The sequence below is a fragment of the Barbus barbus genome, assembly GCF_936440315.1.
Source record: "Barbus barbus genome assembly, chromosome: 32".
Taxonomy (NCBI): Eukaryota; Metazoa; Chordata; class Actinopteri; order Cypriniformes; family Cyprinidae; genus Barbus; species Barbus barbus.
The window spans coordinates 22,222,731-22,356,324 of NC_136760.1; the positions used below are offsets into that span (position 1 = coordinate 22,222,731).

The following is a 133,594-nucleotide window of genomic DNA, read 5'->3' on the forward strand; positions in this document are numbered from 1 at the left end:
TTGAGGAGATGAGATCATTTGAGGAGTTTATATTAGGAAGGTCATGCTGAAATAGATGACAAAAGACGCATGTAAACTCAAATAAGACAATAAGCTCAGAGATGGTTTCATTCCTGCCCAATGCACCAGTTGAAATCAGTCACGTTTAACATTTGTGACCCTGGACCACAAAAGCAGTCTTAAGTCACTGGGGTATATTTGTAGCAATAGCCAAAAATACATTGTATGGGTCAAAATTATCAATTTTTCTTTATGCCAAAAATCATTAGGATATTAAGTAAAGATCATGTTCCATGAAGATATTTAGTAAATGTTTAACCGTAAATATATAAAAACTTCATTTTTGATTAGTAATATGCATCGCTAAGAACTTCATTTGGCGATTTTATCAATATTTTGATTTTATTGCACCCTCAGATTCCAGATTTTCAAATAGTTGTATCTCGGCCAAATTTTGTCTGATCATGATAAACTATACATCAATGGAAAGCTTATTATAAATCTCAAATTAAGACTGGTTTTGTGGTCCAGGGTCACATTTGTTAATTGATTCATTATTTAATCAGCATGCTAGAAGTTAATGTAGATTAAAAATGTTAATTAACCATATTTATTTCAGTCATCATTACTGGATACCATATACTGAAATGCAATGCAGTGCAAAGTGTAACATGTTAGAAATGTTAATTGTTGCATAATGAGTTTCACATACATACTAATTTTAAGAATTTGTATGCATGTACTTTAGTGCACAGTATTCAGTAATCTTGTATTCCAGCTTTTGACAGTGAAAGTGATATGGCTCAGTGGTTTCTGAGAGACGCCATGTCAAGCTGTTGGCTGTTTTTATAATTGCTTCATAAGACTCACTTCCAGTGCTCTTTGAAGGAATGGTTTGCCCATTTTGTCATCATTTACTCACACTCATGTCATTCCAATTTCATATTATTTTCTTTCTTCCATGAAGCAGAAAAAAAAAGAAGACTTCTGTTTTCCATAAAGAAAGTGGATGTTTTTTTAATAGCTCCAAAATGGACAAAAGCAACAGAAGCACCATATGACACTTGTGCTTCAAGTCTTTTGACACCATATGATAAATTAATGTGACGATTATTTAAAATTCACAAGAAAACTCCTCATTAAATAATAAAAAAAAAAATCATTCTGTATTGTTCCGTGTGTCATGTGGCCAATCGCAATGCGTCAATTAATTGCTTTAGTTTTTTTAGCGTTTTGAAAACTAAGTGGAAGATTATCAGTTAACAATGCCTTCAGTTTCAGTCAGTTTAAGGGACAATTAACCCAAAAATTAAAATTGTCATAATTTACTCTCCCTCAAACCTGTATGAATTTTCTTCAAGAATGTTGGTAACCAGTTATAGACTGATGTCTATAATATGGGAAATACTATGGAAGTCAATGGGTGCCATTAAATGTTTGGCTACAAACTTTCTTCAAAATAACTTTTTTTTTTTTTTTTTTCCCAAAAGAATAAAGGAACTCATAGAGGTTTGGAATAACTGGAGAATTGTAGTTTTTGGGTGAACTATCAATTTAATGATGAATATTAAATAATAATGTAAGGGGTCATAATGACATGATGGCAAGTAAAAGTTTTTCATGTCTGGCTGAACTCTTACAGTACTTTTATGGAATAATCAGAGTGTGTTTTTTATGAGTCTATCTGATGCTCTAGTCTGGCCTGATAACTAGGGATGCTTTGAATAAGGATAGATGGCAGAGACGGAGGTAAGAAAAGTTTAGAGGATGTAGCCCAGTCTGGTTTTACTGCATGTTACGGCTCATTCAGGCTGACAAGCCAGTACATGTTATTTCTATCTAATCTATCTAATCTTTTCCTTTCACTGTGTCTGTTGTGTATGTGTGCGTGCGCAAACACACACACACACACAGAACATACAAACCGCCTGTGATTGGTTTTGTTTGCTTTTGCTTTATATCAGAGGTCTAATGTGTAATTATGTTTGTGTCTGTAAAATGAGAGGATGAGAAAACCAGACAGAAACAGAGAAACACATATGGAAAGTGAAATAGAATATACATTTTTCCACTGGGCAGCTTTTTGTACTGCTATAACTGGTTTATGCTCTGACCTATAGTAATGCGTCCCTCTGCAGCTACACTATGCTGTTATGGACTTCATAATCAGATCCAGCTAGAACATTTCCCAGATTTTGTTATTGTGAGTCTATAGCTGAGGTCATGCAGTGAGGGATTATGGGTAAAGAAATAATGGCCAATTGGATTCCATACATTTTTCAGCATTTCTCAGCACTGGATGTCCCTCAGGTTGCGTGCTTCAACACTATATAGGCTGGACTGGAGTTGAAACGGCCACCTGGGAAGCTTCTAGAAGGACTGTCGCATCTGTCAGTCTTCAGCTCTGACAGTATTTCCTGTGGCAGGACGGGGAAACTGTAATCTATTCCTCTTGGAGCGCTGGTGGTGATTTGTAATGTTTCTATAATTCATTCTTTTCCCTAAAATGCAGAGAATGTGATTTTTATTCAGGATGAATTATACATGCTTGGTGTTCTCCTGCTGCGTCTCAGGCTTAAAGCTGGATAAGACGAAATGATGGCTTTCTCTTTCTTTCAGCGGAACTCTGTACAATAGCTCTTTAGTCAAAAATAGAAACATGCACTCTGCATTTAAAAGACAAGCTGGGAGTGAATATCGGGTTTTGCATTACTTCTTGGCAGTTTTACATCAGTTGTCACTGTTTATTTCTGTCTTATTTATAAGATGTGCTATTGGTGCAAATGAAGGGCCTGTCAAGATTGAGCTTCTTCTTCCTCTGAGGCCTCTGGAAAGACATATGTTCTCCTTCAGTTGACACAGACAACCCAACACTTTGCGGGCCTCCCCTCTGTCCTGATAATTAAAGAGACAGTTCACCCAAAAATGTAAATGCTGTCATCAATTACTACTTTCTTCTTTGAAACATAAAAGAAGATATTTTGAAAAGTGTTGTTTTGTCCAAACTATATAAGTCAATGGGATCAAATGTTGTTTTAATCCCAGCTGTGCAGCTTTTTTTGAAAGAAGTTTAATATGCTCACCAAAGCTGCATTTATTGGATCAAAAATACAGTAAAAAAGTGATATTGTGAAATATTGTTGCAATCTAAAACGTTTTCTATTTTTTTCCCTCACTTTATTTAGATTTTCTCCAACTCAGCAGGTTACACCATACAATTAAAGATATAGAATGATTGAAGAGTGATAGAATGATTGATGTTTATGTACTTATTTCTACATAAACAGCAACTCTGAAACAGAAAAAAAACAACCATCAAAAAAGGGTATTGAAGAAGAATAATATCTGTTTTCTATTTTAATATATTTTAAAAATGTAGTTTATTCCTTTGATGGCAAAGCTGAATGTTCAGCATCATTACTTCAGTCTTCAGTGTCACATGATCCTTCAGAAATCATTCTAATATGCTAATTTGCTGCTTAAATTTTTTTTGAAAACAGTTGTGATGCTTAATACTGTGTATAATACTGTGACACATTTTACAGATTACACATTTACGGATAAAAAAAAACAGCATTTATTTCCTTTGAACATTATAAACACTTTTACTGTCACTTTAGATTAATTTAATTAATTATTGCTGAATAAAAATATTAATTTAAATAGAATTTAAATGAATACATTTTAAAATAAATTAATAAATATTAATACATTTAAAAAAATGTACTGACCACAAATATTTGGTGTGTCTTAACTTTTAAACTCAAATTGTTAAATAGTTTTAACGCAAATACAGTACATATTTGTCTGTTTGTCAGAGCTGTTGCTTAGCGGTTTCTATATGTGGTGCTCTTGTGAGAAGCAGGTTTGAATCTAGGTATTGCGTTGTCCTGCTCCAGTTCCTTCTCTGTCCGATAAAATTCTGTCTCTTCTCTACTGCCTTTGTCTATACAAATAGCTAAAAATATCAAACAGAATTCTCTGTAGTCTGTTTTTATCACTTAAGCTGACTTTTTTTTTTTTTTTTAAGTAATTATTTTTTAAACTCATTTTTATCACTTAATCTGGGACTTTTTTTTAAGTCTCTCTCACAACAACACCATTTTGAAATATTACAAGTTTTAGTCCTCCTCTCTGGCCTTTTTCACACATTCTCATGAATATAAGGCTCTTGTGCCAGTTTGTTTTTTGTTCCATGTTTACAGATTTCTGAGGGCTATTAGATGTTTAGAGCTGTTAGTCTAACATAAAACCATTACTTCAACTAACATCTCCGCCCTGCTTCCATACAGCCTGAGGTTAACCTATGGCTAAAATCCAGCTACTGTTTACAACTCTGTGGTCTATAAGCTAAATTTAGTCTCCGCAATCCATTGATTTCACCCCTAAAAGCATTCCAAATATTTGTAGAACTATCACAGCCGTTTTGCAGTTGCTAAGTAGAGTGAAAGCAGAGCGAGAGGTGCATATAGCTATGTATAAAACATCTCTGACTGACTTTTTTTTCAGTATCTCTTGATGGCAAAGGTTTGGTCACTTTGGGAACCTTGATCTGTTTCATGTTTCCCTCTGGTGAGGTTTATTAGCCACATGTATGTTCCTTTGGTGTTACCGATGTGTTTTGTGTAAGTTGGTTGATTCACACATCATACAAACAGGTCTGTACTAAACGTCTGTGAGTTATAATTACTAAGATATCCAAATTTTAAGGACTTGAGGGACATAAAAGGTCATTTGTTGCTTAGTGTATTTCTTCTTGAAGTAAGCGCTTTGATCTTTAAAAGACCACACATATAGCAACCATCTCTACTTGGTTCACTTGCTGAACAGAATCAGACTTCAAATCCAAATGGGTCAAACATCATTTAATGTATCTGAACATATTTTATTTTATATATTTATATAAATTTTATATCAATTTATTTTACGTAACTTAAATATAGAATGTAAATTTATAACAAATACAGAAAATGAGTGGAATATTTATTTAATTTATTTTAAAAGTTTATACAGTATATTCTGTATTTGTTATATTTATATTTTATATAATTTCTTTTTATTTTCATATATTTTTAATATAATTTTAGTATTCTATAATGTATAAAACATACATATAAATAAATGTTTATATTAATATATATTATATAATTCATTATATTATATAGTATTATTTTACTGAACTTTTGTCACACACAAAATAGAAATGACGTTTGACTTGCAGAGGTAGATGACCTCTGGGTTACTGGTACTAAGGATTATCAGGTTTCCTGGGCTGAGTGAAGTAGAGCAGAGTGAGAGTGTATTATGGGAAGAGCCCAACCGGTGAGCTAGATTTTCAAAAGCCTCAGATGAAGTGGATCTGTCTCGAGAGGATCCACTTCAAAGAACACCAGCAGACTTTATTAAAGACTAATGTGCATGCATTGGCTCCAAGACGTCAACAGACAGGAAGTGATTTTGCGGTTTACCTTCAAGCTGGATTCCCCAGTAGACTTGATCATTTTCAGTTTGTTCTGGATTCGCTGAAATGCTTAAAGCAGTAGTTCAGTCAGAAATGAAAATTCTGTCTTTGTTTACTCATCTTAATATTGCTTAAAACCCTAGTGAATTTTTCTCTGCTAACACGGAATGAAGAATATCTAAACTGCTGGTTTTCCATGCAATGAAAGCATATAGTGGTGATTCCAAGCTCTAAAAAGCACTGTAAAAGTAGGGGTGGGCGATATAGCAAAGCGTATCGTATCACAATTTTTTCAGGAATCAATTTTCATTTTTGAATATTAAGAATATTTTACAAGTTACTGAGCAGTAAAAACTAGTAAGCCCAACAACTAATATAAATAAAGTTCTCTGGCTTATTAAAGACAAGTGAACAGTCAGAATAAAAATAACACATGACAAGCAATAGAACAGGTAAATACGATATAGGGCTTTACATTTGTCTAACTGTATTTTGGTAAGAACTGTAGAAATTGAATAAAGTAATCTAATGTGAAATACACCACTGTATGAATGAAATATAAATCGATTTTAATAAAGCTACAACAGTTATTCATGCAATATATGCAACAGACAGCTGCAGGTTTATTAGGAAGCTGTCACTTTAAGAATTTAATGCGTGCATCTAATGTACTGACAAACATCCTATTTTTTTCCCAACTGTTTACATTCACTTAAGACAATACAGAATGTGTTTACATGCCAGAGAGGGCATTCTGACATATTTTTGCGTGTACAGTATATAATTATTTACTGTAGGCATGCACCTGAAACCAAAAACATACTTTGCGTGTTGCCAGATTTGGCTCTGTTTCACAGCTTATTACACTTTTTATAGCTCCTTTTATTATCAACATCATCACGTTCTTTTCTTTCTCATTCATCCATGGTTCTTTATCATTCCAATGTGTTAATAACGTCAAGAAGTCATGCCAACTGAAAGATGCATATATATATATATATATATATATATATATATATACATATATACACTATATTGCCAAAAGTATTGGGTCACCCCCTTCTAATGAACATGTTTGACTACTTTAGTAATTTCTATGAGTACATGGTGTTTGGTGATGCGTTTTTGGCTCAAGGTCTGCATTTAAAGTCACACCAGAGGTGTTCAGCTGGGATTAGGACTTGGCTTTCTGCAGACCAGTCAAGTTCTTCCACACTGACTGAATCAATCATGTCTTTTTGAACCGTGCCTTATACACAGAAGCACTGTCATGTTAGAATAGAAAAGGGATCTGTCCAAACTGTTGCTATAAAATTAGAAGCACACAATTCCCTAGAATATCATTATATGCTTAAACATTAAGATTTGGACTATAGTCAAACATGTTCATTATAAGGGGGTGACCCAATACTTTTGTCTATATATACATATTTACATACACATATAAAAAAAAACACATTTGGTCACAATCTCTACGATTAGTTTGAAAAGCAGATTGTGGACTTTAAGATCGATGACAATATAAAGTCTTCAGATCTACATAAAAGTAATCCATGATGATTTGTGTGCTGTATTCCAAGTCTTCTGAAGATGTACGCCAAGGAAAGATTAAATATGTGCATACACATATAAGAATTGAGAAGCTGTGGCAGAGGGCAACACTTACATTTCAGTATATTCAGAAACTTTGATTACAGTCCAGAAGTCATTAGTAGCTGCTTTTATGGTAGTTTTTGTCCTTAAATGGCCCTCAACACAATATGACTTGAATGTGTGGAAGGAAGCAAAAAGATTTTACCTTTTGTGTTCCATGAAAGAAAGTAAGTCACACAGCAGTAATTAAGTCAAACTGGCAGAATTTTCTTTAAGCTATTTCTTTAAAAATGTACAATTAGTTGGTATTAATGCATTTGTAAAAGAAACTGCATTTTAGTATGTAAAGCAACAGCACTCAAACATGACGGATTATGCTATAGGTGTCATAACAGATGGTTGCAGCCTTCTTGCATGTTCTGTACAGAAGGAAGCTCGCACCTCAGACCAAAGGATAATGCTATGCCAGCTGCACCAGCTCGCTGTAGGTTCTCCTGCAGTGAATATGGAGATGGCAGGCAGCCTTGGGCACCCCTCATTTACACACACATCCCGTTAGATAATCTCATGGGAGAGCCGGGGCCTGTTTGATCCCATCCAACAAGGCACAGCAGGCAGGGGGTATAATCAGCCAGCTCGGCTATCCCTCCATTTCCCACCTCTCCCTCTCATCCTCCTTTCATCCCTCTTCTTTTGTCACTGCATAGTGATGGATAGGGAGCTTGTGGCAGACTTCTAGCGATTTCTGTTTTTTTGATCAAGACTTGGCGCTGGAGATGCATCACAAACCACAGAGTGATGTTACGTGGAATGATGCCTTGATAGTCATGTTATTTCAGGAAGCTAAAAACGTCTGCAGTATGTAAGTTAAATGTTGTGTTTGTTGGATGAGGATTTCTTTGATCCAGGTTTTCAGACGTGGAAGAAATTGTTCAGATATTATAACCGCATGTAAAACAGTGTTTACAGCTTATTTAATGTTTGCATTAAATGCAACTCTCTCTATACTCTAATCTTTTAACAGCCATTTAGAAGTGTGTTGCATTTTAAGCCTAACAATAGGCATAGCCCAAAATAAAATAAAAAAGATGATAAAAATAAAAATGTTTGCAACCATTTAGGTGTGTTGCAGCCTTTTTATAATAATAATAATAATTATTATTATTATCATTATTAATATTATTATTATTTACTACTACTACACTAATAATAATAATGTATTATGTTAGAAAAGTGTTAATTAATAAATATTATTAATAATATAATATAATAATAATTATTATTATTAATGGCAATTTAGTTTTGTTTAGAAAATGAATTGTTTAATTTTTATTATAAATATTGTGATTATTAACTGTTGTTATAATAATGAGTCATAAAAATGAAGATAATAAAATAAAAATGTTTGCAACTGTAGATGTTTGCTACCATTTTTATTATCATTACTACCACTACTATTAATATTTGTTTTTAATAATATTTTAAAATTTAAGAGCATTGTTACTGTTGTTATTTTTGTTATTAAAATTAAACTAAAATATAAATTAATGCATATTTTATTTATATTGTATTGTTAAAAATATTATTTGGAAGTTATAGTGTCAAAAAGCAGAAATAATATTATTAAATAATATACTGGTCACTCTCTACCTCTTTTTCAGTCTCTTGGTCACAGAGACTTTCATATGGCTATTCTCTGAAACATGTGAAATTTACAGCATCCTTTTAAATATTTACTGATGCCTCTTAAACCAGAAACTGGTCATTTTCAAGTCCATTTCCTCTCTCCATAACAGCCACTAATGTTCTGTCAGTGGGAGAAAGCCAGCTGAACTACAGAATGCTTTGAGTCTATCAGCCTGTCATGAATATTTCAGCGTTTCATCCAATTCTAGAATGGCCTGATAGCCTTCAGGGGAGCAGTTGTTTGCTGCTCATCATCAGAATTATGAAGTCAATGAATATCGAAAGCGATGGCTACGGAAGATGTTTTTCAGTTGAAAGAGAGGTGTAAAAGTCAAAGTCGTTAGGTGAGTTTTTCAAGGAATGGAAACCATTTTGGAGTGAGCTATTCCTGGAGCAAAGCTTCAAAACAGACGTTCACACTTTGGCATATGTTCATTGACGATTTCTGTGAAAATTCTCAGTTAAAATGTCTCTCAAAAAGTGTTATTGTGAGTGTCCTTGGTTTCAGTCTGTTCTATACAGTTCATTCATGTCACTTGTCTTTTGTAATCTCTGAAAAATTATTTTGAATATTTGTCCCAGGATAGCAGACCATTTGTTTTATCAGGTCTGATCTTGCAAACATGGTATGCCTTTATCTCACAGATTACTGAACCCTAATGAAGAGAACGATAAATTCTGAATAATTTGAGTAATTAAGGAGTGCATTCCAGATGGGTCAAGCTGATACAGTATCACTTTCCATGAAGAAAATTGTCAGATTTTGCCTTAAAGACACTGAATTCATTCAGCTGTGATGCAGAAGTGCTATTCTGGGTTGTCATGGCGACAGACTTAACACTTGTTCCCATGACTCCAGTAATGTGTTTGTAACCTAGCGCCCATCCCCCAATCACAGAAAAATATAGACTGAGTCCAATTGGTTAGAATTTAGGAAATCAATAATTTCTATATTATATATATTTATATATATATATATATATATATATATATACACTCATACTCACTGGCCACTTTATTAGGTACACCTTGCTATTACCGGGTTGGACCCCCTTTTGCCTTCAGAACTGCCTTAATTCTTCGTGGCATAGATTCAACAAGGTGATGGAAACATTCCTCAGAGATTTTGGTCCATATTGACATGATAGGATCACGCAGTTGCTGCAGATTTGTCGGCTGCACATCCATGATGCGAATCTCCCGTTCCACCACATCCCAAAGGTGCTCTACTGGATTGAGATCTGGTGACTGTGGAGGCCATTTGAGTAAAGTGAACTCATTGTCATGTTCAAGAAACCAGTCTGAGATGATTTGAGCTTTGTGACATGGTGCATTATCCTGCTGGAAGTAGCCATCAGAAGATGGCTACACTGTAGTCATAAAGGGATGGACATGGTCAGCAACAATACTCAGATAGGCTGTGGCGTTTAAACGATGCTCAATTGGTACGAAGGGGCCCAAAGTGTGCCAAGAAAATATCCCCACACTATTACACCAGCAGCAGCCTGAACCGTTGAGACAAGGCAGGATGGATCCATGCTTTCATGTTCTTTACGTCAAATTCTGACCCTACCATCTGAATGTTGGAGCAGAAATCGAGACTCATCAAATCAAGCAATGTTTTTCCAATCTTCTATTGTCCAATTTTGGTGAGCCTGTGCGAATTGTAGCCTCCGTTTCCTGTTCTTAGCGGACAGGAGCGGCACCCGGTGTGGTCTTCTGCTGCTGTAGCCCATCTGGTTCAGGGTTTGATGTGTTGTGCGTTCAGAGATGGTATTCTGCATACCTTGGTTGCAACGAGTGGTTATTTGAGTTACTGTTGCCCTTATCATCTCTAACCAGTCTGCCCATTCTCCTCTGACCTCTGACATCAACAAGGCATTTTTGTCCACACAACTGCCGCTTTTTCGGACCATTCTCTGTAAATCCTAGAGATGGTTGTGCGTGAAAATCCCAGTAGATCAGCAGTTTTTTAAATACTCAGACCAGCCCGTTTGGCACCAACAACCATTCCACGATCAAAGTCACTTAAATCCCCTTTCTTCCCCATTCTGATGCTCGGTTTGAACTTCAGCAAGTCGTCTTCACCACATCTAGATGCCTAAATGCATTGAGTTGCTGCCATGTAATTGGCTGATTAGCAATTTGTGTTACCAAGCAATTGAACAGGTCTACCTAATAAAGTGGCCGGTGTGTGTCTGTGTATATATGCGTGTATATGTATATATGTGTGTTTGTATATGTGTATATGTATGTATATATGTATGTGTGTGTGTGTGTGTGTGTGTGTATATATGTATGTGATGTGTGTGTGTATATATATATATTTATATTATGCTGTTGCCCACAAGGTGTTCTGGGTCATTGCTAGGGTGTTGCTACTGTAGGTAGTTGCTTACTGGGCTTAAAGAGCCCATTCTCAGTTCTTGGTAATGCTTTGGTCCCAATGATTGTGTAAAAAAAAATAATTGCACAAATCGCTGAGCTGAAGTATGAGTAATAATACTTTAAGAGTCTTTTATGCCAAAAATATCACATTATGATATTATCCATAATAGTGAAACATCCTCTCTTGGAAAGCCCCTCCTGTAGAAATGGGCCAAAGGCAGAGCGAGAGATCCACCGTACATTCATGCCGTGTTTGGACAGGAACTGGACAGGAGTGGGAGGACAGATTTATGTGGCCTTTTACACAGTGCTCTATGTGCTTGTGTTAATAAACACCCTCGGAACACTAGTGATTGTCAGAAAGGAGGTCGGAGGTGGGGAGTATTTTGTTTTTTGTTCCAGGGGGGAAGATGCAGTTTGTCAACAGACTTCACAAGTATGTTCATTTAGAATGGAAGGGTATTACTAATACATTCATTTTGTGGGTGGATAGTACAGGCAAATTTTAGTTACAAAACAAGGCCAGCAACATTAATTACCGCTGTAGCCGAGAAACGGAAAAACAGACTGGCTATTCCTGGACTGACATGGGTTTGTTTGACTCATTGGATCAAGGTTGGTTTGTTAGCATGGTCCCATTAGCCCCTGCTGGTAAATACGGTAACTACACCTATTTATTTATATATATATATATATATGTATATGTATATGTATATGTTATATATTTATTTATTTATACATTATATATATATTATATATAATGTTGCATTTTATATTATACATATTTAAGCATTATACTTATAAATGTATATAAATATATTTATACTCGTAATATTATTACACTTTAAAATAACAATTTAAAATAAGTGTTTTCTGTTTTAATATATTTAAAATATAATTATATTCTTCAGTGTCATATGATCTGCTCAATATTTTAGTTGAATATAATTGTAGTTGAAAGTTCAAAAGAACAGTAACATTGAATTTTGATTAATGTAATGCATCCTTGCTAAAAAAAAAAAAAAAGGGTTAATCTCTTAAAAAAAAAAACCTGTACATAAATATGCATTTACATTGTGTTCCTATTTCAACAATAATATTCTTTTTTTTTGGCACACTCTTAGAGGAGTGAGCATTGTTTTCTTTATTACAGATAAAAAACGACCCTTGTCCACCTTCTTTACAAGAAGACGTTGAGATTGTCCTAACCTCTGTGCGGTCTGCTCGCTGATTCAAGATGACAGCAGTGGGAAGAGTCTGCTCTTTGTTCTGTCATCTCTCATGTTTGCTTCAGGAAGTTGCCTGTGTCTTTTTGTCATCTGGCGCTCTGATGTGGGTATACAGAGGTGTTGAGGATGACATTTGTCAGAGAATTTATGTGAAAATGAAAGTGGTCACACAAGGTCTCTGAGGGAGTGAATGTGTCAGTGCAATCAGGTCTGGCATCAGATTGTTACAGTGCTTGCAAGCAACACTGTGGAAATTCCTTAAATATTTGTATCCTCTGCAGTTTCATTTTTTGTCCTATGTAGATTTATTAGGGCCCAAGCCAGTAAGGCGCAGGGCCCTATTGTTCTTCTAAGGATTATTATTTTTTTTTTTTTTATTATTTTTTATTTCGACTATCCGTGTACTTTTGGGGGCCTTAACGTGCCCGAAAACTCTTGAAAATTGGCACGCACATTGGAACCTGCGGCCATTAGGACGCCACAGAGGCTGGGACCCGGGCGTGGCACAGGGGCTCTACGGCGCCCCCTGGAAAATTGTCAGAAAGCTTGATGTATAGCTCACACATACTTGCACGTATTCATATGAAACTCGGTACACATATAGAACTCATTGAGCCGAACAACTTCCGCGCAGCATGTCATAGGCTCCGCCCAACAGGAAGTCGGCTATTCAGGGCTGTTTAAAAAGCGCATGCTCTGGAATTTGATATACTCCTCTGAGGATTTCCATACGATTGCCACCAAACTAGGTGAACATGATCTCAAGACATTGGGGACGCTAAATTGCGAAGATATTTTTGATATGTCGAACGGTTTGCCCGTGGCGAGGCGATGAAGTTATGGCGAAAAATGAGACCCAGGAAATGCCTAATAACGTCCACATACATTGTATGATGTAGATCAAACTTCAGTGACTTGTTCGTTGTATGATGCCGATCGGATAGATGTGACTATTATGACTGAAAGTTATAGCGCCACCAACTGGCTGCAGGAAGTGTGTCGTTTTCAAAATGCTTTGAATTCAGCATCTTATTTTTACTCGATTTGCTTCAAACTTCACCAGAATAATGTCAAAACACGGCCGATGTAAAACTGTGAAGGGAATATTGATATCTAAAATGATGTTGCCATGGCAACGTGTCAAAGTTGAAAATTCGTTTCTGGTGATTTTGAGGCAGATAACATGTTTAGAATGTCATGAAACTCAACACACATATGAGTATTAATGATAGTTAGACACTGGAAAAAGCTCATAAACGGGCGTGGAAGAGGCACTCTATAGCGCCACCTTTTGTCAAAAATGAGGGGGTTAGTTTTAGCTACAGACCCCAAACTCGGTACATAAATTGTTCTAATTAATCCGGACAACTTTCTAATTTACAGTCATTAGCTACGACCAACAGGAAGTCGGCTATATTTATTTTAATGTGGGTTTTTTTTTAAAACGGGCTGTAAACAAATTAATACTCCTCCAAGCAGAAACACGGAAATCACACCAAACATTTTTTATCATGATGCCAAAATACTGAAGATGCTAAATTGCGGACGGATTTAGGATATCTTGAACGATGATTTAATGGCAATTTATTAAAGTTACAGTAAAAAAGATCCATTTTATTTTTTTTTATCTTTTAAGAGCAGCTTCCAAACACTTCATAAAAAATTACATACACAGAACAATACAGTCTGAGGATATGTGATTAATTTCATGAATTTACAATACACTATGCAGAGGAGAAAATTAAAAAACTATCAGAGCTGCCTCTGAGTGAGAGGTCCTGTCAGCCTGCAGCTGAGTGAGGGGTGGGGTGGGGTGGGCTGTGAGTGACTGTGTGAGTGACTGTGTGGATTGAGGCAGTGGGTGAGAGAGAGAAAGAGAGAGAGGGTCTGTTTTTTAAAATCTTTAAAAAATGCTTATAAATCATTAAAGATTTTGATAACACTTTATAATAAGGTCTCAATTCTTAACATTAGGAAATGCATTAATTAACGTGAACTAACAATGAAAAATATATTTTTACAGCATGTTAATTCTTCCATGATAGTATGAACTAACAAAGAACAATTTTTTTAAAGCATTTATTAATCTTTTTAATGTTAGAAAAATAGTCATGTTCAAAAGATAAACTTTAAAATTTAATAATATATAAACACATTTTGGATTAATATTGATCAACATTAAATGGTATATAATTATAAATGATTATATATATATAATGATAGCTACAGACACCAAACTCGGTACATAAATTGTTCTTATTAATCCGGACAACTTTCTAATGTACAGTCATTAGCTACGACCAACAGGAAATCGGCTATTTTTTTTTTAATGTGTTTTTTTTTTTAAAAACGGGCTGTAAACAAATTCATACTCCTTCAAGCAGAAACCAAAAATTCACACCAAACATTTTTTCACATGCTTCCAAGATACTGAAGATGCTTCATTGCGGACCGATTTAGGATATCTTGAACGGTGATTTAATGGCAATTTATTAAAGTTACAGTAAAAAATAACACTTTTTTTTTTTTTATCTTTAAAGAGCAGCTTCCAAACACTTCATAAAAAATTACATACACAGAACAAGACCGTCTGAGGATATGTGATTAATTTCATGAATTTACAATACACTATGGAGAGCAGAAAATTAAAACTATCAGAGATCTCCTGTCACTGCTTCTAATGTGTGCGGTGGGTGACTGACTGTGTGAGTTCAGTGAGTGTGGAGGGGGAGAGAGAGAGAGAGAGAGAGAGGGTCTGTTTAAACTTCTCAATAAAATCCTTAAAAAATGCTTATAAAGCATTAAAGGTTTTGATAACACTTTATAATTAAGTCTCATTTGTTAACAGTAGGGAATGCATTAATTAACATGAACTAACAATGAAAAATATATTTTTACAGCATGTTAATTCTTCATTGATAGTATGAACTTACAATGAACTAACAATGAACAAAATATTTTTAATATTAGAAAAATAGTCATGCTCAAAAGATAAAACTTTCAAATTTAATAATATATTAACACATTTTGGAATTAATATTGATCAACATTAAATGGTATATAATTATTGTTGATGTTAACTAACAACAGTTAAATAATGTTGTTTTTTAACATTGGTTAATTCACAAATAATATTAAATATTAACAATATATTTTTTACTTTATTCATTTTTGTTAGTAAATTATTCATGTTAGTTAATGGAAAAATAAATAATTAAAAAATGCTTATAAATCATTAAAAGCTTTGGTAACTATAATAATTTCTCATTTGTTAGCATTAGTAAATGCATTGACTAACATCAACTACCAATGAAAAATATATTTTCACAGAATTTAAAGTTTTATATGTTGTTCTGTGTGTGTGTGTTTCACAGAGTTGATGGTTTGGATTAACCCTTTAATTGCTGTATCCCTTAAAACCAAACTGCCAGAGGGTTACTGTGATGCTTGTGCTCGCTGGGCACCGTTTTATCGATGCCACCGGGGTGGCGTATGCTGACGGCTTGGGCCCGTCATCGCTGCTTGCAGCTATATTTTATTTATTTATCTCTTTAACTTACATTTAATAGAATGCATTCAAAAGTAACTGGCAGCAATGATGCCATTGTAATATTTGCATACCGTTTTGAGATCATAAAAGCACAGTTGTCAGAAAACAACATTGCAATATTCAAAGCAGCATTTTCATTTGATGTTTTAAAACATAAGCTTACCTAAAACTTTAATTATATTTTTTCTGCCTTGCAAGCACTACTATTTGCTTGAGTAAATGCAAATCTAGTGACTTCTATTCATGTGGCACTGTCCATGAGCGGTAAAACAATTTGTTCCCATAGCATGCATGAATGCATACAAACATGTATATATTTCAGCAGTAAGCCACTCGAGGCATTTATTAGTGACTTTACCAAGGTAAAGGAATATTGCTTATGAGGTAAACTCATCTAGTTGCTTTTACTTTCATAAAATGACTGAAAAAGCAATGCGACGCTAATAGGATATGTACTGTAGACTGCAGAATGCATTAATATAAATTCAGTTGAAGTGCAGTCAGTATGAACTGAACTCACCCAATGAGAATTTCGAGCCAGAGCAGTTTATAATGTGCATGATTTATACACAAATATGAACATAGCATTATTTGCTCTTTGATTCCATTAATCACAGTTATTGCTGCCCTGTACCCTGTGGTCAGAGATTTTTCCGCTGTATCTGAAGAAATGGAATAAAAGGTTGGGTTTGACAGCGTCTGGCTGTAGTCCTGTTCCACCTCTGTATGAGTCTTCCGCCTAGCCTCACGCTGCCACATTGCATCACAGGGATGTAATTAAAACTTCTCCTTTGCACTGGCAGCAAAGAACTTATAATTCATCTCATCTGTCTCTTATACCACAAAGAGAGTTTTTAAAATGCTAGAAATTCCGGCAAATTCCAGTAAACATCAAGGCAAGATGCCATAAATGTGTTCAGAATGGCTGGACTCTTCAGGCAGATGATATTTGTGCAGATCTCCCTGCAGGGTTGGGTGTTTAAAAATACCCATAATTCTAATGTTCTTTGAGTTTGCCAATTGTTTATATACTAGCCTGTCAAATTACAGATGAGTTTCACCGTTGGGTAAACAACACTGTTTAATGGAGCTGCTTATTTCAGTGGCAATGCTTATATTTTGTATGCAAACACATTTCCTTGGAATATTGATGCAGTTTATCATGAAGGTATGGATTTTGAGGCTTTTCGTGAATTTAACCCTGGGATACCATCTTCTAATTGTGGCACCAAATGCTGTAACTGCAATTTGTTTTTGTACATTTTCAAGTGACTTAAAAACAGCCACAAGCGGTTATTAAAAGGACATGTGTACTCTTCTGTATTCCTCCAATCAGTGTTATTGACCTCATAAATATGCAAATAAGAATATTAAACTGGGGTTTACAAATGCACAGTGTGAAATCTTGAAACCTGAATATCTAGGATTAATTACTAACCCAAGGGAAAATGTGAACAGTGTGAAACAAGATAACTCGGGATTATGTTTATGCATTACATTTTTAGCATTTATTTACTGGCAGACAGGAAAGTGGGATAGAGAGAGGGAATGCGATCAGGACGTGACGTGACCCAGACTGAGTTTGAACATAAGATTTTATGTTTTAGGGGAAAAATGACTCATTACAACCTCATGATCTTTCAGAAATCATTATAATATGCTGATTTGGAGCTCAATAAACATTTCTTATCAATGTTGAAAACAGTTGTGCTGCTTAATATTTTTGTGAAAACAGTTACATATTTCACAGAATTCTTTGATAAATAGAGAGTTTTAAAGAACAGTATTTATTTGAAATTGAAATATTTTCTAAAATTATAAATGTCTATACTGTCACTTTTGCATCCTTGCTAAATCAAAATATTCAGTTTCTTAAAAAAAAAAAAAAAATCTTATTGACCCAAAACTTTGAAACGGTAGCTTAGTGGGCATCCTGAGTAAGTGCACTACTTCCAAACCACAGCTATAATAAGTGTGAAAAGCCCATTTTAGTCAATTGCTGTCCTGAATGATCTGCATTTCCCAGCTGTGTGACCCATGATAGACTGGCTGACCCTTAGATAAGCTCCAGTACCTGTCTGGCCTACCATATTCACTCGTAGCATGCAAGAAAAGGCGCTCTGGCCTTTCCTCTGTCGCTTTGTCTTTAAAGGAAATCCTAATTTCCCTTAACAGAGGCCTTGATTTCTAGAGCTGCAGAGAAAACCACCCCATGGCTGCATGATCTTCCAATATAATCCAGGCTTTTTTGCGAAGAAAGTGAACTTTGTGAAACTCCAGAGTCAGTTTGTTTTCATGTGCCCATGGCGGTTGATTAAAATTCTCAGGATGAGGTTTAAAATGGATGCCATTTAAAAGCCTTTGTAGGAGATTGATGTCTTGCTGTTGTTGTTCTGTGTGTGTGTGTGTGTGTGTGTTTTGCAGTCTTTTGCACTTTTATTTTAAGTGCATTCAAAGGGACGAGGAGATAGCGCTTACCACCCCTAAAGGTTTAATCACAGATAACATTTGAATTTGAATGGCTGGTGAGAGGATATCATTTCCCCTTCTCAGAGGTTCAGCTCTTAGCTTTGGGCTCTTAGAGGTGGTTCAGGGATTTTGTCGAAAGAGAGTCTCTGAACAATTGCACTTTGAGTGCATTTTATGCCTTTGTGCTCAAGGCTGCTCACATCGCCACTAACACTTGACATTTTGAATGTTAACCAGTTCCTGTGAAAACATTTCAGATCCGACAAAAAAAAAAAAAAAAATTATCAGCTTATCCAAGAGTGTGTGCGGAGATTTACGCAATGTCACGTGTACATTTTTGGCATAGACTGTCATGTTAGTGTTGATGTATTTGTTATTTGTGGCAGAAAATTATTTTTAAACTTGTTGAGCAGTTGTCTCCAAAAGATGTTTCCATTGTTGTGATGATTACAGCTGAAGTAGTGTGTGAATTAAACCGACTTTTAGGGATGTTGACTCTTTTTAGAGCCCACCCAAGTGGCCTTTTAGCAGCTCTAGTACAAAAAATACAAAAAAAGTCTGTGTATCAAAAAAGAGCCGTTCCATTTTGGTGACTACAATAAATTAAATTGCCAAAAGTGATTTTATATACACAGATGGGATGGCATATTAAATGCAAAAGAAGTGTCTACTTTAATACTTCAAATAACCTTTGTGAAAAAAGTCTAAATTTAGGTGAAATAATGTACCATTGTCATTCAGTGTAGCATGAAACTTGTACCTGTAAAATATATAACAAGAAAAAGTGATTATGCTAAATTATTGTATTTTAAGTCATTTTAAAAACTTGGGGTTTGAAGGATAGTTGCAAAGATTTAAAATCACGTTTCGTATTTTGGGGCTGAAATGTGATCCTTAAATAGTCTTTTAATCTCATATATTAATTCTTGTTCTCTTTTTTTATTTTTATATTTTTGGGGATAAAAACTTTTATGCTGAATTACATTTTTCCTCTATCGTGGTAAAAATGCATGTTAGTCATTTGTTTAGGAATAATACAATTAAACAGGACTAATTCTCATGTACGAAAAAAAAATAAAGCTGGATTGCATGACAAACCCCTTTTTCGTCTTTGAACTCTGGAGTGTCTCATTTAAGAGAGTAACTGATTGGACGAAAAAATGAGTAGTGCAGGATGAGTCATCAACATTTTTGGTCCATTGTCTCGAAAGAGAGACTATAAATTTAAAATGCATAGCTTTTTGAGAACTCTTTCTGTTTCCATGATTACCACCTCAGGCCAACGCCACCTCTACCTCTGCCCACCAATGTCTGTCTGACTAATCTTAACTTGACTAACTTGTGGCTACTGAAACTTTTGAAAACCATGTTGACACAAACGATATACCCATTTTTTAAAATAATATTTATGTTTAAGATTCCTTCCAACCTTCTGTTTTGACTCCCTTTTTGGGGGATGGTGTTAAAGCCTTAATTAAGGGGATCAAACATTAATCCCCCTCATAATTCGTACCCTTCTCTGAAGAGATTTACAAGTAGCTGTAAATCTTTGATTTACAATGCAAATTTACTAGCGGCCCATCTGTGCTTTATCTTTTTTAATATGTCTGTTGCCATAGAGGATTTATGAACTGTGTACTTTAATTTCCTTTTTGTTTTCTTTCAGCAAGTTTGGCCAGCTTCTTTTGTCCTTCAGCATAGTGTTCATGGCATTTGACCACAGAAAATTACTTTTCCATTAGCATTTTTTCTCTTGTTATGTGACATTCATAAACTTTTCATTCAAAAACTCATCAAAAATACTTGGCCTCACATCATTCAAGACAAAAAAACAATTATGTCGCTCTGTTGAGAATCCTTTTTTTTCCCCATTTTTTTTTTTTTATGAATTCACTTTCTTCCTTTAAATGTAAAACCTTCATTTAGGTTGTTATTTATGACAAATGTCATGCATTGCAAGTTTAATATTTCATATTTGATGATCATCACACTGGTAATCAGCATGGGACTTTTTCACGCAGTTAGAGATGTTATCTAATCTTAGACATACAGTACATGCACATACAGAGCTGCTAATCTTGTTCTACTGCAGAATCATGTTAAACTTGATTTATTTTCCCCTTGTTATCTGTCTTCTCTCTAGTTCTGTTCCAGAACCTTGAGCTGTCTCCATACCTAGTGCCTGCTGTACATAGGCAGCATCATGGAACCTGATATAATTGGCTGATTTAAAACACCCTGCATAGGCAGCGACTCTCTTAAGTCACTCATAGCTCAAATAACACCGATAGTGAAGAGCATGCAAGATTCATCCAACCCTTAAAGTCCCAGAGTTTGACGTTAGCAGTCACAATCAGGCAATATTTTTCAATGTAGCAAGCATATTCTGCTTATGCTGTCTCTAGTGATTCTGTAAGCACAAAATACATATAAGTAGACATTTTGGGTGAAATAGTGCATTTTAATAATATTAAACTACTGTTAGTGATGCTGAATAACATATTTCACAATTGTAATGCATTTTGGATTGGCTTTTTTTGTGAAGGATTCATGCAATACTGTATTTTTGCCGAAGAAATTATCTTAGAAAATATAATTAAGCTGCCTACCAGTGCTGTTAACTAACAAATAAATAAACATTTTTGTTAATTGAAATAAGACATAAATATTAGATGGAATATTTTTTTTATATATTTTAATTTGTAATTAAATAAACCAAAAAATTTTAACTTAATAATTAAAACTATTTAGAAATATTATAAACCAATAGTAACAATAAAAATATATATTTTGTACAATAATAAAAAAAAACAAATTCAGAATAATTAATAAAAACTATTTAAAAAAATACTAAAATGATGTGGTTGCCTAATGTAAAATGTCTACTTTGGTATCTCACTAAGTTTTGGATCATTTTTTCACTTTTTCACATTCTTTTTCCCTCTTCTCTTTCTTTTTTCCTTCTTGCTTTCTCTAAATCATTAAACCTGATTATACAGGGTCAATGGCTTGAATTGATTGACTGCTGATTTCTATCAACTCCCCCTGGCTGTGAGCTGGACACGTTGCGCTATAAATCAGAAAAGTCAAGCCATTCTAGCTAATAGAATATCCTAACTCGGACTCAGCTATAAAAGGATTACAGTTCTTCATCTGTCCCCTCCTAAGCCCGATCTGAACCGCCGAGAGGCCGTTAGCATTCAACCTCAGAGAAATCCAACTCTTAATACAATATCCCAGAGATGGAGGGCGCAGAGGAGGGGCGGAGTGATTGATCCATCACCATGGAGATTTTGTAAAGGAGGAAGGGAAGCTAAAAGCAAGAAGATTGAAATTGATTTTAGTTCTTAATGCTGCGCTGAGCTTGATTTATATTCCTCTGATGGAATGATTACCTGCTACGCTTGTCTTTTGTTTGTCTGCATTAATGTGTTTATGAGGGACTATTGAGAAGTGGGGAGAGATACTGTCAGTTGCTCCGTCTGTGAATGGGGGCTGACAGCTCTAATAGCGGTTTGTTTGTTTTTTGTCTGTCTGAGGGAGTGTTCTCCAAAATGGATTTGACAGCCGTTAAGGGTGTGTACGCTACTCTGGTCATCTTTCATTTGACTGACAGCTGTATCGGGACGGGGAGGTAGACATGGGTGGGGTGAATCGTTGCGGGCATTGACTCCTGTGTAGGTTCCACTGAAATATTCGTGACCTTGTGGCTACGTCTCCACCGCAGGCTTGTTCTGGCACAGGCAGCTACTGAAAGACCCCGGGGAAGATACCCTCCATCATGCCTGAGCTAGTATTGATTTGGATGCAATGTCTCGCATAAATATGAAATGGTGTTCTATTCCCTGCACAGTTAGACAGGATGAGTCGTATTCAGGAATCTGCCCATGTGGAAACTGAAGTCTTCCTGAGCATGATGTGCCGTGTGATTGCGTCCATTAAGGATGTCGGAATACACAAATTTTGGTTTAAATTAAATAAGAATTTCTATGGTGTTGATAAAAGAGGTGCATTCACCACTCAAGTACAGCAGTCAAGTCGGTCCGGTTTTGAATATGCAGTCAAACCAGCTGTGACAAAACTATTGCTGTGTTTGTTAATTTCCAGGAAGAAAGATAGGAAGATGATTTATTAGAAAGCTAGTCTTAAGGAACAATTCTTATTATTATTGAAAAAATGTTGTGGTTCTTAGTATTTTTTTCTGGAAACAGTGCTACATTATATTATTTCATGATGCTTTGATTAAATAGAACAGTATGTGAATTAAAAAAAAAAAATGGCTGGCCTTTGTTTCCCTCTCATGGTTCGCACCAATGAAGTGCCTAAAATGTAATAGAGAAATATGGGATGTTAGGCGTGGCAAGTAAATATTAATTGGGGTCTTACTGTGTTTCAGAGAAATTAAGCAAAAGAGTAGTGGGGTGGAAGGTAAAAAGAAAGAACAACAATTTCTGAACAAAGTTGGGAAGAGGGGCAAAAAAAATCGAACAATATTTACCTTTGAACAAACTCCAGTGTCTTTGTAGCTTTCTCTTGGTTTTGTAAGTTGAAGACTTCAATACTGATCATCCAACCTCCAATTGTGACTTTGTTACCAGCAACTGATGCAGACAACAACAATAGTTAATATTCAGAAACATTACAAAATATTTGTATCAGCCTACACACGGTAACTACAAAATACAGACAATCTTTAAGGTTCTCTCTGACAGAATAATAAAATGATTATGGTATAACTGTTTGCATAACTTTAGTGCACATTTCAATAAACCGCACAACAAATGGTAAAATAAAGCCCAATCTATCACATAGCGTTTACAAAAAAAATTCAATGGATGATCGCATATACCATGGACATTTGATTAGCTTGCAAAATAGCAAAAGTTAAACTCAAATGAACGAGCTTGCTTAGCTGATTTGTTTACCGGATATGAAAAAATTAATAAATAATTAACTGTTATTGGTAACTTCATTCAATAAAAAGAAATAACAGTGTGTAAATAATTTCACAGGCTAAAACTGACTTTGAAAAAAATTGCAATTACCTTAGTTGGCGAATAGAAAAGCAGCCGGTACGCCGTCCATTTCGATGCTGGCAGCTCACAAAAATCATCTTTAGTTCTGCTTCTTATTCTTCTTTCTCTCGTTAATAAAATATTTTAGATCAGTAATTTAAAACCTGCGCGAGTGCACACCTCTTGACTGTTGATGGGAGCTGATGCGTCGTGGGTTTGCTCAGATGAGTTATGAGCGGGCTCAACGACGTCACACATCTGACTAGACTAAAAAATACTGTATTATACCGTTAAGATTGAACAGTAGCTTGCTGTTAATATTTTTATCATCATTTACAGTATTTAACTGTATTTACATAGAACGGTACATTGCTGTAGAAAATGCCCTGTATTTTTTCAGCTATTTTTTACAGTGTAGAGTTCAGCATGTTTCATAAAATATATATTTTATATAAATCATTTTCATAAACCTGTATAACTTTTTTTTTTGGTTTCACTTTTTAAACTTTTTTTTACTTCAACAATAATCTGCCATGGGTCTTTAAAATGAGACCAAACGTAAGTGTGTGCTCCCAAGCTTCACATTTTTATGACCATTTTTTGACATTTTTGTCCACTATGGACCTATGTGTAACTTTTATTTTTTTAATTGATGCACAAGGGTTAAGAGTCTGATAAATGACCTCAGGGTAAGCAGAGCACCATTCCAGTGTTATGGTAAAAGTGGTACAACTACAAATACAGTATGTACATACCAGCTTTGATATTCCCTCTATGGACATGCTGACCCATGTCCTTTCCTGAAAAACCCAAACATGCACACCATCCCTCTTACTTCCACTCTTTCACCATCAATTATTTTCACCTTCTCTCAGCTCTCTGCAGCTCATCATTTCAAAAAGAAGCCCTTCATCATGTTGAGAGTGTGTATGTGAATTGCCGGTATAAGACAGCATTAGCTTGGGCCCAGATGAAAACACACTCTTGGCAGGGGATTGGTGAATATCGGCTCTTGAGGTGCTGAAGATGTTTTTTATGTGGTGGTCAGATTACTGTGTGTGTGGAAAAAAATCTGACTGAGCCTGCAAAAGCCAAGTTAAAGTCAACATCAAACGGCATTCGCAACCCATATTTCTGGGTGAAACCGGATATTCGAAAATAAAAAAAATGTACTTCAAATATGTTTTACTCTTTATTTACCCTCGTCTTTCTCTTTCATGCACTGTTACACTCTCATTCCGTCTGGTGGGCACATTTATCTTTTATGTGACCTTATCTACATACTGCTGTTTCTCATAAACACCTCACAACAGTTATCTTACTGTAGATTACCTAATTCTACTTCCTCACTTTCACAGTAACACATTATCTCTTACTAAATCTTTTCCTTTCTCACACTTTTGGAAGTCTTGTGATGAATAACCTAACTAATGGAGACCTATTTAACTGTAATATTCCACTGTTAAATATTTATCAGTAGTTAATGAGAGCAGTTATCTCTACTTTTTAGAAGATAGAGAGATGGAAGATTAAACTTAATCATTGTTCTGTAACATTTGCCATCTGCTATTTTTTTTCCTGCTCTTGTCCGTCATGCCTGCAACAATAACAGTGTTTTTTTTGTTTTTTTTCAAATGAAATGTGCTGCCATGCATCCTTCTGATTCTCCAGACCCATTTTTCTAAATGGCTGTTTGTGTTTTTATTTAGGGTCTGGGAAGTCTGGAGCCTGCAGAATCTCTTTAAAATGGCTTTTTATCTCTTTTAGTGATTGTGTAGGCTATTGTGTGCCTCCAGTTAATGCATGTAGTTGGACTTGGCGATTATTGGTTAGCACATAAAATAATACATTTAGCTATGGAACTCACATGTTTTACCCATCTTTCTTCTTATTTTTTGTCCTCTCGCTATGTTATGAATAAAAATGTAAAAAACAGATAAAAAAAAAATCCTGCATGTAGTTGTAAAATATACTGTCCAATACAATAAAAACAATTAATATAAAACTATAGATATTTTGTTTTATTTTAAAAGATAATGCATAATATATTTACAATGGTTTTAGTGGAGGCATAGCACTAGTTAGTTGAATATGAATAGATATATTATGAATAGATAAGATGAAAAATGAAAATGAACAAAAATAAACATTGTAAATTAAAAGTAATGTATTTTAATTATTTTTTTAACTGTGTAATGTATGTAATTTTATTAAAGCAAAATGCCTTCTAGCCTTTCCTTAGCTCAAACAGTGGAGGGATGGTATTAGCAATGCCAAGGTAATCATTTCAATTCCCTGAGAAAGCACAAACTGCTAAAATATGTTCCTTGAATGCAATGTAAATCACTTTCTGCCAAATGTATAAATGTAAATGCAAAAAAATATCCACAGTATAGTGTAGTCTCTCTTTTTTCTAGCAGTGTAGCCTGTAACCTTATTTCTAATATGCCTCAAGCTTTTATGAATGGCTTTTCTTCATCTGTTAAGTGACTCGTCTTATTAATACTGAGACGCAATTGTATGAATCACAGCTCTAGCAGCTCCTGCTGAATTCATTGTCCTTATGTTACCTTGGGATCAAGTATCAGCCAGAGGGCATGTGACACTTTGTCTTTATATAAAGCCAGTAAGACATTCCACAGAGCCATTGGTTTCCAGCAGTCATAAAGAACAGTGTCCCATAGAGCTGTTCTCCTGTTGGCCAGACACACTGACAGAGCAGAAACCCTATTGGCCAGGGTAGTGATTTCATAGAGGAAAGAAAGAAACCGTAAGTCAACACTTAAGTCAAACGGAATATGTGTGCCGAATCATTCAAAGTGTTTCCGAGTGCTGTGGGAAGAGAGTGCGCTAAGGACTCTTGGAGAATGTCATCTGCTTATGCATGTCGTGACGCTGGCGGCCCTCAGGCACCCCTCAGGCTGAACTGATCCTGCCCTTCTGTGTTAGACTCTGTAGAGCTGCACTACAAAGCTCTCGCTCCACGCTGTGGTCACAGGCTGCACTGCTTCTGTTCAAATCATCTCCAAAAGCCTCTTTGACTAGAGTCCATGCAACAAAAGCTTACATATGAAGTAAAGAAACATTCTCAGATAAGGCATCAGCATTGTGGTGCATTTTATTGCTATCATGTTCAGCTAAATTCTGTATCAAAGTTATTCTTGGCAACTGGAAAGATTCATTTACATGCTATAATGTAATATAAAACTGCTAAGTCAGCTTATGTTTTATCTCTGAAATTCTTCATGCTCAGCCGTTCTGAGATGAATCATTGAAACTGGTGCAGAAACGGCTTGACATCCAAAGCTTGTTCTGCACTTTTTAACTAATAAAGGCATTGAGAAAATTTTAAGCCATTACTTAATGGAAGCTTAATGCAGTGTGTCAAACTTAATGATTTTTCACTGTGCCTCTTGAATACAGGCGCCCTAAAATTACATTTCATTTTTTTTTAGCTCATTCGAATGAAGGTAATGCTAGCAAGGGTTAATATTGCAGCATTAAAGCTGATAATGCCAGTGGCAGTGACTTGTTTGGGTTGTCGCTTGGCCTACTTAGCTAGAACTCCCATTTCTCATGGCATCAGGTTTCTCTACAGGTGCAATTTGGATTGACCAAATGTAATCGCATGATATTGAGGTCACCACTTAGCTTATGGTAAACAGACCATGTCCCATACTAACATTTCACACTTGATGCCCTCTTCATTTGTATACATATACACTAGCACTCTCGCACATTTCCAGTTACACCTGAAAGCCTATATCGAGGGAGCATGACTAAGGAGGTGGAGTTATTTTGGGATCCCTGGGAAAAGGTCTCATGTAGACGGTAAGGGAGATTTGATGATGGGTACATTGAGTGTTAATGGGGCAGGGGTGTGTTTTTGTGAGTATGTGTATGAGTACTTGTGTGTCATCTAATGGAAAAATCAGAAGATGGCTTGTCTACATTACTCTCTCTGTGGAGATACTGTGTGGTCCCTTCTTTTCTTTGTTGACCCCTGGGATGGGGAGAGGCTGGAATTTCGACCTGGGGTTTCAGAGGTTAGGAGAATGCATGGTACAGTTCAGATAGCAACACGACTCCATTCTGTAATTCCCACGTTTATTTTGTGACTCTTTATGTGAGTGTTTATGTACTGGGTGGATTACCTTTTTATGCTATCCTCATGAGTATGTATCTAGAGCTTATCCAGAGTCTAGACGTTGTAAAAATGTCTCGTCTTAATATCATTTAAAGGATTAGCTTACCCAAAAAATAATTTTGTCATCAATGAGTGTTTACGTACATATCTTAACCTTATGCCTAAAAATCTGACAGTTTGTAAGGTCATACATTAATTAAATGCATTAAACAGTGCTGTTACTCATCATATGCTACATGATTTTTTGTGAAATCTGTCTCTGATAGCCCAAAATCTGGCTCTGACTTTTGACGACAAGTGTTAAAAGTTGTGCAGTGTATTCCAGTCTTATGGTATACAAGCTTAGTTATGATCCCTCTAACCTTGTAATTTTTGTTTTTCCCCCATCCTCATTTCTCTTTCAGGATGGACAGGAGGTTCTGCTAGAAAACAATTCTCTCATGCCTTGTGTGTTCAAGCAGATATATGAAGTCACAGAAGGTTTTAAGCCAAAGCAACGACACCCTAAAGAACAAACAAATGAGCTGTCTTTTCACATGGATGCCTCCAGCTACTAACGCATAGGGTTGATATATGGACGAGAGGAGTACTATACAAAAAGAGAGACACCGGAGCGGCGATTCCGTCGCAGGCTATGGGGGCCATGGTGACCTAGAGTCAATAGTCGTTTCCTGGCAGGACAACTTGATTCCTGTTTAATCCCTGCTTGCTCTTGTCTTCTACCTCCCTACCAGAGTGAGGCGCCACCCTCTCTCTGTTCCTACCACCCTCTTGGCCAAAACAGCTATGGCTGGGGTGAGGATGTTGGCACGAGTAATCAGGCACCAGGGTCTCCACCGCCTGATCTTTGCACTCATCCTCTTCTGTCTACTCTCCATGGCTTACTTGGCTTATCACGTCAGTGCTGGACCCAAGATCAAGGAGGCCACTGTGCCGTTACCACTGGGGGACTGTGTAGCTACATCAGTAGTTGGTGGCGGACAAAGGACTCCACTGTTCCTGCCATCACAGGTCAGCCAACGGCGACACTCGGCGAGGACAGCAGACACCTCTCGGACGGAGCCTGTGGTGTTACTCTTTGTAGAAAGCATCTACTCCCAACTTGGACAAGAGATCGTAGCCATTTTAGAGTCAAGCCGCTTTCATTACCACACTGAAATTGCACCGGGGAAGGGGGACATGCCTCCTTTGGCTTGGCGAAGTCGTGGCCGATACACCCTCATCGTCTATGAGAATCTGCTCAAATACGTCAACTTGGACTCATGGAACCGCCAGTTACTGGATAAATACTGCCAAGACTATGGAGTGGGAATCATTGGCTTCTATCGGGCAAATGAAAACTCCCCATCCAGTGCTCAGCTTAGAGGCTTCCCTCTCTTCTTGCGTTCAAACCTGCCACTTTGGGATTACAAAGTCAACCCTGCTGCACCCCTGCTCTACATCACCAAACCTAATGAGCTGGAACCTGGCCCTTTACCGGCAGACAACTGGACCACCTTCCTGTCCAACCACAGCACTTATGAACCTGTGCTGTTAGCTAGCCCCAGACCAGCAGAACCCAATCAGCTCCCAACACACTCACACCAACAGAGAGCTCTGCTGGCTACAGTTATGCAGGACCTAGGTCTTCACGATGGGATCCAGCGGGTGTTCTTTGGAGGTAGCTTGTCTTTTTGGCTGCACAAGCTGCTGTTCGTGGATGCTGTGGGTTATTTAACAGGCAGAAGGCTCAGCCTCTCGTTGGACAGATTTTTGCTTGTGGATGTGGATGACATCTTTGTTGGGAAGGAGGGGACACGCATGAAAGTGGCAGATGTTGAGGTACGAGCCTTAAAGTTATTGGATATACTCACCAAGTGTGATTCAATTTATTCTTTCTTTTCCAGGTTTAAGACATGGAGTGCTTGCCAAAACTACCAGCACTGATACTGTTAGTCATATTAAGTGACAGGACTATATGATTTGGGGAAAAAAAATTGGATCACAATTTTTGATTGAAAAAAAAAAAAAAAAGTATTTGCTTTGTGAAATGTGATTTTTTTAAAAAAAGTTTCAGGTTTGCTGTACTGCACAATTTGACCCAAATGTTTCTGATTATGTATGAACATGACTATAAAAAAAATATGATATGAAAATGTATTATTGTAATATTTCACTGTAAAATAATGAAAATCATGTAATCATTTACTCACCCTCGAATTGTTTAAACACAAGTTTGTTTCTTCTGTTAAACACAAAAGATTTTTTTCTTAAGTTGACCGTCCCCATTGACTTTCATAGTATTTTCTTCCATATATGCAAGTCAATGGGGACCATCAACTGTTTGGTTACCCATGTTCTTCAAAATATCTTCTTTGTGTTCATCAAAAAAAGAAACTCATACAGGTTTGGAATAACTTGAGGGTGAGTAAATGATGACAGAATTTTCATTTTTGGCTGAACTATCCCTTTAAGATTTTGATTTGTTTCCCCCATAGTAGCCGATGAAAAACCTATCCTCATAGACTTGCATTGAACCAAAGAGTTCAGACTTGTGGGTGGCTGTTATGACTTGTCAATCTGCAACCACCTAGCAACTGCCCAGATCACCCTAGCAACAGGCAAAACCACATGTCTCGGCAACCACCATTTACATTTTTATAAGAAAATGTAAAAATAAAATCTTGTTTGTTGATATGAAACCGTCAGTTTGTGGGGTTGATAGGGAATCAGACATCAGTCAGACCTGACCCAGTTTGTCTTCCATCAAAGGTATCTTTTGTTTGAATAATCCGAACTCTTTATTCTCAGAGCTTCTCTCTGACGGCCGTCACACTCCCAGAGCTCCTCCATGACTGAATTGAAGCTAATAAATTAGCACACTTAATATGGATCAGGGAGATGTATTCTCTCTCTGACGTTGTTTGTAGAGAGCCGTGATTATTGTGCGAGAGGGCGAGCTTGTTTGTAATGCAGTCTAGCATGGTGTTCTTCTTTCACCATCTCTCTCTCTCCCCCTCTCCCCCATCTCCTGAGAGTGAAAAAGGCTCTCGCTGAAGGCTAGCATGGGGCTAATTAGACTGGCTCACTTTTTAATTTGAGTAGATAAGTTCTCATAGGGGGTTCTTTGTGGCCCACCCCACCAAAAGCAATGTCATGCCTGAGGTTCTCTCTCTTTCCCTTGCTTTTTCCCCCCTGGTAAGAGCTATGATTTTTCATTTTGTTGAGGGAAGTTGTGGCCTAATGGTTAGAGAGTCGGACTAGTAATCGAAAGGTTGCGAGTTCGAGCCCCCGGCCGGCAGGAATTGTAGGTGGGGGGAGTGAGTGTCCAGCGCTCTCTCCACCCTCAATACCACGACTGAGGTGCCCTTGAGCAAGGCACCGAACCCCCAATTGCTCCCCGGGCGCTGCAGCATGGCTGCCCACTGCTCCGGGTGTGTGTTCACGGTGTGTGTGTGTGTGTGGATTTGTTCACTACTCACTGCTGTGTGTGTGCACTTGGATGGGTTAAACGCAGAGCACCAATTTCGAGTATGGGTCACCATACTTGACAATACGTCACGACTTTAGACTTATCTTTTGTTCTATCCTTATTACTTCTTTTCACCCTTTATCTTCCTTGCCTTTCTTGTCTCTGCAAAATCTGCCCTCTTTTGTCTACCTCTTCTCCTACCTGCATCTGTATAATATCAAAATAATATACTTGATATAACTACGACTGCCGGTATTGCTGGTAGACAATGTGATGGAAGAAATGTCAACCTGAAACTTTTATACAATGCAAGATATATTTGTGTGGCTATCAGAACCACTTTATTTTTTACACCTGGGGAAATGTACACTGAATAATGCAAAAATAGAGGGCAAAATGTGTCCAACTCCAGATGAGGAAGAACCTGAAATAGCTGTTTACTGTTGTTTATCTTGCATCTGCCATATTAAGACAGAAATGAAGTGATGTAAAGTCACAGCTTTGAATGTGACTTGTCCAATCAAGAGTTTAATGCTTATCCAAAATAGGTTTTAACACATGGTTATTCACTAGATCTACACTTTTCTTTAACTTACAGCAAAAAGGCTAACTGTTCTGCAAGATATCATCACTGTGACTCATATTGTGATATAACATTAATTCCACCCACCCTTAGTTGTACCCAACAGTGGATTCATATACCCTAAAATAATGATGCTCATCAGTCATCATCCTTGTTATTTAGATTATGTATGTTTGCACCAGCTGAGATGTTTTATCTCCCTCCTCACTAGGCGCTGCTTCACACACAAAATAAACTCCGTTCTCTGGTACCTAATTTCACCTTCAACCTGGGATTCTCTGGCAAGTTTTTTCACACAGGTATGATAAGATTGATGGTTGTGTGAATTATACAGATAAAACCTCCACACGCTCATTTATCGTCTCTTTCTGGTCTTGTTCTTCAGGCACAGATGAGGAAGATGAGGGTGATGACACACTGCTTCGACACCGGCAGGAATTCTGGTGGTTCCCACATATGTGGAGTCACATGCAGCCTCATCTCTTCCACAACGTCAGCGTACTCGCAGAACAGATGAGACTTAATAGACAGTTTGCACAGGTCAGAATCTGCCAAATAATATGCTGTTCAATTCTCGATTCTGATATATGATATTGAATTGGTGTTCCATGGCTGTAAAGTAATGTCTCTTTCAGGAGCATGGGATCCCCATAGACATGGGTTACGCTGTAGCCCCCCATCACTCAGGTGTGTACCCTGTGCACAGTCAGCTTTATGAGGCCTGGAAGAGCGTATGGGGCATCAAGGTGACCAGCACAGAAGAGTATCCTCATCTCAGGCCTGCCCGCTACCGCAGAGGCTTCATACACAACGGCATTCAGGTGCGAGCTCAAGTGCACCTACAGTACCTCCAATCAACCATGTGCCTCATGGGGCATTTACATAAGATGTTTGGGTGCGTTCTAGTGTCTAGCAGAACAGCTAGACTAATTGCAACAAAATGTAGCACAGGATGCATGCTGTTTTTAACTTGATGCAATGCTTATGGTGCAAAATGATCAAAAACTGTGCAACGCAGTGGATAAAGGCATCCCGTGTGAATGCATGTGACTCAGCTGAGGTGCTTTTAAAGGAAATTAATTTAAAGACGTGTGTAATGATTGCTGTCTAACAGCTAATGCATGCAGCATGCTGTCAACAATGGCAGGTATTAATGTGTCAGTTATAAACTGTAACAGTTCTGCCTTTTGGCTATGCTGACACACCTTAATTCAGAACAAATATGTTTGGTATCTTTTCCTGCATGGAATATCTTTTTAAAAATAATGGTATCACTTTACATTAAGGTTTTATTTAATCAAAATTAGTTCATTCATTAAGTATCATACAGCATTTCTTAAAAAAGGTTAATGGTCAACATTTTGGAAACATTAAGATTTTCTTAATTTTTTTAAAGACATCTAATGTTCACTAAGACTGAATTTATTTGTTTAAATTACAATAATTCAAAATATTACTGTATTTTTTTTTTAAAACATATCTATTTTAATATATTTTAAAATGTGCTTAAATATATTCATATAAGGGCAAAACTGAATTTTTAGCAGCTGTTACTTCTGCTGTGTCACATGATCCTTCAGAAATCATTCTAATATGATAATTTGCTTCTTAATTATTATTGGTGCTCAGTTATTAATAATGGTTTTTATTTTCCTCATTGAACAGTTGGATAATATTTTTGTGGAAAACAAGAAAAAACAAAAATTCAGGATTCTTTGATGTACAGAAAGCTCAACAATTTATCCTTGCTGAAAAAAAGCATTAATCTTTAAAAATATTAAAAATTCATTAATTAAGAAATCTTAATTTGTCTTTTGGCCAGTAGTGTATATACTGATGCATTTTAAGTTAAGTTAACATTTAATGTATTATGAATGAACATGAAGTAGCAATGAGTAATATTTAGAAATTAACATCAACCTAGATTAATAGTTTTGTAAAAAATGGTTCATTTTTAGTGCACAATACCAATGCATTAACTAATTTTAACAAATCAAGCCTTATTGTAAAGTTACTAAAATAGCTTTAAAATTTTCCGTCAAATAATCTGACAAATCGATTTGTCTAGTAAGTTGTGTTTGGCTTTGTGTATCAGGTTCTCCCCCGGCAGACCTGTGGGCTTTTCACACATACCATCTTCTACAAAGATTATCCAGGAGGCCCTCAGGAGCTGGACAAGAGCATTCGTGGAGGAGAGCTGTTTCTTACAGTGCTGCTCAATCCGGTTAGTGTCACACCCGCAACAACACATTAGCCCAGATACAGCCAACACCTAAAATAATGGAGTAATATGTTGTCTTTTTTGACCTACTTGTCCCTGTCCCCTCCCATGCGTAGGTTAGTATATTCATGACTCACTTGTCAAACTATGGCAACGACCGGCTGGGCCTGTACACCTTCGAGTCACTGGTGAGGTTTGTGCAATGCTGGACTCACCTGCGCCTGCAGACTCTGCCTCCTGTCCGCCTCGCTCAGAAATACTTCCAGATTTTCCCTGATGAGAGAGACCCCTTGTGGCAGGTTTGTGTAGGTTTACATTTTAATGCTTATAACTGGGTGAATCTCACAGAGGCTGCCAAAGACATCATATTTTACCCCAAAATCAATCAATAATAATAAAGCATTAAATATTATAATACAATGCAATTCTAAAAGATTTTGCATGTCATTACAACCAACATGGTTCTAAAAAATAGGCTTTTTTTATTAAAAAAAATATATTATTCAATATTTTTTAATTTTTTTTTCCTCATCCATTGGTTATCAAAGAATAATCAACAGGCTCTTTGCAGTACCTGTGGATCCTCTGTTACAATTAAAATGCATGTTTTCATGTTTAGGTGATGAACAGGAAAACTTGTTGCAAGTGATTTATATTAGTCTCATATTAATTTATGCTCACATTATGCTTACAAATACTCTCCCTGATAAACAGAACCCGTGTCATGACAAGAGACACAAAGACATCTGGTCCAAAGAGAAGACCTGTGACAGACTGCCCAAGTTTCTAGTGATTGGCCCTCAGAAGACCGGTAACGAAACCTCTGAATATGATTATTTTAGATATGCATTCTGTTTTGATCATACTGTATACTCAGGGACGCTGCTATGTGTTCTGGGCCCCCTGAACAGCATATTGACTCGGGACCCCCGCAATTGCGTTCCAGGGTGGGTGGCTTGGGGCAGGGTAACAGAAGTGTGTACCCTTGTTGTTTATCAGTCATTAAAACCATTAGAAACTAATAGAAAATGTAATAATAAGCCAGGATTTATGATGTAGAACACTTCATTCCACATAAAAGTCACAGAACACAGAATATTTCCTAGAAATGTGATTAATATTTGATCAAAACAGCTTGATGCAGCGGTGTCATGCTCTTTTTTGCAGGAACCACCGCGCTTCACTCGTTTCTTGCCCTTCATCCTGCCATTACCAGCAGCTTCCCCAGCCCAGTCACCTTTGAGGAGGTGCAGTTCTTCATCGGACCAAACTACCAGCGTGGCATTGACTGGTAACCATGGAAACCCCATCCATATCTCATTTTCTTTGTTTTCAAATCAAATACAAATTTTTGTAAAGCCTTACTAATGACAAAAAGAAGTATTCAGAATTTATCTATTAACTTGCAATCTTTAAAGGAGTGGAAAAATGTTCAAATACTCAACATTACATAAACATTACATAAACACAAGTTTATAAATAAATGGGGTTTCTTTCTTTTTTTGTGAAATTGTAATTTTATGTTGCTATTTGGAGATAGAAAAACACCCACAGATTTAGCAGAAAACATCTGGGTCATATTTGCATGTTCGTCTGTCAGTGGTTTAATTCTAACCTTGAAATCAATATTAGGCATAAGATAATGTCTTTAGAATGATTCATAGTGTCCATGTGAAAATATCACCTTACAATCGTTATTGAAAGCAAAAATGCTACAAAATGCACCTCGTATTTTATGAGTGAGTGACTTGCTAGAGCAAAAAAAAGCACTCTTTTTGAAGTCAGCACTCCAAATTTAACAAGAAAAAAGTATTGGAATTATTATGCAAATATGATGCAGTGAATTAAAATAAACAAAATACTTCTTAGTGAATTCCTCTCTTAATCTTTTATTGATATTGGATTTGCCTTTTATGTTAATTCTGTCTGTCTTGTCTCAGGTACATGGATTTTTTCCCCGTACCCTCAAACGTAAGCACAGACTTCCTGTTTGAGAAGAGCGCAAACTACTTTGACACTGAAGTTGCCCCGAAGAGAGCAGCCGCCCTGTTACCAAGAGCCAAAATCATCTCTATACTCATCAACCCTGTTGACCGCGCGTATTCCTGGTACCAGGTGCGTTTGTATAGCTTAGCTGGTTAGTTCACATGAATCAGTTAACCCCTGCTGTTAGATGTCGTAACTACACCGTCTGATGTAAAATTGACTTTTAGCTCTATTGGAAATTAAAAAAAAGAACTTCGAAAACACAGTAGATTTCAAATCAACATGGAACCTGCACCAGCCAATCAACTGCCATTGAGATGAAGAGAAATGCTAATGGATGGCATTTTCCAGATATTATTGACTTCTATAGCAACACATCCAATGAAAACTACAACTGTTTAATTTCACTTCTGTCACTCTCTGTAGCATCAGAGGGCTCATCAGGACACTGTGGCGCTAAACTACACGTTTCATGAAGTGATCTCTGCAGGGCCGTTGTCCCCCGCAGCTCTGCTGTCTCTGCACCGCCGCTGCCTGCAGCCTGGAGCCTACAGCAGCCATCTGGAGCACTGGTTACACCACTACCAGCCCAGCCAGGTGTGTACACACACACCTACAGCTGACTTCTGGAACTTGTTACACTATTAACCTAGCCAGGTGTGCACACAAAAGATCTGTCTCTTAAAAGAACTCTTTTCATCTTAGTCAGCAGCTTTGACATGCTATAATGTAACTAACATTAATTTCAGTCTTGGTTGATGATTGGTTGACAAAGTTCAAAACATGCCTAAATAATAGCAACCTTATTTAGACACACAACATAGCTGGATACTGTCTTTATCACTGCATGGCTCTCATAAAGCTGTTAATGTTTAATGGCAAATAGTACAAAACAAAAATATTTTTACACCGTTTTACCGATAAAATATTTTAGAGCTTGGCATAACTAGAACACTACATTCAAAAGCAGTGTTGGTAAGATTTTTATTGTTTTTGAAAGAAGTCTTTTATGCTCACCAAAGCTGCATTTATTTGATCAAAACTACAGGAATATTGTGCAATGTTATTGCAATTTAAAATAACTATTTCAATATATATAATTATTCCTGTTTTTGCAAAGCTGATTTTTTTAAAAGCAGCCATTATTACAGACATCAGTGTAATTTCAACCTTCGCTTTGAACACAGTTGTCCTGCATAATTTTTTTCTATAGGATTCTTTGAATGGAAAAACAAAAAAATCAAAAGAATCACATTTGTTTAAAATTGAAATATGCTGTAATATTATAAAGGTCTTTACTGTCACGTATTTAAAAAAAAAAAAAAAACAGTGACCCCAAACTTTTCAAAAGTAGTGTAAATTGTTATTCGTTTACAGGTCTTTTTCCATTTTTTTAAACTGTTTTAGCTTGTTTTGATACTTGTTTTGTCTTATTTCAAGTTACTGAAGTAATCTTGAAGCCCCCTTGTTAGTTTGCTCAGGCCCCCTAGTGGACTCCAGGGCCCTGTTCATAAAACTTTACAATATATTGAGAAATAACTTAGAATATTTAGACATAAATGTGCGCACACACATGCACAAGTTGTAGCTTCAGAGCGCTCTAAGTGAACCTGCACTCGTTCAAAATCACCCCATAACAGTGTTGAGCAAGTGTGTGGAGCTGCATCAGTGTGTGAGACGTGTTTTATCCTGTGAACAGCTGCTGATCGTGGATGGTGTGCAGCTGCGCTCCAGTCCTGCTCAGGTGATGGATGGGATTCAGAAGTTCCTCGGAGTCACACCGTACTACAACTACACACAGGCGCTGACGTATGAGCTCTCATTATTATTATTATTGCACACCCAGGTTCCAAGAGCACGTACTACAACTAGATTTGCTACACAACTGATAGTCTCAGTCCTTGACTCTATTTTATCACCTTTTAATTAAAATACATGTCCTTAAAATTTAATATCACTTTCTAAAAAATAAAAGCATTTAATTGGATTAGATATAAAATATTCCGATTTTTTTTTTTTTTTTTTTTTTTTTTTTTTTAAGTCTTATTATCGGAGATGTAACTAGTTCCTGCTCTCTATTTAAAGGTTTGACGAGAGTAAAGGTTTCTGGTGTCAGAAACTGGAGGCAGGACGTACTCGCTGTCTGGGAAAGAGCAAAGGAAGGAAGTATCCAGAAATGAGCCTGGAGGTACAATTCACTTCTCTACATCAGAGCTCCAGATATGAAGATAAGATGGATATACTGTAACTGAACAAAAATAGCCATTGCGTTTCAGTTATAGCCAGTGATGTTTATTTAGTTCTGTTTTCCTCTCTATAATTGGCTGCAAGAAAGCTGATGGAACGGAATGTATAAGATCTATTTTGAGAGAAATCATGTCATGTGACTTGTTGTTCTTTCTAAGGATCAAATATCAGGATTTGACATTATTCAATTATTAGTCAAAATTATGAGATAAAAAGTATAATTATGAAATAGTTTTTATGAAATTAACTTTGTCTTGATTTTTTTCTTATAAATTCAGTTTCTCTTATCTCATAATTTCAACTCTTTCTCATAATTTTTGCCATTTGTTCAAAGCATGATAAAAATTAAAACTTCTTAATTTTAATGTAATTTTTATCATGTTTTCAACAAAAGTTGATTGACAAAATTATAAAAACAAATAATGAAAGTTATAATTCTGATGTAAAAAGGCAAAATTATGATTTGTTTTTGACATCTCAGATTGACGGTCAAAAAATGACAAGCAAACATAAGATCATAATTTTGACATTTTATCTCATAATTATAACTTTTTGTCATTAATTGTATTTTTTAATTTTGACATGTCATCATTGACTTCTCATAATTTTGAATTTTATAATTGTGTTCCTCCATAAATGTATGTGTAAGTCACTTCATTTTTCCTCTCTCCAGTCGAGGGTGTTTCTGTCGGAGTATTACCGCGAGCAGAACGTGGAGTTACTCAGGATGTTGAAACGTCTGGGTCAGGCTCTGCCCATTTGGCTCAGAGATGAACTGCACAATGCCAGCTGGAGCTGATCAGAACCTGCATAGGGAGAACCACGGCAGAACCCTGCTCCACACAGGAGAACTCAGGGCCCGTGTGCGGCGGGAGCCAAAAGAGGACTGACCCCTCTCATCCTCCATACAGGCTCTGATGGAATAGACGGGCAGATCACGCTGTCAGTCTGAACGAAGCCCTCAGTCACAGGAGAAACCCTCAACCTGGTTATGGGAACTTGTAGTGGACGTTCACAGAGCCATGGATATGGGAGCGACCCGATTGGACAGCTTTAAAAAGACATCTAGAGTGAACTAGCTGTTTTGAAATGCAAATATAATCTTCTAGGAAGAGAGGGAATCGCACAGAACCTCCAGGAGCATTTTGTGGAATTACCCATGAAAAGGAAGGGACTATGAGAGGATTATTTAAATTTGAAAAGTCTTTAACTCTGCTAAGCAGAGAAGTATTTAAATATGTCTCATAAATGTATGCCATCTTGCTGCCTTTCTCAAAACAGTTGCTGTTGAGGTGATTTCTGTTTGACGTCAAAAAACATTGTGCAGCCCAAGAAGCTATAAATGAGATTTGAGGTTCATGTGGCTACTTTTTGTAGATTTTTTTTTTTTAATTTAATGAACTGGGAAAATGTTTCTTTATTAAAATGATAATTTGTGACATTATTGTTCAAAATGTGGGGGGTAGGTAAGAAGCCTCTTATGCTCACCAAGCCTATTTGAGCAAAAATAGTTTAAAAAAGTAATATTTCACAATATTAAACTTTTTTTTCTAGTTTAATGTTTTTTTTCTGTGAAAGCAAGCAGCCATTACTCCAGTCTTCAGCGTCACGATCAAAGATGCTGTTCTGTTAGTCAAGTAACATTTTTCAATGCATCCAATCCAATGTATTTTTTTTTAATAACTAGAAAGTCCAAAAAAAAAACAGCATTTATTTGAAATGGAAATCACTTGATTTATTTAATGCTTTCTTGCTAAATAAGTTATTTATTTATTATTTACAAATTTCCAAAAACTAAAAGCTTACTAACCCCAGACTTTTGAACACTAATGTATGCAATCTGCAGATAATAGCACTGTTCCAAAACCTAGCAAGCATTTCAAGGTATCATAGCTATTTAGGCAGGAAACATAATTATTCTGGTTTTTAATATAACTTTTCAAAACCAAATCATTTATGGAAAAGGCAACTTCAAAAAGCAGTATAGAGTGACCTCAGTGATGCTGATTTAGTATATTTTTCAACATTGTTTTTTTTTTTTAATTAAAACTATTTTGTCCATTATGTAATTCAAAATTGATTCCAATACCTTTGTAATCTTCAGTGTAGAATTGATATTTATGTTAACCAATTCAAATAACTTGCATCATCCACAGTGTTCCATGATAATAGTTTTGTAAGCAGTAGACCCGACGGAAACAAACTAGGTTTAGGAACAGTCCAATATCAGTGCAGAACCAAAGCAAAACGGTTTTTATACGTGCCAAATTAAATTGTACCTGGGAAACCGGTTTTTGTTTTATGGCCAAAATGACAACCATGTTATACTGTATTGAGTGAATGTGCATTGTGTACGTGTACAACAGTTGGATACATAATGAATCAACAGTGATGTGATCCCAAGTCATGTCTGGTGTTCAGTTTAAGTACACACATACTGGGAAATAAAGGCACAGAATGGAGACGGGCATCTCATTTTTCTCTTCAGAGTGTAAATTGAGGTGAACTAGAGGGGTGAGTATCTTATCTGAGCTCCTGCAGTCTGCTTTATCAGCTGAGAGGAAGAGTAGAGAGAGAGTTTGATTAATCACCGCACAGAAACGAGAGACTCGCCCTCCATTTGAGAGCTTTGGGGCCCAGCCGCTCGAATGCAGGAAACAAAGCCCTTAAATAAGACTTTCTCAGGTCCACTGGGAGCCACCACAGACAGTACACTGTGTGCTGGAGGGGAGAGAAGGAAAAATAAATGGTGTGCCCTTCTATAAAGTTCCTATGTATCTGAATGCAGATGCACTATTAATGCAGCAAATGCTGCTTGTATTAAACTATTACTTTGGGGCCGTTTCCTAGTACATCTTTACAGTTGGACACCCATCAAAGCTATAAGCTTCTACATTTCATTCCTTTTACCGTAACAGTGCATGTACAATAACAATGGGAAGGAATTTTTATGGCTGTTTCAAACGGATAGCCCAGTTCTAATTCACAGTACATTAAACATGGACATGTATAGTACATTTCATGGTTATTGGGTCATTAAGCGCAGGTTGAATGCACTGAAGGCTACAACCAGAACACTGAACAAGGAATGGTACAATTCAATTACCTGATGTCCAGATTATAAATAACATGACTCACAACAGTTTATCTAATAACGTGCTAAATGTTCAAATAAAGTTATAAAAAGTTTCATAACATGGTAAACATTTCAGCCTTTAAATAAAGAAAAGGGTTAAGTCAAAATAACTGATTAATAAGTGATTATATGTATTTTATGTGCTCCATAAATAATTCAAGATAGCCTACTAGATCTAAATAGTTTAAACGTCCAGATTAAGCTTGCTTTTCATCAACCGGTCAAAATTGCCAGAGAAAAACGGCACACAGTCCAAATGTAAATGTAACTGTGTAAATCCACTCTCTGACACTAGGTGGTGCTAAGGGAACAGCAGAATTACAGCTGTTTCCGTATCCTCCGTGGACAAAGCAGCATTGCGATTAAGAAAAGTAGGCTACATATTAAAAACATCTTCCCCTGGTTTCACAGACAACGCTTAAAACTAGTCCTAGATTAAAATCTAAATCTGAGCTGTTTCAACTGAAAGAAACTTGCTCTGACTGACCTTAAAATATAACCGTGCCTTAGTTTTGCCTCAAGATGCACACCATTTATAAAATGGATGATGCAAAAACATTTATAAAAATTTATTTAGTTTGGGCGCAGTACCATGTTTCTAGATGAAATTCATTCTCTATTTGTTTCCAATGCAGTCATTTTTGACCAGGAGGACTACAAACATGACTTTTTTTCAGGACCATTTAACCTTTTGAATCAGATCCGTGGATTTTTTCTGTTAACACAGCAAGTGCCAACGCCTTTACCAAATTTTGTACCATTCCACATGTAAAAAAAGTCTTTAAAATCTTTAAAAAAAGGTCAAAAGTGACTGAAAATCATGAGAATGTTAATGCATACAACATTTTAAATCAGCATCTCAATTTATAAGATATGAGATGTGAACGAAATTACAAAAGAGGTTGCATTTTCCATTGTAGTAATGTGTACAGATTAATCTTTCACAATACGATCAGTGACATGCATCATGCACTTACAGTAAATGCTGATTTCATGTTGACTTTCACATTTGCACAAAGAAAACCCAGAATCAGTTGCAGAAATGCTTTTTATTAAATACTTTCCAGATCAAGTTTCAATAATAACAAAGCTATGATGAAGACCTACTAACATTCAGACAAACACTTGATAGTTGTCATTTCATGGTTTTATTAAATGCATGATCATGCAAAAATCCAGCATCCATGTTTAAACTCCGAGTATATACGAAGCCCAATAGTATACCATTACAATGCAATAGATTTACTTAGAATGAGGGGAGCATACCAAGCAGAGGCTTTTGTTTTATATATTTTTTTTCACTATTTTCTACTTTTTTTCATTTTGTAATATGGTACATCACTTATAATTCCCAAATGGAGTGATTTTCATGTCGAGATGCAAATACTATGAGATTTTTTTCCCTTTTTTTATTAAGCAAACACATACAGTGGAAAAAAAATATTTACCAAGAAAAGTATACATGCATATTCGCCGGTTTATTTAGACTGCGTGTTTGATTTCTCCTGTCATTGGACGGGTGGGCCAGAAGACTCATACTCGCCGTCTGGCCCAGGATTCAGACCGAGCTTTCAGGGGTTGAATGGTTATTTCGCTAAATCTAAATCTACCAGCTAGTGACTCCTCGTAGCCATCTCAATCCTTTTCATTTTCATGGAGCTGAAGATGCCAATCATGTAAAAGGATGTATTTAAGTAAAAACAAAAATAATAAAAAGTGTAATCTAGTTTGGCCAGGCAAGGCAGCAGTTCCCCATAGCACAAACAAAGGAAAAAGAAAACAGCGATTAAAAAACCCCAGCAAGAAACAAGCACGAGACACAAAACGGACGTGAAAACAGCATCGTCACATAATCTGACAGCATCACTACCATTGTTGTAAAGGTGATAAACGCGCGCACACTTACACACGTGCGGAGGTATAGTCCTGATATGTCACGAAGCCCAGCACACGATGAGGGTGTGCCAACATTACATGTATTTACAGACCCATACAAAAGACTGATGTGTTCCAAGGAGACGGGGTGTTTTTTCCATACGCAATATATCGCCTCAAACCAAACTATACTAAAATCTAATCTAAAGACAAAACCATAGCAGTGATAAAAAGCATGCGGTGCAACTACAGATGAACTCGTGACAAATCAAACCCTCACTTCTAAGTAACATTAAAACTGAGTTTAAATAGTCAGTGCCATAAAACCTGCGTAATATAGTTGGTGGTGACTAACAAACCACTGTGACTTGCAATCGTACAAACATTAAAACTGTGATTTTAAACAACAGAACTATGGCAACTGGACGTGTTTGGATTTTCCCCACGCGCTCCTTGTGATCGGATGAACTAAACGACATGTATTTACAGAGCATGTTCACCGACATGAACCATGACTACAACAACACTGAGAACAGGGTGAGTTAGACACGTCCAACGTTACTAAAACAACGGAGTACTTTTACAATGCAGCTGTGTGGGTGTAAGAAAGGACGGCGAGTTTTAAAGGAGACTTAATCACAACACACCAGACTACTGAAGCTATTTTCACCATGATGTAGTTTGTAAAAATGACTAGTCCTCCTTTGAGCTCAGATTTAGTCACTGAGTTCAGAAACTGGAGAGAAGTTCATATCTGACTATCACAGTACGTCCTGCAGTGGTATGTCTACGTCGCTAACGTGTCCTAACAAAACGGTAAGAGCAAATCTACTGGTCAGTGTTCAGTTGCATGCTGTTCACTTGGGCTTTCCTTATATTAAATCTAAATGAGGGATACAATTTATACAAGTTCCGATCGCACACACACGCAAACAGATCGACCCTAAACCTGGATGGCGAGAGTTTATATCTCCTTTAAATATCTCTGCATATCTTTACATGTTTATTTAGATTAACTTAAAAATAAAATAGTCTTAAAAATTCAAACTGAACACAAAATACTTGTGTTATGTCAGTCCAAGAAAAAAAAAACTAAGGAAAATGAAGAGTTCCACATTAACACAAGGGATTACTAAAACCTGGACCGCACAAACCTCTTAGATCCAGGTTACATAAAAAGCCAACACCAAACAGAAACACTCCTTAAAAAGACTAAAAACTACACTTTGGTTCTTTTTTTGATATGAAGAACTTCTGGACATTTTCACTGCCTTGCTCTCGGATTAGTTGACCCCTTCCCATAATTGATTTTGTGTCCAAAAATTTGCGAAGTATACAAGAAGGACTGTGATGACAAACCTGTAAACTTTAGCATTCTTTGGGCGCAAGTCCATTTTGTGTTTTTTTTGTTTGTTGTTTTTTTAATTGAAGCACCCCCCCTCCCTCCCAACTTCCGCCTTGGTTTACCTACATAAATGCTTTTCAAACTTGATTGTAGCTTCTGGTTCAGCTAGTGATTTTTACAATATACAGTATATTTATGAATTCATAGATCAGTACTTACAACACCTTCTGAACATCTTTAACGGGCAAAAGAAGATGGTTCCGTGGGAAAAGGACAAAACAGCACCCCCATGTGGGCGTCAGATACATGCACCGTCCCTTGGGCGGGGCCACAGCCGCGGCCAGCTCCCGTTGGTCAAAGATTGGACAGGATAGGTGGTGTTGACAGTTGAACTGGATGTTGTCAGAGTTCCTCACTGGTGTGTCTTTAACTTTAAGAGCTGTCATCCAGCTGGCCTTCACGTGCCCGTCCAGCCACAAAGAAGAAACATTCCCATTCTCTTGAGAATCCAGGTAAGCTGGAAAAAATATCGGAATAACGGAAATGTGCAACATCAACAAAAACACAATTTTGCAACACAATTTTTACTCTCTTAACTAGGTGCATTTCTATGAAGTCTATTTGTGGTTTAAGGTTCGGTAACGTTACAGAAATTTCTGGACAATTTTGCAAAAAAGTGATGTATCTAAATAGTGTCGCGATGTATGAAGCCCAATTCACATAAAAGTCACTTTCAAACCAATCTGCTTTCTGTTTGTCAATGCAGCGAATGCACGTGATCAAATTGAATACATTACGAAATCTATAATGGGGAAATTGTAACGTAATTACGTCACGCAACCCATACGCGAAATTCTAATCATGTGGATTTCTTTTCAAATGACTGGATTTTGTCCACAAAAATTCACAGAACAATTATAAATTGTTCCTTTAGAGTAAAAAAAACTAAAATACACAACCAAAAAAAAAAAAAGTTTAAAAATAAAGTTGCAATTGATACAGTGGGGGGGGAAATTTTTTTGATCCCCTGCAGATTTTGTACGTTTGCTCACTGACAAATAAATGATCAGTCTATCATTTTTAAGGTAGGTTTATTTTAACAGTGAGAGACAGAATAACAAAATTTGATACCCTATCATTTAGCAAGATATCTGGCTCCCAGGTGTCTTTTATACAGGTAAGGAGCTGAGATTAGGATCACTCTCTTAAAGGGATTGCTTCTTATCTCAGCTTGTTATCTGTATAAAAGACACCTGTCCACAGAAGCAATCAATCAGATTCCAAACTCTCCACCATGGCCAAGACCAAAGAGCTGTCCAAGGATGTCAGGGACAAGATTGTAGACCTACACAAGGCTGGAATGGGCTACAAGACCATCGCCAAGCAGCTTGGTGAGAAGGTGACAACAGTTGGTGTGATTATTCGCAAATGGAAGAAACACAAAATAACTGTCAATCTCCCTCGGACTGGGGCTCCACGCAAGATCTCACCTCGTGGAGTTTCAATGATCATGAGAATGGGGAGGAATCAGCCCAGAACTACACGGGAGGATCTTGTCAATGATCTCAAGGCAGCTGGGACCATAGTCACCAAGAAAACAATTGGTAACACACTATGCCGTGAAAGACTGAAATCCTACAGCGCCCGAAAGGTCCCCCTGCTCAAGAAAGCACATGAACAGGCCCGTCTGTAGTTTGCCAATAATTCAGAGGAGAACTGGGTGAAAGTGTTGTGGTCAGATGAGAACAAAATCCAGCTCTGGCATCAACTCAACTCGCCGTGTTTGGAGGAGGAGGAATGCTGCCTATGACCCCAAGAACACCATCCCCACCATCAAACATGGAGGTGGAAACATTCTGCTTTGCGGGTGTTTTTCTGCTAAGGTGACAGGACAACTGCACCGCATCAAAGAGACGATGGATGTACCATCAGGAGAGGCGGTAATGACTTGGAAAGGATCTGCAAAGAGGAGTGGGACAAAATCCCTCCTGAGATGTGTGCAAACCTGATGGCCAACTACAAGAAACTTCTGACCTCTGTGATTGACAACAAGGGTTTTGCCACCAAGTACTAAGTCATGTTTTGCGAAGGGGTCAAATACTTATTGACTCATTAAAATGCAAATCAATTTATAACTTTTTTTGAAACGTGTTTTTCTGGATTTTGTCTCACTGTTCAAATAAACCTACCTTTAAAATTATAGACTGATCATTTCTTTGTCAGTGGGCAAACGTGCAAAATCAGCAGGGGATCAAATCATCCCCCCCCCCACTGTATAAAGTCACAAAATTAAGTTCAAAAAGTGTCAAAACCCAGTTTAGGATATAACACTTACAACAGAAGTCACTTTTAAGACAAAGCTGCAATCATGAAAAATAACATCACAATAGTGAGATTACCTCTACAGTTAGCTTTTCATTTTATTTTTTGAAACTGAGGTAGAAACAGGCATACACACATTTCTGAGTAAAGATATTAAATGACAGAAAAACGTAGGCGTACGAATGGAGTGTTTTTACCTGTCCTGTGCAGTTCACTGTAAGGGGGCGGCTGGAGCCCCTGAGCAGTGGAAGTGGACGTTAAGCCACTTGCTATCACGGCGGTGCCACACACGCGTCTCCTCCGATTGGCAGCTACGTGGGCGGCCCTGGCTGTCGATGTACTGCGTCAGCCGGATATACGCAATACAGGCAGCATCCTCCCCGATGAGATGAACATGAGGATTGAGGATAGTGGTGTGCACAGGCTTGTTGTTCTTACTCAACACTGAAAAAGTCAAACACATGGATTGCATCTGAACACAGATCTACATATGGTCAAAGTATGTAACTTATATGAATATTTATGTAAGGTAAAACAACTATACGCATAGTTAATCAAGACTCACAGTGCTCAAAGTAGAACTTGTGGAAGTCCATGCCCTCGACCAGGTTCCCCAGAGCTTCAGGCTCAAAAGAGGTCAGACCAGGGTCACAGATTCTTCTGTGGTAGACAAGAGTATGAAAACAGTGTTTATATAACAAAAGACAATCATATAGCATAAAAAATAAATAAAAGTGATGACAATTTAATTTCAGAATGAACATATGCTGTGGTCCAGATATGACTGGAGATATCAATCATTGCATGGCTATATACAATATTCTCTCTATCTGTTCACAGACTATGGGTCAAGTCTGGGACTTCAGTTTGTTCAGACCAACATTTTATAGAACTGTTAGATCATTTGAATAAAAAATCCACTTAAAGCCTTACATATTCAAACAATGACCTACAATTTTCTTAGTGTCTTTATTACAAACAAGCTGAAGCAAGTGCAGGTGGGCTGTACTCACGTGTATGCTTCAAAGTCTCCATTGTTGACAGCCTCGATCAACTGCTCCGTTATCTTTATAATCTCCTGTTTACGAGCTACTCAAACAGGATGTGTGAAAGATGAGGGATGATGGAGGGAGAGGAAATGAAATGATAAAAAGAAAAGCGAAGTTAATAAGCATAACATACATACCCGTGAGAATGTCCTATTAAAGCCTACTGACACCAGGAGTAAAAGTGGCAAAAAAATGACAAACAATTCATGATGCAAATTTGTCAAGTCAGTGAAAAAGAACATATACCTGAATAAAAATAAAAAGTGCTGATGATGCCAGTTCTGGTCACATCACCCAAAAGCTTATTAGTTGGTGAGTTTTGGTGCGTTCACACCATGCTGTATTTACCGCAATTACTAGCTTTCAAATAGGACTTTCTATTCGTTATGCATTTCTATGAAACTAATAATACCAAGAGGAATATGTATAATTATAGTAATCAAACAAAAAAAATCAAATTCATTATTAATAAACTTTAAAGTTATTTAGCAGGACATTAGTCATTATTATGCAACTCTCTGCTAGCTACAATAAATTGTATTGTATGCCTTTCCTTTATTAGTCTTGCATTATTAAGATATTAGTCAATGGCTACAATTATTGAACAGAAATTTTAAGGAAAGAACTACTTGACTATATTTTACTGCTAAATCTGCTGCCATTTTCTGTGTTTCTACATGACATTACAGTAGTGAGGTGCTAAAGTGTTTAAAAGAACTTCAATTTACAAGAACTTCATAATTACAGTAATTCTGACATGAGATGAACACACCTTTTTCCCCTCATAGAAAATTAAGAAAAGTGACTATAAATAGCATGAATTTTCTCACATTGCATGATGGGGTCAGTAGAAATGCATTCATTTCAGTTTGAATGTTTGTGGTGAAAGTTGAGCTTTATGTAAATGTGTGTGTAAATATGCATTTGGATTAACACGTTCTCCATTACAAAACAACTAAAATCAACCTGACAAGTCACAACCTTGACTAACACAATATCAACTGCCCACTGTGACGTTCTATTAGTATGAAGAATTTGATTTCCTGCTGACATCCTCTGTGTGTGTGTGTCCTGGTCTACCCCACACACTTACACTGAGCTGTGGACCCACTCGCCGTGATACCGCCGACCCCATGGGCTGAGGCACAGGGGCCAGAATGAGTGCGCTCTAACTCTGGACACGAGGCATGTTCTGAACTGTTCCATGCCAAGCGTTTAACGTCATGCACGGGGACTGCTGCAACACACAACCCAGCACATGCAACACAGGTGATGATGCATGCAGAATGACAGAGGAAGGCATGAACACACTGAGTATGAAGAACAACATCAGAGCCCAAAATGAAAGCTGTAATCATTTACTCAACCTCATGTTCCAAACTTTTTTCCTCCCACAAAAGACAAGGAGAACATTTATAGAGCTCTTTTTCATACTATGAAATAACATGATGAATGTTGAGCTCCAAAATGTATCATAGAAGTGGTTTATATGACTTATATAGTATATTCAACAGCTTTTTTTTTTATGAAAATGAGCAGCGTGAACATTCGGCTAAATTTCTCCTCAAGTATTCATATGGGTTTGGAACAACATGAGAATTAGATGACAGAATTTACATTTTTGGGTAAACGATTCAACAATATGGTCTTTTTGTTGTACTTCATAAACAGTGTTACCATGTACACGAAATTAAATAAAAAAGAATGGAAAAGACAAAGAAAATATTAAAAAGGAAATCTGATGTTCAAAACAAGTCAAAATGCTGAAAGACAATGAATTGATCAGATTGTATGAAGCAGGGAATAGGAGGAAGGTTGGAGGAAATTGTGAAAGACAAATGCTGACAGATGTTAAATGAAGAGAGCAGGTGTGGATGAGGTCCTAAATGAGGTGTTGCAGCTGCAGCGTTTCTGGCTTGGACACAGAATCAAGTCCATGTTATTTTATCCATTATTCATGACTACGTTCAGCCCATTAACAAAAGCCTAATTTGTGTCAGTTCCAACTGCAAGTTAAAAATAAGTCTCAAGTTAAAATAAGTGTGCTTTTCAGCTATTTTTATGAACATCTCATTTGGTGACATTAATTTGTATTATGCATATGCTGTATTTGTGTTATATTGTGTGTGTGTCTGTGTGTGTGTGTGGGGGGGGGTAATAAATCTCTATCAACAAAGATTTCTTCATGCTGACAATAGTTGTGCAACTTAATATTTTTGTGGTAATATTTTCTTAGGATTTATGGATGAATATAAAGTTCAAAAGAACAGCATTTGATTGAAATTGAAATCTTTAGTAACAATGTACAAGTCTTCACTGTCACATTTGATCAATTTAATGCTCCTTGCTGATTAAGTATTAATGTATTAATAAATTAATTTAAAAAAATTATATATATATATTATCTTGCTGACCCCAAACTTTTGAATGGTAGTGAATCTAAATGGTTTTGGTCATATTAAAAACCCAGTTAAAGAAATATAATACAATTAATTAAAATTAGAACAGGACAAATAAAAGAATAGATATATAGGATTTGGGCAAGCAAAACATCAGACTATATAGAGTATTGTTAACCAGCAAGAAATGAAATCACAAGTATGTAGCTTTGATGTGGGATATTAAAATGTGTGCATGTGCAAAAAAGCATATAAATTACGACTTCTGAAAGGGGAAGGTTCGAGACTTGGGAAGGAGAATGTAGGAAAAATCAGGAGCAGAATATAGTTTGATCTAGTTACTAAAGGGCCATTTTACAACAAAATAGACCTGGAAATAGGATAGTTGAGCAGCATGCATCAGGGGGTGAATAAGAAAGGGGCTCAACAACTGATATACAGTACTGTTCTACACGGAAAGTAGTACGCTAAAGGGCAGAAGGGCTGGAGTTGTGGGGGGACAAAAAGGTCTCGACTTGAAGGTTTGAGGAGGGATTGAAGGTGCCCAGGTGGTACGAGAGGATCTTGACTTACTGGCAGGAGAGCCCTGTGGTGAAGCCACCAGAGCGGGCAGCTCTTCCCCGGCACTGCACTGACTCATCACGGCACTGTCACTGCTCGCTCCCTGCGCACTCTCGGCTGGCACAGCCCCAAAACCACACGCCACCAGGAGAAAAACACACACATCTCTCATGTCCTTCACCAGCCCAAACACACTAACAAACACCACACCAATGCTGGCACTTCATCATGACTAAATAGCTTAACGGGCACGAAGACGCTGGATGGGATGCGTTTAGATGAGCCGTTCTCAATAAAAGAAGAACTGTGTTTATGGAAGCAGGACTAAAGGTGATGATCCTGGATTTCCCAGTGGAGTTATGAGAGATGGTGTGACGCAGGTCTGTATCTATGGGTGTGGTGAAGCCGAGTCGTGTTTGTTGTGCTTGGACAACAGCGCGCTCAGAGATTATTTCTCCAGGCTCCGTGCCAATTTCCTGTCCTCATCACCTAACCTCAGACGTGACGGAGCTAATGATAAGGCTCTTTAAGCAGCTATTGTCCGTCCAGGCCCGGAGTGAATAAGGAGAGGAAATGAATTCGAGTCTGGCCCTTTTCGTGACAGAAAACTGTATCGGCAAGAGTCCCTCGGGAAAAGCACGCCGGTTCACAACATGCTAATGAATTTACAAGACATGGCACATCAACAAACATCTAAATAAGTGGGGTGAAAAACACAGGACACACAAACACGCACAAAATCTACAAGAAAACCGACTGAGACACTGACGGCTTTAAGACAGATGTGTGCATATATATTTATGTACATAATTGATTTGAACTTGGCTCATTTGTGTGACAATGACGAACTGTTTGAGTGATCTGACAGAGACGCTATTCGGATGGGACTAGTTTTCCCTGAGGACATCGGGTAAGATCTTATACTGAATTTATTTCAGTTTGAATTGATCATGTCTATGTTAGTCTATCTTGAAATTCAAAGAAATCTAATCCCATCCAAAAAGGATTGTTTGTGAATACGCTCTTTTTTTGAGAGAGAGAGAGTTTGCCCTCATTTACTTTGTTGAACACTGTAAACTCTAAATCTCTCTGGTGCACCTTCACTATCTCTAAGCTAGCAATTTAGCTGAAAACACAAAGGGTTGTGCCATCATGCATGTTAAACGTATAAATCACAATCCATCTAACCCCGTCTCAATGCCCTCTACCGTAATTCCCCTCCTGTCCGTCTGGCAGCGTGCGTTCATGGCCCTGTTTTCAAATCACAAAGCCTCAGGTGTCACTGCAGCCTCGTGATTTTAAATTTCAAACAGATACTGACTGACGTGACATGTATTTTGTTTAATCAAAGGCTTTTTAGTGTGTTTTTGGTTCTGTGATCGGACAGGAGAGGGATTACTCTTCTGACACGAGCACTGGGAGCTGCAACGCCACAGTGCTGGAGGCATGCAGAGAAGAGGAGAGAAGATCTGTGTACCTTTCCTACCTTTCATATCCTCTTCCTCATTGGTGTTACAGCTCTCTGTGGAGCCCTGGGGAGAGAAATAGAGACAGACAAAGAACATACAAGACAAACGAAACACGAGACGTGAAAGAAAATTAATATTAGCAACATTAGGTTATGGTCTCTACAATACTTCCAGAATTAGGACCCACAAGATTCAACATGTGTTTGATTCCAAGCATGATTTTTGATAATCATAAGTTAAACATTAACTTACCATAATAATTTACATTAATATATTGAGTTAGAATAATAATACTAACAACAACCCCCACAGTTCAACTTGTTTTTCATTCCAAGAGAACAATTACAAAATAATTATTGATACATCTTAATTTTTAATATCTCGCAACAATGAAGGCGCACAAATCTTTGGCAAGTTTTATAATTATTATTATTAGCAGGATTATTATTATGAACTAAAACTAAAACCAAAACAGTAAAAACTCTGTTATTTGAAATAAGTGTACTGAAACTGAAATAAACGGAAAACTGAAATCAGATAAAATATTAAAAAACTAAAATTAAAAATGAATTCAAAATTATAAAAATAACAAAAACAACAATTACTCTAACAAAATTTAAAATTATCTATAAAACTTTTAACATTCAAAATATGATTTTAAAAAATTTAATAGCATGTTAATAATACTGATTATTAGGCCCAAAAATCTTTTGGCATTTAATAAAATAGAAAACTAAATTTTAAAACCCAATAAGGATCATTTCATTTGATCAGTCAAAATTCATTTATAAAACGGTGCAAAAGTGCAATTTGAGAAGCGATTCTCCATCCTTATTCCAAATGCTTTTGAAAAATGTACCTTGGGCCCATCGACAGGGTTGTGCACAACTGTAGTTTGTGGCTCCTGTAAAATTTAACAAGATTTCACATCATGAATAAAGTAGTAAGACTCATCCACAACAATCTGGTTAAACGCAGCATCCTCCAGGAATACACACACACTTTTAAAGCTGCTGTGACTGTCTTGGCTAAGACACAAATTGAGGATTCTGAGATCAAATAAATAAATAATGATCTAAATAGACAATTACTTTATGAGGAAATTAACACAAGGTTGGGGTCCACAATGGGCTTGAAGAACATTCACAGCTCACTACAGAAAACCGACCACGCGTGTACACTTATAATAAAATAATAAATGGCACGTGTCACGATGATTTAAAGATGCAGTTTCTCAAATTCAACTAATTCTGCTGAAACCCCAGGAATGGAGAATGAGAAAAGTAAAAGATCCACCTTGAAGTCAAGCAATTCCTGGATTATATGCACTATGTTTTCCCTCAGATTATCTTTCCAGTTATTCTCACAAATGTTGTGACCCAATTGAACCCTCAAAAAAGTGAACATTACAAATATTTTTCCAATTGCCAAGTGGTTGCTAGCTGTCCATCAGCACTGCTGAGGCATTTCGAGGCCTCAGGAGGGGTCGAGGGTTAACTTGTGCTCTTAATGGATTGTTTTGGAGGTCCCAGGATGCTCTTTGCTCAGCTATTTGGGCAGTCAAGCAAACTAGGCCCATGTTAAGTGTCAATCCACTTTCCTTTTTTTTTTTTTAACTCCAGGAGACACTGTTAGTTTCCAACACAGCCAAAAGGCTGACAGCTTACTGTGTGGGATACTGCATCTTTACTGTGACTGGTTTACGCACTCCGACACAAATTACCTTGTTATTTGCCGAAATCCATATATTTATTCTATTCTGTATGGTGACTTGGCTCAAATTCTTGTCTTATTTTTAAGCATGTTACAGTTACGTTCGATGACTTTATTTTGTTTGTACTTGTAATAGAGGTGTGAATACGCTTAAAAAGGCAAACTAAGGACAAGAAGAGTGAGGAAGGACATAAACCAGCAGCTTATGGGCAAGAACAAATCACTCCTAATGACACGTTTATAAAACACCACAATGTGTACCAGACGTGCTTCGAGAGGACACGAGCCCTCCAAAAAAACACATAAGGGAAAAACAAGTAGTGCACAGCAAACTACACGTCGGAGCTATTTTTAGTACATGCAAAATGGTTTCAAAAACATCTGACATGCGCCAAACACTATTGTAAACACTTGATCAGTAGATGGGTTAAAAAAATAAAAATTGAAAAAACAAAATAAGTTAAATGTAGATGAGGTACCATCGGTGTAGAAGAGGTCGTGTTGCTTTCTTTCATGGCGTTCATTACAGCGCTCACTACACTGTTTTTAGTGTTGTTTGTCTGGGGCTGAAATAGAGAGGACAGACACAACTTCCTTTTCAGAGAGATGACATGACTAGGGACATGATCGGAGCCGATCCTCCTATGTCAGTTATGGTAGTTAGAAATCACACAACAGATAAACAGCACACGCCAAAGTTATCCATCATTCAGAGAGAAAGATTACTAATGGGCATTTCATGGAATATTGTGTCAAAATTATAATACAGTCTGATAACTAGATCCACACAGGGAACACATGGGTTGTACTACTACTTATTTTTAAAATAACTTGAGAGCTCAAGACTTCTGCAGCAAAGCACAAAGTACTGCCTACATGTAGCAATATGCTTTTATTAAAAAGTGGCGTTTAGTTTAAAACCCATTAATGGAAAGCTCTGGTAGAGATGGGAACCTCAAAACGCTGCTGTAAAAATTAAAACATCTCAATTTCCAGGAGAAAGTAGGTATATAAGGAACATCTGTGGGCTTACCTTGACTCCATCTGCCTTTTTGTTGAGTAAACTTTTGCATGCTGTAGGGAACAGAGGAGGACTAAATTACTAAATATAGCGCGAGTGACAAAACTGACAGAATGCTCACATCGGCACATATTTCAAATAAATCCCCATATAAAACAATTAACAAACTGCTAGCTTGCATTCCGTCATTCATTAGCATACAGGGTTTGGGAGGTAATGCTGACTAGCATCATTTTTCACCACAGGAGACATTTCTCACAGATCTATACATTTCAGATTAATCCAAAGACATATAAAGCTTTGTGAGATGAAGGTAATAGTATCTTATAAATAAATAACTTACGGCAAATAAAAAAAAGGGAAATTTACTTTAAAGGGGTCATATCTTAAATAAAATGTGTCTTGCTCTTTAAGAGAGATCACTGAGATACTGTACTGTATAAAAACGTTTGGTAATTTCAAACTCAAGAAACAAACAAGTAGAAACAAGAAGCTGCAGATGTCAAAAGTGCTAAAAGTCACAAAAGCGACCAAAGGCAAAAGGAGAAAATGCTGTTCTTTTGAACTTTCTATTCAAAGAAAAAAATGGTTTCTACAAAAACATTAAGCAGCACAACTGTTTTCAACATTGATAATAATGAGAAATGTTTCTTCTTCTCACCATATCAGCTCATTAGGATGATTTCTGAAGGATCATGAAGACTCGAGTAATGGCTGCTTAAAGTTCAGCTTTATCATCACAGGAATAAATTGCATGTAAAATGTTTTAAAATATAAAAGTTATTTTAAATTGTAACAATATTTCACAATATTACTGTTTTTACTATCATTTTAATCAAATAAATACAGCCTTGGTGAGAGTAAGAGACTTTTCAAAATAAATTAAAAAATCCTTAAAGCGACAGCAGCACAAAAACAAAAAAACTAAACAACTGTAATGCTCAGAGCAAATGTAGAAAATTATGAAATTATAGATATGGCCTACATTATGACAGTTTTGGTGGCAAAAAAGAAATGGAAAAAACTTTACTAATATACGATAACCCCAGTACGGGAAAAGATAAAAATGCATGATATAACCCCTTTAAAATTAACCAATTGCACAAACTTGGAATAAATTGCCCATTTTATTCCATTTTTCACCAATCAGAGAGCAGATAAAGAGAATAAATTTATTCTCCATTTGCAGCTGCAGGCGTAATGAGGGAAAATCATGCCTAATGTATGCAATTGATTTTTCATTTAACTGCAACTGTTATTTCCCAGAGGGCATGTTGGAGAGGTCTTGAGTCAAGTGTAAGGGAAATGGCCCCCGATACACTTCAGAATCCCTCAGAGAACAATCAAATGACTTGTGTAAGGCCTGTAAAGTAAGGCCTCAATAACAGAAAAAACGAAAAACTGTTTCACATTCGATATTCCTGTTTAGCGCCTTACCTTCCATAAACAAATGGGAAGAAAAGAAGGCAAGGTAAAGAAGAAAACAAAATCCATTTAGTAGCAGAGAGGACAAGCTGGACGATAGCAGGCATTGTTTGCATTGCAGGCCTGCTTTCATGCTTCACTAATCATGAGGTGAGAAGTGCTGGTGGTGGATGCAATTCACCATACGATCAGCCATGCAGTGCCAACGGGATTAAAACACGAGTCCCATAATGCAATGCACTGATGAAGGAGTCATAAAGCTAGACCTCAACTCATTACCGTTCCACTGTCTCTCACATATCTAACTATGTCTCATAGGATTCACAGACTGTGACTGGGAAAGCTGAGCCAGCAGTCTTCCGTTATACAGCGCAATAATCAGATGGATTTGGGACCCCAGGACACTGCAGTCATACCGTTATTGATGCTGAGTGGAAATAAACTATAGAGGGAGGAAGAAATCATTTTCAAACAAAGTGCAAAACAGTGCAGTAGCCTTCATTGATTTAAAGATTAAACAATTATATTTTTGCAAAAATGTTCAAAAAGATCATGTGGCATCCTATTGCAGTTTAAATAACAGGGGTGAACAATTAAATCAAATTTCAATGCAATGTTTACAGAATTTAATAACTGCATAATGCGTTAAGTGCACAATTCTTGAGCTATTTTCCATTATAAATATCCACTAAATCCAAATCAGCAGTCTAAACAATTTAACGTTTTTATTTTCTTCAAATAATCATATCAAAATAATTTAATCTTGATTTTCAAATTTCAAATGTTATGATGTACTGAATGAATAAGTAAAGAATAATAACTGAATCAAAATCGGATCAAATATTCACACCCCTATTAAAATCGGCTTCAGGCTTCAGAAGGTGAAAAGGTCTTTGAGACCGCATATTAAACTAGTAAAATCCATTAAAAGATTCAATACACCTTTAAATCAGACGTGTGCAAGCAACGAATTATATATTAGAGATTTACAGGCAACACAGCCGACATCATAACATGCCTTATCTTCATAACCTATTGGACAGTAAATCTTATCTTGGTCATACAGTGAAAAGCTCTTAAAGAATAAAGAAACTGATGAAATGTCATTACTGGTTAACATCTTACATCAACTGGATGACTGGCTTAAACAATAGCAGAATATAAAGAGTTATAAACACTTACAGTACAAGTTGAAGCCAAGAACTGATGGAGAGCATTGATTGGATGACTCAAAAGAACATTAAAAGGAATATTCCAGGTTAAATACAACTTTAAACACTATGACTTGTCCTTCAGTTAGTAAAAAATAATAAAAATGTCTACAGTAATGCCCTTCCAATGGGATTTTCTGTGGTAATTGAGGCCACATATGCAGTCCATAGAACTAAAATAAAAAAAATATTTAAATTTTTAGTTCAATTTTGCGTAAGAACATCAAAACTTTCAGCAATTTTGTTTAAACAATGAGTCAAGAGTGCATTTTCTCAGCAGCATCTAGGTTGCATACTCCTTTAACAGGAATGCTAACGGGCAAGTACGTTAGTGCTCCTGTACCATGTATATTATAAATACTGCAGAAATAGTAAGAGAAGACCAACCTATATCTAACAACCACAACAACTGAAACAGTACATTTTTACAGGTTCAATAATACAGTGAAGAGCTCTTGTTTGGTTTCCATAATCCTGGAGGATCTGAACAGATGCTGCAATTTTTCTTAATTGTTCTCCTTTGACCATTACATACATATGAAGTATTCTCAAAATGCTGACAGCTGCTCAGACACAGCTTGTTGAAAATGGCAGCTGGCTGACATTTACTGAAACTGACAGACAGATGTCTCACACTTTGGTAAGAGTGAGACAATTCAATTTGATCAGACAACACAACTGGAACCAGAGATCTCCTCTCCGCTTTCTCCTGACTCAGAACACTGTCAACAGTGTTGTCCATCTGCCCTCAAGAGGGCCTCCTTCCCCGCAGACCACCTGGCACTCAGCGGACCCTTGCGCCGGCTACATGGGGTCTGACGACTGGCAGCAAGCCAACCCCGCTCCTGCCCGTCCGTGTGGTTAAGCCCCTGCGCTCTTGGCGAGGGGAGAAGGAAGAGTTGAAAGGAGAGTGGTAGGGCAATGGTGACTTGGCTAGGCTGCAAGGGTCTGCTTTAGTTGACGACACAGGACACCGATCTAAAAACCTCCATCCCCTCCAAACCTCTATATTCTGTCTGAGGTGGAGAGCACCGAGGTGGGCTGAGCACAGACACGTGACCGGGGTCCTATATCTGCAGCTAAAGCAGACTTCACTTAAATGCTATTTAACCCAATAGCACAAAACACCAGTAAGCCGATCAGCAGGGAAGGAGGGAGCCAAAAAGGGCTGAAGCAATTTAACCGAGAAGGACAGAGCGAGAGAGAGTGAGAGAGAGAAAAAAGAGAAGAGTCTAATCAAAGAAGGAGCAGCAGCATTTGCATTTTTTACTCCATGCAGACGATAATTCATGCCGGCCGATGGTGAGTCTCATGGTACTGATCGTTAACAAGAATGCAGTGCTGCGCTATCAATTGGATTGTTTTGCCTAGAGCTGCTGTGTGTAAATTGAACTGGGGACAGTTGCGAGATGAAACGAGACATTGTTTGTTCACGCATATAAAAAGAGCCGATCTATGCCGACAGATAAATGAATAGACCTTTTGAAAGCTAGACAAAAGCCATAATATTTCAAATGTCACTATAACTGCCATTCCCAAAACACGGTAACAAACACTGATCAGTCAAGAAAAATATTTCAACTAATTAAGAAATCCCACTCAAATAATTTAATAACTGAATACTTTATTAAATACTGGAAAATAGTTTCACTTTTGAGTATTTTTCTTAAAAAATCTGAATTTGCCAGATGCCTAGTACACCACTTCTATGACATTTACAGTTACAGCAAATGGTGATTTGGCCACCAAATTGAGCAGTTCATTTTAATTTTTAATTAAATGAAATATTTCACAATTATAATTTTAATTGGATTACATACATTATTTTAATAATATGCGAGTTGTGTGAGACTGTGAGTTGAGAGGCATTATTTAAAACGCGTAATATAATATTATATAATATGAAAATACAACATTTTTTGAGAATGACCCATAACTGTCCTGTAGCATTAACAATTCATTGATTCGACCCATATTAGAGGACTGAACCTGCTCTAATACTTCTTACAACTATAGCGTTAAAAGCTAGCTAGATGATTGTTAAAGTTACATGGTCATGTAAAAGCAAAGCAGTATAAAAACATGGCTGAAAAAAAAAAATGACATGCTATCCCATAGACTCTTACATATCGCTCAAATGCATGACGTGTATGTGAGATGGAAATTCAGCAGGCCACTATCCTTTTAAAAGTGAGAACTTCTCCAAGACTATATAGCAGACGTCATTCATGAGAGTGAAGACCAAATAATTTATGCAAGTGATGGCAAGAGAGGCAGGCTTCTCATTGGCTGCATGCTGATTGGGTAGAGCAGAGGGAGGGGGTTTAGAGGCATTGTGGAGGGGGCTCGCTGGTCCCCCTGGTGGCGAGGTGAGGAGATGTACTCTCACATACCTTCCTGTGCAAGCGCGGCAGTGCTTGTGGTGGGAGCAGCAGGGCTGGTATGCTGCCGGCCCACTATTGGACAGAGAGGCGTTGAGTTGGGAGAAGCTATGGAACTGTTTTCAAACCCTCTACTGAACAAATTACCTTTATTATAAGGAATCAAACTCTAGAATAAAAACGACAAGCTAAAGCTTTCAAACCTGTTGTATCACCTGCACAAACCGTAAACATCTTCCGTTCAGGAAGTAAAATATTAAACTGAAAAAAAGTTACTGATATTCCTTTAGAGTTTTGAGATTTGAAGCAGAAAAATCCAAAACTTTATACTCCTGTACTAGATCCCAAGTGAATTCTCCCTCCATTTAACTACTGAGCCAGCCGTTCGACATCTTTTTGTATAGTGAAAACTGGAGCAAGACTTCAAGAGGTGGGCAAAGTTCATCCATGACTTTGCACTTTCCTACCTGAACCCAGGAGAATGAGGGAACTCACCTGAGAAGTTTCTAGAAACCAGCATAGTAGTGAGAATGGCTCCCTGAACAAAGACAGAGAAAAATGGAGTGTTTAGTCCATGGCAACAGGACTTTCAGCACTAATTTCCCAAGGGAAGAAGATTGGAGTTAGTCTAAGGGCCTTCAAACCCATGCGGTACCTTGAGTTTTCTGCGAGCGTTGAACTTGCGCAAGCACTCCACGGTCTCTTGGCGATGCATCATGGATGCCACTGTGGATCGTTGCTGAAATGAGCAAATGCAAGACAGAGAAAAACATTGCACATCAGCATTATCAAAGTATTTGAACCAATTAAAGGGAGAGTTGATCCAAAATGAACATTCTTTCATTATTTATCCACCCTCAACTGGTCCCGTATGACTTTCATTCTTGTATGGAACACTAAATAAACTTAATAATATACTTGTCACCATTAAATTAATTTTGAGTTTGCCATTTTTAAGGAGGATGCAATAATACCATAAAAGTAGTCTATACAACTTAGTGCAAGTTTTCTGAAGTCATACAATAGTCTTATGTAAGCTGAAAGAGGTATTTGTTATTCATTCATAATCTATCCATCTAATTCTCAAGATAAAGTCAGATTCGTGAACAAATCCTTCAACCAGTGCATTCAAAAGATTTGATTCAAAAGTATGATTTATTCATAAATCAGACATTGCTATTTCTCTAACAGAACATAAGTTGTATGGACCGTATTTATGGTGTTTTTTATGGCTGCACGATAATATTTAAACTGATAATCATGATTACTTTGACCAGACATTATAATCGTGATAATTAATCACAATAGTTTTCATTTGAGAAATTTTGTTTTACATTTCACCCTGATTGGGGGATTTAAACTCTTGAAGTTAATAGAAATGTCAAATTAAAAGAAAAATGTTTTTAGGATAAATAACTATTGGGCAAATATCACAGATGATTATGCTTAATCAAGAAAAGCAGAAATGATCATGCATAAAATGATTAATCGTGCAGCCCTAGAGCTTCTGCACTATTTTTGAAGCTTGAAAGCTCCAGTCCTGATTCATTGCAGTTGTAAAGTAAGGAGCAACTTTACTCAAAAGTTTTCCAAAGTCATACAGGTTTGAAACCAGATGTGTAAGTAAATAACAACAATTTTCATACTGAATGCACTATTCCTTAGCTATTACCTATTCTGAGAGCACAAAATATGTGAATGTGAAAGCTGCATTTCATATTAAACTCTAAAAGAGCTCAGATTCCCCCAGTAGATTTTTATTGCTTGGAGCTTGTGGAAAAAATGTAGAGATAACTCGGCAAAGATAACTTACACAGACCCATGGGTGCTTGAGGGCCTGCTCTGAGGTGATTCTCTTAGCTGGGTTGATGGTCAGCATTTGGTTGATGAGGTTCTTGGCCTCAGGGGTGACCGTGTCCCACTCCGGAGAAGGAAACTGGGGGGGCAAGAATTGTGAGCGAGCGTTAGATATGCAATCTAAATGCAGGAGGAAGCCTAGAGAGCTTTTCACACCACAAGATGTACTGACACACATACAGAGCGGTCTGCACCGGGGCCTAATGAAATTAAACGTATCAAGGCAGCATACAGGATCCAATGAGTCATGGCCGTCAGTCCTCCTATTGTCGGCCTATTCGGCACGGCTGGTGCTTGAAACATGTTGCTTGCGCATTTCACACCTCATGGCTTCATTGCAGCCCATAACTAGAGAAAATTGCAGTTGTAATTAGCCAATAAAAAGCTGTGTCTGTATCTGTGTTGAATGTGTGTCACACCTCCTCTTTCGTACCAGGAGATCTTAATGTGGCCGTTACAAATCCTTTGTCTGTTCCAAGTAAACCTTGGGCAGGTTCCAGGAAGTATAATTTGTTTTGCGCATCAAGCTGTGTTGCATCAGCTAAAGCGAGCGTGTGGATTGTACTTAGAAACACCGCAGGTGCTCATAAGTCCTTACACACACTGATTAAGCTGCGCTTTTGGCTCAGGGCACTGTTAATACATGTCATGGGTGGGGCGTTTTTGCACCGCTGTGCGCTGCTTCAGCAAAGACGGCCACTCAGGATGGCGCATCCAAACGTGAACACATGGCCAGAAGGCACAGTGACAGACACTGGTAACGGATGATGAAGCACAACTCTACACCTCACTGATTGTGGTCACATGACGGAAGGTTACTAGAGTACAAAATAAAGAAGTGAGCTCATTGCGAAGTTTCCCAAGTTGATTTTTACAGTATATATTGTGCGTCAATAGCAATGTGTCAGCCTGTCGAGATTTAGAATAACATTTATGCTATGGTAGATATATTACCACTGCTGATGGGCAAAAAATAAAGAAAAAAAGTCAACAAGAAGGAATCATCCAATTAGAAATGAGTAATTAAGTAACTAATACTTAATACTTAGTACAAACACAATATATTATGTACACACAGACTTTTATTTTGGAAGTGATTATTTTCGATTAATCATTTTTACCGCCCTAAAGGTCCTTGCGAAAGTATAAACTGTGTTTATAACACTGATAATATTAAAAATGTTTCTTGAGCACCAAATCAGCATATTAGAATGATTCCTGAGGAATCATTTGACATTGACGAATCAAACATAATGGCTACAAAAACAATTCAGCTTTGCCATCACAGGAATAAATTACAATTTTAAATGTATTAAAATGGAAAGCAGCTATTTTAAATTGTAATAATATCTCATAATATTACTGTTTTTACTGTATTTTTGATCAGCTGTGGTGAGCATTAGAGACATCTTTCAAAAACATAAAAAAAAAAAAAAGAAATCATACTGGCCCCAAACATTTGAATGGTAGCGAATATAACGTTTTTGCACTGCTTATTCATCGTGATTCATCATATCATATTTATTTTTCTTTAATTTCCAAATACTAAGAGATTAAAAAATCCTTATTCTTGATCTTGCTGTCTAAACCAGGGATCTTCAACAGTTCCTTGTCCAGTTAACAGTTTCCTTCCCAAATTAAAGCATATTAAGTATAATAAAAATATAATGTCCAACTATATGACTCTGAGCATGAATATAGATCATTTAAATGCCTTTGCATCATAAAAAAGTGTGAATACGTTAATATGGAACTCATGTTTTGAGTGGTCCCTGTTGCACTCCATCCACCGAAGGGTCCTTGACCTATAAACCATTTTGTGGTTGAATTTTCAGCAAAATGAACTACATGTTGATAAAGGATTTGTCATATTGTCCATCACTGAGGTGAACTGACCTGACCTACCCAACACGGTGACCACCAAAACCATCTAGCAGTGTAACATGCATGCACTCCATTTTCACAATAAGGTCACAGTTACATCATCTCCTCCCTTTTATTTGTCACATAAATTTTAATGGAATGAGCATCTCTCTGGGACAGTTGCTCACTCCATGTCCTGCCACATATATCTGAGGGTGTGAGACTGTGATGCAAGAGATGGACAATTCAAAAATACGCACAAACGTACGCAAACAAACAAGCACATACACTCTGGGACAAGAGGCAGTTGTTTCTAAGCAATGCTCATCTCTCTGCAATGCGTCAGGGAGGGCCTGACATAATCAATAACAGTACCAGTAGCTCTAAATCGCACCCAATCAGAAATTAAACAGGCAGTTGGATCACAGTGTGTGTTGCAGAGACCTTGCGACATCTGTTGTAATCAAATCATGCAGGAACAATTGAGCAATAAGCTGGAATCTTATTTATTTGAATTAATTTTATTAAATAAAAATAAATGGGGAAATATGATCATTCACTGAAATTTGACTGAAAAAAATAAAATAATTTACAAAACCATATACAATTTCAGCTGATTGATTTATTGTTCCAACATTTGATTACATTATTTATTGATTTGTGTCTTCCACCCCTCTTGCCCTATCGATTTAAACAGCTCTGCCTTGAATTTTATTCCAAGAGATTTCACAAACATTCATAGGAAATGTTAATGATATCCTGCTGGTAAATTCCAGTGATTTTCAGAAAGGATGTAGAGGCCTTGTGATGTGCGGTCTAAAATTAAACAAGCCTCACTAGACTCATTTATGAAACGGCTTGATGAGTTCACATGGACTGGACTAATTAGAAACACCCAAAAATATGATTTTAAAGTAAAACGCTGCTTCAAAAATCTATGCAAATTCGACAGAAATGTGGCCAGAGGAAATGTAGAGAGCAAAGAATTTTTACACTCCAAGTGAATGCCTCAGTTGAAAGACTTGACGGTGCATTCAAAGACCAATCAGATGAAGGGGGTTTTAGAGTAGCTGGACTGAACTCCCACAGACAGAGACCGTTAGAGAGAGTGGCTCCATCGGAGGACAGCTGTACTTACATCATAAGCTCCAGCCTTGATCTGCTGGTATAACTTGTGTTGATCTTCATCCCAAAATGGAGGATAGCCCACTAACAGAATGTACAAGATTACACCTGTGAAGGAAAGAAAGAGAAATGTATTCTGATTGGCTGACAAAAAGAATATTAGATTCCGACTGACAGAAATTCTGAAGTGTTTATTAATTTTTTCATATGTAAAAAGTTTTAGGCATGTGAAGGTATCAAATTTTCATGTTGCGATTAATTGCTAATGCTTTTTTTTGAATTGCTAATGCATGGTATACGGTATTATCACGATATTTAAATTTAGTTGCAAAAAAAGTTAACAGGTTTGATAATGTTTTTCGTATAACAAAAAGAACTGAACATTTAAATGCAATAAAGCAATACACAAAAAAATAAAGAAAAACATTTCACACAGATTAAAGTGCAAAAGAATTATAAAGATCAATAGGTAACACTTTACAGTGCAATCTCATAAGTTGACCTTAGTTAATGCATTAACATTAACAATGAGTAATAGCTACATTTCCTACAGAAGTTACTCATCTTTGTTAAAAAATACAACTGTTAGTTCATGTCAGCTCAGGTTCATTAAATAACACAGTAGCAACTTTTGATTTTAACAACGTTATTCAATAAAGATTAATGAATGTTTAGAAGAATTTTTCCATTGGCAGTTTAACTAATGAATGAACTAATGTTAATTAATGGAGCCTTAATGTAAAGTGTGACCCAATATGAATCAAAACATTTTCAAACACTATCTAGGGCATGTTGTAGTCTAGATTAAAATGCAAAAAGTTTGAAAATAAATAGCCTAATAAGTCTAAATATTTAAGTATTTGGTGCTGTGAAGAACACTGTAGCAAATACAAAAATATGAATCTGAAAAAAAAAAAAGATTTAAATCATTTAAATATGCTTTGGAAAGTAGCTGCTGCTTTGTTTCTGGGGTAACGGCTGCATTTCTGCTGTTCAGCGCCACCTGCTGTCAGAGAGTGAAGGTGTTCTTTCTCCTTCACGCTTGCTTGTTTACATCAGAGTGCGCATGCGTCTTTTGACGCAGCATACAGTGGTGTTGTGTGTTGTGACCAGTTGATGGGAAAATTATTCTTAAAATGCATTAAAAAAAAAAATCGGAATAATTTGTAAATAATTATTCATGGTATTTTGAAGTGTCCGCAATATCGTAATAAAGTGTCCACCTACATTTCACTGCTGGTTATACTCTGTATAATTGTGTATGTGACGAATAAAACTCTTGAATATCGTGCATGTTTATTATCATGATATATCCCATTAACAAATGCCGACACCAGTCTACTTGTGTGTGTATAATTAAAATAAAGTATGCTTCATAAAGAAGCACATATTTAAGTCCAAATGGTCATTTGTTTTGTAATAATATTTTACATAAAACACCAACCCCGTAAACTAGTACTTAATCATCAGCTTGTTACTTCATGTGAAACTTGCAGCCTTAACCTGACTGATGTCCTTGTTTCAAGCGATGGTTAAGTGCTTCACTCAATATTTTCTTTAAAAAATCATGTATTCCAAAAGACTGTTAACAAACAGGTCTACTGTGCATTTACACCTTGAGTTCAGCAGCAAAAACAGGCTCTACTCAGCACTGCACTGCGAACTTGAGCAGTACGAATACTGCAACCTGTTAAAACAGCCAGCAGAATGAATATGCAAGAGGTCTAATGATTAAAGACCCTGTTGAAAACTCACCACAGGCCCAGATGTCCACAGGTTTGCCGTAGGGATCCTTCCTCAACACCTCTGGAGACAGGTAGCCAGGTGTGCCAGCAAAACCTGTGACAAAAACAAGTTGAAGTGACCATTCTGTACTCTGAGAATAAGATTAAGTGGATTCAAACCGCAGGCGCCTGTAGGCAAAGTAGCTAAGCCAATTAATATTCACAGAAATGCTAATAATCCAAGCAGGTGTGTGTGGATAGTTTGATAGATGAATTTTTCCATAAATCAGAACCATTTAGAGCCAAAATGGTGACGTGCCAAGATGGCTGCCTCCCTCTAGCACTGGCAAGACTGAAACGGGCTAGAAATAGGTAGATTTTGAACAGCTGTGGTAACATAATTCTGTGCTGTCCAATCATATAGCCTGTATACAACAATTATTTCTACCCACAAGGCTTTGCTCTTCACAAAGCTCAGCATAATTCAGTCAAAACAAGATGATTACCTATTTAAAACTACAGAAAGCTGTACTGATACTTGATACTAAAGCAGCAGCTATCTCATGGCAGCAGACATAAGCAGCCGCCAGTAGGTGGCCACAAGACCCGAGAGAACCCTGCCTGACGGTTTTATCCAGTAGAGACAGCTCAGGAGGGGCATTTTCATAGCTAAAGGGTCTTTCACACACTAACAGGAATGACTGTGAAAGCTAAACATGAAATGGACTAAGATTGGCATTTGGCACAGCCTGAAAATAAGCCTTTACGGCCATCCCAATCCATTTCAGACCAGAGGTAATGGAGCAGGAAATGCGGCAACATCCTTTTAAGATAAACTAAAGGAACATCACAAGAGGGAATCAGCACAGTTGAGAGGGGGAAATCCTCACTAATATAGGAAATGCTGACAAATCTGAAGCAACAGTAGTAAAAATATAAAAATGTGTGGAAAGTATAAAAAGTATTTACAAATGGTCAAAACCACCCACAACATTCTAGCATAATGGGGACAAGCACCACATTGAAATATAAAAATCCCCAAAAGTGCTTGTAAGTGGCAGGAAAAAGGTTTGAATAGATGTTGTAATTACAAATAGCTAAATTAACAACAGCTCTTAAGTTCCTCACAAGTATAAGTTTGTCTGAGACGTAGATTTAGAGAGTTCTTTCCAGAGATATAGGGATTTCATTGTGCGCTAAAATAGCGGTTTAGTTAGTAAATGTACATCCATGACATTTGTGACCCTGGACCACAAAACCAGTCTTAAGTCGCTGGGGTATATTTATAGCAATAGTCAAAAATACATTGTATTTTTCTTTTATGCCAAAAATCATTAGGATATTAAGTAAAGATCATGTTCCATGAAGATAAAATGGGATTCACATCGGAAACTTGCTTGCACTGCTCACAAAAATGTCCGGACACATATATCCACGCCACATGGCACTGCCCACCCATTAAACACTTTTGGAAAGATGTCACTGAATCCCTAGCCTGCCTCCTGGGCTGCCGCATCCCATTATCCCCCTTACTCTGTCTACTGGGTGATCTATCAACTCTCAATCAGGAAATAACAAACAAAAGGATACTCCTCGCAGCGTTAGCCATCGCCAAGAAAACCATCTTCTTAATCCCTAAACACTATTCACATAGCGCATTGGAAAAATTTGCACAGACTACATCTCCCTTGAATATTTTTCACCTCACAATACTTTGGAACCACAACACTCCAGATCAGACCTCATTCAACTCTTACAAATGTGACACTGATTCTAATTATTTATTTATTCGCATATTATTATACATATTTATACAAGGTTTTAGTAATACTATGAGTGTTTTCATTACTATTATCATTAATATCATAGAAACATTGAACAGTAATAAGATGATGTCGATGGGATGATGTTTTGTATGAGGACAGTAACGGTTTAATAAAGATCATAACACTATATACTTAAAATATATAAATATAACTAAATCAAATCTGCACCCAACATCTACCACATGTTTTTAATGCACCGCATGCTGATTTTAATGCACCACACCCTTCTTTTAATGCACCACCTCAGCTTAGACATACATACATATAGTTATCTTACTGTGAATGGTAGGAGGAAGAAAAAAATTAATAAATAAAAAATACACCACTGACACAGAAGCTAGGATAGGTGTGGTATGCGTTGGGTATAGGGCTGGGCGATAATTCGTTAACGATAATTATCGCGATATAACTTTCCTCGATAAAACGATATGAAGAGTTCGATAAATGTTCGATATAATGTTTATGCGCCAAAAGCGGAATGAAACAGCACGCCTCATTTGAAGGCGTGCTGCTCACTAGAGCAGATGCGTTGACTCGGTCACGTGAGCACTAGTCTCGCGTAGCTAGACCTTCAGACTGACGGCTGAAGGTCTTTCATTGGCCATGTAAATTTCTTACCATAAATATATCAAAACTTCATTCATGAATAGTAATATGCATTGCTAAGAAGTTGATTTAGACGACTTTAAAGGTGATTTTCGCACCCTCAGATTCCAGATTTTCAAATAATTGCATCTCGGCCAAATATGGTCGGATCCTAACAAACCATACATCAATGGAAAGCTTATTTATTCAGCTTTCATGTGATGTATAAACCTCAATTACGAAAAAATGACACTGGTTTTGTGGTCAAGGGTTTGTCTTTCTTCAAAAGAAAATATTAACAAAATCAAAAATGTGAGCTGGGGAAGTTTCTGAATATGGTTGATTTGACACAAAATGTCAATGGTCAGTTTTTGTAAAAAAGTATCTGAGCATATTAAGAGTAAGGAAACACTAGAACTACATACTAGCATGTATTTTAGCATGCTGTCTTACAGAATTGGAATCAAACTGAGGGGAATAATAAATGAGAGCAGGAAACTTGTTCTTTACCAAACCAGGCCTGCTGATCTCCCTGCACCTCGATGGCCAGTCCAAAATCAGCCAGTTTCACTGCCGCTCCTTTCATCTTACTGGCCAACAGCAAGTTCTCGGGCTGAGGAGGAAAACAGAGGAAGCCTTTAACACTCGCAAACATTTCAAATGGACTGAAAAGAGAGGTTAAAAAATCCTTTAAAACTGACAATGCCCAGTGTGTGGTGCAAAGCTGGACATTTTACTGGTGGTGAATGTAAAAAAAAATCTAGAAAAATCAAGAAACAAAGAAATCAAGAAACATTTCTTAAAAACGGTGCTGCTTAATTTTGTAGAAACCATGATAAATTTTTTTCACAATTCTATGAATAAAAAAAGAGCAAAATAATTGATTTAAAATATACTTATAAATATCTTTACTGTCACCTTCAATCAATTTAATACATCCTTGCTGCATAAAAGTATTAATTTCTTTAAAAAAAATGTCCTGAGCCCAGACTTTAAAACAGTAGTGTATGTTAATTAAAAAATTTACAGTAGTGAGATTACAATAATCAGAATTAGATAATGTGTTTAATTAATTATAGTAAACATAAATGATACAAAAAATACTACCTAAAAATAAAGCTAATTTTATTTTCATTTTCCCTTTTTTTTTTATTTATTTGAAATATGATGGAGACATGAATTTAAGTACACCAGTAACATTAAGACATCCAGCAGAAGTAACACCTACAAAACCAACAATACAGCCACTTAAAAAAAAAAAAACAAAAAAAAAAAGTATATTACAAGCAGATGTGCAAATGAACATGTCATTTCTCTACACTGGCCAAACCTGCTGAGTAGGATATGACAGATTTTGGGGGTCAAAGATCTCTCCACAGGTAATTGAGTTTATACTTGGCTTAAAGGTTAAGCACGACTGAATTGTGTTTGCTTTACTAGCACATTTACGCTGAGCAAATATTAGGGTGGATTTCCTGCGGTTTTGTCAGTGCTCCAAATGTAAAAATCAAACACAAACATGCATTAATATCTAAGAGTTTCGATTACAAAACCAAGTGAAGAAGCCCAGAAAGATATATTAGGCACAATGGAGGACTTTCACACTAAAATATAGGCTGGAAAAGTCGATTTCCCCTCCGTTCTCGAATACACAACTCAATAAGCTTGATTTATTAGCTGCAGCACATATATCTTCTCAATGCACAGACTTCCTCCTCGAGTTCTACATTCCATTGGCACAAAATTCAAATGCATCCGTTATGAAGATGCTGGGAAATTTATGCCCATAGATGTGAATCTCTCACTCTCCCTCATTAAACGCACAGACTACAAATGAGGAATGGTGAGACTCGCCGTGACCCCTCCTAAATCCCTCCATCTCTCAGGCAATACCAGCAACAGTTGTCGTATCACGTTCCTTGCTATGGCAACCAGCCTGGGCACATCTCTGCTGCTCAGCATTGGGCTCACATACACATGGGGGAGGGCAGTGGATGTGAATAACGCACAATAGGAGGACATGATAAAACTGTGTCTGTATGCGTTATCAAAGACATGCCACCGTCAAGACAAACAGTACATTTATTTCATACATTCACATGCACTGAGACACAAAGGCAAAGTGTTTGATGTTTATACTTGTACTTGATTCATATGGTAATATAATGAATTGCTTAACTAGTACTGTTAAAAAAGAGAGTATTACTTTAAACAAAGACAATCCTTTGTACAAACAGGGTGATTCTTTGTCAAATCAACCAGAGGTCCCTGTTATTTTTTTATTTTATTTTTTATTATTTACATAAATGAATAAGATAGCCAAAATATTAAAAGTCATGGATGTATATTTACCAAGTAATCCATTATTTTGTAGAGTGGGGTCAAAATAACAATTTTCACCTGAGATTCGGAGCCAAATTACAAGGACTTTTGCAATCTTTGTTGCATTATATGCCAATGGTGAGCGTTCAAAAATAGGCAAAAGCACATCTTGTGTTTATATGCCTATAACTGAAAGTATCTTAATATCCCTTTATATTTTAGTCCTTAAATATTTCTTTTGGTATCTTTATTTTTATGGCCCTACATTGTTCATTTCCAAAGATTCAGCTTTTCAAGATTACAAGATACTTTTTTCTTTTTAAAAGAAATGTGTGAAGTACAAATAATGTTGAAAAATCATTACTTTGACCCCCCTACACTCTCAGAAATAAAGGTATAGAAGCTGTCACTGGGGCGGTACCTTTTCAAAAGCTACATTTTTGAACCTATTAGATTTAAATATGTACACTAAGTACTAATACATACCTTTAAGTTACCAAAAGTGACCCTTTAGGTACAACCATGCACCTTTTGAAAAGGGTACTGCCCCAGTGACAGCTTTTGTACCTTATTTTGTACCATATCAGTGAGTGTAAACAAAAAGTGGATTGCTTAGTAAATATACACTCACTGGCCACTTTATTAGGTACACCTTGCTATTACCGGGTTGGACCCCCTTTTGCCTTCAGAACTGCCTTAATTCTTCGTGGCATAGATTCAACAAGGTGATGGAAACATTCCTCAGAGATTTTGGTCCATATTGACATGATAGCATCACGCAGTTGCTGCAGATTTGTCGGCTGCACATCCATGATGCGAATCTCCCGTTCCACCACATCCCAAAGGTGCTCTATTGGATTGAGATCTGGTGACTGTGGAGGCCATTTGAGTAAAGTGAACTCATTGTCATGTTCAAGAAACCAGTCTGAGATGATTTGAGCTTTGTGGCATGGTGCATTATCCTGCTGGATAGTCCATCTCAGAAGATGGACATGGTCAGCAACAATACTCAGGTAGGCTGTGGCGTTTAAACAAAGCTCAATTTGTACTAAGGGGCCCAAAGTGTGCCAAGAAAATATCCCCCACACCATTACACCACCAGCAGCCTGAACCGTTGAGGCAAGGCAGGATGGATCCATGCTTTCATGTTCTTTACGCCAAATTCTGACCCTACCATCTGAATGTTGGAGCAGAAATCGAGACTCATCAGACCAGGCAACGTTTTTCCAATCTTCTATTTTCCAATTTTGGTGAGCCTGTGCGAATTGTAGCCTCCGTTTCCTGTTCTTAGCTGACAGGAGCAGCACCCGGTGTGGTCTTCTGCTGCTGTAGCCCATCTGGTTCAGGGTTTGACGTGTTATATGATATTTTCTGGGGAAGTCGTGGCCTAATGGTTAGAGAGTCGGACTTGTAATCCGAAGGTTGCGGGTTCGAGTCTCCGGCCGGCAGGAATTGTAGGTGGGGGGAGTGAATGTCCAGCGCTCTCTCCACCCTCAATACCACGACTGAGGTGCCCTTGAGCAAGGCACCGAACCCCCAACTGCTCCCCGGGCGCTGCAGCATAAAATGGCTGCCCACTGCTCCGGGTGTATGTTCACGGTGTGTGTGTGTTCACGGTGTGTGTGTGTTCACGTTGGATGGGTTAAATGCAGAGCACGAATTCCGAGTATGGGTTACCATACTTGGCTGAATGTCACTTCACTTCACTGTTGTGCGTTCAGAGATGGTATTCTGCATACCTTGTTTGCAACGAGTGGTTATTTGAGTTACTGTTGCCTTTATCATCTCTAACCAGTCTGCCCATTCTCCTCTGACCTCTGACATCAAGGCATTTTCGTCCACACAGCTGCCACTCACTGGATATTTTCTCTTTTTCAGACCATTCTCTGTAAACCCTAGAGATGGTTGTGCGTGAAAATCCCAGTAGACCAGCAGTTTTTGAAAGTCACTTAAATCCCCTTTCTTCCCCATTCAGATGCTCGGTTTGAACTTCAGCAAGTTGTCTTCACCACATCTAGATGCCTAAATGCATTGAGTTGCTGCCATGTGATTGGCTGATTAGCAATTTGTGTTACCAAGCAATTGAACAGGTCTACCTAATAAAGTGGTCGGTGAGTGCAGATCCATGACATAATATTTTTTAGCTGGGGAAGTTTCTCAAATTGGGTTGATTTGACATGTAATGACCCAAAAGTATTTGTAGCAAGTATTTGAGTAGGAAATTAAACCGAAATGAAATAGCACAAGTATGTATTATCATGTGCTTTAGCATGCAGTCTTAAAGGACTGAAATCAAACTTAGTGGAATATTGTTGTACGTGTATATCTATGTTTGTGCGGAGCAGGGCATTGACTCGGAAACCCTCAGAGGCAGGCCAGTTGCCATGTGTGTAGTTGCCGTTGCGACAGGCTCTCACTCACCTTAAGGTCTCTGTGCACGATGTCATGCTGGTGAATATGATTGACACTCTCCAGGATCTGATTGATGCACTGGCTGAAAAACAGAATAATAAATCAATCAGTGGCAGAGAAAGATCAAAAGGATAAGTGAGGGGGAGAAATAAGGCTAAATACAGATTTTAACCTTTTATTTTTTACTGTATACAAAAGTCAGTTTCCTTATATTTACCCTCTTTTTACTTAATTTTACTTACTTAATCTTACTTTAAAAGCCATATGGGTAGCTGTAGGGAACAACATTTTCATTTTTGGGTGAACAACACTTTTGAAAATACACTACATTTAAAGAGTATTCTGCAGTTGATACCAGATATAATATGGTGTATATTAAAACAGCCATTCATAAAATTGCCAAACAAGAAATGCTACCACAAAAATAAATCCTATTAAAGTATATTACCGAAAATCAGTTATATAGTCTTATATTATACAGTCATTTTATAAAGAAAGTCTGTAATTGTAATGCCTTAATTAAAATAAAGGCTTAATTAAAATAAATTCATTACAGCAAAGTTAATCAACAGCGTTGGCTAAACAATTCAATTAAGCAATTAAATTAAACACCATGACTGGATAACTGATGCTACATATGAATGTACCACTGCTGCTTTAACAGACTGAGCTGGGGTCAAGTGTAATGTGACTGAGGCACATAAGGTTAGCTGAGCAGGGGATTGTGGGATAGCTGGGTTGGGCGTTACTCTTGGAAAAGCACCTCACCCTCAGACAGGTACACACACATGTACATGCGTTATCTCATCCCCCTTAAAGCTGTAATCCTATAACAGAATGTTATAGAGGCCTAACCGGGACAGATGAACGTGTGTGTGTGTGTGTGTGTGTTTGAGTGTTGCTGAGGTGTCATGCAACTTTATAGATACTTAGTATTAATGTGAAATTATGCATGGCTTTCTTTAGATCCTTATTGAATTTGTTCTGAGGAAATGGCACAGATGATGGTTGGGATATGAATGTGTACATCAGACTTCTCGACATCACTTGTAGGCTTAAGCAAAACAGACGGATTTTGAAATAATTCATATATTATATCATTATATTAACTTGGCATTTGCTGTGTATTTAAATTATTGTATTACTAACCTATCCATCCATTTTGCTGTAATAATAATAATAATATAATATATAAATTATTATATAATTTATATATTTATTATATTGTAATTATTATATTATATTATAAACTTGGCGAGTGCAGACTCATACCATGTATAATATATAAAATGTCCAATTTGCTATTTACATTATTATACTAAGCTATCCATTTGTTTTGCTATAATATAATAAAAATTATTTTACAACAGCTATTATATCATGTATTATATTAAGCTATCCATGTTTTTCTATAATATAATATATACATTATTTTACAATAGCATGTATAATATAATATATAAATGATTGTTTTAAAACAGTTAATATTATATTATTATAACTAGAATTATAGTCATTCCAGTGACAAGCACCTTGTCATTTTATCATGCCTTGTTAGGACATTTGATTGAGTGAAAATGGAGTATATGAGATAAGAAAGTAGACTGACAAAGACTGTTGAGTATATTAATGTTACAAAAGAACACAGACTCTATTTGCCCAAATTTGGTTATATTTTAAGCATTCCATTTTCAGTACAGCACAAATCCCACTGGACACAAAAGACCTGTCTCTCTCTATCTCACACACATACAGTACATGCGCGCACACACAAATAAGACAGCTGATCTTTTTATAAAATGCCTCTTTTCCCGACTCACCCTCTTTTTATCTGTCTTTACCTATGTGATATCAAAGCTCTAAACTGGCATCACGCAACTCTTGTAAAGCAAATTTACCATGAACTCCCAGATGAGCGCATTAAAACACAGCTAACTGCTGGACGGTGTTTGTGTTGGATGCCTGGGGCTTTAACTTAGAATCAGAGTTCCTCAGAGACTTACACACTCGCTGCTGGTTCCTGAAGACACTGTTCAACGTGTCATTTCTATGTTACCAGATTTTCCACTTTGAGAAAGCTGTTTAGAATGAATCTCCATGTTTGCCGTTCAGTGGCAGTGCTGTCTGTGCTGCAGAAGTGATGCACTCGAAAGGAGGGGCCAACAGAGGCCAAATGGATGTGCTTTTGTGTGGCACCTGTTGATTGCCAGTTCTGCAACTCCACCATCATTAAAGGCTTTCAGTTTTTCTCACAAAAGGGATCGTCCTCTCTCTGTGCTTTTGAATCAGATGTAAGTGTGTGTGAGCGTGTGTAAGTGTGACCTGCTCACTGCAGGCTGCAGCACAGTAACCACAGCAACAGTAAATTGGAGAGCCCACCTTGCGTCAGCTTCACTGTAATACTCTCTGGCGACGATGTCCTCAAACAACTCTCCCCCAGTCACACTGTGGAAAGAGAGGGGGGGGCAGTGAAACAAGGGATTAGAAAGTGGAGAGTGTGCTGGGTTTTGGGCTAATTTGGTCAGCAGCAAGATGCAAAGCCGACATTTTACACTTACGCAAATATGATCGCAAATGTATGTGACGCTGCAGTAAAACAAATTTGGCCTGATTATACTAATATATATATATATATATATATATATATATATATATATATATATATATATATATATATATATATATATATATATATATATATATATATATATATATATATATATATATATATATATTAATGCTGTCACTTGATTAAAAACAATTAACTAATTAATCGCACATTTTTCTGAAATTAATCACAATTAATCCCACCTGACATTAAAGTTTTAAAATATACTTTTATATGGCAATAATTTCACATTCAATCTTCAAATTGATGTAAAAACAACAAACACGGTATATTTTTTTATATTTGTTTAATGGCATCTTTATTTTTATGACTGAAGGCCAGTATCACTGATACCAATTAATATTGATTTCCCTATAAAAATGTTTCCCCCTAATATTTAACCATTGACTATTAGCCATTCAACTTTACATTATAAGAGCTATCAATTTTAACTTTAGACTTTAAAAATAACTTCTAATTTAAGTGAACTTAAAACAATCTTCACATAAACCCATTTAACCCATGTCACATTTATTTACCTGTGCCCCTCAGCAGAAACATACAGAAATGTAATAAAGTTATCAAACACTAAATTCTAAACTAAATACAGATAAATACTTCCAGCTATATAAAAGTTATTGATTTCCTCTTTTTTTCTTTTATTCTTGATGAACAGACATCACAGCAGCTGGTTATTAGGTTATTTGGCTGCTATTTAAGAGGTGCCGCTGCTAAACGTGATGCAGATATGAAACGAATCGTATTTTCTCTCAGCTCTCATCCCCGTTTCTGACCCATTTCAGTCCCTACTAAGTCTCTGCTACTAATGAGGTGATGAGTTGAATCGGGTGTGTTAGATGAGGGAGACAATGCTGGGATGCTCCAGGACAGTTTTGAAATCCATTTCAGAGACATGTTCTTAATGTAACTCATATAGGCTATACCATATAACATGCACGCACAGTTTTAAGGCAGCTTTAAACACCTTTTTGGTAACTTCACGCCTTAACTGACCACGGCATTGCATGCACGTAGTTTATTTCGCGCTTTGATAAGAATTTATACAGACTACAGCACGCGCCAGTTTCCGCACTCGTTTGACTCGCGCCTGTCGCTGAAGTGAATTTGGAGTGCGCGTCTGAAACGTCTCCGGATTGATGTAATCGTACAGACGTTCTGCGACTGAATAAATGCACTTCTTGTCAAGAAAAAAACAGACAGAAAGAGCAGTTGTGAGTGGGGTGGCCAACCCTAAGCTCCGCCCCTGAGTTAACGGCGTTAAATAATTTTAATGCGTTAATCTGAAAAAATTAATCGCCTGTGTTAGCGCACTAATTTTGACAGCACTAATGTGTGTGTATGTATATATACATACACATACACATACATATATACATATATATATATATATATATATACACACACACATATATACAGCTACACTGTGTATATTATCGGGTGCAGGGATGCAGTTATAATTTTACCACAGTAACCATAGTTTGAAACAAAAGATAAGTGGCAATGCAAGACAGTGGTGGCACTTAAAGTTACCAGAGATTTACTGTAGTAACCTGTGGTATTTTAGCCAAAACTGGTCAATTTTGGTTGTGCAAAACACAGAAGGAAATAAAGAAAAGCGTGTCTGACAAAAAACTATATTATGAAATAAATATAAATGACTAAAAACAACAAAAATTACAGTAATAATAATAATTGCAATTACTGTACAACAAATGTATTAATAATAATAATATATTTTAAATAACACATTTTAATTAGATTTTCATTATATAACTTTAATAGTCTTTTGCATTGCAATAAAACATAATATAAAATAATATTTTACATATATTAATATTGCAGCTCAACTGGTTTTTTAAAACCGATAATAATAAGAAAGTTTAATGAACATCAAATCAGCATATCAGAATGATTTCTGAAGGATCATGTGACACCGAAGACTGAAGTAGTAACTGCTAAAAACAAAACTGCTAAAAAGTTTTCCTTTGCATCACAGGAATAAGTAAAATTTTTAAATATATTAAAAGAGAAAAGAGTTTTTTTAAACAGTAGTGATACTGCACAATCTATTGTGAGGATGGGGTGCAGTTGGCACTGAAGTGTGCACGAGACCCGTAACGGGAACATTAGTAGCTCAGCCTTTGTTCCACATAAATTGAGTTCCACAATGACGCCTGGAAAAATCAAAGTGCACTGGACTGGTTAAAACCAGGACGCAATCAAAGAAACAACAATCTTGACAACACTAAATTGCATTTATAGGGCCACCCAGAAATGTCTACCCATCCATTTTGCTGGCAGATCCCATCAAATTGAAGGATATATTTTTGACACCCGAGAAAGTGCATACAAGGCGTTTTTGTTGAACATATTTCAGCTGCATTTATCTGCCTGCAGGAATGGGGTTTCTGACATGATTCACTGGAACAAAATGTCTTGGGATTAATAACTTGTCCATCCTGATTCAAAAAGCGGGAAGCACCTTACAGTCATTGACAGTTACAAACTCATCTGAATACAGAAACTAGCTCAGTTTCAAACAATGTTATTTTCATTTTATATGATATTATAGTATTTATTAATAATTTTAATTAGCTGTTATTTTTTTCAGCATTTTTATTTTTAAATGTAGTTTTAGTAATTCTGTGAAGTGTTTTTTGTCACTTAGTTGTATACTATAGTTTTATATATATATATATATATATAAAATCATTTTATATATATATATATATACAAATATATTTAATATATAAATATAACATACTTTTCTGAAATGTATGTGTGTGTATTTATATATACATAAAAATACACAGCACACATACATATATTATGTAAACAAAAACTTATTTCGATGCAATTAATAATTTGACAGCACATACATATACATATATACATATATTACATATATATACACGCACACACACACATCTCTTAATTTATTATTTAGGTTTAGTAATTTTAGTACTTCTAAAATTCAGATTTTTTCTTTTTTTCTTTATTTCAATTACTAAAAACAAAGATGGCTTCTTTTAGCTGGATTCTTAAAAAAAAGGTTTAAATCCTTCAATATTGGATAAAAATGAAAAAAAAAAAAACAATGTACCAATTTTACCCAATATTTGAGTGTATATTTATACTTGCATAGTGATCACATCATAAAATATCACTTTATGAAATCATCTTTACTGAAATCATCTTTACCCATGCAATTTGTGTTGCTGCCTATGTAGAATGTTTTAAACAGTTTATTTATGAGGTTCCGTTTCAGTTAGAATGCTGTCTTAAAAGGCAGGTAACTCACTGGGTTTTGAAACAGAGCCTATATTATTGTCATGTCTTAAGTTACAGTACAGTATATACTGCTGAGTAACACGGCACAGACGTGATGAGTTTCGGTCATACTCACAGGTCAAAGACCAGGTAATGGAAACCTTCTTCTGAGATACTGTCATGGAGTCGAACTAGGGTTGAAAAGACACAACGGGAGAATCAGCATTAAACGTCAACACAGAGATAATGAATTATGAAAGCAAATGTTTTTAATGAGAGGCAAATCTTGAGCATTCTTCGCTCCATCACACAGTGTTCATAACAACATCTGATGAGAACATGCAGCATACGTCCAATTACACGCTATTATAGTGGCACTTACAATTACGAAGCACATTTACAGGCTTAAGTAAATCATAATGAGCACATGGCCAAATGAAATAAAAATAGGATCCATTGAAAAGAGAGAGAGAGAGGTGCTTATGTACATAAGCAGTGTGTCATGTAGACAGTGACACACGCCGAGTGTATTGGGTTGGGGGTTGGATGGAGAAAGAGAGAGTGAGAGAGAAAGAAGAAGAGATAGTTGAGTAAACACTGCCCAGAATAGCAGGAGCCTTATGAGAGCGCAGAGAGAAAGAGCAACATAGCAACTAGTTGAAGGAGGGAGGGGAAGAGACAGAGTGTAAATAACAGAGGGATGGAGAATACATATATTAGATCAATTACTTCTACATTATTAGAGTAATGCAGCGAGTCAATAGTCCTCAGAATGACTGTTTGACAAGCAAGGCCCTAGCATGTTGACACTGGGACTGCAAACACGAGCCGCCATCACACCAGTAATTACAGAAGCTCGAGTTTAATAAAGTCCTTAACATTCAGAGAGAGGTTAAATACAATGCAAATTCTACAAAAAAATCTACATTTCACTTCTGTAAAGTGAGATATACTGATATTTAGCAAGACACAATGTATGACAAGACCATTTAAATGGATGGAAACACGTTTGGCTGCAATATTATTGGCCATATTAAGGTCATTTTAAGGTAATTTGTTAAAATACTAGACAGTTCCACTTCAATTTTCTCAGAACTGTTTTCTCACTGTAGTGCTTTCAAAACACTGCTCTGTTTGTTTGAGCATCCCAACCAGCAACATGGGTTTAACCAATGGCATTCATTTGGAAGCGGGACTACCTGTTTTTTCAACCAATGGAAGAGAGGGAATCATTCAAGGATCTGTTTAATATCATTGCCTTTATTTTTACAATTTTAAACATATACACCTTCTTGTTTCTTACTTTTCCAATTTATTAATGATAATACTAATACTAATATTATACTATTAATATTAATATTATAATTTGAAGTGTGGAACTTCTGCATCAAAAATACAATTAAATTAAATAAAATATAATTAATATAGTAATGATATATCAATTCTTGCAATCAAGACAGGAAAAGTGTTCAGGAAACCTGTGTGAAAATAGTCATTATTTTTGCAATTATGTTTGTGCAGAAATTACTCATTTCACCTCTAATTTTATTTTTTCAATTTATATAATTATTAAAATAATATTAATAGCATTAATAATAGTAATCATAATTATTATTATATTTGTCAGCATCATAATTACATGCGTCACCTTCTTTATATATTTTGAATTTAATAATAGTTACTCTTATTAGTAGTGCGCCTAACAAAACGGTGAAAAAAGCAAAAATAATGACTATTTTAATATAATGATGATATAATAATAAATAATTCCCTAGAATATCATTATATGCTTAAACATGAAGATTTGTACTCATAGAAATTACTAAAGTAGTCAAACATGTTCATTAGAAGGGGGTGACCCAATACTTTTGGCAATATAGTGTATATATATCTCTCTACATGACTAGCTGAGTGAAAGAGAGAGACACATTAGTGTCAACAGCACCAGTAGCAATGAGCACTCAATCCTCTCTCCTCTTTAACCTTTCAGACGGTCTCTCTCTCTCTCCATCTCTCTCCCTTCATTGGCTCTATTGTTCAGCACTTATGTGCAGCCCAAGCAGAAAACATGACAAGCTGTCCACTTGAGGGGAGACGACAGAAGGGAAAGTGAAGGAGAGAGAGAGAGTGATACAGGTGATGGAGCAGGAGAAAGGGGACGGCATAGCCTGAGGGGGAACAGAGATGAGAATAAGAAAACACATCCGATGGAAAGACGGTGAGATAGTGGGAAAAAATGAGAGGAAGTAGTGAGACACAGAGAATGAGGAGAAAGACCCTGTATAGAGTGTGAAGTTGAAGTCAAGGGTGGGATATGACAAAACTGTGTGGACGATACATTATTCTTTCTCACAATAAATGAAATAAATGCAGTGTTCTTTCAAAAACATTTAAAGATTTTTGAGGTTTATTTTAAGATTATTGCCTATAAATTGGTAGCATGAGATGTACAACATGAACTTTTCAAAAACAAAAAAATTCAACAAATCTGCATACAACTCATGCTGCCAAATATTTTCTGAAATAATTTTACACTATTTTAACACTTTAAAAAAATCCTAAACAAATCCTGAAAAATAAACAATAAATGCTATAAATTGTGAAATGTGTATTTTTAAACTTAATCAGCCAAGCAGGGAAAAAGCAAATATCTCAAAATATATATTAGGGATTACGTTACAGAAACTCTGTCTCAAGTCTTCTATCCTAAATGAGATTCTTACTGAAATCACCATGGTTACCAAACAGATAAGACAGGATTCTAGTGTTGGATGTTTCTGTAATACGGCCCCAGGAGTATAAACATAACACGGCATGAGTAATTATCACGGTAATATAACAGAATATATCACAATGTAGTTATTTTTGTTGAAAATGTAATAAAGAAAAAGGCTTATATTTTAATAAGTAAATATTCCAGTGAGATCCTTCCATTTAATTGATCTCACTTATTATTTGATACTTGATGAACACAAACCAAAAGATAAGATTACTAATAATTAATGAATATCTAATACACCCTAATCTCAAGCAAGCATGTCTTCCTTCATCATCTTTGTGGGTTTCTTGAGCTCTCTCGCCTCTTCTCTTGCCGTGCTCCTGAGCTCATTGGTGATAATGACGGTATTTGGGCTGAACTGCTGCCCACCAGCATCTCCCACCTCAGCACAGTTATTTATAGAGCTCCACTCCTCTTCTACTCCTCTCCATCTCTCTCTGCTGCTCTCTCCATCCCTCTACCTTCACCTCTTTCTTTGTCGCCATCACCCCATCTCGATGGCTCTGCTGTCTCTTAGGTCTTCTCCTCATTCTATCGATCAGTCTCTCCCACTTTCTGTCTCCACTCCTCCTTCTAATTCCCTCTTTGCGTTCTTATTCATTCTCCTATTACTGTCTACTAAATTCTGCTCTTAATCAGCTCATTTTCCCCCTCACAGTCCTTATTTTGTTCATTTCGTTCTGTAAGACAATGAGTTTTGGGAGAGGCTGTTCTGCAGGACATGGTATGCTTAGCTGCAAAAATACTTCAACCTAATTCAGTCCCAGTCATCACCGGCACTGGCTTACACACACACACACACACACACACACTCATAAACACTCACAAAGCTGCAGATGCTCACTGCGACAAACTCACATGTACACCACCATTTGAAAGTTTGGACTAAATTTAAAGTCTCATTTAAAAGTTTTGGAATGGTAAGATTTTTTTTAATGCATTTGAAATATGTCTCTTATGAACAATAAGGCTGCATTTATTTAATCAAAAATGCAGTAAAAACAGTAATACTGTGGAAGATTGTTACAATTTCAAGGAGCTGTTTTAAAAAGCAATTTATTCCTGTTATGGCAAAGCTGAATTTTCAGCATCATTACTCCAGTCTCCAGTGTCACATGATCCTTTAGAAATCATTCTAATATGCGGATTTGTTGCTCAAGAAACTTTTCTGATTATTAATGTTGAACACACTTGTGCTGCTTATTATTTTTGTGGAAATGGTGACTTTTCAGGATTCTTTGATGAATAGAAAGATCAAAAAAACAGAATTTATTTGAAATAGGAATCAACATAAAAGTCTTTACTGTCCCTACAGATCAGTTTAATGCATCCTTGACGAATAAAACATTTAATTTATTTCAAATTTACCCCAGACTTTTGAATCATGCTGTGAAGTCTTCCAAATGATATAAAGAGTTGATGATATGAAAATGATATAAGGGTTCGCAAACATATAAACACTGTGCATAAATACTAATTTTACAAAAACCTTTAAGGCTGAGATGGTCTGAGTGCAAACTAGACAAAGGGTCATGATCTTGAAGTTCAAAGATAAAATTGCTTTTAAATTGTTAAACATTTTTAGAACTCATAAATGATCCCATACTTCAAATATTCTCATTTTGACGGCTTTAGTTTCACTCTAAAATTAATAAGATATCATAATGTTCAAACTCACCAATATTGGGGTGTTTGAGTAGACGACAGATTCGGGCCTCACGTTCCAGTTTCTGATGATCTGCAGAGGAAAAAGAGAGGGAGAAAAGCAGGTTAGATATTTGAGGTGGCTGATGGTTTGTTCTCACAGCTATAAAATAGAACTGAGGTGCGAGCAGCTCTGTCCTCTCCTCCGAGAAGAGAGAACATTTACCATAGGTGTCATAGATGTGAACCGCAATGCTAGCGAGTTAAGAGGGAATAAACAATTCAGAGAGATGACATACAGTGCTGCTTGAAAGTTTGTGAACCCTTGCAGAATCTGTGAAAATGTGAGTTATTTTAACAAAATAAGAGAGATCATACAGAATTCATGTTATTTTTTATTTAGTACTGTCCTGAGCAAGATATTTTTCATAAAAGATGTTTACATTGTCAAAAAATAGCTGAAATTATTCAAATAACCCCATTCAAAAGTTAATTGTTAATACTGCGTGTGGTTCCCTGGATGATCCACGACTGTTTTTTGTTTTGTGATGGTTGTTCATGAGTCCCTTGTTTGTTCTGAACAGTTAAACTGAGCTCTGTTCTTCAGAAAAATCATCCATGTCCTGCAGAATCTTCAGTTTTCCAGCATCTTTTGCATATTTGAACCCTTTCCAGCAGTGACTGTATGATTTTGAGATCCGTCTTTTCACACTGAGGACAATTGAGGGACTCGAACACAACTATTAAAAAAAATTCAAACATTCTCTGATGCTCCAGAAGGAAACACGATGCATTAAGAGCCAGGGGGTGAAAACTTTTTGAATTTGAAGATTAAGGTAAATTGTACTTAATTTGTCTTCCGGGAAACATTTTTTAAGCATCTTCTGTTGCTTCCAAAGGGCAGTACTAAAAACAAATTATATTTCTACAAAATAAGAAAAAATTGGGCATCTTCATCCCGTTCAAAAGTTTTCACCCCCTGGCTCTTAAGGGACTCATGAACAACCATCACAAAACAAAAAACGGTTGTGGATCATCCAGGTAACCACACACAGTATTAAGAACCAACTTACAACAAACTTTTGAATGGGTTATTTTAATAATTTCAGCTATTTTTTGTCTTGTGGACTACATGTAAACCTCTTTTATGTAAAATATCTTACTCAGGACAGTACTAAATAAAAAAAGAACATGCATTTTGTATGATCTCTTACTTTTTTAAAATTACTCACATTTTCAAAGATTCCGCAAGGGGTTCACAAATTTTCAAGCAGCACTGTACATAATATAAATTAAAAATAAAATAAAATAAAGATGCAATCTACATGCAGAAACATAATCCTAATATATTATTATATGATTGTATTGGCAGAGCTCTAAAAGACTGCAGAAATATATTCCAAGTAGGGGTGGGACAATAAATCAATATGGCGATATATCGCGATTCTTCTCAGTGCGATACGATAATCGATATCTGGCGCCAAATATGGATATTTTAATTAATATAATAAGGTGCTCTAAATATATTTCCCTGTTCACAGCATCTAAAAATGCGTGGAAGTAGTGGCTGCAGAACAGCTATCAGCGTGGACCATAGGCAGCGATCACGTTATTATTGTAGAGCGCATATTCAGTCCGTGAGTAGCCTCTCCGCTCGGATCGCAGGTGTGAGAGAGAGCGCACCGCCGGTGCGTCCAGTTTTATGTGAACAACACTGGATGCTCTCCCTCTCTCTCAGATATTGCAAGTGCACATTATGCAGTGTGAGCAGTGGGCACAGACCGGCAGAAACATAAATCTGCACCTGCGGCATACGTAATGCGGCGTAGAAGTGTGCAGTGTGTATGCTTGCCGCGTGTCTTGATGCCTACTCAACATGTTAAAATTGATTTACAGAACTATTTTTTGCTGTTTTTTTAACAGTTTGGACTTGAATAAAGAAAGAAATCTTGCACTTAACCTTTTCACAGGCATTTTGTTTAGAGATATCGTGATGTATCATTATAGAATTTTCTAGAAATATGTCGATTATGGCAGAATCGCGATATTATCGTTATCGTGAGCCATGTATCGTGATGATATCGTATCGTGAGCTACCCTGCGATTCCCACCCCTAATCCCAAGTTATCCAGGGTTTGTGGCTTTGGTCCTGTCATGGTAAGATAATGTAAATCGCGTGTGTGTGTGTTTGTAAGAGTGGGGGTGAGGTTCAAGCTAATCTAGGACTTATTACTGAAACATGTAATACGGTTGTGTGAGCTCGAAGGATGAATGTTGTGTAAAATTAAACAAACAAGCCAGAGGGCTCATTTCCTCACACTTGCAACACACACCACAAGCGCAGGAGTCTAAATAGCAGCTCAGTGTCTTGACTGGGGTTTATTCATCTTCTCAATGTAAAAATCACCCACTATGCACTGCTGGAGGCCAGTGAAATTGGATGTGATTCATATTTTAGAAGAAAATAATAGGCTTTAATGTCAAATAAACAATGTTTTGACAGATTATACTCAGACAGGCTATGCCAGTTTACAAGACCTTGCAGATCAAATATTAAACCTGATTTAATTGCATGAAATAATATTTATTTTTAATCAGCAATTGTATCAGTGTTTCCAGCTCTAAAAGATCTAAACATCTTTAAAACTTGATGAATTTTATATTTAAATTTACAAATTAGCTCATTGGCAAACACCTTTGCTTGTTTTTGCATAAATGTATCAAACTTTTAATAAATACAATTAAAAATTCAGTTAATTCAAGACGCTTTCTCTTAATTTTAATGTAGAAACATGCTAAACCTGCTTTGAAACAATATGTATTGTGAAAAGTGTTATACAAAATATGAATTAATTATTAGTGTACACTAATCTGCTTTAAACTGATCTTGCAACAAGATAAAAATGCCTTTGCTAAGTTGGAAAATATAATCGGTTAAATATCAAGTAAATATCAGGGCCATCTCAAAGGTCTCAGACAAGTCATGTCCTTAAATTAAATTGCATCGGCTGAAACTATTGTGTCATCTTGCTTTTCCGTCACCATACATACATGAAAAATCATCACATCCAAACCTGCCCCTTCTGAACTTTGAGCTTAGAGTCGGTGTCATTACTTAAGCAATCAGAAGTGCAGTGACAATTGGCAATATGAAGAGAAGAGTGAGATGGATATTACCACATCACTACATGCATGTTGTGCAACCGGCATGGACAACGTAATACTGACAGCTTACATCCACCCAGATCTCCACAATAAACACATCAGCTTGAGTCAGCCTACAAATATTAATGCTGTCTAATCTGACGTGCTTAAGCAAGAGTCTAGCTGACCCCCTAACTGGCCCTGGCCCAAAACCTAGTGGGTTGCCTACGTAGGCAGCATTTTAAGGTGTGCTCTTGACATGAAGACTGCTCCAAAATGTAGGCAGCATGAAAGACACCTTTCTGTCAAACTCTAAAGGCGTAACTGTGTGTATCATTCACAGAGAGGTCAATACCAGCGTGCAGTATATAGTTAAAAACAATGACAAGCTAAGCTCAAAAAAGTACTAATAAAAATTAACCAATATTAGTTTTTATGCTTATTAGGATATCATATTGTTAATTAGGAGAATGATAACATTCAGGTCTGTTGAAATTAATTATTAATAAAAGATTTTCTGCCTAATGTAGGGTGTTCCAAATCACTAGCTTATGAGGTTCCATTTCTGTCAAAATTCTCCCTTAGAAGATAGGTAAGGTTTTGGGAACTGAACTATAGAAACAAATATAGAAAGTTTTCAATTCTGGACAATTCCGTCCGATTATTACATTTTATAAAATGGCACTTTTGAAAGGACGTGTAATATAATACAACCCCTTCTAATCAACTTAACAAGCACATCGACTGGAAACTAAGTGCCCTTTTTGATTCGGTCGTTGGTTTGATTGAATGTGTTATTTGATTGTGCACGCATGCATGCATTATAATTTTCCACATATTGTGCTGTCTGTGGTCCAGAACTCCTGCTTTTTTTTTTTAAATCTTTATCACTACCACATTCTGTCTTGTTGACTTTCTTTCTCTCTGAGCTAGATTATGTGTTAGCCTTTCATACATGCAAACACACACACACACACACACACACAGCAGACATGCTTCAAGCTAACAGGATTACATCCTCTCCCATCTTGCCCTGTGACCCAGTGGAAGATTAACCCTTAGCATGCCGCTGGCACAAATACTGTTTTCCTCCACAGCACTTTTCACTGCTGGCCAACACTGACCACACACACCCCAACCGCAGAAGCAGAAGAGTGCCAAGATGGCACCAAATCCCTGTTACTGGATCAGCACAGAGGCACAATGAACCCATGTGATCCTACGAACTAGCAGTTGAAGCAAAGAGAAAACAATATATGTATATGGGAAGAGCGCATGGTACAGAGTATGGCAGAACAATATAGCTAAATATAAAATATGTGTGTTATATTTTATACATAGCAAAATATATATTATATACATGTTGATGTTCCTCCTTTCACTTCTCCATTTCTGCTTATCTCGAAAAAACAGGGCTTTAGAATTTCTACATCACACCCACACTAGCAAAATGTATGACTACTGTCTGTATGAGCTGGTTTAGCATTAAAATGGAAGTTTAAACTCCTTCCTCATGATATTTGTGTTTACGTTCACAGCTTACATTTACGCTCCATACATAAAATATACAAGCTGATGCACTGCATTGAAAAACTACTTCAAGTAGTAGCAAAAGATGTGCACCAGGACTTAAAAGTGCTAATACAGCATAAATTCAACTGAAATCTTTTCATTAGCAGGGTAAAAAAAAAAAAAAAAAACCTATCTAGTAAAGTAAAATTGTGAAAAGTTGTGAATTCCTGTACTGGTAACACCAAAGTCATGGGTTCGATTCCCAGGGAATGCATAAACTGATAAACTATACCTTTGGATAGAAGTGTCTGCTAAATATGTAAATATAAAAACTGCAAAGAGTTTCACACTGACTAAAAGTGCAATCCACTGAATGGACTGATCTTTTATTCCTCAGCCTCATTTACATGCCGACTGACTAAGGTCTACTAAGGCAAAAGCTGAATACATTGATGGCAAATAAATTCTTACTGTATCTCAGAAGTTTCACCGTCCCAAAAGTAACTGGAGAGGAAACTCCCTTCTATATTACACAGAGACACATCAGTGTGGTGCTATCAAAACTACTTCAGTTTCACCACGGAAGATAACACACTCTCATGCTGCAGTAATTGTATTACAGACACACACAGCCCTCTAATCTGATGCATAATAAAACACAGGGTAGAGATAGGAAGGGCCTTCTGTCCTGACATTCTGTGTAAAGGGTGAATAAGAGCAGGACAGAGAGGAAGACAATGGGGCAAAGGGAGTCACTGAAAGGTTACAGAGAGGAGGCCAAACACTGGAACACAAACACTGAACCTGCACTGAATGTGAAACACGTCTTTTGTGCACATAGATGTATTCAAATCAGCTCAAACATTCAAAATCAACCTGGTCTCATGGCATAAACGTACCTGGGTGCACTTTTTAGCGAGACCGTTTTTACGTACCTTACTGCACGTTTTGCCGCAGTTTCAAAAAGAAATGTCCACCGAGTGGCGCTAAAACACGGGTTCAATACATAAACCCTGGCATGTTTTTATTACATTGATATAGGTACGTACTGCGGCAGTTCAGAATTCAAATAACCAGGGACCGTCGCTAAAAATTAACACTATCGTGTTGGAAATATGCCCTACACCAAAGCCAACCCTAAACCTACCCGACAGTGTTGACAAATGCAAAACTGATTTAAAAATGCATTTGTTGATGCAGCCATGCTCTCTTATCTTCCTTGTATGCAGATTTGAACTGTTTCTCCTCACACCTCAAAGTACGTCTCCGTACTCCGTGAGCTACCGAACAAACCTACCGTCTATGAAAACCCATAGATATGAAGCTGGACATGTGTGATGCTAACGTTCAAAAGCATCAGTTTTCAAATCTCCCAGCATATTAATGTTTTGAAGATTGAAGACATAACATGATATTCTTCAAGTAATTGTGTGAAAACTACGCTTTATTAATCGAAACTCTGTAAATTTGTGTGAAAAGGAATAAAAGGCATCGGAGTTTTACTGCCTTCAGTGTTCATTTCTTTTGGAAACTGCAGTGATGTGTACTTATTGGTACGTATTTCATGCCTCACTAAAAAGTGCACCCAGGAGACCAGGTAGTTTAAAATAGCTTTAAATGATGTGTGTAATGGAAATGTAAACCCTTGTCAAGTTAATTAAGATCAATTTAATTAAGATCCTTCAAATTCAACTGAATTTAACCCAGAATCAAACATTTAAATGATCAAAAAATTTTAAATTGAAATGACTTTCCTGGAATCGAAAATTCATTAATTATTAAATTGTTTACATTAATAATGGAACAAAATTCAAATTAGAATTGAAAATATAATTTGAATGAATACTCAATAAGAACTGATCTGAAAAAAAAAGGTATAGGAAAGAAAGCCACAGAACTTGATTAGGCCTATAGTTTGAAAATTAGAATCAAAAAGGAAATAAGAATTGAAACTGAATCAAATATGAATCACATGGAACTGGAATTTAATATGAACTGAATAGACAGTACATAAAAAGTCATTTGAAATAAAGTCGTCGTGACGTATTGTCAAGTATGGTGACCCATACTCGAAATTGGTGCTCTGCGTTTAACCCATCCAAGTGCACACACACAGCAGTGAGTAGTGAACAAATGCACACACACACACACACACACACACACACCGTGAACACACACCCGGAGCAGTGGGCAGCCATGTACAATGTAACAGCCGGTGCCCGGGGAGCAATTGGGGGTTCGGTGCCTTGCTCAAGGGCACCTCAGTCGTGGTATTGAGGGTGGAGAGAGCGCTGTACATTCACTCCCCCCACCTACAATTCCTGCCGGCCGGGGACTCTAACTCGCAACCTTTCGATTACGAGTCCGACTCTCTAACCATTAGGCCACGACTTCCCCGTTTAGAAAGGTTTAGAAAAAGAGAAGTGCAAAACAGGTGAAATTGGAATTAAGCACATATTGAAACAAAGTTAACTAGAATTGAATATGAATCAAATTACAATGTAACAGAAAGTGAAGGTATTAATAAAGCAAATAGTTAAAACTGAACTGAATTAGAAAAATGTAAATTGGAATTAAAATTCAAGTTGGCACTGAAACTAGACTAAAGTGAATTAACTGAAAATTAATTGGAAGGAATGGGATAGAAAGACTGTGAATTAGTACAGTGACGCAAAAGCACCACTAATCACCAGAGCCAGTGTGTGTGTGTGTGTGTGTGTTTGTGTGTGTGTAAGAGAAAGGATTACATGAGACATGTACTTGATGAAGCAAAATCACAACTCCCTTGCGTGAGCATCTGCACTGTAAGCCTGTGCATGTGCGTGACCTCATCAGCTCAGATGTCAGGATGCCTTTCTTCCTTTGTTCCTTCACTCATTCATTTACTCTATGAATATGAATAATCCTGGGTAGAGCAGAAATCTCCTTTTACCAATGACACTTCCTGTTGACATCATCCACTGACTTAGTCAACATAAAAACTAATTTTACTTCCACAATGTGATGTATTTAAATAAACAGGAAATTCAAAAAGTAAAACTTGCGGAATTATTTTATCCACAGGGAAGCATCCTCTCTGGTTCATCTGAGAATCACTTATGCACACACACGATCAGTGTCCAAGCACAGACGTGCACACCTGCTCCATTACAATGGAGTGCTTTCGTCTGAAATACATTGATTTGAACATCCTGTGCTGAGAACTCAGTGTGGATAGCAACAATCTCCGGGTCCTCTCATCCTTGGAAAAATAAATGAGCCGCTGTCGTGACTTTGGATCTTACACACACACACACACACACACATCCAAAAATCCCTAGGTTAAACCTCAAGACAACATGCCTGTTCACAAACCGCCCTGATGCATAACACTCACACAACTCGTAGGTTTCTGTATCTCAAACAGAAGAGCATGCTGCTAGAAATGCCACTGTCATAAATTTAATTCCCAAGAAATGCATGTAATAACAATAATAATATATAATAGTATATATAATATATGATAGAAATAGAAATAAATAGAAATAAAACACTAAAATAAAATCCACACACTGGATTTCTTTGCTCCAAAAATATTTTATTGGTTTATGTTGGCTCTTCATTATGCAAAATCCCAATGCAAAAAGACCCATAAATAATTATTTAAATTATATGGTTTGGGGGGGGGGGGGGGGGGGGGGGGGGTAAAAATACTACCCATTTCTCCTCTACTAGCACTTTGTCATCATGAAGTCAAAAATGCAAAAAAGCTACATCTCTCTCATAAATATATATACAAATATCAAATTCAAATATCCAAATATAAAACAATTACAGTATTAAAAGTGAATAAATATTGTATGTATTATTAATTACAATTTATATATTTATATATCATATAAATTATATATAATAACATGAGGGTAAATGACGGCAATTTTAAATTTGGGTAAACTATTCCTTTACTGCAGTGCGGACTAGATCTTATGCAGTCTAGTCAAAGGTCTGATTATGTGAGACAAATCAAGCCCTAATGTCATAATGCCCTTTCCAATCAATCTCAGAAAAAGAATAATCTAAAAAAAAAAAAAGCATCAAAAAGCATTCTGCTTTTATTTAAGCTGGCAAGGATGTTTCCCAACCAGCAAACACATTGATAAAAGCTAAATTACAGCAGTTTCATGTTCCGTGACTTGACGTGATAATGCCTTCATTAGGATGCCAGAGGGAAGGAGGAGCTGAGAGGCAGTCGACTAGAGCAACCGTAACACACACACAGGTAACCCATCCCCAAAGGAAAATGCTCATTCCTAATATGGATACGGATGGTGCAGTGTTTAAGCGCTTCATCACCCGTGCCATTTAGAGACTGTGTGTGTGTGTGTGTGTTTTAGTATCGGTGTCAGTGTTTTGCTTTATTGTGCTGAAGCTCAGAGATCCGTGGGCTCAATTACTGGCCCACAGGCACTCCTGTGTTTGTCGCAATCAACAAAACTGCAGTGACCAACAGAAAAGAGCAGACGCAGAGGAGCGCAGACCCACAGGGACACGGGTCTGGACCCAGAGCGCAAATCAGTATGAGTCTGGACAATTAATAGCCTGTCAATATCTGCTAGAAGCAGCTGGTCACCGAGGCTCTTCCATTTTCCAAATGATGAAATGACAAAAATTTTCCAATGACTAATGTTAAATATGACAAGAGGCCATGAAGGAGCATCCCCAAGCAAATAAAATCATGCAGACTTAGAGTTTAGAATTACAGGAAACACATAACTATGTGCATTATAATATTAAATTTGGGGTATTTAGAGTAACGTGTGTTTACAAAGAACTTATATATTACTTTCAAAATTACTTCTTAATTCAAAATTAATTCTTAATTTTGTTCAGTCTGTGGTGTAAAAAGGTCACATTAGCAATTAAAGAAAAAAAAAAGAAAACATGGTCAGGTCAAAGTGTCTGAATAATTTTTGGTCCCAATTTTTTTGCAATTTTACTGGTAGTCAACTATATGAAGAATTTTTGATATAATATATGTCACGGTTTACTTTATTTTGCTATCCTCACTTACAGAAATGAACTATAGTGTCCTGCACCCACTAGTAAAAAAGAAATATCACAAATTATATCTGGTGTCTGAATAATTTTTGGTTTGACTGTGTGTATGTATGCATGTATATAAAATACTCTGTGCTCTGGGAAAGACTTTCTTCACTGGCAGAGGGTGAGGCTGAGGTCAGATGGGTTTACTTTATAAAAAAAAAAAAAAAAATCCAGGCCAAATCCATGCTGGGCAAACTGCCAGTCTTCACAACACTCACCATACCAACCACAAGCACACAGACACATATGCCAAGTCCCCAGACTGTGTGAGAGAGTGAGTAAGTGCCACACAACATGATATGATGTATGTGTTTATCAGATGATTTTATTATGTATAAATAGCATGAGCAAAAAAGAATATACAAAGTCAAATGCTAAACAATGGCATATGGAAAAAGCTGGTTCATATTTAGTAACAATTATGCATCTGACACAAACCTCAAGCAAGCTTTTTTTCCATGTTGCCTGTGCTCTTCTTCATCATCATCATCATCTGGTACTACAAACTGTATATCCATATAATGGATTGGATTAAATTTGGACTCAGTTGAGTGCATCTATAAAAGAAAACCTCACCCATAAGCTGAATGATAGCTAGCAACATCAGCACTCCCTAATTAACATTCATGAGGAAAGCCATCTTTTTTTGCAATGTGACGTCACAAAAAACATCATAAGCCCTGAGCAGCAGGCTATCAGAATGTATCTGACCCAGACAGAGCCGTCCCTAGGCACTGGCCGGCAAGGCCACAGCGTCTGCATCTCAAATCTCCACTGCTACGTCCTCCTCCGCTTCTATTCTGCCCTTTTCGGTTTCAAAATGCCCCTCTTTGACCATTCTGAACTGATATTTTCTACAGATGCCCCCATAGCGCATCCTCTGTTCTGTGCATGATAAAAACACCACAATGCTGCTGTCCTGAGGGAAATATAAAAGTTAAAATGGTATTTCATAAAAAAAAAAAAAAAAAAGTCGTCAGTGGATGAATGTCAATAAACATGCAGCACGAATGCATACAGAAAACCTTCAAATCAAAGACTGACATTTTTAGATTAATATCTGATTATACAGACAAACATGGAAAATAATATTGAACCTGAGGTAAAAAGAACAGCTAAGGAGCAAGATATTACTCTAACATTTATTAGTTAAAATTAAAACGAATCTGCAATTAAACACTTTAAACTAATTCTCCAACCCTTGAGAATTAAAGACAAAATTAAGACTAGCTAGAGGACATTTTTACTGGAAAACTGGGATTCAAGCTCAAGATTCCAATAACCTAGAAATCTAGCGCTGGCACAACAATAACAAAAACATCTGGTTACAAAGACTTTCCTGATCTCTTCCCATTACTCAAACTGTATTAATTGCTGTGAGAATACGATTCGCTGCGCTTGTGTTGAATTAGCCCTGATGCACTAGGTCAAGACAACTGACAATGTTCTGATCTGGTTCAGGTATGCAGGCCTGAAATACGTTACAGTTGGCGTTAAAGTTACGTTAAAGCTTGTAAATATACTTGATTCAGCCAAATTTGCAGGAGAAGCAACAGATGCCTCCTCAAGGGACAGACAAAGATGCACACTGGATGAGTATAAATTGAAAGAACATTGAATCCACCTTTATTAGTGGTCAGTGTTGTTATAGACCTTAGGGCAGACGTCATATTAAATTTTACAAAGATGAAAATGAGGCTGTATGAAATAGACTAGAGCAGGGATCTCCAACCTTGCTCCTGGACTGCTACCGTCCTGCAGATTTCAGTTCCAACCCTGCTCCAACACACTTGTCTGAAATTAACAAGTAGCCTTGAAGACCTGATTAGCTGGTTCAGGTGTGTTTGATTGGGGTTGGAGCTGAAATCTGTAGGACAGTAGCTCTCCAGGAGCAGGGTTGGAGACCCCTGGACTAGAGTCTTAACAAAAGGCATATACTGCATAAATGTCCTAGATCACATCATTTCCTCGATCACACAACATGCTGTTAAACTACATTACAATCAATTAAACAATATACTTCTATCACTCACAGCCTCCTTTTCATTCCTGTAAAACATTAAATACAGCACTACACTATAGGATCTATAGTTAATTAAAATATAAATATTAGATTAAAACAAATTATACATTTTGTCTTGGCAACTAACTGAAATAAATGAAGCTGAAACACTAACTAAAATAAAAATAAAGCTAAATAGAAATATTTAAAAACTAATACAAATGGCAAAAGAACATAATAAAATTAGCAAAACTTAAACAAAAATTGAAATTAAAACTGAAACCATAAAATAAATTTAATAAAAGCTAAAATTAAAAAACATATATGCCACTATAGCACATAAATACTGGCTAAAATACTACTCAATTAGCACTGCTAGAGGGGTTAATTTCTTTCATAAATCTATAACAAGTTATGGTCATTATAAATATACATAATACAAGTTATTTTAAATCTGTTACTCCAAACATGGTTGTTTTTGCACATTAAGCTGAAATAATAAGTATTTTAACACTGAAATCATTACATCACTAGTCTAAGTGATTCAGCAGTAAGTGGAAATGGTTCGGAAGTGTTTCCCTAGAAACAGCATTTGGACAATTACGCCATCCACAAAAGGAATCTGAATCTCTAGACAGCAGCACTGCATTCATACTTTCCACAGGGGCTAGCGAAATCATCAGAGAAGGGGATTCTGGGTAATGTGGAACTGAGCCCAATGCTCACTGCACCTGTGGTGCAAAACAACGGTAACCAAGCCGCAGGAGATACGGATGCAAACAATACATTCCCAACATACACCTCAGCCCACACCGTGGCCTGAGGGGGCACATTAGAGCACACTATTCCCTTCAGATAGAAACCGAAAGCTACGGCTCATCAGAAAGAGCCTCTCGACAAATATTTCAGAGCAGTGGGCAAAGGTGGCGTGCGTCACGTAATAGCTTTTAGCTGCGCATCGCCCTCCCCTCCGCGTGACGTTCTATAACCCCGGTCATCTCTCACAGGCTATTTAAGCCTTTCTCTCTGACATTTATGACAGATCTTCTTTTTTCCAAATGCTGCTGTTATTAAGAGTCTGAGTAAAACAGGACGGCCTTTCACATGTACTTATAGAGTCCCAAACCAAACGCTCGCCGCAACTCTGATTAACAAACCAATGACTGAATGAAAAGATGTATCTGGTGGAGCTCTTTTAATGGGATAACAAAGGCCATCGATGCAAAAAAACACTTAGTGCTTCCATTTTCAGAGTTACAGTAAATGTGCATCCACTTCATTAGAAAACCAGATATTTGTGTGCATCTAAATATTAATTTGTGAGTGCAGCACAAGTAGTACACTATACAGATGAGTATCACTAAATAGTACATACTGATGACTTTACCCTGGGGAACAGAGGTGAATGCAACATAACTTTTATCAAGAAACTGTGATATTTTATTACACCGTAAAATAATTGTTTTATATTTTAAAATAAATAAGTGCTGCTTAATATTTTTGTGGAAAATATATATATATTAACATATATATATATATATATAACAACAATATATATAATTTGTCCCTATGAAAACATAATTAACTAGCTATCTGTGCATAATAGTGACAACAGTAATATATAATGCTAATAATGTTAATAATAATAATAATAATAATAATAATAATAATAATAATAATAAGACTTAAACTTCCGTTTCCCCAAAGGGAAATTAAGAATTTATTTTGATCATATAATAATTAATTATTATTACCATTTTATTTTAATAACATAATAATACATTATTAAATAAATTACTTTTACAGCACCTTTCAGTATTATATAGTACATAAAGCTCAAAGTGATTTTCAAATATATAAAAACAAACAACTAATGAAAATGGAATATAAAAATATTTTAAAATAAATACAATATTAAAAACAGTATGACAGATAGAAAGAAAGAAAAATATAGTAAAAATGCAACAATTGAAACAAAAAAGTTTTATTTTTAATTAATAACAAAATATGTTTAAAAATTCAAAATATTTCACATTAAAAGCCAACCTAAAAATATATCCCTTCACCTTTTTAGAAGTTTGATTTCAGAGTAGGATGCAGAACAGACAGTTTCTTAAACCAGTCAGTGTCATTAGGTATAACATCAGTATGTCACCAAATGGAGTTCTAGAGGAAAAAAATATAACTTTGGGCATAGAGATAAACTTGTGGCTGTGAAGATGAGGGACACACGTCACACACACGTCCCAGCTGTAAGAATGGATGAATGCACACGGTGTCAGATAAAAGACAAAACGCCACTCATGTCCACACGCAGGAGTGAGTGACAGAGAGAGGGAACCGTAGGAAAGACTAGAGCCCAGAGGCAGAAAGACCACGGGCGTTAAATGGGTCAAGGAGAAAGGGATCCAAAGAACATCATGTTAACACACAACGACAAGAGATCTGAACAGGACAGAGAGAGGAAATACAAGCTTCGACAACAAACTTGGCAAAGCTACAACTAATGGAGTCAACCTAGCCCCTGACCTATTATGAAATTAATTTTAACATTTCATTACAACATGCATGCCAATTATATCTAAGAAAACTCATTTGTCCTCAGGAACACCCAGCAGTCATAAAGAACAAACCACACTGATAACTAGATCAGCAGTTCCTAAAGGAAATACCAGTATGGCAGCAGAGGAATAGTCTTAAGGTTTTAGGTTATGCTCTGCTAAACTGCAGAAATACTGCTATTGAAATATTAAGTCAGTATGAATGTGCACAGTAATAAATCTCAACTTACTTTATGACCATAAAGTATACTTTTTTTTTTTAATATTATAAATACATACATAGGACATCTGCATTGTTGCATTGCTTCACCAATAAGTTCTTTGACCTTTGACCTACTAACAGCAACAACCACAAAAACATAAGCACTGCGAATGTACAATTCGACCACAAGGAGACACTTTTTGGTACATATAGAACTGTCAGCTCACAATACTCTGCCGTATATTCTCATCTTTAAATCTGACAGTTCCTCAACACTTGTAGCCTCATGGGATAGTAAACTGTCCACTTCAGAATCCCAGCATACTTTATCTGGCTTTTTTTGAATATTTGGACAACCTACTCACTTGCTGTAGTGCTTCTGGCATACCATATAGTACAAAAGTGCACATTTTCTTAAGCATGGGATAGTCAGTGTGAGGTAGAGCTGGTTTTAAATGGTTAAAGAGGTCAAATGTATGTAAAGACGACCAATCACATTCAGCATGCAAATAGATATAAGAAAGAATGCACAATTTGGCATGAAAATATTTCATACATACCGTATATGACACAAACACTGACAGTTACAATTTGATTATTGAACATTCTATCAATGTCAGTCAATGGATATTTAAAATGTAGTTCACCCAAAAATGAAAATTCTGTCATCTTTTACTTACTGAATATCATATTTCAAACCTGTATGCCTGTATGACTTTAGTTCTTTTGTAGAACATATTAAACATGTTTATTTTGAGAATTGTATACAAGACAATGGCAAACAACTAAACTATTAATATATCTAAAAACAAAGTTTGAAGGAGATAAATATTAACTGGAGAAGTTTAATACTGAGGGTAATTCAGAGTGTGTGAGGAATATCAGTACAAATCTGCCTTGCAAGCAATCTAATGACTTGAGCCAACAACTTTAATGTCTTCACAGGGATGCATGCAAATCTTTGTGTGATATATTGTCTTTTTATAACCCGAGTGCATCATCTTTCCTCAAACAGTCTGAAAGGGGCACCAAGCTGTTGAACACATCACCAAACATAACTTGTATCATGTTTCAAATGCGCTTAATCCAATTCAGCTCATTTCATCTGCATTTTAACTGCATCAGGGAGGCATGCGGAGATGCGTCTCGTAGCATCTGATTACACCTAAACGGCTGGCTCCAGCAGCGCGACTGTGAATGAGGCACAACGCTTGTTTGCTCTCGCAGTAATAAAAGAGACGGAGCGAGTCACTCTCCCTTCCTGAGAAAACGCCAACCCATTCTGTAATGTAGCAAGACTGAATTATTCACATGTGGCCCTCTGGAGGAAGAATGGGGAGAAAGGAGTGAGACGCAGGACAGAGAGAAAGTGGGACATGCAGGAAGAGGAATGGGAGTGTCAAGCTCGAAGAACAGGAAGAAGTGCTGTCAGGGCTGTGAGGAACTCTCAAGGTGAGGCAAACCTCTGGAACAGTAGGTTTAAAACATGCTTATTATAGGCTACTCTGTTTATACACTCTTAAAAAAAATTAAGTTTGTTTATTGGCATCCATGAACAAAAGGTTCTTTGTAGTGGTAAAATGTTCTCTTTTATGCTGACAATTTCTTTTTTTATCTTTTATGAATTATTCAAGGTTCAAGGTTCTTCTAAGAACCCAAAATAATTCTTCTATGGCACTGGTGCGAGAACATCCTTTTGGAACCAATATTTTTAAAAAGAGAGGGAGAGTGAGAAGGAAAAGGGAACAAGACTCTAAACACACTGCTGTGATTATATTTAAAAAATAATAATAAAAACAACTGAAATTACTCATATTTATATACAATAATAATATAAAATATAATTAATAATATAATAATATATAAAATAATAATATAAAATATAAATTATATTTTTATATTTAAAATATATAAGTGTATAGTATACATATTTAAGATTAAACAAACAAAAATTGAATATATATATATATATATATATATATATATATATATATGTGTGTGTGTGTGTGTGTGTGTGTATCTAAAAAAAATTTATAATTGATATTAACTAAAAAAACTAATAAAACAAAAATTGTATTTATATACAATAAAATAAAATAAATAGTAATAAAAGTATAAAATTATATTTTTATATTTAAAATATATACAAGTATACATATTTGCTCAGACTAACTGAATTTTTTTTTTATTATATATATATATATATATATATATATATATATATATATATATATATATATATATATATATGTGTGTGTGTGTGTGTGTGTGTGTGTGTGTGTGTGTGTGTGTGTGTGTGTGTGTGTGTGTTTTTTGTGTCTGCCGACTGTTCTAAAATCTACTGTTAGCACACTACACTCATTTTTGTATTATATAAAAAAAATTAATTATTTAATTAATTCAAAAAGTTATTTTGCATTTTTATAACTTTGAGCAATTATTGTGTCATTTTTGTTTTTACTAACAAAAAGTTGACCAGTAGCCTGCATCAGAATTTATGGAGCCTGGTGTGTGTGCCTGACATTTCCACGATGGGATGAACCAACGTCAGGACCTGAGAAAAAGAGAGAGAGGGCCTAAGAATAGCCCAGGGAGAAGGTGTGTGTCCCTTCAGACGTGAGAGTAGATATATTTGGAGAGATGAGGCCCTCTGGGAGTGACCTAAGGCACAAACACAGACAAGCACACACACACACACACACAGTTTAGTCCACCGTTTTTCCCTCCTACGCAGCCATTCATACCTGCAGCAGGCTTTCCTATGGGGGAGAAATAGCTTTTTGAATAAATCCAGACAAGGCAACAACACAAGTCCGTTGGAGTGCAGCATATGAGCTTTCTGATCTTCAGCAAATTAGATGTTCCATCAGGAACCGGCAAACAGCTGTTCGCAGTAACCAGCAGAGCCATATTTGAAGAATCATGACTGTGCAGGAGAACCGTAGAGGAAAAGCTCACTCCGTGTTTAATGAGGCAGCACAACAAAAGCCAGGCGAATGCCCCACGCCAAAGAACAGCAACCCACGTGTGATGCTGTAAGACGCGTTCATTAAAGCAGAGGGATTATATAATCTAAACACCAGAGGAAAATACTCATTGTACACTACAAAAAGATTCACATTTGAATCCCATGATGTTTTGTCTTGGGCAATTTAGAAACTACAAAGAAGACTTTTTACCCAATAGTGCATCAACAATTTTGCCTTTTGCTATACACATAAAAAAATAAATAAATTATGTAACCTGGCAGAGCTGCACATTTTGCTCTGTATATATGCATGCTGTCAATTTTCCTTTACTAAATCCTAAAGAGATCTCCAACACGTTTAGCTGTTCATATCTCAAGGCAGAATGTTCATTTCAAAACAAATTTCAAAGAGTCAGTGAACACTCTCCCCTGCTGAGAGCTTCTCTGCCATACTTCACACACACTTTCTTCTGACAAATAACTACATATGAGATAAGATCACAGCTAATAGGCCAGTCAGAACGCAAACACGTACCGAGTCCTATCAGGTGTGACAGCAAAAATGTGAAAATCTCCATGAGAGCGCACCTTATCTTGTTTGTTAAAGATGAAGTCCTTTGTTTTACTCCAGACTCTAAGTTGATTTAGAATAATCCAGCTCTGATAATAATAATCCACCCCAGCCCTGATAATGCTGTGCGTGATGCGCAACAGAAACTATTTTTCCAAATATTGTTTTTTCACCTTGTGACTGATATTCTCAGGAGAACTGATATTTTCAGTTATTTCTTCTTAATATATTAATATTTAAAAGACCAAAAAAAAACAAAAAACCTACTAGCACATATCATGGCATTAGGTCAACGCACACTTATTCATTCCTATTCAACCAAAATCCAAATTCAATATGCTGAAAAAAACCCCAAACCAAACCAAAAAACAAAAACACAAAATGCCTCAGCGAAAGTGTACAGACCAAGAATAAAGGAAACATAAATGAATAACAATAATAAAGAAAGAAATAACATTATTGTTTCATGACCCACTGATTCTCACCCTTAGGTGAGACCCCTTCCAAACAACACTTAAATAAAAAATGAAATAAAATAAAAATAAATAAAATAAAATAAAAATAATAAAATAGTCTCACTGGGAAAAGAAAAAAAAAGTAGTGCTGTCAATCGATTAAAAAAATTAAATCGTGTTAAATCACAGTCATGGACTGTGATTAATCACGATTAATCACAAATTTAAAATACTTGGATTTACCTGTAAATGTGCTGAAATAAAGAAATGCATGACAAACTAGTTTAAGGAAACATAACCTTTAACATAACCTTTCACATCTCAGCCAGCACGAGACATAATCCTTATTCTTTTTCAGAATTCGTTTTTTTTTTTAGCCATTATCAGCCTTTATATTGGCAATAAAACGTTTACCAAGCCACATCGCTTCAATCCCAGTACATTTACCCAACTATTATCAAAAGCATTTTTTGTTTACTAGGATGAGAGTTGCTGAAATCGCGTTTGGTCTCGTACTGTATCGTGTATCTTGTCAGTGTGTGCACTTGCTTGGCCATTTGTAGTTGATAAACAGGAAAGTGGGTCCAGCTGAATTGAAATGATCATTTGTTAGATTGGTATAATAAAGGTTATTATACCGCGGCAGTCGTCGTGTGAAGCCCTCTTAGTGTGAAGACCAAAGAGTGTAAAGACCATCGACTCTACCGTGCGACTCCACCGGGCAGGGACACCGGCAAGGGATAGTAGTAGCTTTTTATTTAATTTTTTCATTGATATGTTTATTATTGAAATGTTGTTGTTATATGCATGTGTTAATTTTATTTAATTTCTTTATTTTCTTAAATATGTGGGTAGATAGTATTTATAGAGTTGTAACTTTTTAGTTTTAGTTACTTTTTCTTATTTGTAAGTCGCTTTGGACAAAAGCGTCTGCTAAATGACAAAAGTAAAACAGTAAAGAGTGTAAAGACCATCGACTCTACCGTGCGACTCCACCGGGCAGGGACACCGGCAAGGGATAGTAGTAGCTTTTTATTTAATTTTTTCATTGATATGTTTATTATTGAAATGTTGTTGTTATATGCATGTGTTAATTTTATTTAATTTCTTTATCTTCTTAAATATGTGGGTAGATAGTATTTATAGAGTTGTAACTTTTTAGTTTTAGTTACTTTTTCTTATTTGTAAGTCGCTTTGGACAAAAGCGTCTGCTAAATGACAAAAGTAAAAAAAGTAAAAGTAAAATAAATACAACAAAACATTTTCTTGCAACCTTACATGAAGTATTATATGATAAAATGCATTATGAAGAAGAATTGGACCTGTTCTGCAGGTGCATTAGAGCTAACATTAGCATCATGCTACATAAGACAATTTATTAAATTAATAGTACACTTTTACTCAGAACTCACTTTAAAACACCATCGAGTGTTTGTAATAACTTCCTTTTGCGATCACATGTGTATACACTTCGGGCGGCACGGTACATTATAAAAGTAGCCCAAAAAAACCGCAACCCACGGCTCTGTAATTTCTCCCACGACTGTACTTTCAAAATAGCCCAATTGTGCAGGGAAACCGCGACCCTGGCAACACTGGTTCACTGTACCTTTATCAAATATGAGTATACATCTCTCTCTCGCTCTCTCTCTCTGCATTCGCTTCACTGTTGTCTAGCCCAACACCTCATAATCACACAATCCCTGCGTCCCAATGTGCATACTATCCACCCTATCTGCCCTAAATAGTAGGGGTGTGCACGAATAGTCGAACGTTTGAATATTCGGTCTGTAATTATTATTCGAACAATAAAAACAATATTTAAATTTTACTATGTTAAACTTGATAGTATTTGATCACAGAACGTCGTCATTTGCCTCACGAAGTTTGGATTTACTTTGATCTAAATGATCTTACTAAATGTAATTACTTCTGATCAGATGAATTAGTGAAACTGATTTATCATACTATTACCACCACAATGAGAAATCATGAAATCCAAACACAGTTGACGGAGAAAGACAGCTGTCCATCACTGCAGGTGAGCGCGGCTGTACTCCGATTGAGCTGAAAAGAGAGTTTATCTGATAGTGGAATTCTCTTCAGACATATATAAAGTTTTCTCGAGGGAGAATGGTTTAACACAAAGCGCTAAGAAACTGTTAGCACACGTGATCTTTGTCAGCGCGTTCTTATTGTTATCAGACTGAGGAACAAACTTTCACCCTAGCATGTGAATATTATTGTTTCTCTCACAATTAATACGTGAAACAATTTAAAAATAATAAATATAGGCTGACTCGAGTAAATGTAGCCTACATTCTGTATTGTAATTGGAACAGTCTGCTTGCTTTTTCCATTTGCTCTGCTTGATCTTGAATGGTTTTTTAATGTATTTTTTGTTGTTGTTTACACGTTTTCAACCAAAATAAAACCTTGCAATACAACATAACGTTGTTGTAGAACATTGTTGAGTAACGGCTAATCATAAGATTGTTCAGAAATCTTGACAAAAACTTGATAATTAAAAATAACGTCTTTCTCATTAAACCTCATTTAAATAAACAAATATTCGAATATTAGTTTTTAATGAGCCCGAATATTCGAATGCAAATTTTTTGGAAAATACCCATCCCTACTAAATAGTGGGGGATGGGTATTTCTAAATAGTAGGGATGCTCTGATCGATCGGCATCGGCCGATATTCACATTTTATGACTCGATCGGTACTCATACATTTGGCCGATCTCACGAACCGATCGCAATTTGAGGACTTCAATGTGTGACGATGTATGATATGTGGGGACATGTGCTGCAAGTCATCTCCAGTGTGGAAATGCTATGACGTTTCGAGAATATAGTAAGAAAAATAACTATATTTGCAGCATTGTTTTTTTTTTTGCTGCTGTATTTTAGTGAAAGTAATCTATAATTTTGCCTCTCGCCATGTTTCTGTCATTGTTAAAATAACTGCGGCAGCTCTTGAACTTGGTGCCGACGCACGTCAGGAGAGAGAAAGCGCACGGAGTTGAAAGGGCTCGAATAAAGAGTGTTTAGCTTTAGATAAAAATACTAGAGTATATAGCGCAGAAAGATATTTACCATAAACGACCCTGAGCGCTTGTTATGTGAATCTCTCCGCTATTGACATGCTGCTCACTTAAAATGGTGCTGCTGTTACGGCTCGCGGTCCGGATGGATGGCAGGGTGCGGATGAGGTCCGCCTTTTGAAAATCAGTTATATAAGTATTTACGGATAAATACTCGAGTTGCTTTTAAATATTCACAAGTCCTTTTCCTCGAGTCGAGTAAAGTCTGTAGTCATTTCAGGTCAAGTCAAGTCTGAAGGCTATAAACATGAGTCTCGAGTCCTAGCCAATCTCTGCCTTGGGTTGCATCAGAAACATTTTGTTTGCATTTATTTTTGTCTTATATTGAGTATCCTGATACACATGTTATGCATAAACACCATTTTAAAGGAATATTAAAATTCACTGTATAAGGAATAATTTTTTTGATTATTTATATAACATTATTACATATGTTATATAAAGCTTGAAGCATCAGAATCGGTATCGGTATCGGGCGATCACCATGACAAGAAATCGGTACTCGGTATCGGCTGCAAAAATCCTGATCGGAGCATCCCTACTAAATAGTATTGAAAATTACTAATGTCACATAGAATTTAGGATGGATAGTGTGCACATTGGCCTTCCGCGCTGCACTGACGGCAAGAAGTTGGGGTTGCATAAAAAAAAATTCACGCGTTAAAATTTTTAGATTAATCGCATGCGTTAACGCGTTAACGTTGACAGCCCTAAAAAATAGGCCTGATGCATTGATGTAATAAGAAAAATTATGTAAAAAATAAATAAATAAATAAATAAATATATACCAAAATTATGGTATGATGACCCACTGATTATGTGAGGCCCCTTCCAAACATATCAGTCCCACAATCCTGCAGGTCTATTCTCTGCAGACCTGCTGTAAACACTGCTCAGAAGAGCACACAAACACAACAAGCCCATCTAATCAAGCAAATCTAATCACAAGAATGACTGAGATGGATACCACAAATGACACTCAACAAGAAACAATTCGCTCTGCTCCTCTGCTCTAACATTCCTCTGAAGGCAGAAGCCGAGATGTCCACAGATGCATCTCATTAAAACAGCCAACGGCAGGTTTTCTCCTCTGGAACCCTCAGAGACGGTACGGGGGAGCGATAACAGCTAAACAAGGACTAACACCGCCTTGCTTCTACAAGCACTAGTTTGTAACTAACCCTTTTAATACAAGACAGAACAGGGCGTCTTGTTATTGATGGATTACCTGTCCAACATATCGATTCAATTAAACTGACCTCATTTATTTCAATAAATGCTCCTGGTTTTATTCTTTTACATTACATTCACATTGATGCATTTGGCAGAAGATTTTATAAAAAATGATTTACACTGCATTCAAGGTACACATTTTAATCCTGGGAATCCATTAATGTACATTACTGTAGAAGTAAAAAAAAAAAAAAAAAGGTGATTTCCTTAAAGTTCCTCTGAAACGGCCTTTACTGCTAATGCAAACAAACTTGCATTAGCTGTGAAAAAATTATGTTACTTGCATCCTATAACATGCTTCCACATACTCCACTGTCAGAGACAAAGTGGTGAGAAACAACAGCTCTTTCAATTACTTAGGACACCCTTCCTTCCTTATATAGCAAAACAGTACAGGAAGACTTTCACAGTACAGCAGGAAGGAGTTTGGAGTTTCTCTAACCCTAACCCTTTTCTCTAAAGAGATCGATACAGATTTCAGCTTATCAATCAGCCTAAGACTCACTGTTATTAAGTATCCGATGCCCTTAAGTCTTGCGGTAATACACTGTAATCAGAGTAGAGAATGCAGTATTCTTTATGACTGTTGTGAGATGGTTTTCACTGGGAGCTGAATTCAGCAAAATTCAGGATTACATTTTTAAAAGTAATGGCATTCTGGACATTCCTCCACTCTGCTCCAATTAATTTAAACAATTAGTAAGTATTCGTATGTTAGATCTATTTTTTATTAACACTTTTATTCAGTTTTAAACTTTTTATTCATCAAAGAATTCAACAACAAATGGTTTCCATATGCAGCACAACTATTTTCAACATTTATAATGATAAGAAATGTTTTTGAGCAGCAAATCAGCATATTAGAATTATTTCTATAGGATCATTTGACACTGAAGACTGGATTAGGGCTGGAGTAGGGCTGATAACATCTTCAAACTTAATAATTTTAGAATTTCAGTCTCAAACTTTCCTGTTCTAGTTAAAAGACCCTTACTGCAGTTATATGAATTTGTATTTCAGTTATTTTAATTACACTTCCTTAAATCTGAATTGCAATTCTGCAAACTGTTTGATTCAAACTTCAATGCAATTCAGGAAGTGAACTAGTTTCTTTTCTTCTATTTTTTGAACCTTCTTATATCAATTCTGAATGATAACAGCACTGAGTAGAAATGGGACTCCGTGTTCTAGGAGCTGAGGCAGTTCAGTGTCTCTAGAGGCGGGATGGATCTTGAGCTTTGTGCTGTGTGAACTGTGAAGGACTCAGACATGGTGATTAAGGGACAGATAGAGGACAGCTTCACAGGATACAAAAAAAGAGACTGAGGGAAATGTGTGTGTTTTAGGTCAGCAGTTCAATCCAGAGAAAGAGGAGCACTCAATGACACTGCATATTTCAGAACAGTGTGTGTACAGAAACATAGTGGCTAGCAAAACTGTCTTAAACCCACAGCAGATCAACAACACAACCAACACACAAAAAGAGGAAAATAGAAAGAAAAAAAAGATGTGTAAAAACATAAATCGAGTTTCAGATGTTGGTAAAATAGGTGTAATGGTAACTAAATCTAAAAGCACAAATGGCATTAAATTAAGTGTCAAAATTTTATAATTTTATATTATGGTAAAAGTAGATAAAGATATTCTTTGATGCAAATATATCAAATTAATTATTTTTAACACTTTGAAGTAAAATACATTTAACAATGCATAAAAATAATTCCCCAATATATATTTTTTTACTTTTATTCAGCAAGGATGCATTTAATGGACCAAAAGAAAACTCAAAATACAAAAAAATTAAATCCTATTCTTTTTATGTATCATGGCTTCCCCAAAATATTAAGCATATTAAGCAGCACAACAGTTTTCAACATTGATAATAATAATAAATGTTTCTTGAGCACCAAATCAGCATATTAGAACGATTTCTGAAGGATTCTTTGACACTGAAGACTGGAGTAATGGCTGCTGAAAAAATAGCTTTGCCTTTAAATTATAATTAAATAGAAAACAGATATTTTAAATTGTATTTTACAGAATTTTTTTTTTTTTTAACTTTCGAATCTTGATGGATGCAAACCAAATGGTACAATTTCTACCATCACATGATATTCATACCACCCAGACCAATGGTCATACCAATGAACAGTACTTCAGCTCACATGACATACACTTCAGTACACACACAGTAAAAAGTAAGGGCCCATTAAATAAGTAAATACAACAGAGCAGTAGGCAAATATTTATCCACAGGAGGTTGGAGTGTCAGAGGAGTATGTAAGGATTACTTTACAAACACTTGAGAGAGAGAAATAAACCTAACATTAGTCTAGGGCAGTCCCAAAAGACTAGAGGCACTGGATCACACTCCAGATTCAACTTTACAAGACAGATTCACATATTCCCTCCGCGGCGGTGTCATTTCTGTTATTCCAAGTTGGTTTCAAACAGCTAAAAAGTGTCACAAGTTATTCTCTACTGGGTCCCTCGCTCTCTGCTGAACTAGCAAGCTGACTAATTTAGCATTTCCATTGCGTCTGAGTGTGTGGGTAGGCAGAGCTCTCCGATGTGGCGTGCCAGGGCCTGTGCAGATCTCCGAGGACCCTGGCTTAACTCAACCACGCTGTAAGAAACGATCAATGACTCAATGCCACCCAGAGCGCCAACTCACTAGCAACAGTTTTAGCCAGATAACATAAAATACAGTCAAGATCCTGAAGACAACTGTAAGCAAATAAAAAAAAAAAAAAATCCTGCTTATAAAGCGTCAAGATTTTATGGAACTATATTATTATGTAATTCAACAGATATGTGGTCACTGTGGATATATTTTTACATGCCTATTCATATTAGTCATGACAGACACATTGTTCATTTGTTATGAATAATTTTACATTTTGCTTCCAAAACCAAAAATGTTTTTAAAAGTATTTTTCATTACATTATTGAAAATAGACATAGTTATGTAACATGAGGGGGGTTGCAGCAGTGACAGAAACATTCATTTCCTATAAAGAATCTTACATTGACCTTACATTACTCTTACATTAAAGTATTTTCCATTAGATTACAGAAAAATTATTGACATTATGTAACAAAACATCTGGGGATTTAATTTTCAACAAAATCAATAAATACATGATAAATCATGATAAATACCATCATTGGAATATAAAATTACTCATCCAGTGATGTAATATTTTGTCATACCGCCCATTCCTATCCCAGCCTCACCTCTAAATGAAGGCTCTCTCACATTTCCAAAACTGTAAGAAACAAAAGAACACATAATAGGCTAGCGTGTACGTGATCATCTTTAGGTAATTTAACTATTCCGACCACTATCTGGACAGGAAGTAACCTTCTCGGTTTTGGTTCCTCATGGCTGTGGGTCAGAGCACGTCATCCATTAATTGTGGATTGAACACTTCTCATTACAGCGGAATCATATCACACTTAGCAACAATCGCATGCAATCAGCTACACCGTCCATTAACATTTTATTACAGCCCACGTCTTCACCGGATTAGAAAGGGCCATTTGCATGGCAGTCAACATTTCAAAAGATAAATTGACTCACTTTAAGTTTCCTGAGTCATTCTAGCAGGTTCCACTCACTTTCAGTACAACTTGGCAAAGGTTTCTGCCTGTAATCGCTCTCTGGCTCTTTCCGTCTCATTCCCTCTTTCCTGTCTCTCTCCCTAGAAGGATTTATGCAGTAGGTACCAGACAAGGGTCAGAAATTAACCAGTGCCCGGGGCGCAAACACTACCATATATATATAGGGGTGTGCGATATGACGATTTTTGATCGTGGACGATAAAAATGTCTCCACGATCTGCTTTTGAAGAAATATCGTAGTATCGCGCTACCGCGCACATTGTCAAATACAGTTCTGGCGCCGCCGTCTCTATATACTGTACAACACGACATACAGCAGTAGAGTTACTCAGACAGGACACTGCACTTATTCGCGATCGCAAAAGTACATTATTTGCACACAAGCCTTGCTGGTTAAATGTTTAATTCGCGCGCTGGTCTGACGTGCGCTTGTTCTGAGCGCATACACCTGAAGCTCGCGCACTAAAACGCCTGTCTAACAGCGCCTGATTACTCAACTAAGTTATATTTTGCGCTAATACTGTCAAAACACACAAGGTTTACATACAGACTGAGTTGGTTATCTCTAAAATGAAAGTAAATAGTTAAGAGAGAAACGGATGCGTGCCTGTATATTAGATGCGTGCAGCTCTTAAAGGGACAGGACACTAAACGTGCTGTCGACTGTCATTAAAGGGATAGTTCACCCTAAAATTGAATTTCTGTCATTATTTACTCAGTGGAAAACCAAACAGTTGCTGGTCCACATTGACTTTGATAGTAGGAAAGAAAAATCCTATGGAAGTCACTGAGGACCAGCAACTGTTTGGTTTTCCACCTTCTTCAAAATAGCATTTATGTTCAGCAGAAGAAAGAAACTCATTCCGGTTTAAAACAACTTTTGAGTAAATGATGATATAAAAATACAACATTATGACAGAATTGACAGACAGATGACAGAATATTAATTTGTGGGGGAACTATTCATTTAACGTTAACAAAACAACAAAACGCAAAGAGAAAAATCACTCACTATTCTTGACTGAAAAACTTTAATACAGTTGCTTTAGGAATCAGTCTATCTAGTGTTTTATTTTTATATTTGTTCATTCAATTTCATTGAATGCTCTGCTAAATACACCTATTGTACCTGGAAATAAAGCACTGTTTGTTTTATTTGTATATTATGTGTATTTGTAATGTGTATCTTTATTCTTATTTTTTAATAAGAAAAATAAAATAATGACAAAGATTTTTTATCTTCACCCACTTTGGCCTAAATATCTGCCATGCATCTTTGTCTTTCTAGTTTGGCTGTAATGCTCAGACAACTTGTAAAACCAAAATAGTAAAACTAACAAAGAATCGGGATAAAAATCGTGAATCGTGATATTTCTATAAAAAATCGTGATATGATATTTTTCCCATATCGCCCACCCCTATATATATATATATATATATATATATATATATATATATATATAAAGTACCAGAAGTGCATATCATCTTAGAAAGTCCATTTAATATTTTCTTGGATAAAGGGGTGCCTTCTATTCAAAAAGGTTGAGAAACATTGATATAAACGGACTGCACATTTTAATATGGTTATCAAATAAAAAGTACCCTCATAAAAAGTAAAAAATGACTCTGGAATTCAATTCCAGGAAGGGAAAATTGCTTCTTAATAAAGTTAATTTCTGACGCTAATAGGAACCAGAAAGAACTACTCCCACATCCAACAGGTGAGTAATCACATTTTTCTAGCTCTACCTCCTAAAGCCTCACATCCGATTCATTTTACTGCCCCTCTTTTTCATAAACGAAGTGTGTGAAAATTGAGCAGACCTCATTTTGTTGGGAAAGCAGCAAAGCGATTGCACAATAACCTGATTTTAATAAGGCTATCACAGCCGAAGAAATGTGGAACAGAAGGGATGCAGAGCGAAACAAAATGGGAAAGAAAGCAGGAAGGAACAGGAGGGAGAGCAATTGATGGAAGTTCTACTAAAGGCACAGTACACAGCAGCTCAGAACAAAGAGTGCAAAATGAGTGTGGCTGGAACACTCGCGGCTCCCATTACAGAGAGAGAGGGATGGAAGAGAAGAGACGCTCCCTGTAGCGAGGACGTCTTTCTATCAGTTCTTGTAGCACCTCTACTTTCACACAATGAAGTTCAGAATGAGGCCGATGATCCCAGAGGAAGGGGGATTAAGATTTGGGCTGTCCTATACATGCTCGACACACTAGGAAAATTGAATTCAAACATGCAGCGTGTGTTCCTCTGATTCATTCCTCTCATGTACTACACTGCCTGATAACAACCAATTGTTGAATATGCTTTGTGTGTTTGCACTAGCAGAAGACCAACACGAGTTTTTCTATGATATCGAGAGAGCATAGAGGCAGATGGCTGATATAATGCTGCTATACACAATTAGGGATGGGAATCGTAAAGAATTTATTTCTGGGTCTCGTTCCTCTTCCAGTTCCATTAATGATTCTTATAGTCCTCTTAAGGACTCATTATCTGAAAAAAATAAAAAATAAAAAATCAATTCCAAATGTGATTAATTTAAAACAATTATTGCAAAAATTTATTTAGATTTTCTAAACACAACATACATGCAATCCTATAGATGGCCTATTAAACTATAATAACAAACTAATAAAAAAAAAGTTCAAAAGTTTGGGGTCGGTAGTATTTTTTTTAAAAATGTTTTTGAAAAAAAAAAGCTCACCAAGGCTGCATTTATTTGCTCAAAGGTACAGTGAAAACAGAAATGTGAAATATTATTACAGTTTTAAAGAATTGCTTTCTATTTTAATACACTTTAAAATTGTACTCAAAAAACATTTCTTATCATCAATGTTAAAAACAGTTGTGGAAACAATACTTTTTTCAGGATTATTTCATGAATAGAAAGCTTTTTTTTATTTATTAGAAATGCCTTTACTGTCACTTTTTTTTATCAATTTCATGCATCCTTGCCAAATAAATATATTCATTAAATAAAATAAAACAGTATTGCAACCTTTTGTGGAAAAAGAGAAGGTTCTTGGTTTCTAATCCAATAAACAATACAATGACATAGCTACTGAAACATTTTTCACATATTTAAAACTGGCTTAAAATCTCAAATATATTAACCAATTTGTTTCCATCATTTCACTAATTAATGAAATTTACACCAAAAACGCTGAGAAATACAGGTACATTGTGAAAAGAGACTTCATCTGCAATGCACATGTGCTACTTCACAAGCCTCCTTTGTGTTTTTTCTGCAATCTCATCCAGGGAGAACTAGCGGCACGGCAAAAATGTGAGCAGGGCAGCTGGAAATGACTACGCCAATGATGAAGCGCTAGGGAGCGAGCAGTCGGGAAGATGCATGCAGGATAACTGACAGTGATCTTAATGACCCACGACATGAAAATGCGTTATAACGCTTCTGGTCAGATCAGTCAGAGGGAGAGCATGACGTTGTAGGGCAGGCAAAGCAATTCACATAGTAGAGGACAAGTCTTCAGACAGCACTATTTGATCATTTTACTGCAGGGGTCACACCCTTTTAAGCTATTTCAGAGGAATAATGCAAGTGTACACACAACATATATGCATTGTGGGTGTATGCTTGTGTGTGCAAACACTAGGCTAGGAATTGTAAAGCTCTTTGGGCATCTGCCAACTGAACTGTGGCGTTACAATCCTAGAGTATCACAACAAAAATCGGAGGTAATTCAGACTCTGTGTCAGTTTTTGTCAAACAAAACAAGCATCTAGTCATTTAGGGGACTGGAGCTCAAGTTGGCCTTAGGGAGGTTAAGTCCTCTCAATAGCGGCTTAAACTGAATCCACTCGATCCGAGGAGCCTTTCGAATCTCCTGTGCAGCTTTCGTAACCATTTAAGGTGAAGTTTAAACAACATATGTCTGCAAAGACAGAGAAAGTATGACCACACGGACAAAAAAAAAACAAGTGCAGTGTAAGAGATGGTTATGGCATCCCCCTCTGGTCTGAGCCTGTGAAATACAATTAAATAAGTGGATTAACCTCAATACAAAAGCAATCCCCCTCGCAAAGTAAGAGAGAAGAGGACAGATACATAGATGCGAAAGCCAGACACTGCAGTGGGGGGGAGAATAAAAAGACTAATTTTCTTAGCTTAAACAATAATTGTATAATTTCTTTTATAAAATTCACCAACAGAAAGCACACAGGCTGTCACACTACAAACTGAAAATCCCTAAAACGCTTTGAATTTTGTGGGATACAGTCGTTCCTTGTATAATTTCATAAATGCTGGGGGAAATACATTGATCTTCACCTGATTTACGGTTATTGTGAACCTGCTAAATTTATTTTATTTCCCATAATTCATATAAATAATATTAACTACCATTCAATTAACTACCATTTTTTTAAAGAAGTATTAGTTTTAATTTCACTTAAAGAAGTGGTTAATTAAGAGTCAGCATTCCCAACATTAATTTGACATACTAAACTCTTCTGGTCTTTTCTGCTCTACTAGTTTGAGATTTTTATGCTATGTACATGAGGTTGTTTGGTTTAGTATTGACTGAATGATTAAGGCTACTGTTATTTATGCTTACAGTATCCTTGCCTGTATGTTGATACATTGCTTGTCATTTTTTCTGACAGTCGGACTATTTACATATGAGTGAGCTGGTATTGACCTGTTGGTTCTATATATAGCATAATTTAAGCGGATGTTGATTTTTTTTTGTATTGCAATAGAACTGTATTAGGAACAGCATAAATGTTATATGTATCTTGGAGCATGTATGTATTATGCATAGATTATTTCTCTTATATCTTTAGGGTGACAATTTTACCATCAGTCCAGGGACTGCAGATGAAAAATAGCCTTCTGGCTAATTCTGGCACATTGTACATTTATGTAGTTTTGATGTGCATTGTCCCTGTAAAACAAACCTGAAAATAAAAAAAATAAGGATGCATTCAATTGATTAGAAGTGACAGAAAACACATAGAATGATTTCCATTTCAAATAAATGGATGAACTTTTTATTTTTTAATAAAAAAAAAAAAAAGTATCAGGTGCCACAAAAATATTAATCAGCATAACTATTTTAAATGTTTATGATAATCCAAAATGTTTCTTGGCCACTAAATCAGCATATTAGAATGATTTTTGAAGTATCATGTTACTGTCACATGAACAAATTACATTTTAAAATAATCAAATATAAAAACAATATATATATATTTTACTTTTTTTAAACTGTTTTTGATCAAATAAACCTGTAAACCGTATTTATCATAATACATAATGTTTTTAATAAAATATATAAAGATGTGTCTTTATTTTTCCCCCCGAGGATCAATAGTATGTTTAAAATAATAATTATTATTTATTTTGAAATACATTTAATAAACAAAACCAGAAAAAAACAGAGCAGAAAATCCCACAATTTTTGCCATTTCTCAAATGAAAAGATGTAATTTGCCTGTATTAATTTGTGCCTTATGACACCTCTTTATAGAACATGAGCCAGCGAAGACCCTTTGGAAAGCGTTTGCACCCCAGTGGGGGGGACACGTGTTTACCAGAGCTCTGCGGCTCTTTCTACAGCCATTCAACCTTCGTGTTTCCAAAAGAAAATAAGCCAAGCTGCAAGCGTTACGCCATACATTTCCTTGGCTCAGAAAACCCCTCCCCCACCTGCTAATAAGGCCGTCATATGACCCGACCAGAGCACTAATCACACAAATGTTTATCTGGGCGAATAAGTAAAGGGATTCCTGCATATGGCACAGGGTCTGTGTCATAAACGAATGAACCGAACAGACCTCAGTTTTTGAAAAGCAGTGGGGTTGTTTGACAGATCTGGGTGTGCGGACGGAGTGAGACTCAACTACTCTAAGCCCCTGTCAGGCTCACGTGTTGCTTCTCTGCAGACATGTGGTGCGCGTCAGGGCACCAGGCAGTAGCGGATTATGGAAGATTTTTGTCCATTCTCATCCACAACTCAGTGTATCAACTCAAGTCTCCTCGTTTGTGGCAACCAATCAAATACAGCCCAAGTAAACGGTTGCCTAGCTACTGCATCAAGCTCTTGGTCAAAACCCACAAATGAGTGAAGCATTTCAGCAACACCACTTTATTCTACCTTTCACACATATATGCATGTATATGTATATATATATATATATGTATATGTATATACACATATACACACACACACTGATGGCCTCAAAAAATGCATTGCAGGTAAAAGTTGCTACTTTTTTAATGATGTTGGCACTATTAACAGTTTTTAAATGTCTGCATTCTTCTATCAATATGAATGAAACAGCTTTCGCTTTAGTTGTAAGCTTAGTCTGAATGAAATGTCTTGAGAAAGACAAGCTGTGTGCAAGTAAATACTTACTCCTGTCTTCAGAAAGTCCTTCAGGAAAATATTCAAAGTACAGTGAATACAGAAACAGCATTACATACTTCATTCCATCCATAGATATATAAACAAAATGTAGTAACTGGTATGAAATATTTAGGATCAGTTTTTTGCAACTTCCTTAGAAGCACTAAGAATCATTAAAAGAATCGCTAAGGAACAAAATGCATTAAGCGGAATCTGAATCATTGCATTAAATCAAATCATTAGACTCCCATCCCTTGCGAATTAATCAATTTGAGTTGAACTAGAATTAAATGCCCACACATCAGCGAAAGTTGAGAGAACATTAAACCGAGCATCCATCTCAAACGAGACGTGGATGAATTGAATATACAGTTACACCAGGATGACAAGAACCACACCTTTTCTTCCAGAATCTGTGTATTAGCGGATTCCGTCACACCCCTCTCGCTCTGCTAACAGGACGGTTGAAGCACAGTTCAGTCTCTTAATTGGCCGGCCTGCTGGAGATGAGCACTCAACAAAGAAAATGGCTATGCCATAAACAAGACCCTCACTGTCCATGTGCCCCACTTAATTTCACATTAGCTGCCTGGAAAACTGCAAATCAGCAAATCGAGGAAGGCAGAAAGACGTACTGCACCAGAAACTTCACTTACTAACCTTCTGCCGTTATGACAAACGAGCTTCTCCGACCTGCTGAGGCAGGTACAATTAGATATAATGCAGCAGACCAAAACTACAACAAGCTAAAGCAGAATAATGCTTATTTGATTTAAAAAATGCAAATCATTGAACACGATTCACTTCTAAGTCAACCGATCATCAGTGGCTCAGAGCAGCTTTACCCTGGATGCAACACTGTCAGAATTTCACACGGCAATAAAAATAAAGCCTACTATCAGCTGAATTGACCAAGAATCCTCCTCTGTGTATGACTCAGCTTATAGGCCTTTCTGACATTCCCACAATACCGAAAGTTTTTCCGTTTATCAGGGCAACAGCTGACCATTCAAATGAGAGAAATGAACACATGCCAATGAATATTTCCAACCTATAGCAAGCGCCGCAGGGCCTCTAAACAAACCTTAAATCTGTCTATTCCTGGAAAAATCTATTTTTCATTCTTCAACTGAAATGACAAAAAAAAAAGATCCTTTTTTTTCCTTTTAAGCGCCATCTCTTTTTACTCTAATCAAAAGCAGCTTTCGTCTTCAGGAGCTACACAACAAAGCATGTAAGTTCTGCGACACCACATGGTACTGATAAACACATGCTTGCGCAAAAAGGTTCACAAAATTATTGCAAAACTGCAGGTGGGACTATTTGCCAGATTTGTGTTGCAGGGCACAGCACGTATTCTCATGCGTCTCTTCAAGTTCTGAGGAAAAACGCTACTGAGCTAAACAGGTCTGTACAGAGCGGCCATCAGGGGGAGTTCAGTTTCCTTTCCCATGTTGACGTGTTTCCTATTAAAACAGGAAGCTGGAGACATATGTATCAATGGACTTGTCCCTTTTTTAAATAGCCAACAGCCTTTAGTCCAAGTCACAGCCATGAATTCTGGCTTAATGCTTGTTATTGCTACTGCATAGTTACCGTTAACTAAAATTTTTTAAACGTTTTTGGTCATTGAAATAAAGCTGAAATAAAACTAAATATAAATATTAAATGAAATCCTAACTAAAAAAAACCTTCAACTTAATTTTTTTTTTTTAATTAGACATGCTGCCTTGCTAAATAAATAAAATAAGTTTGAGGTAAAGTACTAAATACTGAATCTAAAACTGAAATAAAATAAAATTAAAGCTATATAAAAATGTTTAAAAAAGTCAAAAGCACTTAATATTACTAAAATGATTAATACTGTCTTGAATGGGTTGTTAAAGGCTTAGTTTACCCAAAACGTTGTTGAATAAAGTCATTATTTTTGCTTTCTTTGCACACAAAGTATTCTTGTAGCTTCATAAAATTACGGTTGAACCACTGATGTCACATGGACTGTTTTATCGATGTTCTTGCTACGTTTCTGGACGTGGGAGCATTACAGTTGTGTTACTGTCTATGAAGGGTCAGAGAGCTCTTGGATTGCATCAAAAATATCTTAATTTGTGTTCTGAAGATGAACGAAGGTCTTACGGGTTTGGAACGACATGAGGGTGAGTAATTAATGACAGAATTTTCATTTTTGGATGAACTATGCTAAAAGACAATGCAGATACCTGAAAACCAATTTAATGGAGTGAAATATAATACAGTTTATTTACAACAAATAAAATATACACACTCGATATTTGCTCAAATTTCATTAAAAACTGTCCATTGACATGGTTGTCAGTAGATTCTGGACCTGAAAAAAAACTACTTCTGTTAACCTTTTGATGTAATAATGCAAAAATGGACAAATGCAAGCTGATTAATTGGCCTGATCACTATATTTGTCTAGTGATAGTCACAAGTAGGTGGTATTAGAGGGAGAGTATTTTACTGGACAACTAAATGAATACGCCTGCGAGTGCAAACTGAATCATCAATAATTTTGGTCTGTTTTCCCAGATGACTTAAACGAGCATATCTTCTACAAGGTAATCACTCAACTTTTACAAGTACCCAACCATACGGCCTCAAAAGAACAGACAAGGACTAAGCACTGTCTTTTCAGTGAACGCGGAGCGAAATAAAACACCAAGCACTTCATCCCACTGCACCAGTGCTGAATCGAATGCCTTACCTCTTGCTGACAGTTTCTTTGTGTTAATAATTTTAGCAGCATATTCCTGGCCAGTGGATTTTTTCACACATCTCCGCACCACGGAGAAGGCCCCCCTGCAAACGAAGAACACACAAAGCTTAATTTCCCTCGCAAACTCAGAAGAGCTGTCAGTCATAACAGCGATTCCATTATACATCACTGATGAGTAGTCCAACAGTTTGCTTAAAAGAATGATTAATTTTTACGTTCCACCAAGTTCTAAACTGCTATTCATTTAGAGTTATAAATTAAGGTGTTTATTGTAATTTTATGTAATTAATTTAAGTTGTTCACTGCTTACAACTCAAATATAAGTGACATTTAAATGATTCTACATTAACAATAATTCACGGTGAATCAAGAATCTTCGATTCAGTACGATTTGTGAATGAATCATTCCGATTCACTGAACAGATTCGACACAAAAGACCGATTCATTCCGATTCACTGAACAGATTCGACACAAAAGACCGATTCATTCCGATTCACTGAACAGATTCGACACAAAAAAACGATTCATTCCGATTCACTGAACAGATTCGACACAAAAAAACCGATTCAGACATCGTGAGACATTCAACACCCACTGATCCGGGTGTGTGTTCACGGTGTGTGTGTGTTCACTGCTGTGTGTGTGCACGTTGGATGGGTTAAATGCAGAGCACGAATTCCGAGTATGGATCACCATACTTGGCAGTATGTCACTTCACTTCACTTCAAGTATGACAAAAAGAAGTGCAAATCAGAAAATGCTCTCATGTCTGCACACAATTAGACTTAACACAACACGGTCTACTACACTTCTGACATTAGCCTCTAAAAATGGGCGGCGTGCAGAGCACTTCGCATCTGCATGTCAGTATAATGCTCTTCCCAAAAGTGAGATTGAATTCTCAGAAAGGCGTCACTGCTCATTTATTGGTTTTATAATCCCTCTTTATCGCTCCCCTCCTAAGATATTAAAGTGTGATTAACTGTGTGCGCGACACACTCGATATTTCATTGCAATATCAAGTAGGCTACACGGCTACATATTCTTTAGTGCACTACATAGTGCACAGCGCTGCAATCATTTTAAGCAGCTGCAGAACAATACGACTTAACCTCGGGTTACGAGCATAAAACAATCCACGTTGTTAATGTCAGGAAAAGTGGCAGCCAAATACCCAAAGTAACCGAGAAAACCTTCCTGCCCATCAGCAAGCCCTTAAAATAAAACACAGCGTGAACTGTATCCAACATTATACACCACAGAGGCGTTACTCAAACCCACTACAGCCCTTTAAACCTGACATTAACAACGTTTAGAGCTAGGACTCGCTGTACGTGGCTCTCGGAGAGGTTTACGAGTCTCTTTGCAAGTCATTTCCCCCGCTGTCAACATCCAAATAAAAGAATAGAGAGAAACAAACAAGAGTAACTTGCGCCGCTGACGTCACACCGCTACAATGTTGCGCGCACTTACTTTCCCAGCTCTTCGTAAAGCTGATACTCGTCCGTAAACCTGGTCGAGGTTACAATTGTAGCCATGTTGTGTGTGCGTGTGGGGAGGGGGGTCGATGCCTCTGCTGCTGCGGTTCAGGTTTCGGGAGGAGAATCTCATGTGTTCCAGAGAGAGAAAGAAGGGAGATACAGACGGAAAGAGCGGAGGGGAGGGGCTGGATGGTGGGGGTGGAGACAAAACCACGCGAGACAACGCGAGACTTCCCTGCAATCAGCAAAGTCACGGGTAGGGTGACAGCCTGACAGATCTTTTTCATTAATACATGCATATTAACGATGGCCACTCATTTTTATTCATAATATGCAACGAAAAACATTTCACTGGTTTGTGAAAAACGTGTCAGAATATAATACAAGTTACTGTAGTAGTATAATAATGCAACACAATGCAATATTAAATTCTTTCAATTCACTAATCTGTCTGTAATATGTTTGATAATAATGCTACTACATTTATACAAAACATTACAGTATGGTCGGTATACATTATTTGGTTGAATAGTTAGGAACATGAAAATTAATATGTTCTTTCATGTTACGTTATGTATACTTCTCCAATAATATTAATATTTATATCTATCTATCTATCTATCTATCTATCTATCTATCTATCTATCTATCTATCTATCTATCTATCTATCTATCTATCTATCTATCTAATCTACATTATCATTCAATCGTTTGGGATAAGAAAGATTTGGTATCAGAAAGTGTTTGTATTTATTTATTTATTTGTTTGTTTTTAAATAAGTCTCTTGTGCTCATCAAGGCTGCATTTAGTTGATCAAAAATGCTGTAAAAAAAAATAATAATAATGTATTCTTGTGATGGAAAAGCTGAATTTTCAGCAGCCATAACTCCAGCTTTCAATGTCACATGATCCTTCAGAAAACATTCTAAAATGCTGATTTATGTTGATAACAGTTCTGCTGCTTAGTATTTATTTTATTCATTTATATATTTTCAGTTTTTTTGGTCCTGTGGTACTTTTTTCAGGATTCTTTGATTAATAAAAAGTTAAAAAGAACAGCATTAATTAAAAATAGAACAATATATACTAAACGTTTGTGGTCAGTATGTTTTTTCTTTCCTTGTTTTGAAATAAAATACTTTTATTCAACAAGGATATGTTAAATTGATTAAACACAAAATGATAGTAAACACTAATATTGTTCAAATTGATTTAATCCTTGAGAAGCATCAACACCTCTTTTGGTATTTTAATTACAAATTACAGAATGCTTAGAAATTTTGAAACTTCTGTAGTTCTGTATTGTGATAACAAAAGACCAACAGACCGAATGACGTATGAAAGACAAAACAGCTGGAAGTATGCAATGTCCCTGCTCTCTCTCACACACACTGTCTCTGAAGTTTAATTTCTATTTTTGGTTAGGTACTTTGTTGTCTTTATGTTTTTTATAAACAATCTGAAAACATTTAGTTAGTTCCAGCTTTAATATGTTTTTAAAGTGAAGTGTGTCCTCAGGATATCATAACAGAAATTACTTTCATTTCACTTCTTTCCGGCAGGACTTTCTAAGGCAACCAGCTTCAGCAGATTTTTGAGTTTTCTCAACTCCTTGTTTTAAGTTTACACAACAAAAAGTTGAGAAATTTCCCAAAAAAATAAGTTGAGAAAACTCAAAAATCTGCTGAAGCTGGTTGCCTTAAACTTTTAAGTTGGCTCAACTTTTTTTTTACAGTGTATATATACATACATAAAGTCCTGAAGCTGGATATTTCCTTTTTATTTTTTTGCCTTCACTAAATTATCCTTTTGGTTCTTTCAATAGTCTCTCAATGAATATGAGGTCATAAAAACAGCATAGTATAATAAGAAAGATTTAGTTTAAATAGTTTTAGATGAATAATAGCTCATCCGATGACAGGTCACTCAATATACATTGCTTTTGCTTCCATTTAAATATCAGAATACTTTATATCATCGTCTGGCCGTAATGCTCTTATAAAGTCCACTGCACGCTCCAAGCGCACTTTCAAAAAGACTTTGCTTGTCAGGTTATCTCACCTTATAAGTGCTTCTATTCCTTCGCTCAAGGGACAGTGTGTTCTCTCACTTTCACGCCAGATTGCAAAGATGAAAGTCTGCTCTCCATTTAAAGCGTCATGCAAAGAGTTTTATCATGAAAACAAATTAGAGAGGACAATTACATCTAAGTAATAAAGTTTGTTATGGCTGCCGAAGATCCTTTCTTGTGATTGACTTCCACAAAGATGAAGTCATGGCAAAAATCATCATAGAGAATAAACATTACTGAGCCCATGTCATGATTAGCATTCAGTACTTTGCATATTAAATTTAGTTACAGCCTCCCGAATAAAGTTTATTTTGCAAAAACAGTTCTGTAAGAAATACTGTTGTGTGTCGTTATATTGTGGATATTCCTTAGTGAGCTCTCAGTTATTGGCCTGTGTAATCACTAAATACAAGCAGCATTCATAATTGATGCAGTTTTACTGCTCATCTGAAATATTCAGCACTTTCATCCATTAGTCCATCATAAACATAAATCTAGTGCGGTCCATGAGAATGCCTTCAGTTCATATAAATTCCAAAACTGTTCAGATTTTATTTCAATAATCTATTTCTGATCAAATAATAAAATGACAACAATGGTACCATACAATGGAAAAATGTAAATTGACATTTCCAAAAACGTTGCATTTGATGGTTTTTCATTGAAATAAACTTCTTTGAGATATGCTTATTATAGATAACTAAAACTGAAACAAAAAAATAAAACCATTAAAAAAAGAAATCATGAATTTCATTACTTGAAATAAACTAAATGTTAACTGGAATTATATATATATATATATATATATATATATATATATATATATATATATAAGCTAGTTGCCAAGTGAACATTTATCATTTTAATTTAGTCCAACTTGCTGTAAAACAACAAAAACTACAGTAAAACTGAAATTATATAATAAAAACTATATAGACATAAAAAAAACTACAAAAAATAAAAATCTTTACAAAAAATACAAAAAATAACTATCAACAAAATTTCTAAAATTTAAAATTAACTATTTAAAATGAAAATAAAAATATAAAAATAAAAGCTTATGTGCATTAGTGGTTTATGTTATGTGGTTAAATGCATGTTTACTGCATCGTGTTGAAAAGCTTGTGATGATTCTTCATGTGGTTTTCTCAATTATTTTTTCATCAAAACTGAACTAAACTGTAAGTGGTCCATTTTCTCTGTTGACACCTGCCCACATTGCCTTATCAGAATATATGCAGAGATATCACATGCAGAAAACATCCAACCAATGAAATTATAAGGTTGACCTGAACATGCTAAACATGCAAATCATTTAATTATCCAATATCATAATACATTTTGCATATCAGAATATGTTCAGGTATGCACATGACATCACTCAGGACATTTAGCCAATGATATCAGATGCAGAATTGAACAGAAAATCAGATGAATAAACACATGAAATGAGGTTTTATCAAGAATTAACCACTCTCCAAAGCACCCATTATGCCATCTTGATGAAATGACCAAACTCTGTGTTCAGAGAGATTATGGCAGCAGTGTTTGCAGTTCTGATGTTGATCTGAATCAGTTGACTTGTTTGCAAAGTCTCTATAATGGCAGCCAAATGAAGTAAACTCCCCACATTGCAACTCAAGCTGCAATACATAACACTCTGGATGGAGGAACATAAATTAGTCATCAATCAATAGAGATCAATGGGCTTATTTTCACCAGGCTGAAATTAGGAGCACAGAGTTCAGCTCTTGTCTTTGAGATGGCGAGAAAGCTCGGAACACATGGAAACACACGCCATTCACTGCAACTACATACATGTATTCATATTCCCTATTTAACATTTCTAATGTATGGGCTGAATGATTTACTTGTGATGACATATTTCTAACCTCAATTTATAAAATCAGACACTGAATATTAGATTTTCAAAAACATCTATGTAAACACATTAAAAACTGAATTCTTCACTGGTTTTTGCAGTATTTTATTTATTAGATTTAATTACATTTTAAAGATGAATTAAACAACATAGCAAATATGAAAGTATTTGAAATTGTATTAATTTAAAATAATTCAACCTAAAAGCCCGAAACCACTATATATATTAAAACAAATCTTTAATATTTCTTATTTGTTTTGTCATAATCTTTAAAATTCTTGCATGGTTTCTTTATTCTTCATGGTTTTTAAACTACACATTAAACTAAATTTTTATAATTTTAAAATTAAATAAACAATTGTAAATATATATACTTTCAACTTTAAAGAAAATAATAAAATAAGATTACATCAAATCAGTCACAAGTTAATTATAATTACACATAGATATTAAGTTGTGGTTATTTAAATTTCTCAAGGCAATGAGTTTCCGAAATTTAACTAAGTAGACAGAACTCAGATTAACTTGTTAGTTTTAAATTACGAAGATTTACACTTTTAAGTAATTGCAATTTAATACATTTAAGTTAGTCCAATTTAAAATAAAAAGTGCACACTAAAACACATTTTTTACTTTTTTTTAAACATTTTAAACGTTATTTGTCAGTATAATTCAGAATTGTCAAATTCACTAAATAAATGTTTTTCATTATGTATGACGTTTAAGGCAATGGGTTTCCTCACTTTTTTTTAAAGTAAAGTCAACTTATCGCTTTACATATATATATATATATATATATTAGTGCTGTGAAACGATTAATCACGATTAATAGCATTCAAAATAAACAAATAAAATACAAAATTACATAATATCTGAGTGTGTACTGTGTATATTTATTATGTATATATAAAAACAAACACATGCATGTATATATTTAAGATAAATGGTATGCTTATTTATTAAATGTTTATATATATATAATATAAAATATAATAATATAAATTATTTACATGTACATATTTACAAAATATATACTGTATGTGTGTGTATTTATATGTACATAATAAATTAACAAAATACACATACATATGCAAAAAACTTTTATTTTGGATCGCAATTAACAGCAGGTTAACAGCTGATCGTTTGACAGCACACACACATATATATAAATGAGTAAAACCTTGAAAAATGAAAATGAATGGTAAATATTTTATACTGTATAATATCTTACTCATTTTATGTCACAGTGTTTCACTGAATCCTTCAAAGTTTACTTCTTCAAAATCCTCAGACCACAATGGAACAATTTGGACACATATGTTTAAGATGAAAAATGTACAGTTGAGAATGCACAGTCCAGCTGCTTGGTAAACAATTCACTACAATATACTTCACACTAGAATCCCTGAATGAAGGTCACGTGGATCATGTTAAAGAGCAGTCACTCGGGCCTAACCGTTTTAACACTGCATCAGGTAGTGTTGCAAACATGTTGGCACATGTAGTTCCTTATTAACCTAAACGTCAAGGATACTTAGCATGTGACTTCTACATGTTGTCAGTGTGAGAGCAGAGTGAGTGAGAGAGAAAGAGTGTGAAAGAGATTGAAAGTGACAGTAAGAGAGAAAGAGATGCTAACAGGTCGCAACAACAGAAGAGTGAGCTTTTCTCAGCTGTTAATGTCACTAGCTCTAATTGTCTGACGTGTCATTGGGGAAGATGCTGAACTCATTCTTGAGTCTCCACATGTTCCCTGCGGAATCACTGTCAATGTTGCACCTCCACTCACAAGTGCAGCACATTATCACATGTAGCATGAAGTTCTGGCCTTTATCATATGCTCAGTGTGTCACAAATCCCAACTGTTGAGACTGATCTTGTATCAGTAGCCATCAACTAGAAGGCAATGCTATTAACAACAACTTTTGCCCAGATAATTTGCTGTAGTAAGGTAGTTGTTATGTTTAGACATGTGGTGGGATTAAGGGATCTAAAATATGCAGAATAAGGCATTAATATGTATTTTAAACAGCATAAGTACTAATAAACAGCCAATATGATTGTAATATGCATGATAATAAGCAACTAATAGTGAGATTTGCTGATTTGCAGCTAATTATTTCTTATCAAGTTGAAAACAATTGTGCTGCTTAATGTCTTTGAATAATATCTTAATATCTAAAATCAACGCCGCCGTCCACAGCTCTCGCAAGCCCACCGTCTACAGGGATATCACTGCCGCCGTTCATGGCCAACGCAAGCCAGCCGCCGTCCGCGGCTCCCTCAAGGCCGCCACCTTTTGCAGCCAACTCAAGCCTGCCGGTGGCCGTCCATGTGCTCTTGGGATTACTGGTGATTTATGAGGGGATGTCTTGGAGTCCCGTTCCCGGTCCTCCAGTTCCCGGTCCTCCAGTTCCTGCTCCTCCAGTGCCTGCTCCTCGCAAGCGCTCTCTAGGGCCCACTCCTCCAGAGCACCCTCCAGTGCCCGCTCCTCCAGAGCGCCCACCAGACCCCGCTCCTCCTGACGGCCTACCAGACTTCATAGTTTTCCCCCTGGAAAATTTTTGAGGGGGGCCATATAGACATGGCCAGTGTGGCCGGGCCAAGGGCCACGGACACAGAGTCCCCTGAACCGCCATGGTCCCTGATCCCTGATCCGCCATGGACCCCTGATCTGCCATGGTCCCCCGAGTCTCCTGTTTTGCCCTGGAGGCCTCTCCAGTATCTTGCCCTGCACCAGCCTCCAGGACGCGCCTACAGGGAGGGGGGCAATCTGTCACATGTTTGTTCCTGTTTAGTTCCGTTTTGGCCTTACTTGGTTTGTTTCCTGTTCCTATTTAGTTTCCCTGATTAGTTTATTAGTCTCAGTCTGTGTGTTAATTATGCCCCACCTGTTCCAGTTCTTCCTCGTTTGATTTCCTTGTGTTTAATAGCCCAGCGTTTGCAGTTTTCCTGTGTTCAGTGTTAAATATCATGTTCTTGAGTTCTCCCTTGCCTTTTGAAATCATTAAAGACTGTGTTATTGAAATTGATCTATAATATAATATAATATAATATAATATAATATATGGTTATTTCAGGATAACTGGGACAAAAAGTATCCCAACTGACCTAAATTCACTCTAATATAATATAATAAATAATGATGAGTAATATATTTTTCTGTTAATTAACACAGTCTTTTTTCAAGAGAGAAATCTGAAGTATCAGACACTGGCAAAAGTCTCCATTTGATCTCCAGTTAATTTCATAGTTTTTTGTTGTTGTTGTTTTTTGTGAAACATCTATTGAATTATGTTTCAGTTTGTGATTTTTCTTTACTGCATCCAAAATTCTCTCAAATTCATGTGTCACCCCCGAACAGCCCCTTCGAGGGGTTTGTGTATGGATTTGTTTGCATGAATGCATTTTATTCTCTGCTATCATTTCTTAAGCTTTCTTTATAGTTCAGACATGCCCCAGAAGTGACTTAAAGTGACTCAATGTGCTGTAAGTGGTGTTCTTTCACATATTATTGAGCGGAGCCCTTGAGTGACTGGGCTTGTGTGTATCAGTTGAATTAAGCTGGCCGTGGAGGGGGTGTATGAGGACAGAGCGCTACATGATAATGTTAGCTTCAGCGTTAGTGAGCAGAGGCCTGTGGGAAGGTGTCCGGAGGTTCTCCCACAGTGTTTATGTAATGGAGTACAGCACACTTCAGCTTGTGTTAGCATCTTCCCCCTCAACGCCCGTTCTCAACTGACCTGCTTTACACAGCAAACCGCCGAGAGACGAGGAGAGAGGTGAAATAAAGCGAGCGGTGGAGGGGGGTGAAAAAGATTACGCTGTATACTGAGCCTAAACTCAGCAGAGATAAGACTAGCTACAAACAGAAAGAACGAGAGAGGGAGAAGGGAAGAATAGGGATATTATGAACGCCGATCAGATGACTACTACTAATACAAATTGAATCGTATGAAATATGCGAATATTCCAAACTGTATGCTGTATTTTAAAATATTGTAAACATCTAATCGAATGATGAGTCAAGAAAAGTGTTAAAAATCATGAATTATATCACTTCTGATTCATTCGTTAATCTTCAAATGGAAGGACAAGTCAAGCACATTGCATCCTGAATACCTCTGCATGACAAATCTGCTCAAATGAACAGTATGCAATAAAGCAAGCAGCACAAAACACTGCATCCCACAATGCAATGCATCTAAACTGACCTTTGATTTCCAGTTTGACAAATGCCATGTAAGTAATGCAACTTTTAATATCTTTTTTGACTCATTACTTGACTGGACTGCCAAGAAACAAGACATTTTACACTAGATTGTATAAAAAATATATACCATAAAATATAAAACTCTATTTTTTGACTAATAATTTCATTGAACAACAAAAAAACGAACATTTTACATGAAACTGAATTTTAAAAATTAATGTGGAACAAGGTTTTACTAATTATTAAAAAACTATAGTAAATAAAATGCATACTGTGGATAATACTGAGTAATAATATAGGGTTAATTCAGGATTACTGGGACATTTTTTTCCGTCATCTCATTGGGAAAAACAAGTATTCCAATTTACATAAAATTCACTCTAATATACTATATAATAATATAATGTAATATAATGTTTTTCTATTCATATAGTTTTTTGCAAGAAAAAAAAATCTGAGAAGTATCAGACATAATTTTATATACAGTAAATAATTTGCATACTGTGAATATTTTGTGTTTTCTGTAAGCAAAGAATGTACATATGAATAGTAGACAGGCCATTTGGAAAAAAATAGTGTAGTATGAAAATGTGCTATTCCGAATTCAGCCCCTATGTCCAGTACTGCATTCCATAATGCAATGCACTTGACTTCACCTTCCATGTGACAAATGCACTGGAATATGCACTGCAATTTTTTATATCTTTCTTGACTCATTACTTGATCAAACTGCCAATAATATATATATATATATATATATATATATATATATATATACACACACACACACACATAATATATGCACAGTATAGATATCGCAAATTGTAGAAATAGTATGAGTAGTGTGGCAGTGTGCTATTCTGACCACATGTTTTTTGTGTTGGAGATCTTCTCAGTGTCTGGAGGAGTGAGTGGGTGGGATTGTCCTCCCAAATGAAGAACTGGCCACTGTAGCTTCACCACGCACACCTCTGCTGCTCTGAATTATTACAGAGAAATGAAAAGAGCCTTGCTGGACAGAAAGAAATGTGTGGAGAGATTGTATAAGATAGAAGGAGAAAGACATGCTGGGAGGAGAGGTGGAGAGGTGAAACCAGATATAAGTGGATAGATGCAGAAAGACAAAATGAATGCAATTTTTTATGTTCTCTCGGGAGAGCTTTCCCTGTGTCACAGTGCACATTGTGCTGTGATTCCTGTGTTGTTATTTTTCTACCGTTTTGGTTGGTGTGATGAGATGTGAGTGTACAGTGCTTCTCTGACACAGACTGTGCATCTTCATTTGGGGGATAGTTTTACACAAAAATGAAAATTCTGTTATCATTTACTCACCCTCATGTCATTTCAAACCCACATGCATTTTAATACTGCTAACATATTAATACTGTATTACATTAAACGTTATTCAAAGTAATATTCAACAAGACCACGGGTTGTATCACCTTCACGTATGGTAAACCAATGCTAACATTTCTAATCTATTGTTACGCAATTTTACTGCCATTAAAAAAAATGGTGCTATATAGGACTAAAAGAGGTTCTTGGCTCGTAATCATAGGGGAGCCACTTTGGTGTTTAAAGGTGTTATACAGCACCTTTGTCAAATGGTGCTAAGTAGAACCATAAGAGGTGCCATATTGCATTGTATTTCTTCAACAAAAATGGTGCTAAACAGCACCAACAGTGGTTCTTTGGCTAGTAAAGAACCTTCAAAGGGGCTAAACAGGTTCTTTGTACGGCAGTGGTGCTATATAGCACCTTAATCACCCCAAAGAACCACTGAAGAACCGCTGAAGAACCACTGAAGAACCATATAGGAGATTAACAGGTTATGTATATTGTAGCGGTGCTATATAGCCCCTCAGTCATGCCAAAGAACAGGTGAAGAACCGCTGAAGAACCACTGAAGCACCAAGATTTGGTGCTATACATCACCAACAGTGGTTCCCCTATTATTACGAGCTAAAGAACCACTTTTATTGCTATATAGCACCATTTAAAAAAAAAAAAAAAAGTGTATTATTTAGACAAATGTTCAATAGTTTGGGGTCGATTTTGTAAGACTTTTTGAAAAAAGTCTCTTATGCTTACCAAGGCTTTAAAATACAGTAAAATAGTAATATTATTACAAATAAAATAACCATTTTAATTTTTATATATTACAATGTATATTATTAATGTAATGCAAAGCAGAATTTTCAGCAACCATTACTCCAGTCTTCAGTGTCACATGATCCTTCAGAAATCATTATATTATGCTGATTTGATGCTATATTGTGATACTATTTTTCAGGATTTATTCGAAAAAGAATTTTTTCTTAACCTTTTGAGCGGTACGGTCCCACATATAGGATTTAGAACGTTCGGTGACGTCACAAAGCTGCCAAATTCAAACCAGAGAGAGACGTGGACTCCGATTGTCATATTATCACAACTATGCAGTGTTTTTAACCACATAATGCTTATTTTAGGTTTCAGACATTTAAATACACATAATTACTGGTAAAACAATACATTTAGAGCTTGTAAAGAATACACAGATGCCTATGGAAGCAACAATAGATACATTCAAATTTAATTTGCCGATGTGTTTTATTCATATCAGATACACAAAGTGTAAGTAACTATAAAGTTTACTCTATTTTTCACCCAGTTCACTGGCCACTTACTTGGAAGTATTTCGGAAGAAATTGATGAATTCATGTGCTGTAAATCATGTGCTGATAGGACTCCCTGAACTGCAGCGCGAACAAACACGGCGATGCCCATCTCACGTGATCACGATCAAGATCATTTAGGCCTATAAAGGTTTTTAAATGACAAAACACACTCATTTGCACATATTTGTGAATCGGAATATCAGATTGTTCGTGATATGGTAAGCAAGTTTGTGAATATTTTAAATAAAAAAGGAAAAACTAAATAAAAGCGATCCATCTGTCATACAGTGTTATTGCCAATTTGCAAAAAACTCACTCTGGGGGGACCGCTAGAATATTTTAAACTCACCACTGAAAGGGTTAACATTTATGATGCGTTTTAACATTATAAATGTATTTACTGTCCCTTCCCATTTTTATTAATGCATAGCTACTTGCCGAATAAAACATTTTTTTAGTTTTTTTTGTTTTTTAAACTACTAGATGTGTAACTACTGTCACAGATTTAACCACATTATTATAGAGGTGGCTCAAATAATAAAAAAAAAAACTTATTCTGCGATAACTGATTAATCGGTCTCAATACAGAGTAGGAATATGCATTATGAATGGTAATGATAAATCATTTTGATTTTATGTTGACTTCAAGGCCTCTTTAAAGTCAATATGACTCGTCTTCCTGTCAGTTGAGGAAGCTTTTGAAGCAACCTGTGTGTGCGGATGTACAGTACATGTATGTGTGCAAATGATTGGAAATGTAAAAGGCTAACAGCATGTTAGTAGTGGAACAGTCAAGTTGACAGACGTTTTGACTGTACATGTGAATAATGCATGAAGACATAAACAGTGATGTACACTTAACCGAAGCTCAGGCGTCCTCATTACTCATTGTGTGAGTGTTTGGGATTTTTGCATGAATGCAGACAGAGAGAGGTCATCAGCGGCACAAAGAAAGAGTCGGTTGTGTTATCTGTTGTGTGTGTGTGTGTGTGTGTTGCGTGGGTCACTGCATTGCTCTGAGATGGGCTGCAGTGCTGATACATGACAGTTCAAATGTCCTCCGTACACCCACAGAGAAACCAAAGCGACATTCCCCATCTCTCTGCACATCCATAACAAATTATAATATATAATACATGCATAAATACACAATATTACACAAATGAGTTTCAGCATTTTTCCATTGCATAGTTAAACCTGAAAATTAATCATAAATCAGTCAATTTTGAGTCGATATATTTTTAATTAACCGTTTATTTAATTTAAATTTAATATTTTTATATACTCACAAAACTCTGCGGTTGGTAAGATTTTTACAGTAAATGTTTTTGAAAAAAGTCCTTTATGTTCACCCAAGCTGCATTTATTTGATCAAAATACTGTAATATTGTGAAATATTATTACAGCTTGAAATAACTGTTTTCTATTTGAATATATTTCAAAATGTAATTTACTTCTGTGATGCAAAGCTGAATTTTCAGTAGCCATTACTCTCCAGTATCACATGATCCTACAGAAATCATTCTAATATGCTGATATAGTGCTCAATAAATACTTCTCGTTATTATCAGTGTTGGAGAGGGTCATGGAAATTTCTATAGTGGGCATTTATTTATTTATTTTTACTACTGACAAAACATCTAGATTTGATGGATTGGTCATTCAGCCTGCACACATATTCAAAATCTTTTAGAACAAACAATATAATATAAACAATATAATATCTA

The 133,594-nt window shown here is 36.3% G+C and overlaps 2 protein-coding genes across 5 annotated transcripts in view; one reads left to right on the forward strand and one right to left on the reverse strand.

Annotated features, from left to right (window-relative positions):
• LOC306852013 (bifunctional heparan sulfate N-deacetylase/N-sulfotransferase 2-like) overlaps window positions 1-40,489 on the forward strand; it is a 71,531-nt gene extending 31,042 nt beyond the window's left edge. The window contains exons 2-14 of the mRNA XM_079388578.1: window positions 27,943-29,359; window positions 31,784-31,871; window positions 31,958-32,112; window positions 32,208-32,393; window positions 33,668-33,796; window positions 33,910-34,092; window positions 34,508-34,604; window positions 34,961-35,084; window positions 35,734-35,908; window positions 36,206-36,376; window positions 37,479-37,588; window positions 37,865-37,967; window positions 38,700-40,489. Coding sequence (XP_079244704.1) covers window positions 28,325-29,359; window positions 31,784-31,871; window positions 31,958-32,112; window positions 32,208-32,393; window positions 33,668-33,796; window positions 33,910-34,092; window positions 34,508-34,604; window positions 34,961-35,084; window positions 35,734-35,908; window positions 36,206-36,376; window positions 37,479-37,588; window positions 37,865-37,967; window positions 38,700-38,825 — 2,682 coding nt within the window. The 5' untranslated portion in view covers window positions 27,943-28,324 and the 3' untranslated portion in view covers window positions 38,826-40,489. The remainder of the gene's footprint in view (window positions 1-27,942; window positions 29,360-31,783; window positions 31,872-31,957; window positions 32,113-32,207; window positions 32,394-33,667; window positions 33,797-33,909; window positions 34,093-34,507; window positions 34,605-34,960; window positions 35,085-35,733; window positions 35,909-36,205; window positions 36,377-37,478; window positions 37,589-37,864; window positions 37,968-38,699) is intronic.
• Window positions 40,490-42,193: 1,704 nt separating this feature from the next.
• On the reverse strand, window positions 42,194-121,226 carry LOC306852014 (calcium/calmodulin-dependent protein kinase type II subunit gamma-like). Of its 4 annotated transcripts, XM_079388582.1 has the most exons (22): window positions 121,033-121,192; window positions 119,547-119,641; window positions 84,004-84,063; window positions 79,683-79,737; window positions 76,027-76,092; window positions 73,657-73,729; window positions 69,424-69,526; window positions 66,534-66,617; window positions 64,792-64,886; window positions 61,747-61,869; window positions 60,589-60,672; window positions 60,429-60,471; window positions 54,929-54,969; window positions 54,375-54,461; window positions 53,042-53,086; window positions 52,200-52,245; window positions 50,726-50,830; window positions 48,847-48,987; window positions 47,718-47,793; window positions 47,270-47,364; window positions 46,902-47,148; window positions 42,194-44,899 (listed from the first exon to the last, which is right to left on the reverse strand). In XM_079388582.1, exons 1-21 carry the CDS (start codon window positions 121,095-121,097, stop codon window positions 46,916-46,918), a joined length of 1,815 nt encoding a protein of 604 aa, XP_079244708.1. In that variant the 5' UTR covers window positions 121,098-121,192; the 3' UTR covers window positions 42,194-44,899; window positions 46,902-46,915. The 4 variants fall into 4 exon arrangements, with proteins under 4 accessions (XP_079244708.1, XP_079244705.1, XP_079244707.1 ...); XM_079388579.1 differs by lacking the exon at window positions 48,847-48,987 and having other exon boundaries at window positions 121,033-121,226; XM_079388581.1 differs by lacking the exons at window positions 48,847-48,987; window positions 50,726-50,830 and having other exon boundaries at window positions 121,033-121,219.
• Window positions 121,227-133,594: the final 12,368 nt, after the last annotated feature.

Coding starts and splice junctions, on each gene's coding strand:
- LOC306852014 (XM_079388582.1), bottom strand. CDS start 121,097: ATGGCTACAATTGTAACCTCGACCAGGTTTACGGACGAGTATCAGCTT. Junction 69,527..73,656: donor TCGTGCACAGAGACCTTAAG/GTGAGTGAGAGC, acceptor TTTCCTCCTCAG/CCCGAGAACTTGCTGTTGGC. Junction 50,831..52,199: donor TGAGGAAGAGGATATGAAAG/GTAGGAAAGGTA, acceptor GGGCTGTGCCAG/CCGAGAGTGCGCAGGGAGCG.